General features: G+C 39.1%; 7 protein-coding genes and 2 long non-coding RNA genes across 12 annotated transcripts in view; 4 read left to right on the plus strand and 5 right to left on the minus strand.

The window, feature by feature from the left end:
• The window catches only part of adcy3a (adenylate cyclase 3a), a 41,598-nt gene extending 40,615 nt beyond the window's left edge, over positions 1-983 (plus strand). The window contains exon 20 of the mRNA XM_082150264.1: positions 1-983. This exon is cut by the window's left edge and continues 1,731 nt beyond it. The gene's annotated coding sequence lies outside the window, so the exon portion shown is untranslated.
• Positions 984-7,743: 6,760 nt separating this feature from the next.
• On the plus strand, positions 7,744-43,862 carry wdr26a (WD repeat domain 26a). Of its 2 annotated transcripts, none has more exons than XM_082150338.1 (14): positions 7,744-8,599; positions 21,110-21,209; positions 22,999-23,055; positions 23,135-23,271; positions 27,253-27,350; positions 29,740-29,896; positions 33,641-33,779; positions 33,863-34,003; positions 34,086-34,205; positions 35,023-35,168; positions 35,846-35,924; positions 39,378-39,507; positions 39,595-39,832; positions 41,451-43,862. In XM_082150338.1, the coding sequence occupies exons 1-13, from the start codon at positions 8,355-8,357 to the stop codon at positions 39,807-39,809; spliced, it is 1,764 nt and encodes a 587-aa protein (XP_082006464.1). In that variant the 5' UTR covers positions 7,744-8,354; the 3' UTR covers positions 39,810-39,832; positions 41,451-43,862. The 2 variants fall into 2 exon arrangements, with proteins under 2 accessions (XP_082006464.1, XP_082006463.1); XM_082150337.1 differs by having other exon boundaries at positions 7,747-8,599; positions 39,595-39,789.
• On the minus strand, positions 37,017-39,371 carry LOC309484281. The gene is made up of 2 exons (XR_014200816.1): positions 39,118-39,371; positions 37,017-38,445 (listed from the first exon to the last, which is right to left on the minus strand). It is a non-coding gene; the product is annotated as an uncharacterized lncRNA (long non-coding RNA).
• A 156-nt stretch (positions 43,863-44,018) lies between the features above and the next one.
• cnih4 (cornichon family member 4) lies at positions 44,019-53,458 on the minus strand. Its single transcript, XM_082150503.1, has 5 exons — positions 53,312-53,458; positions 52,882-52,950; positions 50,528-50,640; positions 50,301-50,441; positions 44,019-45,470 (listed from the first exon to the last, which is right to left on the minus strand). Exons 1-5 carry the CDS (start codon positions 53,378-53,380, stop codon positions 45,443-45,445), a joined length of 420 nt encoding a protein of 139 aa, XP_082006629.1. The 5' UTR covers positions 53,381-53,458; the 3' UTR covers positions 44,019-45,442.
• A 102-nt stretch (positions 53,459-53,560) lies between these two features.
• Positions 53,561-68,223, plus strand: fez2a (fasciculation and elongation protein zeta 2a). Of its 2 annotated transcripts, XM_082150452.1 has the most exons (9): positions 53,561-54,789; positions 56,813-56,921; positions 57,014-57,130; positions 57,561-57,693; positions 58,029-58,279; positions 59,627-59,707; positions 61,794-61,869; positions 61,978-62,043; positions 64,925-68,223. In XM_082150452.1, exons 1-9 carry the CDS (start codon positions 54,503-54,505, stop codon positions 64,939-64,941), a joined length of 1,137 nt encoding a protein of 378 aa, XP_082006578.1. In that variant the 5' UTR covers positions 53,561-54,502; the 3' UTR covers positions 64,942-68,223. The 2 variants fall into 2 exon arrangements, with proteins under 2 accessions (XP_082006578.1, XP_082006579.1); XM_082150453.1 differs by lacking the exon at positions 59,627-59,707.
• On the plus strand, positions 68,089-75,800 carry clec3ba (C-type lectin domain family 3, member Ba). Its single transcript, XM_082150494.1, has 3 exons — positions 68,089-68,218; positions 68,436-68,531; positions 73,998-75,800. The coding sequence occupies exons 1-3, from the start codon at positions 68,122-68,124 to the stop codon at positions 74,396-74,398; spliced, it is 594 nt and encodes a 197-aa protein (XP_082006620.1). The 5' UTR covers positions 68,089-68,121; the 3' UTR covers positions 74,399-75,800.
• A 9,704-nt stretch (positions 75,801-85,504) lies between these two features.
• On the minus strand, positions 85,505-102,471 carry cdcp1a (CUB domain containing protein 1a). Its single transcript, XM_082150296.1, has 9 exons — positions 101,952-102,471; positions 100,149-100,358; positions 99,005-99,331; positions 98,551-98,913; positions 89,435-89,632; positions 88,481-88,858; positions 87,382-87,735; positions 87,174-87,267; positions 85,505-86,042 (listed from the first exon to the last, which is right to left on the minus strand). Exons 1-9 carry the CDS (start codon positions 102,031-102,033, stop codon positions 85,664-85,666), a joined length of 2,385 nt encoding a protein of 794 aa, XP_082006422.1. The 5' UTR covers positions 102,034-102,471; the 3' UTR covers positions 85,505-85,663.
• A 7,362-nt stretch (positions 102,472-109,833) lies between these two features.
• On the minus strand, positions 109,834-112,153 carry tmem158 (transmembrane protein 158). Its single transcript, XM_082148850.1, has one exon. The coding sequence runs from the start codon at positions 111,330-111,332 to the stop codon at positions 110,670-110,672; it is 663 nt and encodes a 220-aa protein (XP_082004976.1). The 5' UTR covers positions 111,333-112,153; the 3' UTR covers positions 109,834-110,669.
• A 4,280-nt stretch (positions 112,154-116,433) lies between these two features.
• LOC309484253 overlaps positions 116,434-144,179 on the minus strand; it is a 288,989-nt gene continuing 261,243 nt past the window's right edge. The window contains exons 5-6 of one of the 2 annotated variants that reach the window (XR_014200783.1): positions 116,837-116,965; positions 116,434-116,506 (exon numbers count right to left, since the gene is read on the minus strand). This is a non-coding gene — a long non-coding RNA (uncharacterized lncRNA). Of the gene's footprint in view, positions 116,507-116,734; positions 116,966-144,179 lie in introns of those variants that run through there. The other variant, XR_014200784.1, reaches the window with a different exon arrangement.

Consider the following 144,179-nt stretch of genomic DNA (forward strand, 5'->3'; position numbering starts at 1 on the left):
CATAAGCGTGAAGTCCACGAGACCTTTGGGTGTCCTATTGGTCATGTTAGGTTTCAGAAGAGTGCTGATCTTTGCTGCTGATATTTGCCCCCTTAATGCGCATTTTTGCCAGAATTCTACCCAACAATCAAAGCGGCATTACCTCCGAAAAGTGTGGACTCGTAGGAAGACCGCGAGTACCCTTTTATATCCTTAAAAAGGGTATGACAACACTAACTACAAGTATATTTAAAATTGTAAAAACACTGTATTAAGTTCTACAAATAAAAACAAGCACTTTCACTGGTGGTCTCAGACTTTTGGACCCCACTTTTGGGTTGTGCTAGTAAAGTGTTCCTCACGTGCCAAATACAAACCACTATGTGCGTCAGATTGTGGTACTCTGAGGATGCAGGGGTGTAGGAGTATCACTGTGAACGGGTTTGTTGCACTACATTCATGGCAGTATTGCAGGGATGAATGTTTCTTAATTCAGAATATATTCCCCATGGTGTATGGTCTTTCCTCAAAGATTAGATGAATGTGCAATAGTTTTATTCTTTTACGCCATTCTGCTCTCCAGTACATTTTTAAAAAGACCCCTCCTCTCCCAGCAAGTCATATTTTTATATTAAGATGTAAAAGTTGTAGTTAAAGAGGATTGTACAAAGAGACGATGGAACGGTGTGTCTTAAAAACCGGCCAAACAGTTCATTTATTACCAGTGTCAGGGATGTTCTGTGTCGGTAAGCAGAAATCACATCTGATTTTGACTTTGATATGTTAAAATGGTTTATGAAGGCATGACATTGTGGCCGATCTCTGTGGTTTGATACCAGACTAAAATTTGATATTTTTGAATTATCCTTCGATATGGAATAAAATGGCACTTTGAATGATCTGTTAAATGATGCTGTGTGAGATTTATTATTTGAACCTTTTATGTGTTTAATTGAAATGTTACAAAGAACCTTCTTTGGAATAAAAAAGAAACATTAACTCTTCCTACAACTATGATTTTCAATTTTACAAATACTTTTCATATTCAACATAATGGTTCACCAAATACCAGAGCTACTCCAATAAAGTTCTGCTGTTTCAAGGAAATCTGATTTTCTGATGAATGTTTCACAACGTTTGTTTCAACGAATGTTTCATTCAGCTCGCCATCCCCACTGATCGTCGTATGCAGCCCTGCTTGGACGACCTACAGGGTCAGCTGTCACACTTCCTGTCTCGCCAACCAGAGTATACCAGCACTCCAGAACCAGTCCCCATGCAAGTGGATAACACTCCTCACAATCATTGAGTGGCAGAGGAGGCTGACCCAGGGTCTTTGCTTGTACTGCAGCGCTGGTGGACATATCATTACAGCATGTCCCATCCATCCACTGTGACCTATGGTGAGTGTCATCCATTCTTCCTCAGTCAACATGAAACCCCTCACAACTGAAGTTATCCTTACTGCCTCATGCCTCTCCCAGTACTTGCCCTCCTTGACTCCGGGTCAGCTGGAAACTTCATCTCCAATTCCCTCTGCCGCCAGCTCAATCTCCAGAAAAGGCCCACCGAAACCTATTATCAGGTTCACTCGATAATCGGTAAACCTCTCAATAAGAACGTACGTTTCTCTGTGGGACCTCTCCAACTGTAAGTGGGACAGCTGCATACTGAATCCATCTCTCTACTGGTTCTGGAGAATTTGACCACTGGTATCATCCTAGCGTGCCCGTGGTTAGTGCAACACGATCCCGTTCTCTCCTGGGTAACGGGAGAAATCCTGAAGTGGGGCGATAGCTGTTTTCCAGGATGCTTTCCACATCTTCCTCAACCGGTGATTTCCCTTCCGATCAACTCCACTTCCATCGAGAGCCCTGTAGAACAGCAGTCTCGACATTCCATCCTGCTACGCCCCCTTCAGTGACGTCTTCTGCCCCAAACGGGCTTCATCGTTTCCACATCAGAAATGGGACTGCGCCATCAACCTCCTTCCGGATGAGCCAGTGCCCCACGGTAAAATCTATCCTGTCGCTTCCTGAACAGAAGGCCATGGAGGAGTACGTGGAAGTGGCCCTCCAGCAAGGTTACATCCGCCCTTCCACCTCCCCTGCTGCTTCGAGTTTTCTTCGTGCCAAAGAAGGACGGAGGCTTGTGGCCCTGCATTGATTACTGAGGCCTTTACAATATACTGTAAGTCAAGTTCTGATACCCACTTCCTCTCATCCCAGCAGCCCTGGAACAACTTCGTGGAGCAGCGGTGTTCACTAAGTTGGACCTCCGCAGCGCGTATAACCTCGTCCGGATACGTGAGGGGGGCCTGCCAGCCATACGGGCTGGTAAATGCCCCCTCCGTATTCCAGGACTTTATGCACGAGGTGCTCCGTGAATTCCTCCATCGTACTGTGATCGTTTACATCAATGACATTCTGATGTTCCCGGAGCCTCTACGTTGCGGAGGTCCTCCAACGCCTCCAAGAACATCAGCTCTTCCTTAAAGCCGAGAAATGCTCATTCCATCAGTCTACCGTCCAATATCTCAGCTACAATATCAGTGAACACTGCATCCAGATGGACAAGAGGAAGCAGTTCGAAACTGGCCAACCCCTTCTACCATCAAGGAACTTCTGCGTTTCCTCGGATTCGCAAATTTCCATCGCCGGTTCATTCACAACTACAGCTCCATCAGCTCACCGTTAACCAATCTCCTCAAGAATAAGCAAGTCTCTGTCCTGGACACCTGCTGCCACCCAGGCTTTCCAGAGCCTCAAGGACTTTCACCAATGCGCCACTCCTAATCCACCCAGATCCCAACAGGCCCTGTTCATCGTTGAGGTCAACGCCTCCACCACCCGGGTAGGAGTGGTGCTATCTCAGCAGCAGGGGAATCTATCACGTCTCCATCCATGCACCTTTTCCAAAGTTATCCCCAGCGGAGATCAACTACGACATCGGTAACTGAGAGCTACTGGTGATCAAGCTCGCATTGGCGGAGTGGAGACACTGGTTGGAGGGTGCCAGGGAAGAATTCACTGTACTCACCAACCACAAACTCCAATACCTCCGAGAAGCCAAATGACTCAACCCCAGACAGGCAAGATGGGCTTTTTCACACATTTCCATTTCACCATCTCCTATTGTCCAGGTACAAGAAATCTTAAAGCAGATGCTCTATCCCGTCTCCATACTCCCGAAGAACCTGAGCCCATCTTGCCTCAAAGGATCACCGCGTGCCCATCCAGTGGTCCCTCGATCAACAACTCTCCTACAATGTCTCCGAGCCATCTCTGCTGGGGTGTCCTCCCAACTGCACCTATGTCCCCAAGTCTCAACGCACCAATCTCACTCACTCAGCACATGCATCCGTGGGCACTGGCCATCCAGGGGCCAACCGCACCCTCTCACAGCTACAAGATCGCTTCTGGTGGCCCAACATGGCCAGGGATGTGAGAAGATTCGTCCAAGGATGTCCTGATTGCGCCATCTCGAAGAGCCCACGCCACCTTCCATCTGGCAAGCTCCTTCCATTGCCCATTCCCCAACAACCCTGGTCACACCTGTCAGGGATCAGCCAGGCTCCATTACCATCCAATCACAATGATCACTATTACCTGAGTATTAAAGCAACACCAAAGAACTTTTCCTCTTCAGTTGCCCTACAGGTTGGAAGCAGAATTGTCCATTACCGCTGTCGTAAATAATTTGGCCTACCGCAGCCTACTGTCGCATGCATGCTCAGTTTATCCAGCACCGGCTTTGGAATGAACGACATCCACAGACAAGGTAGAGTATGTTGCATGATTTTATGAAAGTATGATGTATTGTGACATCAGAAAAAAAAAAAGAAGAAGACTATTGTAACGCTTGCCGTAAAGCAAGTTAAATTTGTAGTTTCTTATGTCTCATTCGAACTACAGAAACGCTACCCGATCTGGCAAACTTGCATAGTGCTGTTATAGCAGATATAGGGCTGCAAAGTGAATGCAGAAGTGCCTTTCTCCCTGTTACAATTTGACGAACCACTGAAACGATTTAGGAAACGTTATTTTAAGGTAAAAATCTTTGTTGCTTTAATCACCAGCACCTGCACGCCATCTGCTCATCACCACAAACACTTATAAGCACACCTCACTCTGGCACTTTGTCTGGTCTCGTATATGAGTAAGGACTCTGCTTATTGTCTTCTACCTTCCATGCATCATTGGCAAAGTATCTTCGTCTCCCAGAGTGTCTCCTAGTCTCCAGTGTCTTCCAGTTCTTTGTCTTCGTTCTGCAATCACTTACCTCTCTTCCCGCACAGGTGTGTGCTTCCACCATCCTCCTCTCTATCCAAAACATCAACCATCTAAACGGAAAAGACTGTCAGTATCTCCGTTCATCATTACTCAGACATTAACCTTTAAAGGTTCCTGCTACTGCTATTTACTTCATATTGTCAATAAACCTGTTTCTCACCTCTACCATTATTGTTTGGAGTCTCTGTTCCGTAACACTATTGAGGTGGGATAGGGGTAAGGTTAAGGACCGGTTTAGTGGTCTGGGCAGGTTTAAGGGTGAGTTAAGGTGTAAGGGAAGGGTCAACAGTGTAATTGCAGGTGTTATTACATTATAGAACTGTCCTGGAACACCAGCTAAGACCTTAAATGATATTTAATGGAGAACCTTTTAAAGTCCTGGGTTTTTTTTGGTGTCCTCTCCCTGGACACCTCACAAATTCACTGCAAAAAACCTGGCCAGCACAGCATCCAAAAGCACATAGACTAACATTTGAAAAATAAAATCTATTTAAAAGTTTGTAAATACCTTACACAATAGGCTATATTCATCATTTCTGAAAATGAAAATATATACAATTAAAAAAAATAAAAGTACAGTTGTTTATCATATATTCATATTTATGTTTTACTGGGTAACACTTTATTTTAGTGTTCTTGTTGCACGTCACATGCTGTAGTAACTAAATTGGGCATAATTACACACAACTAACCCTAAACCAAACCCTGGCGCCAAAGTACATAATCAAATTACTTTTTTCAAGTAGTAAAGTACCGCATTACTTTTAAATTTTCAATAAAATATCTGAGTTACTTTTTCCAAAAGTGACGCAAGTTACTTTTCCCATTTGACTGACAGCTCTCCTGTTGCCATATTGAGAGAAATCATGAGTAAGTGCAGACATGTTGTGTGCGGTGTGTGTGAACATGAGTATTGTAGATCTAGACTAAATGTGAGCAGGCATTTACTTATCTCACTTGCACAGAACACTCAGTATTCCTCAAAATAAATAAAAAGTTAAATGCAAACTCAGAGTATTATGCAAATCTGCAATACTTAAATGTTAAATTACACAAATATACTTTATGTATTTGATATCACTTTATTAACCAATGTCTTTGCTGCTGACCTTCGATGATCCAATTCAACCATATTAACTAATTAATCAAATTATATAAATAAAGACCAGCTTAGATGTAGAAAAGTGACACAAAAGTAATATAACACATTCTTTTTCATAACAATTAACCAAGTAAGTTACTTTTTCAGGGAGTAACGCAATATTGTAATATATTACTTTTAAAAGTAACTTTCCCCAACACTGGCTATGATGTGGTTGAGCGAACATCGGTTGTACACTTTTTTTTTGCGGTGCATTGTGGGATTGAATAAGTGTACTCGATAATGTCCACTGGTTTCGGACACCACTACACCCTCAAATATTACCCATTGTAATAAGGGTATAGGGGACGATTTCGGACACAGCCATTGTTATCACAGTATATTGATATACCTTTGCTATTTTTACTGTTTATTATTTTTTCATAGTGTTTTTCATGTGATTGGGGTGATTTGTATTGAAAACAGATAGGGTTTAGGTTAGCCCTATAGGTTACACCGCAAACATAATAATTATTGTTACATTTATTATTCATTATTCAGAGCTGTCAACTCTCACGCATTCACCGTGAGACTCACGCGATTGACACTTTTCACACGCTCTCACGCCACACATCCATTTTCTCACGCACAGAAAAATCGCGAAGCAAAGAGGACACGGAGACCGACAGACTAGACAGAGCAGGTGACTGATGATAGAAAAAAATTTAAATCATCAGCTGATGATCTCAGCTCTCAGATTCTGTCAATTTTATTACAAAATTCAAATAATAAATACCGTTTTGGCGCTTGTAATCAAAATGTGATGTGACAGATCCCTAACGGCACGTGAACCGATCATCTCTACTATAGCTAATAGTAAATAAACACGAACACTGTTGAAAGATACAGTAACTTACTTACCGAAATGTATATTCCTCATACATGATATCGATCAATCAGTTTTTTTCATCCGCGGAAAGGGGTCAATAAAACAGCTGGAGAACAATTATGTCACATAACATTTACCTCAGGAAAGCCATTAATGACCATAATATGGGCTATAGCACGTTAGTTGGCTAGAAAAACAGAGCTATAGAGAGTATTTTTCTAAATATGTGTAGGCCTACTATATTACGTATTTATTATATTTTTACTTGACGTATTTTATTTTACTTTTACTAAAGTTGTTATTATAATAATAAAAAAAAAACGCATTATATTTAATTTGAGTTATTTTTAACCTTAAATAATACTACCAGCTGATAGGGCTCTCTGTAGCTATGTTTACATCATTAGGTGAGATTTTTTTTTTCTTGAGAAAAATGTATGCCTATCTTGTGTAGCCTACCTAATATTTATCCAAATGAGTCAATATTAAATCAAATCACAAGAATTTAATTTAATTGAAATCGTGAAATTTGTGTCAAGCAATAATAACAAAACGTAGCTTACCAGAAATTGTACCATGTAAACATTGTAACATGTTGCCACTAAACCTAATAAAATTCAGTTTAGTTACTAAAATGTTTTGACAATCACAATACACTTATGACAATAAACTTTTTTTTCTTTTCTCTCCCAACTTTCTTATATTTTTCTGTCGTTTGCAAGTTATTGTTAACTCATTTTTTCCTCTTTATTCTGTTGACAAGGGGAGTATTGTTGTTCATTTGTATGTTTATTATAAACATGTCAACTCTGTATTTTCTGCATTCATTAAAAAACAAACATTATATTCACAAACTGTGTATTATAAACGTCCACTCTGTATTTTCGGCATTCATTAAAAACAAATATTATATACACAAACTGTATATTATAAGCATGTCAACTCTGTATTTTCTGCATTCATTAAAAAACAAACTTATTGCTGTGACGGACTGCACACAAGGATAAAGTGCAGCCAGTTCTTTTCTGGAGTGTGGCTTTATGATTTGAGTGATTTTTTGGTGTTGTTGTTTAACATTATATAAACAAAAAAGGAAACAGTCAAAATGTAAAACAAATAAACGAGAGAGAAAGAAAAAGAAAAAAAGATACAAGACAGGGTAACTGATCAGAAAAGATTAAATATCAAAGGAAAAGATTAAAAGACTGACATATTTCAATTGTTTTTAACGCCTTTTTGTTACAAGAGTCAAATATTGTCCTAAAGTAATGTTGTACTTCAACAAGCAAAACATGAAAAAAGTGCTTTCTGATATGATTCTTTTATTTATCTATTTAATTATTTATTTATTTATTTATTTTTATTGAACTTTCAAAAATCAATTTTTTGACACATTTCTTTTACACATTTTCACACCTTGTAAGTAAAACTTGAAACACAACAATCATTTAAATAAAAAAGAAACAACAACAAAATAGAAACTTAAAAAAGGGCATCTCAAACATTGTTTAATTTAGCAGAGAGACAGTTCTTTGGGCTTTTCGATTTTTTAAAAAACTTTATAGACTCTAACTACATTTTAAAGGCTGCTTTAAAAATGAGCAAAGTTGGGTTTTGAGTTACTCCATTTAGTTTGATTTTCAATCATTTTAGTTTGACGTTTAATTTTCCTAATAACAAAAAGAGCGAGTTCAAGGTTGTTGCGGCGCTTCCGGTGACGTCATCGCGCTCCGACGTCCATAATGGACTTGCAGCTGTTCAGTGACAAACAATAACAAGAGCAGCGAGCGAGTGAGCGAGCGGCTTCCGTGTCTGTAATCGCGCTGGTATAATAAAAAGCCCGTGAGGCATCTCGACTCTGACATTGTCGGCGAGGAAAACTCTGGCCTCCGCTGCCTCTTCCTCCGACTCGGACACCGGCGGAGCTTCGCCGCCCCCGCGGAAGAAAAGCCGAGTCTCGGCGGCGGAGGGAGCAGGAGAGAGCGGGGCTTCTGTCACCGGGATCACGGGCCTCTCTGCGGCGTCTCTCCCAACCCCCCACCAGCACTCGGCCATCCGCCTCAACAACAGCTCACAGTCGCGCAGATCCGCCTCTGCAAACGCGCTTAATAACATGCAGGCCAACGGGACGGGAGGCCAGGAGCCGGAGCCGCAGATGTCCTGCAGGAACGGGGAGTCCTCGTCGTCCGTCGCGGGAGCCGTGCACTCAAATGGGCTGATGCCCTCCGCGAATAACGGGCTGCCGTCCACCGAGAGCCCGGATCCGGACAGCGGCGTGAAGAAGAAGAAGAGGCTGTCTCAGAGCGACGAGGACGTGATCAGGCTGATCGGACAACATCTACACGGGTTAGGACTCAAGTGAGTGTTGCTGAGATGAAGCCATGATGCTGTCAGTGTCAGTGCTGCGGGTTTGCGCTTCGCGAGGGTCGCGCTTGGCTTTTTGTAACGTGTCAGTGGTGTTTTCGTGTTTGGGTCTGCTGAATTTGTGTATTTATTATGGTGTCAGTGGTGTTTTTGTAACGTATCACTGGTGTTATTGTTTTCATAACGGCGTCAGTGCTGTTTTTGTTCTGTCATGATGGTGTCAGTGGTGTTATTGTTTTCATAACGGTGTCAGTGGTGTTTTTAAGATTTCTTGATTGTGTCAGTGGCGATTTTGTAATACGTCTGTGGATTGTATTGGTTTTAGTAGTGTTTTTCGATGGTGTCAGTGGTGTAATAGTTTTTCATGACCGTGTGTGTCAGTGGTGTTTTGTGTTTACATGAGGGTGTTTTTGTTCTGTCATGACAGTGTCAGTGGATTTGACTGGTTTTAGTGTGTTTATGGCGGTTTCAGTGGTGTTTTGTTCTGTCATGACAGTGTAAGTGGTGTTTTTGTGATTTCATGATGGTGTCAGTGGAGATCTTGTAATGTGTTTTGGTTTAAGTAGTGTTTTTATGATGGTGTGTCAGTGGTGGTGTTATATGTTTTCATGAGTGTCAGTGGAGCGTTTGTGCTTACAAGAGGGTTTCAGTGGTGTTTTTAATGATGGTCAGTGGAGATTTTGTAATGTCAGTGGGTTTTTATGGGTGTCAGTGGTGTTTTGTGTTTTCACTATGGTGTCAGTGGTGTTTATGTAATGTGTCAGTGGACATTTTGTAGATTTTATTGGTTTTTATGATGGTGTGTCAGTGGTGTTATTTTTCATCACGGTGTCACCGATGTTTTTGTTTCATGATGGTGTCAGTGGATTTGACTGGTTTTAGTAGTGTTTTCATGACAGTGTCAGTGGTGTTTTTGTAACGTGTCAGTTGATTTAAAAATATATATAATTATTGGTGTCAGTGGAGATTTTGTAATGTGTCAAAGGATTTTTTGGTTTTAGTAGGGTTTTTATGATGGTGTATCAGTGGTGTTTTTGAGCTTTCATGATGGTGTCAGTGGTGTTTTTGAGCTTTCATGATGGTGTCAGTGTTGTTTTTGAGCTTTCATGACCATGTCAGTAGTGTTTTTGAGCTTTCATGATGGTGTCAGTGGTGTTTTTGAGCTTTCATGACCGTGTCAGTGGTGTTTTTGAGCTTTCATGATGGTGTCAGTGGTGTTTTTGAGCTTTCATGACCGTGTCAGTGGTGTTTTTGAGCTTTCATGACCGTGTCAGTTGTGTTTTTGAGCTTTCATGACCGTGTCAGTGGTGTTTTTGAGCTTTCATGACCGTGTCAGTGGTGTTTTTGAGCTTTCATGACCGTGTCAGTGGTGTTTTTGATCTTTCATGACCGTGTCAGTGGTGTTTTTGAGCTTTCATGACCGTGTCAGTGGTGTTTTTGAGCTTTCATGACCGTGTCAGTGGTGTTTTTGATCTTTCATGACCGTGTCAGTGGTGTTTTTGAGCTTTCATGACCGTGTCAGTGGTGTTTTTGAGCTTTCATGACCGTGTCAGTGGTGTTTTTGAGCTTTCATGATGGTGTCAGTGTTGTTTTTGAGCTTTCATGATGGTGTCAGTGGTGTTTTTGAGCTTTCATGATGGTGTCAGTGGTGTTTTTGAGCTTTCATGATGGTGTCAGTGGTGTTTATGTAATGTGTCAGTGGACATTTTGTAGATTTTATTGGTTTTTATGATGGTGTGTCAGTGGTGTTATTTTTCATCACGGTGTCACCGATGTTTTTGTTTCATGATGGTGTCAGTGGATTTGACTGGTTTTAGTAGTGTTTTCATGACAGTGTCAGTGGTGTTTTTGTAACGTGTCAGTTGATTTAAAAAAATATATAATTATTGGTGTCAGTGGAGATTTTGTAATGTGTCAAAGGATTTTTTGGTTTTAGTAGGGTTTTTATGATGGTGTATCAGTGGTGTTTTTGAGCTTTCATGATGGTGTCAGTGTTGTTTTTGAGCTTTCATGACCATGTCAGTAGTGTTTTTGAGCTTTCATGATGGTGTCAGTGGTGTTTTTGAGCTTTCATGATGGTGTCAGTGGTGTTTTTGAGCTTTCATGATGGTGTGAGTGGTGTTTTTGAGCTTTCATGACCGTGTCAGTGGTGTTTTTGAGCTTTCATGATGGTGTCAGTGGTGTTTTTGAGCTTTCATGATGGTGTCAGTGGTGTTTTTGAGCTTTCATGATGGTGTGAGTGGTGTTTTTGAGCTTTCATGACTGTGTCAGTGGTGTTTTTGAGCTTTCATGATGGTGTCAGTGGTGTTTTTGAGCTTTCATGATGGTGTCAGTAGTGTTTTTGAGCTTTCATGATGGTGTGAGTGGTGTTTTTGAGCTTTCATGATGGTATCAGTGGTGTTTTTGAGCTTTCATGATGGTGTCAGTTGTGTTTTTGAGCTTTCATGATGGTGTCAGTGGTGTTTTTGAGCTTTCATGATGGTGTCAGTGGTGTTTTTGAGCTTTCATGATGGTATCAGTGGTGTTTTTGAGCTTTCATGACCGTGTCAGTGGTGTTTTTGAGCTTTCATGACCGTGTCAGTGGTGTTTTTGATCTTTCATGACCGTGTCAGTGGTGTTTTTGAGCTTTCATGACCGTGTCAGTGGTGTTTTTGAGCTTTCATGACCGTGTCAGTGGTGTTTTTGAGCTTTCATGACCGTGTCAGTGGTGTTTTTGATCTTTCATGACCGTGTCAGTGGTGTTTTTGAGCTTTCATGACGGTGTCAGTGGTGTTTTTGAGCTTTCATGACCGTGTCAGTGGTGTTTTTGAGCTTTCATGACCGTGTCAGTGGTGTTTTTGAGCTTTCATGACCGTGTCAGTGGTGTTTTTGATCTTTCATGACCGTGTCAGTGGTGTTTTTGAGCTTTCATGACCGTGTCAGTTGTGTTTTTGAGCTTTCATGATGGTGTCAGTGGTGTTTTTGAGCTTTCATGGTGTCAGTGGTGTTTTTGAGCTTTCATGACCGTGTCAGTGGTGTTTTTGAGCTTTCATGGTGTCAGTGGTGTTTTTGAGCTTTCATGACCGTGTCAGTGGTGTTTTTGAGCTTTCATGATGGTGTCAGTGGTGTTTTTGAGCTTTCATGATGGTGTCAGTGGTGTTTTTGAGCTTTCATGATGGTGTCAGTGGTGTTTTTGAGCTTTCATGACCGTGTGGTGTTTTTGAGCTTTCATGATGGTGTCAGTGTTGTTTTTGAGCTTTCATGACCGTGTCAGTGGTGTTTTTGAGCTTTCATGATGGTGTCAGTGGTGTTTTTGAGCTTTCATGATGGTGTCAGTGGTGTTTTTGAGCTTTCATGATGGTGTCAGTGGTGTTTATGTAATGTGTCAGTGGACATTTTGTAGATTTTATTGGTTTTTATGATGGTGTGTCAGTGGTGTTATTTTTCATCACGGTGTCACCGATGTTTTTGTTTCATGATGGTGTCAGTGGATTTGACTGGTTTTAGTAGTGTTTTCATGACAGTGTCAGTGGTGTTTTTGTAACGTGTCAGTTGATTTAAAAATATATATAATTATTGGTGTCAGTGGAGATTTTGTAATGTGTCAAAGGATTTTTTGGTTTTAGTAGGGTTTTTATGATGGTGTATCAGTGGTGTTTTTGAGCTTTCATGATGGTGTCAGTGGTGTTTTTGAGCTTTCATGATGGTGTCAGTGTTGTTTTTGAGCTTTCATGACCATGTCAGTAGTGTTTTTGAGCTTTCATGATGGTGTCAGTGGTGTTTTTGAGCTTTCATGATGGTGTCAGTGGTGTTTTTGAGCTTTCATGATGGTGTGAGTGGTGTTTTTGAGCTTTCATGACCGTGTCAGTGGTGTTTTTGAGCTTTCATGATGGTGTCAGTGGTGTTTTTGAGCTTTCATGATGGTGTCAGTGGTGTTTTTGAGCTTTCATGATGGTGTGAGTGGTGTTTTTGAGCTTTCATGACCGTGTCAGTGGTGTTTTTGAGCTTTCATGATGGTGTCAGTGGTGTTTTTGAGCTTTCATGATTGTGTCAGTAGTGTTTTTGAGCTTTCATGATGGTGTGAGTGGTGTTTTTGAGCTTTCATGATGGTATCAGTGGTGTTTTTGAGCTTTCATGATGGTGTCAGTTGTGTTTTTGAGCTTTCATGATGGTGTCAGTGGTGTTTTTGAGCTTTCATGATGGTATCAGTGGTGTTTTTGAGCTTTCATGACCGTGTCAGTGGTGTTTTTGAGCTTTCATGACCGTGTCAGTGGTGTTTTTGATCTTTCATGACGGTGTCAGTGGTGTTTTTGAGCTTTCATGACCGTGTCAGTGGTGTTTTTGAGCTTTCATGACCGTGTCAGTGGTGTTTTTGATCTTTCATGACCGTGTCAGTGGTGTTTTTGAGCTTTCATGACCGTGTCAGTTGTGTTTTTGAGCTTTCATGATGGTGTCAGTGGTGTTTTTGAGCTTTCATGGTGTCAGTGGTGTTTTTGAGCTTTCATGACCGTGTCAGTGGTGTTTTTGAGCTTTCATGGTGTCAGTGGTGTTTTTGAGCTTTCATGACCGTGTCAGTGGTGTTTTTGAGCTTTCATGATGGTGTCAGTGGTGTTTTTGAGCTTTCATGATGGTGTCAGTGGTGTTTTTGAGCTTTCATGATGGTGTCAGTGGTGTTTTTGATATTTCATGACCGTGTCAGTGGTGTTTTTGAGCTTTCATGATGGTGTCAGTGGTGTTTTTGAGCTTTCATGATGGTGTCAGTGGTGTTTTTGAGCTTTCATGACCGTGTCAGTGGTGTTTTTGAGCTTTCATGACCGTGTCAGTGGTGTTTTTGAGCTTTCATGACCGTGTCAGTGGTGTTTTTGAGCTTTCATGATGGTGTCAGTGGTGTTTTTGAGCTTTCATGATGGTGTCAGTGGTGTTTTTGATATTTCATGACCGTGTCAGTGGTGTTTTTGAGCTTTCATGATGGTGTCAGTGGTGTTTTTGAGCTTTCATGATGGTGTCAGTGGTGTTTTTGAGCTTTCATGATGGTGTCAGTGGTGTTTTTGAGCTTTCATGATGGTGTGAGTGGTGTTTTTGAGCTTTCATGACCGTGTCAGTGGTGTTTTTGAGCTTTCATGATGGTGTCAGTGGTGTTTTTGATATTTCATGATGGTGTCAGTGGTGTTTTTGAGCTTTCATGATGGTGTCAGTGGTGTTTTTGAGCTTTCATGATGGTGTCAGTGGTGTTTTTGAGCTTTCATGACCGTGTCAGTGGTGTTTTTGAGCTTTCATGATGGTGTCAGTGGTGTTTTTGAGCTTTCATGACCGTGTCAGTGGTGTTTTTGAGCTTTCATGATGGTGTCAGTGGTGTTTTTGAGCTTTCATGATGGTGTCAGTGGTGTTTTTGACCTTTCATGATGGTGTCAGTGGTGTTTTTGAGCTTTCATGATGGTGTCAGTGGTGTTTTTGAGCTTTCATGATGGTATCAGTGGTGTTTTTGAGCTTTCATGACCGTGTCAGTGGTGTTTTTGAGCTTTCATGACCGTGTCAGTGGTGTTTTTGAGCTTTCATGACGGTGTCAGTGGTGTTTTTGAGCTTTCATGATGGTGTCAGTGGTGTTTTTGAGCTTTCATGACCGTGTCAGTGGTGTTTTTGAGCTTTCATGATGGTGTCAGTGGTGTTTTTGATATTTCATGACCGTGTCAGTGGTGTTTTTGAGCTTTCATGATGGTGTCAGTGGTGTTTTTGAGCTTTCATGATGGTGTCAGTGGTGTTTTTGAGCTTTCATGATGGTGTCAGTGGTGTTTTTGAGCTTTCATGACCGTGTCAGTGGTGTTTTTGAGCTTTCATGATGGTGTCAGTGGTGTTTTTGAGCTTTCATGACCGTGTCAGTGGTGTTTTTGAGCTTTCATGACCGTGTCAGTGGTGTTTTTGAGCTTTCATGATGGTGTCAGTGGTGTTTTTGAGCTTTCATGACCGTGTCAGTGGTGTTTTTGAGCTTTCATGATGGTGTCAGTGGAGCTTTTGAGCTTTCATGATGGTGTCAGTGTTGTTTTTGAGCTTTCATGACCGTGTCAGTGGTGTTTTTGAGCTTTCATGATGGTGTCAGTGTTGTTTTTGAGCTTTCATGACCATGTCAGTAGTGTTTTTGAGCTTTCATGATGGTGTGAGTTGTTTTTTGAGCTTTCATGACCGTGTCAGTGGTATTTTTGAGCTTTCATGATGGTGTCAGTGGAGCTTTTGAGCTTTCATGATGGTGTCAGTGGTGTTTTTGAGCTTTCATGACTGTGTCAGTGGTGTTTTTGTAATGTAGCAGTGGATTTTACTGGGTTTAGTAATTAGTACTGATAGTAGATCGCTTTACCCTCGATTTTGGGCATTTGTCAGCAATTTCCACAAAACTGTCGGCGAGTGAATATCGCAGCTAAAATTGTGCAGTGTGTACTTCGCGTAACTTGTCAGTGGTGTTTTTGTGTTTTCATGATGTGTAGATAGTGTTTTTGTTTTTTTTACTTGTCAGTGCTGTTATTGGTTTAATAACAGTGTCAATGGTGTTTTGTAACATGTTAGTGGATTTTTTCCCGAGTGTTTTTTTACCTTTTAATTGTGCCAGTAGAGTTTGTGTTTTCATGGTGGCATTTTTGTGTAATTTGTCAGTTTTATTATTGGTTTCATGATGATGTCAGTGGTGTTTTTATGCTTTCATGTTGTCAATTTAGATTTTTCACTGTTATTAGTGTTTTTGTAATATGTCTGTGTTTTGATGATGGTGTCAATGGTCTACATCAAAATTTACATTATAATTGAATATGCTGATAAATAGCCAGGGTTGGACCGAGTACAGAAATCCTTTAAGACATAATATAACAAAAAATAAAAACCCAGAATTTTAATAAAGAGTTTTAATAAAAATGCAAAGTTGAAATAACGCCTAGGCCTATATGTATATATTAGGGCTGAATGACATTGAAATATCGCAAATGTACATATTGTGATATGCATATCACAATGACTTGCGATAACTGCATGATTTTGATACTTCAAAAGTTTACAAAAGTCCACAAAAAGTAATGGTTACATACGTGTGACATGCTTAATGTTATTAAATGCAATAATCGAAGAACTCGCGCGCCTCTTGGACATCACGTGATCCCGAAATCAGTTCTCTTCCGCAGCTTATGGTTCAAATACATACAAAATTATGTCAAAGTGCCCTTGTTGGTGAGTATTCACATAAACGCAGTCAGTTATGTCTTAAATGGAGTTGAGAAAGAAAACGTGTGTGTGTGTGTGTGTGTGTGTGTGTGTGTGTGTGTGTGTGTGTGTGTGTGTGTAACAATATAGTGGATCGGTGCAGCTCTTTAAGTGACAGCAGCCTAATAAACCTGCTGCCATCTGTGTGCTTAATGTTAAACGATGAAAGACAAAGAGAAAATCACTCACTGCTCTTGACTGAATAACTTTAGTAGCTTTAATAAGAATCAGTATTTAATTCGTACAGTGATGATTAAGCAGTGCTTTATTTTTATATTTGATTATTAAATTTTTGTTGTCAAATAAACCTAATGTAGGCCTAACTGAAACCCTAAACCCTGGTTTACACTGATGTTAAAGTGACACTTAGCCTACTTTTTATGTAATGCTACAGTAAAACACTGCTGTTCACTTTCAGAAGCTGTAGGGATGGTTTCTTCTCACAAAAAGAATGTGAAATGTATGTTGGTTATGCCATTTTCATTTTTTTAAATGCATTGAAATATAATTTACATTTAGTTCACGGTTATTAACGGTTAGTTCACCCAAAAATGAAAATTAGCCCATGATTTAGGCTACTCATCCTCAAGCCTTCCTAGGTGTATATGACATTCTTCTTTCAGACGAATACAATTTGAGTTGTATTAAAATATGTCCTGGCTCTTCCAAGCTTTATAATGGCAGTGAATGGGTGTTTATGTTTTGAAGTTCATCAAAGGCAAGCGCATCTATTCATGTTAAAAGTAAATCCACACTGCTCTGGGGGTTTAATAAAGGCCTTCTGAAGCGAAGCGATGCGTTTGTGTAAGAAAAATATCCATATTAAAAACTTTATCGACTAAAATAACTAGCTTCCAGCAGACGGCCGTACGCATCGATTTACGCCAAAATAGTAACACTTGACGATGTGTGACGTAGATGTCGAAGTAGCATAAGCTTTGACGCCTCTCGCAGTTCAAACAAACAGGTCTGGGCAACAAACTCAAGCTCCTCCCACATTTCTTTACAAATTCAATGCGTCAAGTAAAGGGTTACTCTTCTGCTATAACTCTTCGATGCGTACGGCCGTCTGTCGGAAGCTAGTTATTTTAGTTGATAAAGTTTTAAATATGGATATTTTTCTAACACAAACTCATCGCTTCGCTTCAGAAGGCCTTTATTAACCCCCCAGAGCCGAGTGGAGCACTTTTATCATGGATGGATGCGCTTTATGGACTTAAAAATAGAATCGGCCATTCACTGCCATTATAAAGCTTGGAAGAGCCAGCAGGACTCGACAATAAGGACTGCCCGATGACCCGGGGCCAGTGTGAACGACGCTCGGGACAGTTGAGGGAACTGTCACTTGCCCGATCGGGCCAGTGCTGTAGGGGTGTGTGCGATATATATCGTCTATGATATCGTGATTGTTGATTTAATGATCTGACATTATCGAGTATGTCCGTCACTTTACAAAAACCAAACAAAAACACACACATTGAGTGCACGCTTACACTACGTGATTTAGTCTATTATATCTAAATAGTCTGTATGTATGGAGTCAATATAGGGCCATATATATCTGCAAAATAAAACAATGTTTTGCAAAAAAAAAAAATGTTTTGCAAATAAAAATAAGAGTATTGAGAATTTTTTTTGCTTTTTTGCAAGTAAAAAAAAAATTATTGCAAAAGAAAAGTTAACCACTGAGAGAAAAAATAAAGTTTAGCAAAGTAAAACTTCAGCAGCATTGACTTTGCAACACATATTTCCCTTTGCGCCACTCCTTTAAATCCGCGTTTCAGTCATCTGTGCCTCTGCGGCGCAAGCTTTCCTTTGCGCTTCATTTTTCTTTGCGCCTCGCTTTGTGTCCCTGATTTGACGTGGGGGGAGGGGTCAAGAGGTTGGGGTGTGTACAAGCAGAGCCTGTCTAAGGAGAGCCTGTCCACTCCCTATTAAGCCCTATTGTACCGAATTTTGGTTGTAGTACCACCAGAGTTCCACTGGGGGCGCTCGCCATGAGTGCAAAATGAATGGGAGTCAATGGGGCTAGACGGCTAAATTTGTCTCTTTCACCCGATTGCCGTTGAGAAATCTCAGATGTGATTGTAGATTTTGCAAGTTCAACATGGGTTTTAGGTCGAAAGTTGAATGAACGAGTACTTATGTCGTTTTGATTTCTTACAGGTTGAGTTGTTGTTGCCCATAACACGCTAGCATTCTGCTAATGACGTCAGCATTCTGACGTCATTGACATTTTGAAAGACTTTTTAAAAGCAAATAAGTGACTCTAAAAAATCTAACACCCAGCAATGTGTAATTTCTTTGCATCTCCTTTCGAATACAACATTCAAATTACTAGACAAAAAATTATATCCTGAGAAAAGTGGATTTTGAGGGGTATACCGCCATTGACCTCCATTCATTCTGCACTCGTCCTGTGAGCGCCCTCATATGGAATCAGAGTGGAACTGCAACCAGTTCAGAAGCCGGAAGTGTAGTGAGAGTGAAACTTCTCGCCATATTAGACATTCTCTGGTACAAGGGACGAAGGCGCGTCCCTCTCGTAACGTCATCAGCGCGAGCCCCAGACCGACTGGATCGATCGAAATGGCGGAGCAGAGACATGTGAGGCTGCGTTCCAGTCCACTTTTAGACACGCACTTGCGAACTTCCCTAAGCACTTCCCCTTGGGGGAATCCCTGCCGCCATTTTTAAGTGCGTTCCACTTCGTGAAGTGGACGAGGGAAGTTTATATGGACAGACCCTCGTTCCCTCGATTTTGACCGAGGGAGCGAGTCTGCTTCAATGTACACTTCAGGCACCTATATGTCCCACAATGCAGTACGATTGTGACGTCACCACATATCTCATCTAATCACCACCACAACAGACAACTCTATGATATATTAATAATATATATTTTTAATTTAAAACAACCCAAACACACCTATAAACATTTGGATGCTGCATTAAACAAATTCTTAAAGGGAAACAAAATGTAAATAATAAATCAACTCCACAGCTGATTCCAAGTGATCAAGGGCTTAGGACGTTCCATTTCAGCCCATTGCAGTTTCCGCCAGTAGTGAGCACTCGCAATGACGTACATCCGAGTGAACGAGACGGAGGGAAGTTAGCGAGTGAAGGGCATGACAATTTTGGACTGGAACGCAGCCCGGGTGATGGATCACAGGTATGTATTATTGACAATAATAGTCTGGGGCTCGCGCTGATGACGTTACGAGAGGGACGCGCCTTCGTCCCTTGTACACACCCCAACCTCTTGACCCCTCCCCCCACGTCAAATCAGGGACACAAAGCGAGGCGCAAAGAAAAATGAAGCGCAAAGGAAAGCTTGCGCCGCAGAGGCACGGATGACTGAAACGCGGATTTAAAGGAGCGGTGCAAAGGGAAATATGTGTTGCAAAGTCAATGCTGCTGAAGTTTTACTTTGCTAAACTTTATTTTTTCTCTCAGTGGTTAACTTTTCTTTTGCAATAATTTTTTTTTTACTTGCAAAAAAGCAAAAAAAATTCTCAATACTCTTATTTTTATTTGCAAAACATTTTTTTTTTGCAAAACATTTTTTTTTTTTGCAAAACATTGTTTTATTTTGCAGATATATATGGCCCTATATTGACTCCATATGTATGCCTTTTATATTTATGTCATTTAATATAGTTAACCAATTTTACACGAAGAGGGCCATTTTCTCCACATATCAGCATGATTACAAATGAGACATTGATTTTATACAACATACAGTTTAATAAACAAGTTAATATTAAGAGAATAACATTTTAGACATAAAAATCGCCTGTTTCGCTCTATTCCGCCAACGAAAATATTTCCAAACAATGTCCACAGCAATGTTTAGCGTCTCTGAGCAACACACGCCACGCGGTGTGTCTTTACTGATTGAATCGGCTTTTTGAACGAATCAGCTGAATCATGATTCACTCAATAAGACAGTAAAATGCTTCCTTCCCAGATGATTTAGCCGTTTGAATGAATCTGTTGAATCTCAATGACTCACTCATTAACAGTGACTTGCTGCCACCTACTGGCGGGCTTAATTTCACATTTGAAGTATCTTTTCATTTTTAAATAATTTAAAATAACAGTATTAAACGTTTTATATTTTCAACATTTCAAAACATTATGTATCTTTAACTGCTATACACTGATTAACTTGAATAAAGGTTGATCTATAGTTATATAGTTATTAGATTACATTATACATTATACAATATATACATTAGATTACAATTTCTGTACCTGAAAATCTCTTGTTTAAACCTACATGAAAAACCTGAAAAGCACCGTTTATTTCATTTATATGTTTGTTCTGTTGTATTTATTTGTGCTTTTGCTCGTAATTTGATTATTTGCTCCTATTTTATTACTTGCTGTTTAAATGAGTTAATCTGGTAGCTTTTGGTGTGTCATAACCTTATTTATTATGTTTACATGTATCAAAAATAACAAAAACAATTCTAGGCTTATTTTATAGGCCCATTTTCTTTTCTTTTACTTTATAATTTTTTTATTGTGGGGCCAGTGAAAATGTTGGCAGGGCAAGTAGAACAAATCCTTAGTGTTGAGCCCTGGCCAGGACATTTTTTAATATAACTCTGATTGTATTTGTCTGAAAGAAGAATGTCATATACACCTAGGATGGCTTGAGGGTGAGTTTTATGGGCTAATTTTCATTTTTGGGTGAACCATCCCTTTAAAGCATTATTGCATCGCATATCACATTTTTCTTCAATATTGTGCAGATCTAGTATACATATCTAGTCTATTAATTAGTTAGCTAGTTCATATTGACAAGGAAAAAGAAAAGTAAAATTGCTTGTTGCAGTAATGCATCTTGCCTAACATAGTCTTTGTTAGGAGTGTCAACCCTGTTTGCTGTTCTGGTGTAGAAAACCAGATGAATTGGTGCTCAACACAATTTATAGTGAACAGTGGGAGAGGTGTTCCTTTCTAGGAAATGAAACATTCAATGGTTTATATGTTAATTATTGCTTTCATGAATCAAACACTGACTTCTTGTTGCTAGGAGATTGGAACTCTCTCTCTGTGTGTGTGTGTGTGTGTGTGTGTGTGTGTGTGTGTGTGTGTGTGTGTGTGTGTGTGTGTGTGTGTGTGTGTGTGTGTGTGTGTGTGTGTGTGTGTGTGTGTGTGTGTGTGTGTGTGTGTGTTCGTGTTCTCGTTCTCTAATCCTAAGTCTATCATGTGAAAGGAATATGAATCCACTTCACATTCTTAATTAACATATTTCTTTTTGTCATGTTTCAGTCAAACTGTGGACCTGTTAATGCAGGAATCGGGCTGTAGACTTGAGCATCCCGCTGCCACCAAGTTTCGGAATCATGTGATGGAGGGAGAGTGGGAAAAGGTGAGTCTTCACATGGCCTGTCTAGAAATTGTAGTTATTGAAATTGTAGAAATCGTCTAGAATTACTTTAAGAATGAGTAGGAAAATGTAGAAATCATTAGATCATGTGAATCATTAGAAAAATACACTGTAATGGTACCACGGTACACTGATGGCATTAGCTTTATTGCCATGTTACTGAGTGATTGACCTGTGTACCGTAGTATTTACATAGAACTAAAGAAGCTTAAAAAGATTAAAGGGTTAGTTCACCCAAAAATGTCAATTCTGTCATTAATTACTCACCCTCATGACGTTCCAAACCCGTAAGACCGTCGTTCATCAAGTCTTTATGTGTCATGAATTATAAATGTATTTTATTGCAGTAATTATGCCTTGTAATTCACTTGTATAATGCATTATTTATGTCTCATAAATAATTGTAACCACAGTTATATTACATTATAAGTATAATGCTTGACAAACAACCAATGTCAGATGTTACAAGGAATCTGCAAATATTATAATGCATTTTAACTTTGTTTATAGTTATTTATGAAAAGATATGATTCATTATAACATACATTACAAATACCTTAATGCATTATACTGTACATAAAGGGTTTAAAGTCCCCCTGTAGTCAATCATTTTAATCCCTTAAAACTCATATTTGATCACCAAATTTTTGGTTTGGTTTTTCATAAAAAAAAAAAAATTTAGTGTGAAAAGAATTTCTTCATGCCTTAAAATAGCTTGAATGTAACTCTACACCCTTGCTTCATTTAGTATGCAGAACCATTAATATGCATATCTAGCCCCGCCTCCACTCACTCACACTAGCTCAGAGATCCACTCGGTCTCGGGATCCACTTTGCTGTCGTAGATGCTGCACAATGATAAGAGGAAATACTGGTTTAATTCAGCCATATATGTTTGAACCAGAAACTGAATCAGAAGAAGTGGAAGAGTAAATAATACTGGCTCAAGTCGCTGTATCAGGATGATAATGCGTTTCATGTATTGCTCTCTATGTCAGACACAATAACAGGAATTAATATGATTAGCCTTTTTCCTTGACTACGTTATCAAACAGCTAATAATGTGCTGCTAATGTTACACAAACAGTGTTCGACAGCTTCCTTCTAACAATCAGCATCCTTAGAAACGCTTTGAACAACTCAGAACATCAGTGGAGAAAAGCATACAGTTCATCATAACATCGTAATATACATCATAATTCACCTGCTATATTGCTAAATGTGCCGGATTTTTCATATCAACAGAAAAATATACTGGGATAACCTGGCTTCTCTCGAGACTCCCCTGCTAGTTCAGTGTTAATGATATGCTAAAGCCCCGCCCCCTCGTGACCTGATTGGTTACAAGGTAGTTTGTGATGTCAGAAACACCAGCGATTTCAAACCGTGTTTTTGAGACTGTCTTTGGTTCACTGCAGTTTTAAGGAGAAAATACTCAGCAATGGTGTCGACTTATGAATTTGCACATGGTTTGTCTTAAAGCATATTAAAAACACCTCATAGACATATATACAACATTAAAAGCTTGATTTTCACCACAGGGGGACTTTAAGGAAAGTGTTACAGAATAATTTAGTGGAATCAGAATCATTAAACAAACAGTGAATGATTTCCATCAATATCTCGTAAGATTACACCTTATGGGTGTTTCTAAACTTTGTCCTTTTGTGCATTTAATGGTCATATGGGTCACAACAAACCAAACAAGAAACAGATAAGGGTCGGTCAACTTGAGGAACTCAGTTAATCTGTCTGTTTTTTATTGTAACAGGCTGAGAGTGACCTCAATGAGCTGAAAGCACTGATGCATTCACCGAGCGCTGTGGTGGTAAGAGTCTAAAGTCCTCTCAACATCTCCACCATCAGTTTTATGAATGTTCTGAGTGATTTTGTCCTGTGTTGTTCAGCGGATGAAGTTCTTGCTCCTGCAACAGAAGTATTTGGAGTATCTGGAGGACGGGAAGGTTCTTGAAGCACTTCAGGTCCTCCGAGCCGAGCTCACGCCGTTGAAGTACAACACCGAACGAATCCACATCCTCAGCGGGTATCACACTTCACTCGTATTTTGGGGGCATTAGAACAAAGATGGTTTTTCCTCATTGCTTTTTTAGGTTCCCTATAATGAGAAGAAAAATTTACTTTGAAATAAATTCTGCCTGCATGCTGCCATCTTTGCTTTATTACGGAGGCCGCAGATAGAGAAAAAATGTTCAGAATATCAATTTAATGCTTTTTTTTACTTTTTCAACTTTCTTTAGTGTGTAATGTTGCTGTTTGAGCATGAAAAAGCTCTGAGTTCTTCTCTACATCAGTGTCAGTGTTTCTAAACTCCCTGAAAGGCCTTGTAGTCTTGAGTTTCTACTGGAACGAACACGTCACAATATTCCTCATTTAAATAATTAATATGCAGAATAAAGGGGCGGGGCCTGGTTGAGTTAGTTAGTAGTGTGTTGAAACTGGCGGTTATGGAAAGGGGCGGGACATTTCCCCAACACACTTGAAACGCTTGACCAATCACAACTCACTGATCCAGCCGACCAATCAGAGCACAGTATGCTTTTCAGAAGGAGGAGCTTCATAGAGACAGGAACTAAACAGGGGTGCGTTTCCCGTACAACAACGTAACTCACTGCTTCACTACCATAGTACAATGCATCGTTGAAGAAATCAACTAGCTCGTCACGACTGTTTCCCAAAACTGTATTGTCGCAAATTTGTCATTTATCTAAGTTGGTTTATGACGTCACACACGTGGTGGAGTAATAACTACTTTTGATGAATCCGTTTGAGATCAAATTAATGCCAGATTTTCAGCTATAAATTACGAACATGGCATCTGAGGACTAATTCTCATTTTTCTCAGTTATTTTGCTTTATTTACACACTCAATCATAGTCTCGTTCTTGCGTACTAGAGCATGTTCGCACATGAGGCCATCCTTAAAAATATTCTTGTTTGCCGTAACCCGACCGACCCTGTCAATTTAGTACCGACCCAATTATAATTTTTTTTTCCCTTTTAGTCCGACCGACTTGCCGGTTGTAAACTTGCGTTAAGACCGACCGATTTTTTTTAACTCTTCAAACAACTAATACAAATGCAATAAAATAATATTAGTTATTAAGTATTGTGAATATAAATTGCCTAGACCTACATACAAACATAAGCTACTTCTTTCTTTTAAATAAAAACCCGTGGCGCGTCATCTATGATTATGTTTACACCTTTGGTTTACGCATGTCACACTACGGCCTTCAGGCAGCGAAGTTCGCTTCGTTTCATTCACTGTCAATGGTTCGCGCTTGGTAATGATGGCTGCGGCTTTATCAAATTACTCTAAAGATTATTTCATTTTTATATGTTGTTGAATATGGTTTATTAAAAAATAAACATGTGAGAGCGTGTTATAGGCTATATGTAATGTTATAGTCAGATATGACGACGCTACTGCAACACGCATCACCGCAGATGAGAAGCTGAGCATCTATTCATCAAGCCAACGTGCAAACTTTCGCAAATCAAAGTGAAAGTAAGTCGCTGACGGTGACGCTTAACACACAATCATCTTTATTAAATGTAAAGAAACGAAATGATCTTACCAGGGCTGTTTCCGTTTTCTCTTATTGCGGGCTTTGATTCAGAAATTTTAGCTGATGATCAATAAAATAATGCATCTCATAACTGTTGCTTTCGGTGACGTGCACTCCATTAAATCTGCATATAGCGGGAATTGAAGATTGGATTTTATATCCGATAAAAAATAAAGATTTATAAATCAGACAGCAATCCGATCTGAGAAAACGCATGAAGGGGCCTGGTGTAAACAGCCCCTAGACATCGGTGAAAAACTAAATAGAGATGCATTGTTAATGTAACACATTAACATGTTTTTTTTTCATATAGGTATTACATTGCATGTTAATGCAATTAACTGTCATTTTGTGAATTCTAAAGTCAATTTAATTTATTTGTTTCCCTCTGAAAATCCACTTTAGTTGATATCTAGTGGCTTCTTTCTTGATTCTGACCCAGTCAGTGACGTCACGATATGCAAATTAGTTTAAATTCATACCTATGTAATCATCATGACAATTTTTTTTTTTCATTGAATCTTGAAAAAAAAAATATATATAGACCTACCTACCGACCCTTTTTTTCTTTTTTTTGCTGTTACTGCAAACCAAAATATTTTTAAGGATGGCCTGAACGGTGCTTTAAATCGCTAGACAAACGAAAAGACGTTAATGATATTTGTATACGTTCAAATTATATTATACTAAATGTCGGCTTGCGTGTTTTGCTCAAGATAATGATTTATTAAGTCCACATGTCATACAAACAAGAAACCATGGCTTTGTTCCAAACACACATAACTTTGCGATGATGTTTGAATGTTCATTGGAACTATGGTTTCATGAAACATGAACTTGTTGAACTGTGCTGGTAACGACAACTTGCAGCCATAGTTGGCTTACGATTCTTTTAGGAAACACCCCGCAGAGCATTCCTGACAGACTAGGAAGAGAGGGGTTGAGTAATGTAAAATATGTGAAAATAATGTGCTTTTTGAGCATTCAAGCATTAACCTGTTCTAGTAGAGCCCAAAAACTAAATCAAGACTTTGTAAAAGGGCACAATAGGTCCCGTTTAAGAGCCCTTCAAAGAACTGGACGGTGGTAAAATTGGCAAAATGTAAATGCCCAAACTTGGACTGTAAGGGTGGAGACAGAAAAGCCAAGATGCCTGCAGATCATCTCGTTCTCATACAGTCTGTTCCAACCTGTTTACAACTGTGCTCAACCAATAGCATTCATCGGGTTATCTTTAATAGTTTTTTAGGGGTGTGCCGCCATCTGGTCTTTCTCTTAATTATCAAGTGCAGGTGCAAGTTCATGGCAAGATCAGCTGAAGTGAGACATACAGTGTAAAACACAGAGGCCTGAAATCTTGGTTTCATCTGTATCGTTGTGCTGGCTATTCTAAGAACATATCTTTAGTGTCTAATAAAAATATACTATAAATATTTGTAGTTTATGTTGTGCATTTTACATGTAAAGTAGATGTTCACATAATTGATAAGTCAACATGTGATCAAAGTAAGTGGCTCTGCCTCTCTAAAATCAAGTCCCACCCTACTGATGGAAATATGTCATGTTATAGAAGTAAAGTCTGCTGCAAAAGGTGATGACCATGGCTAGCGTTCGCCTATAGTCGAACTAGGCAGCAAGAAAGAGAGAGATTTCATTTTTTATAAATTTTTTGGACATTCGTTTGGAGTTATTGCATTTATATCAACAAGTTATCGCCCCATTATTTATTCAAAACTTTCCTTCATTCTACCTAGTGCCACTGCATTATCAACAGAATAACTGAGAACTAGTGGTTGCGTGCTTTTTTTTTTTTTTTACGTTGCAGGATGAAAAAAAAAAACTATGGAAGCTTGTTTCCGCCACAGAATAAAACTTCTGCAAAGATAATGGCGACTTTTTATCTCACAATTGCGAGTTTACATCTCGCAATTCTGATTGATATATAAAATCAGAATTGCGTGTTATAAAGTGAGAATTGCGAGATTTAAACTCACAATTGCGAGAAAAAAAGTCAGAATTGCGAGTTTATTTCTTATTGATTATTTTATTATTCTGTGGCGGAAACAAGCGTCCATAAAAATCAAAACGTTTATTTCTCACAATTCTGACTTTCTAAAACGCAATTATGAGTTTATATCTCGCAATTCTGACTTTATAACACGCAATTGCGACTTTATATTACGTAATTCTGACTTTATAACACACGATTGTGACTTTATATCATGATGTAAACTCGCAATTGTGAGATGAAAAAGTTGCAATTACCTATAATTTTTTATTCTGTGGCGGAAACAAGCGTCCATAAAAATCTGAAAACATGCTTGTGTATGCTTTCATTTTAGTGCAATTTTATCACATGCATCTTAAAGATGGTTGAGTTGCTTGAACAGAAACAGTAACCTGACTGACAGCTGTATCGCTCTTGTGTGCTGTAGGTACCTGATGTGCAGTAACTCTGATGACCTGCGTGCTAAAGCTGAGTGGGAGGGCAAAGGGACGGCCTCACGATCCAAACTCCTCGACAAGCTTCAGAGTGAGTTACTCCAAACCCATATAAACAAACACCAGCTGGATCATTCCGGTTGGGCTACCTTTAAGTCCTGCCACTCAAAAGTGAATTTGCTTGTGTTGTTTTTTAAGGAAATATTGCTGTGAATGAGTAAATCCGCATTGAAACATGCGTTGATGACGCTTATATAGTTGTGGCCAAAAGTGATGTCCAGAAAATTGACATCTTCACTCAAATATTATTAAAAATGTGTTAATGATTTTGTAAGCATGTTGTGCTTGTAGTCTGTTATTTGTGGTAACGTAATGAAATTGTGCCGACATCATTTTTGGCCAGGCTGTCATGCAATGAAATGATGAACACATGCAAAAACAAGAAAGAACCAATGAAATGCTATTAACTGATTATGTTGTTGTAAATGTATGCTTTTTCCTGTGAGCTTTTTGTTTTTTTATGTAGTTTTTGCACAAAAAAAAAAAAAAAAACACGGCTCAAACAACTAATTTCACAACATTACACAGTTCATAAAGTCCACTGCTAAAACGTTTCTCACCAAAAATTGTCATTGATGGCATTCAGGAACTTTTGTTAGTTAAAGGAAAATTATAAAAGATAGGATAGACGTATTGGGCACAGGAAAACCTATAAACTGTTTACCAATTAAAATATTTCCATTACAATGTATTTCTTAAAACATTTAAATAAATAACAACATTCAGATAAAATAAAAATATATGTTAATAATAATCTTATTTTAATTATAATTATATTTTTTAAAAACACCATGACAAAACTAAGATGATTTCTATCTTTTAGGAAATGTGAGTTTAATATTTATGCATTATGCTTAAGCAAAAGCTACGAGAGGCTGTGCTATATATACTAGTTTTCAATATAGAACTGAGTTCCTGTGAATGTGCCAGACTTCTGATTCATTAACCGCTAAAGGGAAATAACTAAGAATAACTAAATGCAGTAAACAGTAAAACTATTTGCACTACAAAAATACATTAAAATAATATGGTAATAAATAGCAGTTTGCAATATCGAGCAGCGCGACAAGCTGTTTTGTACTGCTAAACATAACTGGAAGCGAATGACACTGGAAGCCACATGCATTCATTTACAAATGGCCGTGACGCTCTTGTGTTTCAAATAAGGAGGATAGAGCAGGTTGTTAATGGACACAACGCACAGCAGAATGACTATATTCACAATACAGCAGGGACACCAGTGCCGTACTGTTATTATATAATGGTTTTACTACATATTAAAATATTAAGTTTATACATTTTCATTAAAATGTTATTTTATTTATTAATTAATTAATTAAATGGCTACCTTCTGCTAGATGATATGGGGCCAGATTTACTAACAGCTCCAGCGCAAACCCTCATTAGGTGTTAAAAAACTTCTGTCAGGATTTACTAAAGACACGCAGTGAAAATTAGCACTGAAAAGGCTTGGACAGGGTTATTTTTGTGGCTGATATTATTACACATGCATTTGTAGGAGTTTCCCTTTCAGATGCAATATTTATGGGAGGAGAGAATTTAAATGAATCATTCAAAGTGATTTATTAAGGTTTGCACTCGTCACTTTACTGGTATTTGCACTATTATTTACCGCCCAAAAAGAGCACGTCTTAAACCAGACACTAGTTTGCGCTGATCTTGGTGGATTGTGTGAAATAATCCGGCTGAGTCTGTGTTCTTTCATTTGCTCGTCGTCAGTAAATCACGAGCAGAACTTTACACTCCCATCTGTGCTCTTATGGGATTGCGCTCTCACGCTAACTTGCCCTGTTTAGTAAATCTGGCCCCAAGTCTCTGAAAAAACAAAAGAATCACCCAGCTATCTGAGAATTATTAATTGTTATTAATATTAATATTAATTATAATTGGGTAACACTTTATTTTACAGTGTCCTTGTTATATGTAGTTACTGTAGTAATATACTATAAATTATGCATAATTACATGCAACTAGCCCTAAACCAAACCCTAATCCTGCAGTTAGTACATATTGTTAATTATTATTACTAATCTATAATTGCACTGTAACAAGGACACCTTAAATTAAAGTGTAACCTATTATTATTATTATTATTGGTGTAAACATTATTATTCACTTTTTCATTTATTGTGTTTACTTCTTCCTCTCTTCATTCCCTCTTTTGCTTTCTTTTTTTACAGTTTCATGTAATTGTTTTTGTTTTTTTCAGCTAGGGTTCGGGTCAGTTCTATTTCAGTTCAGCCAATTCAGGAGATGAATTGAATTGGGGGCGGTAACCTAAAGAGCGTGAAGGACCTGCGTAGTCTCAAGTCCACTTTATGTCCTGTGTTGGCTGAATTCAGATGAAACTGAGTCTAACCCTCCACGACCTCTATGCTCCATCTCTGTCTCTCTCTCAGCGTACTTGCCCCCGTCCGTGATGCTGCCGCCCCGGCGTCTGCAGACTCTGTTGCGTCAGGCGGTGGAGCTGCAGAGAGATCGCTGTCTCTACCACAACACCAAGCTGGACAGTGGACTGGACAGTGTGTCTCTGCTCATAGACCACGTGTGCAGCAGGTACATGAGCAAACGTACAGTTTCACAGATGCGTTGTCTAGGGCTGACCCCTGATAGTCGGCTAACGCTAGTCGATGAGTCGAGCAAAATTTGATTAGTCTTTTAGTCGCAGAAGAAATAAAACTTACAGTATATCCAATTACAGTAAATCCAGACGTTCACCTCAAATACAGCTCATCATTTAAAACATGCAAGTAGTAGTGGAAATCACTGAAATAACTGTTTAAAACAATGTTTTTCCTGCTGATGAATGATTGACAGCAAATCAGAATCCATCTGACTTGAAGATTTAAAGCGACACGACAAAACTGCAGTTCACACTTATAATAAACATAACATTATTGTGCATTGGTGTGGATGCCTATGTATTTATCATTATAGTTATCTTTATAGATATCGTTCTTGGTGTGAACGGGCCTTTAAACAGATTAAATAATTGGATGAGTCCTGCATATGTCACCAGAGAGAAGTCTGTCGTTTCACCAGAAGATCAAGTAATGATTGGTCAAAAAATAAATAAAATAAACATGCATTTAGATGAAAGATAGAGTGAATTTTAATTTCATGCCCTCAAATTTTTCCCAAATCATTAAACTTAAAAGTATGATTTGCACTTGAAAAAGACTTCAGAATAGTCACATTCAGATTTAATTATTCTTTTCTATGCAAATGTATTCACAAACAGAATATATATATATATATACGCACACACACACACACACACACACACACACACACACACACACACACACACACACACACACACACACACACAGCGATTATTGATTGCAACATCCTGGCATCTTGTGTTTTTGGTATCCACCTTCTTTTTTTTTTTTTTACAGTAGTATTATAGCAACCAAAGACTCGTTATGTTCTGCAATTTTAACAAAACCACTGTTGATGTGTCGTTTTTATGTTTGTGAGGCTGCTTCACTGAGAGCGCTCTTGAGGTGTTGCCAGGTCCACATATCATAAACGTTTTTTTATCAAAGTGGGCAAGTGCGGGTCATGATATTTTGGTATTGTATTCAGTACTGTGTTGCCAGATTGGAAATGTCCACGTATCATACCAGAAGCTCAAAATTATCGTATTTAGAAGAAAATTATCAGTCAAACGTACAGAATACAGCTGTTTATCCAGACAAACACTTTTTGACATGACCTGCAAATTACTTTACTGCTAAACTATAGACCTCATCTTGGAAACAACTGACCTAGCGCCACGGCAGGAATGTTAACTTGTGCTCGTGAGAAAGAGTCATTCTACACGGTGATTGGCCGAGAAGACGTAACGTGAGAGGAGATGGAAGACATGCGTAACAGCATGTTCACGTTCTCCTCACGATCATGACGGTAGAGTCCACAGCTAGATCAATGAGTACAGAAGCCCTATGATTACAACCACCATCATTTGAAGTGTCACACAATTCTGAAATTATCGTACATTATGGGATTTTTATCATAATTGATCGTACAGAGGTCAAAATGATCGCACAAATACGATAATTACCGTACGTCTGGCAACACTGATTCAGTATAAAGTAGGGGTGTAACGGTACACAGACGTCACAGTTTGGTACGTACCTCGGTTTTGGGGTCACGGTTCGATACAAGTTTGGTACAACAGGAATAAGGAACAAATCCCTGATGCTAGGTTTCTTTTCATTTATTTTGAACAGACAGTAGTGCAAATTAGTTTGTTCCAGCTTACGGCAGGTAATCCCCCTGAGGTAGCTGGTGCTGTACAGCCTCATTAAGAGGATTCAGTAAACAGAATGCACTCTTGCATAGGTCTTTTATTTTAAAAAAAATGTTTTGCAGGGCTGATAAAAACAAAAGGTATTTGGTCACTCGTGTCATAAAAGTACAAAATAAGTAGAATAATGAAGAATAAAACTTGAGAGTTGCGGCGATGCACAAAGTTCAATATTATGCTTTCTCAAAAAATCATGCAAGGATGAGCGAGAAGGAGAAAGAGAGACGTCTACATCTACATCAGACAGCGAGTGAAGCGGCACCTGAAGCTTCCCATTTATCACTGGACTGTAGTAGTGAGACTTCCACGAGTCACGACACAAAACGGCACAATGCCAAATGATTTAGTCTTTAAATACTCTGTCATTTATGGCATAAATTATGGTCATACAGATAAGAGTAAGACATCATTCGAAACTGTAAAGTAAAACAAATAATATTTGTGTACACTTGTAAAATAAAGAAAACAAACAGTATGCCACTTTCTCTGCCACAATCTCGGTTTCTTTTCCGTGAAGTTTGTGGAGCGTGTCACAAAAATGAATCGAAACTCAGCGTATAGGCTCTTGCATGCCATCTAAACTTTGGGTTGCATAGATCGTCTCTTCTTCTTCTGCTTGTTTTCCTGTTGTGGCGGTTAGCAAACAGCGTTGCATTGCTGCACACACTCCTTTCAGGATAGTGTGGTTCACCTGTGACTGACTGTATTCATTGTCTGACTGCATACACCGAACCGTGATGTTCGGGATGAATACATGTACCGTTACACCCCCAATATAAAGCATTTGGATTTATTTTGGTTTATTATGGGCTTGTTCTTGTTTGCTGTTTTTCTAGCAAGATCTGGCAACCTGAATGAGTCAAATCTCGTAGCTCTTCCCCTGTGGTTCTCTTGCACCGCGCACACACAGAAGAGAGACGCATCTCTGATGCACGTTTAAATGCATCATTAACAACTTGTTGTTTAGATTGGTTCTGTACACACTGCGTGAAATTTTTGTAAATGCGGTTGCCACTTTGTCAAGTTAATTTGGTTATAAAATGCAGCTGTCACTCTTGTAAATTGCTGAACTATGTGTACAGAACAGGATTAGGCACTAAAAAGTGAACTGACAACTGAATTTATCGGTAGTCTGCCATATTAAAGACAATATTTTAAGGGTGTGTTCACACTTCTCACAACTCGTGAAGAGCTTATAAAGTGTGTAAAGGAGCCAAAACAGCGTCAGGAAACCCAGATCTGCTGTGAGGAGACGCGGTTCTGACGCCTGTACTGAACTGTGATGGGCAACATCACGACTATGATGAGAAAAAACAGCTGAGCATTCTGTCCTTTTTAGGGTTGCGTTCATTTTTATTTTGAACCGCACCAGAGTTCATTTGGAAGTGGATTGAGACTCATCTTTTCAGCGTCTCAGTCCGCTTGTTTGATGCGCACCAGGGTTTAGATGGCAGCGTTCACACTTATTTAAATGAACCACATTAACAGAGCGATCGCACTAAACATGCCAACTGTGAACACACCCTAAAACTCATTAAACCTCAGATTAGGTAATCTCAATCCCCCAGAGGCTTGGGTCTCTGTAAATATACTTTACACTATATAGAAGTATATATAAATATACTTTATGCAACCTGGAGACCTTCTTATTCCAGATAAAATCCAGTATATCCAAAAATGGTGACGCTTTATTTTTATAGTCCACTTTAGACATTCGACTAACTATAAGTAACTTTGCAACTACATGTCAACTAACTCTCATTAGAGTATTAGTAGACTGTCTGCTTAAAATCTGCTGACATGTAGTTGCAAAGTTACTTATAGTTAGTAGATTGTCTGAAGTGGACTATCAAAATAAAGTGTAAGTGAAAAAAAATCTAGGGTTTGTCAGTATAGCCTAATGTAAGCTCTTTAATGTAAAAGTTAGACAGGCGTATCATCTCTCCAGAGAGCCATCTCTAAAACACATTGACTGTTATCTCCAGGAAACAGTTCCCCTGCTACACCCAGCAGATCTTGACCGAGCACTGCAATGAAGTCTGGTTCTGCAAGTTCTCCAACGACGGCACCAAACTGGCCTCGGGATCCAAAGACACAACAGTCATTATATGGCAGGTTGACCCAGTGAGTGACCTTCCCCCTCCCCTTCACCATTAAAATAACGCTCCTGATCCTGAAGAGTGTGATGGTTTGAGATGTTTTGACAGGACACACACCTGCTCAAGCAGCTGAAGACGCTGGAGGGTCATGCCTATGGGGTTTCCTATCTGGCCTGGAGCCCGGACGACACGTACCTGATAGCCTGCGGCCCGGACGACTGCTCTGAGCTCTGGCTCTGGAACGTACAGGTGAGGGTCTCGACCCACAGTCAGCTCTCAGATTCTCTCCAGCAGCTCGTCTCGCCTTTAAACCCTCACTGTGTTCACCCAGACAGGGGAACTGAGAACCAAAATGAGCCAGTCCCATGAGGACAGCCTGACCAGCGTGGCCTGGAATCCAGACGGCAAGCGTTTTGTTACCGGAGGTCAGAGAGGCCAGTTCTACCAGTGTGTAAGTGTTGCTGTACAGTTACTGTGCTCTCAGCTATAACTGTACTCAGTGAGTATTATAGGCGTGACAATAGGGTATTGATATATGGTAGTTACTATTTACTTTTATAATTCCAGTTCCAAGGGGGGAAAAAAGTCTTCTTAATATTTGACAAACAAATTCAGTGATTTTTCATATTAAAATCAGCTCACATTAAATTCAGTAAAACCAAAACATCCATGCATATTTGCCTTTTTTTTTTGAGCAATAAAGTAATGATATGTGTATGTATGTGCTTTATTGTCTTGAAAATATCAAAATGTATTTTATAAATAATAATTTAAAAAGTATATAAAATCTACACTACTGTTTAAAAGTTTGAGGTCGGTAAGATTTAAAAAAAATTATTTATCCTTATTTAATCGAAATTACAGTGTCACATAATTCTTCAGAAATCATTCTAATATGATGATTTCTAATTATTACCAATGTTGAAAACAGTCGTGCTGCTTCATGTTTTTGTGGAAACTGACTTTTTTGGAGGATCAGGATTTGTCTTTACGGTCACTTTTGATCAATATAATGTCTTCTTGCTGAATTAAAGTATTAATTTATTATTATTATTATTATCTTACTGACCCCAAACTTTTTAATGGTAAGTGTATATTTTGTTGTGATGCAATATGACCCAGACATGCTCTTGACATGTGGAGATTCACCCATTAAGAAACATTTTAAATAGTTGCTGTTGCCAGAAATCAGGATTATTGTTCCTAGTGACTATATCCCACACACGTTCATAAGTGATGTTGGTTAATGAGGAACATGTTCTTGACAGGATCTGGACGGGAACTTGCTGGACTCCTGGGAGGGTGTTCGTGTGCAGTGTCTGTGGTGTTTGAATGACGGGCGAACAGTGCTGGCCTCTGATACACACCAGCGCATCCGTGGATATAACTTTGAAGATCTGACTGACAGGAACATGTATGTTGACTGCACTTGTGACTAGGGCTGGGAACGAATTCAGATGCTCCAATTCGATTCGCAAGCTCTCGATTCCATTTTGCGATTTCGATTCTCGATTGGACTCAATAAATATAGATTTAATTTAAATCCTATATTTATAAAAAAGAACAGTGAACAGAAGTTTGCAAGTGGTTAATTAAAAATTAAGAACTCTTAAACTCCTTTTATTTTAGGTACACTTTGGTACATTAAAACTGACCCCAACTCTATATTTCAAATGCATACAATGAATAGACCGGATTTTGATGCAAGATGAAACATTTATGCTGAAAATTGGACAAGTCAGAACAGTCGCACGCCTTGATCAAACAGGATCAGGTTATTTTATGTTTTATGTTAAACAAACATAAAATCTCTCAGCATTAGCTGTAACATGGAGGCTGCAAGGCTATGAACAGTGGAGGAAAACTAATACTGGCTTTTGGGTGATAGATAAATAAATATGGAAAAAGTTGATTCGTGGCCTTTGAGAATCGATTTTGAATCGACCACATTTTAAAAAACGATTAATTGAAAAATCTCTTTTTTTTTGCCCAGCCCTACTTGTGACTTTAGATCCTGTTATGGTTTTTCTGACAGTGTTTGTATGAGTTATGTGGATGTGCTGGTGTGTGTTTGCTTGTCGTCTCTTATAGAGTTCAAGAAGACCACCCTGTAATGTCCTTCACCGTGTCAAAGAATGGAAGATTAGCTCTGTTAAATGTCGCGACTCAGGTGAGTAGCTTATATTTCATCTCAAGCTGTTTTTGTACTGATGCCAGACTTATTATTTTGCTATGAACAATCTGATCTGATCTTGGTGGGATTCCATAAAGTTCTAAAAAGGTTTAACAGTGCCCTCACGCCATGACGGAACTACCGAATTACCGATTTAGACTTCCGAAAAAGTGCCGACGTCCTTGTAGAGCTCGTAATTACGACTTGTAAACTCGCACTTGTACTCAGAAACACTCAGAATGACAGCATCTTCAGCGGCAAAATGTTATCTCGTGATATTTCTGTTTAATAACTCCTATAATTAACTGTTGTTCAAGTCTTAAGAATGCAAGATTAATCTGAAAATAAACTATAAATAGGGATGTGACTTTTTTTTTCCCCTGTATTTTCCGACCTAAAAATAATGACCTGTATGAATTGCATAATTCCAAGAAAAAAAATGTTGTGTGTTGGTAATAGAAAATGTTGAATTTGCTAATACATTTAATACGTGCACGGATTGCTTCTAACACTATTAGCATGTTAGCCAGGGTTCAAGTTACTCGCCTGTTACCTAGTAACTTTTTTATGTATTTTGACAATGCATGGTTGTGAGAATGTGAACTTATAGTTTAGTTGTGATGTAATTATATAAATATATAGTCTGACACGCTGCATGTTTCAGAGTAAAGCACAGCACTTTCAGTTTTAATTCACAGTAAATGCTACTCTGTGTGTTTGAGTCGCTTACAATTTGCATTTGGGAGCACAACATGCATCAACCATCTTTCCAAATTCATAATGAAAATCATTTATAAATCTATCAACAAAGATCAGGTCTCCCTGCAGTTTAATATCCCCCAAATAAAAGCTCAATGCTTTAATGTTTAAAAACAAAGAAATTAAGGCAACCATAAATGTTAGTATTGTAATTTTACTGTTTTTTTTTTTTTTTTTTTTACAGTCAAACTTTACTGTCAAAAAAAAAAAAAAAGATAATAATAAATACTATAATTGTTATTAATAATAATAAAAACAACAAATCTCATAACTTTTATTATAACATATATTGTATTATAACAATAAATTATTACTATGTTGATTATTAAATATTTTTTTTTGACTTTACAGTAGTTTTAACATATTAGTCACAAACTCATTAAGCACAGTCTGTAAAGGTCACACATTTGGTCATGTATGCAGATTTACAGTATACTAATTACACATTTTTACAAATCATATATTAATTATTTGTTCATGTTTTTGCAGTACTCAATCTAAAATTGAAATTATTTATTATTTGTAAATGTTTACTAATCATTTAGTACCTTTATGGGCATTGGACTTTTAGCTGTAACAACATTAGTGTTGGTAAAATTTAGCTTTCATACTTGCTTAAAGACATAACAACAACAACACATGATTGTAATTTGGGTGCAAAACTAGTTTTATTGCCTCAACACTTATAGGTCCTGGAATCATACATCAACAGGAGAAAACATATGGGTTTTTCAAGAAAATACTTTTTTACATTTATCTAAACAATGCAAAACAAACAGTATGAACCATGTTCCCTTATAGTAATCAATCTGACCCGTTAACAAACCCTTAAAGATACCCATACACCACACCTGTCCCGAACCACACCTCAACAGCAGGAACAGGGTTTCGGAATAGAGCCTGAACACAATTACATTAGTGCATTGTACCTAACAATCATTGTGATGTAATTACATAGTGAAAGACACCTAATATAAAGTGGGACCAGTCATAATTGTTAATTTTCTGTTGAACATCCAGTTCACTCACAGCTACCAAATGCCTTTTTGCATTTGTACATTTGTAAATGTCATTAAACTTTAGTTCATATATTACATAATGCACTTTTTTTTTTTACATTTATATATTTTCAAGAAGTGCATGATCAAATGAACTGACAGTTTTATAACATTTGTAAGCATTTTAATTTACATTAAATAATGATCTGTTAATCATTATATAACGTTTAGTAAGTTCATTAGTTAACATTAACAAGCACATTATCTCATATTTATAGTATATGTGAAGATATATGAACTTATGATCCGTTAATCATTATATAACGTTTGTTAATGATTTATGAATGAAAGTTATTATAAAGTGTTGCCTATATATGGTAATGAATTGAGCACAAACTTGTAATGTCCTACTAACTTATTAATAACTTGCATATCGGCTTTTGTTTATTAATTACTCAAACTGAATAATTTTGGTGTGATAGTGTTGCCATTTAAAATGCATAATTCTGAGTCTGAGAGTCTCAGAATGTCTCATATCTCAGAGTAGGATGTCTGGTTGTCATTTCATAATTATGGTAATTACGACACTGTGTAAACGCACCAAAAATAGAGAAGTCTAAGGAGGATTTAATTTACCAAATTATCTAAAAATAGCCTTCATAAACATGGTTATTTAGGAGATAAGTGAATAAAAGAATAGATGTCTGCACTTGAGTAGATGACTGAGCTTAAAGTCGGCATGAAGTGGAAGTTGCGATAGTCTTTTCATCACTATTATAGGTTACCTATAAAGTTCCGTATTAATTACAAGGTATTGCTACTGACTTATAAAGCCCTAAACGGCTTAGCTCCAGTCTATTTAACGGATCTTCTATCGCCCTATAATCCATCGCGCTCTTTAAGATCACTAAATTCAAGGCTTTTGGTCATACCTAGGATATCCAGAACCACCAAAGGAGGGAGAGCATTTTCACATTTGGCTCCAAAACTCTGGAATAGTCTTCCTGATACTGTTCGTTGCTCAGACTCGCTCTCCCAGTTTAAAACTAGATTAAAGTCGCATCTCTTCAGCCAGGCATTCATATAATCCTGCAGTTCGAACTACAATCCGGCCTCTAGCTCATAAATGCCAGAGGAGAACTGGCCCCCGACTGAGCCTGGGTTCTCCCAAGGTTTTTTTTCTCCATTAGGTCACCTGATGGAGTTTTAGGACACCATTAGGTCACTTGATGGAGTTTTTCGGTTCCTTGCCACTGTTGCCTTTGGCTTGCTCAGTTGGGGATATTTTGGGGATATTTAATCTAATTTTATCAATCAATAAATTCCTCTTGAAACAAACTTTGTTGTATTATTTTAATTTAATACTGTGAAGCTGCTTTGATACAATCTGTATTGTGAAAAGCGCTATACAAATAAACTTGACTTGACTTGACTATTGTGACGTATATCCGAGTGAAAAGGCTTCTGAAACTAGAGCAAATGTAGGGCGGGGCTTGATTTTGTCTGTGGGGAATTGACTGGATTGTAGGATGTTGGGTGTTGCTAACTAAATGGGACCTTATTGTAAATATTTACCTCATGTAGCACATACCTCATGTCTTGATGTGAGATTTTGACGGAGGAATCTTTGATTTATTACTCATGTAAATAAAAGTAATGTCTCACTCAGCAGTTCCTCTCTCGGCGTGTTTAGGGAGTTCATCTGTGGGACCTGCAGGACCGGGTATTAGTCAGGAAGTACCAAGGTGTGACTCAGGGCTTCTACACCATCCACTCCTGTTTTGGCGGCTACAACGAAGACTTTATTGCGAGTGGCAGTGAAGGTAAGAGTGCGCAGATCTCAGAATAACAGGCTGAATGAGTTCCCGCTGATGTCTGATGGGGTTTTGAGAACCGTCTGTTGTCTCTAGACCACAAAGTTTACATCTGGCACAAGCGCAGCGAGCTGCCCATCGCCGAGCTGACGGGTCACACGCGCACCGTGAACTGCGTGAGCTGGAACCCGGTTCTGCCGGGCCTGATGGCCAGCGCCTCGGACGACGGCACCATACGGGTCTGGGGTCCCGCCCCCTTTCTGGACTCCCAGGAGCCCGAGGGCCTAACTGGTATGAACCTCCTCGTCTGACTGGAATATGCTCCTAGTTTGATGTAAGTGGGTAGTTGACATAGAACAATGCAGAAATTTGACTTGCTAAACTAAATCTAAACATATTTAGCTATATATATATAAAAAAAAATGTATCGTATTGCATGCAGATTTTATGTGAAATGAGAGATTATATGGAATATTTGTACTACTTTAAACATTTAAGATAGGAAAGAAAAAAAAAAATCTGAAAAAAATTGTGATCAATTATATGATGTTAAATATGCATTTTCGCTTATACATTCAAATAAATGTTGCATGTTCATTCAGTGCTTTTAACATTTTAACATGTCAACTACCCAGTTGCTGTGTGACGCTTTAACAAAGACTTTTTTTTTAAATCCCTATGTGGAAAATGAATGGGAATTAGAGCTATTTTAAACAATCTGTTCAGACTTCCTGTTTCAGTGGGAAATGACTATATTTGTCAAGCCATTTCTTGAGATCTTTAAAAACTCATTTTATATATTTTCATAAATATTCAGAAACTAAAACCAGATGATTAAATCCAATGTGGAGTTTCTGTGCCAAAAAAACTGAGCTTGTTATGGCTGATACTGATATTTTGTTTTCTAACCCTCTTGAACTGGAGCAGCTACCTTAATAATTAAGATAATACAAATAGCTTTTAACACAATGTTGGCATCTAATCTGGACTTAAAATGCATATAAAGGATCAGAACAACTCTTAACTATTGCTTTTTTAATATGCTTTTGGAATTTAAATGTTTAGTTCAGGAATAAAGTGCTCCATTATGCTATTTTAAACGTTCCAAATGTGCAAAAATGCATCCAAAGTAAAAAAAAAATTATTTAAAAAACACTTTCATTTTCTTATTTTATACATTGCAGCATCACATCTTTTCTCATTGGTCAGATGATCCACTCTGTTTTGATTGGTCTACTCTGCTCTGATTCGTCAGATGGCCCAGTCTTTTGTGATTGGTCTACTCTGCTCTGATTGGTCAGATGGCCCAGTCTGTTGTGATTGGTCTACTCTGCTCTGATTGGTCAGATGGCCCAATCTGTTTTGATTGGTCGACTGCTTACAGCGCATGTGGGAAACGAAACGGCCATTAGCATATCTTAATTTCAGCTCGGGATCTGCGCTTGATACACATTGATACGAACAGTAAAGATGCCTTTGGTTTTTCCGTATTAATTCCAGCGCGAGTCCTCATCCTTTTGAAGTGCACGCAAAGTGGATTCACAGCGCTCCAAACTGTTCCAGTCTCCGCTACAACTACAGTGTTTGAGGGCAGGTCAAAGTAGACATTGTTCGTGAGCAGCCAATGAAGACCATAGGCTGGCATTATGCAAATTTGTTACATTGTTACGTAGGTTTGTAACCGGAAGTGAGACTGGAATCACTGACGACTCGTTTCCGCAGTTCAGAATCGATTCTTTCTTTTGGGAGACAATAACTCCATTTATATGCACTTTGATCTTTAAAACTTTGCAGATCTTTTACATTCACAAACAGCTATATTACACACTGCATGAAAGGTAATATCCAAAAAAAGCATAATGGGGCACTTTAAACTTAGCTGAATTGAATAGCACATGTTAGAAAGATGACTAGTTTGTCATTTTGGTCTCTCTGCTTCTCTTCTCCTGCAGAATGCTATAGCATGGACAGTTGATGTTGACTCTGGAGCAGATGTCCACTTTGGAAAACATACAGTGAGACACACTATAGACTTTGTGAATGAAGAATGAAAATATAAGTAAATCGTACGGCAGATGGATGTTTTTTCCTGGTGGTTTCACATCCCCACGCCGTTTCACTCGAACAACATGAAGCCGGCTGCTGCCCTTAAACATCTGACTTCAAATCCGAAACGGACACGCCGAGGACACGCCCCTCTTCGGCTTAAGCCCCTCCTCCTCCTTTCTACACTGCATCCTGAGTGGACGACTGCCTCCTGAACCCACATGCGCGCACACACACTCACACACACGGACAAACAACGTTATTTATTACGGCTTTAATTTATTATTGTGAATGAATCAAGGCCACAGGCTTGCTTTGTGTTCTGTACAATATTCACTCAGCCAGGGGACAAAAAAAAAGAAAAAAAAGAAAAGAAATGCTTTTCCGGCATGTGCGAACTTCTCCGTGGTCTCAAAGACGCACGTGTAAACGGAGAGCAAACAAATCATATCCTTACTTTTCAGCATGAACTTCTTTAAGCCAATTCGTATGCTTGAAAGTAAGTGTCTTCACCAGCAGAGATATAAGATATCGTTTTCCTTTCCCTCTGTGACCCACGACATTTTTAAATGACTGAATTTACTGGCATTTTTAACAGCTAGATATTCACTTCGATTAGAAAATTCCAACCATGACCCCGATCCGCAGTTATTTTTCATTGCTTATGGTACTTTCTTATGGTAATTATGAAAGGGGGAAGGTTTTCTAGAGGTCACGGATTATTAACCTTTATTCTTGAGACGAGCCGATGTAGATTTACAAAGATAGACGCATAACAGGACATGGTTATTTTTTGGTAACGGGGTTGAAAACGCACCTGCGACCCATATAGGCTTGCTATAGTCGTCCTGCTAACGACACACAAACGTGCTGACGTCACGTCCACATGTAAATATCAGCCTGCAGCGTGCAAACTTTTACTTTACGTAATATAAGTGGCTAGTAGGTGTCTGCAACACGGTCCAGGCTGTTAGTGTATGAGAAATGATTTTGTGACGGTAAGTACGACAGCATATTGAACGAATGAACAGACTCTCAAATATATTTCTTGAGTTTGTTTCCATCATGTTCGTTGCGTCATATTCTCCTCTTGGGTCCCGTTTCCTCTTTCTTATTATCACTTCTTGACTTTCTATGTTTTTTTAAATGCTTTTCTAGACATGTATAATATTGATTAATTATCATTCATCAGCTATGATTTTCTTAGTTTAATTGATTTTATTTTGGGTTGATTTATAATTTGTTTAGCTTTTTTTCCCCTTGTATTATCATATAAAGGATGTCTCGAATGCTTTTTTCTATTTGTGAATTTCTTATATACTTTCGTACCATATTATGCATTAGTACACGCAGGTGTACCCTGGAATAATTTAGGTATTAATCAGTCGAGCGAAAGAACTTTGCCCACTATGATTTATTCTGTTATTATGTGCTCTTCATATACATGTATATAAGGAAGGAATATATATATATATATATATATATATATATATATATATATATATATATATATATATATATATATATTTGTGATGTCAAAATGATTAATCGCATCTAACAAGTTTGTTTATATATGTGTGTGTATATTATATTTATATATACATTATTTGTGTGTGTATGTGTGCGTGTCTGTGTATACATATACACATGTATAAATGTGTGTATATAGAGTATACACACATATATATATATATATATAATACACATTATGTAAACAAACTTTTGTTAGATGTGATTAATCGACTTGACAGCACTAATATAAAAATAATATCTACAGATATCATAAACAAACTTTTATGTTAGATGCGACTAACTGCGATTAATCAATTTGACAGCACTTATTTATATATATATATAAAACACATGTGTACATTTCTTGCCATGTATCCTCCCGTACAAATGTTAAGCGTTTCTCACCTGCATCAGGTAAACTCCTTGTACAGGTTATTCGTACCCTGACCAGCCAGACCTGTTCCGCTAGCGAGGATTGAACAGGTGCATGCAGTAACACCCTCTCACAGTGGAGATATCACACAATCGTGGTGTTGTACGTTCTGGTTTATGCAACTGAACTTTCCTTTTCTTCTGGATATTTGTGTTTCTTTTTCAGTCTTAGTTTGACTTTATGTGCTTGAGCCGCGGGGCAACGGTAGCGCCCTGGGTGGAGTTCTGGTGGAGACTTATTGCAGTCAGGATCTGAGGATCTTATTTGCATTTCAGTGTGTTATTATTCTAAGTGATTGTACTATTATGTAATGTTCTGTAGGAGAGGTGTTATGTATACATACTTTAAATAAAGCATTCAGGGTTTTAAACTATCAAGTCGTCACTTCTATGCATTTAAACATTCAAAAAATTTGAAAATACCCAATATGATTGTGTTCTCCATTTTATAAAAAAAATAGTTTTAGAACAACTGGATCGCAATGTATAATGTGCATTTAATTGAATATGAATGCATTGTGAAAACTTGATATTCATAATCATCTTTTTATTTAAGAAACCCCACAACCGCAAATATGCATTAAAAACAAAACTGATGACACTGATTTCACATGATTACAAACCAAACCCTCATTAAATGATTGGCACATTGAACAGGACCATTCAACAACTGATTAAGTCGATTCCGATCATGTGATGCACTGTTTGGCTGGACACGTCACTAGACCTTCGAAGTGTAGTTCGACAGAGTCGAGGGAACTAAACACACGCTTACCCAGCGTTCACATTTCAAAATCAATCAAATAAAGATCTTGTCTAAAGAAAATGACATCCTTTTCAAGCACCATTAAGATGTTTTGTACCGAGACAATATTTCAATGACAATCCATGTTCATCTCCACCATTAAAAATGAATATGTCCAGAAATCAGCAGGCAGCATCAACACTACGATATGCATTACACGAGTTTTGAGAATTATTACTGTAATTAGAATCATTTAGAAAACAGCACTGCAATGATAATAATACTGGGGGAAATGTGCCTAATTTTCATTAAAATATCATTTAAAAATAAATCTTAATGGTTCTAAACATAGGCTTCAGTTTCAGCTCGACGGATCTGAAAAGCAGGAGGCACAAAAGCAGTGAAATCTACACAAACACAAGCCATTGAAATGTCAGAACGGGGAAGTTGATGTGAATCAGAGGCTTGTTCTGGTTATTAGTGTTCTGCTGAATCACTCTCTGTTAAACTCAAAACAATAAACAGACCCCTTTTCCAACAAAAGACATTTTAAAACCGCATGTGGAACAGAAGATCATATCCAGGTCAGAAATCACACAATAATCAAAAGACACAAAAAGAGATTATTTAGATGACAAGCACATTTTGTTCCCAGTCATTACCATATTGCAATTTCAACAATCCTAACTGTATTTGTGCATCACAGTAATATCTGTTGTACTGTTTTTAACATATTCTATTTTAAAACAACAGAACAAGCATGGAGTGTTGTAATAAGAAAATAAAAAAACCTCAACCGTAAACATTACAGTAATAATACTTGCCATTAATCGCCATGAAAATAATCCCAACGGTCCTAAAACAGGCTTAATCTTCACGTGAATATTTGTTCTTGGTTTGGATGTGACATGGGCATGTTTTGCTGATGTGTGTGTGTGTGTGTGTGTTCTGAATCTTACGCTTCAGTGAGTCAGTGCGATTGTCTGGATGCTTCAGCCCTGAGAAGCAGTCAGTGCAGGAAACACACACACACACACACGCACACACACACGACTGAAGGTCAGCTGACGTGCTGTTTCTGTGGGGAACGAGTGATGAGATCTCGGGGAGAGCTGGGCTTGATCTTCTGATTGGGATTCATGAAGTTCTTCGCAAAATGTAAAGGCCAGTTTATGATTTGGCAGTGTGTGTTCAGAAGACTGTTGCGGGTCAGTCGTTGATGAGCGCCAGGATCATGCTGAAAAACACACCAGAGATGATGAACCTCGTTCACACACACAAACTCGCGCTACAGCTCTTCTTAGCCGTTTGCTCGTTCACATTTAATCTGGCAACTAACACACTGCTAGATAGGTCATTTCTAGATTATATGTGACTTAATAGTATGTTTTGTTGAATTTAATATACAGGCATGTGATCAACTAAAGACAAAAAACTATTTCCAAATCAATAAATATTACAATATACACATATATACATACACACATGCATACACACCCTAACCCCTAAATTTCAACATGTGAAAATGATATTGAAATATTTCTTTCAATTTTTGCCATTGTTGTTTTTAAAAAGACCCTTTTGATTTATTTTAAAAAGTAAAAAAAAAAAAAAACATTTATTTTATTTCATTTTTAAATCATGAAACTTTATGTAAAAAAAAAAAAGTGTGTCCCGCATTTTCATGTCACTACCGAAACAGTGTGTGTTTTAGTCCATTGGCTGAGACTGATTTTAACCACACCCCTACATTTTTGATCAGGAAATATTCCTGTGTTCCTCTCTCGGCTCGTTTCCACTGAGCGGTACGCTACGGTACGCAATTATTTCCGATTCCACTGTCAAAAGTTGTGAATGGTACCAGAGCCCATCTACGGAGAGCCTGGCCACTCCCCATTAAGTCCTATTGTACCGAATTTTGGTTGTAGTTCCACCAGAGTTCCACTGGGGGCGATCGCCCATGAGTGCAAAATGAATGGGAGTCTATGGGGCTAGACGGCTAAATTTGTCTCTTTCACCCGATTGCCGTTGAGAAATCTCAGATTTGATTGTAGGTTTTGCAAGTTCAACATGGGTTTTAGGTCGAAAGTTGAATGAACGAGTACTTATGTCCTTTCGATTTCTTACAGGCTGAGTTGTTGTTGCCCATAACACGCTAGCATTCTGCTAATGAATGCTGATTGGTCAGTGAAGGACTGATTACGACCAGAGATACCGCTTGATGTGTGTGTGTGTGTCTTTTCAGCGTGGTCTTTTAAAACAACAAAACAAAAACTCTTCTAGCACGTGTAGTTACCTGTGTCAGCTGTGTTGTGTAGTTACCTGTGTCAGCTGTGTTGTGTAGTTACCTGTGTCAGCTGTGTTGTGTAGTTACCTGTGTCAGCTGTGTTGTGTAGTTACCTGTGTCAGCTGTGTTGTGTAGTTACCTGTGTTGTGTAGTTACCTGTGTTGTGTAGTTACCTGTGTTGTGTAGTTACCTGTGTTGTGTAGTTACCTGTGTTGTGTAGTTACCTGTGTTGTGTAGTTACCTGTGTTGTGTAGTTACCTGTGTTGTGTAGTTACCTGTGTTGTGTAGTTACCTGTGTTGTGTAGTTACCTGTGTTGTGTAGTTACCTGTGTTGTGTAGTTACCTGTGTTGTGTAGTTACCTGTGTTGTGTAGTTACCTGTGTTGTGTAGTTACCTGTGTCAGCTGTGTTGTGTAGTTACCTGTGTCAGCTGTGTTGTGTAGTTACCTGTGTCAGCTGTGTTGTGTAGTCAGCTGTGTTGTGTAGTCAGCTGTGTTGTGTAGTCAGCTGTGTTGTGTAGTCAGCTGTGTTGTGTAGTCAGCTGTGTTGTGTAGTCAGCTGTGTTGTGTAGTTACCTGTGTTGTGTAGTTACCTGTGTCAGCTGTGTTGTGTAGTTACCTGTGTCAGCTGTGTTGTGTGGTTACCTGTGTCAGCTGTGTTGTGTGGTTACCTGTGTCAGCTGTGTTGTGTAGTTACCTGTGTCAGCTGTGTTGTGTAGTTACCTGTGTCAGCTGTGTTGTGTAGTTACCTGTGTCAGCTGTGTTGTGTAGTTACCTGTGTTGTGTAGTTACCTGTGTCAGCTGTGTTGTGTAGTTACCTGTGTTGTGTAGTTACCTGTGTCAGCTGTGTTGTGTAGTTACCTGTGTCAGCTGTGTTGTCGATGCCTCGAGAGAAAAGAAAGTGCCGAGCGCGAAAGCACCAAAGTGACTGAAGGATTGCCGTAAAGCAGTATCTCTGGTCGTACGATGTGTATGACGTCATTGACATTTTAAAAGATTTTTTTAAGCAAATAAGTGACTCTAAAAAAATCTAACACCCAGCAATGTGTAATTTCTTTGCATCTCCTTTTGAATACAACATTCAAATTACTAGACAAAAATTATATCCTGAGAAAAGTGGATTTTGAGGGATATAGCTCCATAGACCTCCATTCATTCTGCACTCGTCCCGTGAGCGGAACCAGAGTGGAACCAGAGTGGAACTGCAACCAGTTCAGAAGCCGGAAGTGTACTGAGAGTGGAAGTTCTCCCCTTATTAGACATTCTCTGATGGTACCAAAATGCCGAACCATACCACTTTTTGGGTACCCTTCCGTTGGGGTACCAAGCACAATGGTGCGGTACTAAAGGGTGGAGCTAGACTCACTGCAGAATGTTGATTGGTTGACAAGAGTATCGTCACTTGCGCGTGCTACAAGGGGAATGACAACATAAGAAGCGCCATTTTTTAATATACAGTTGAAATAATACTACTGGTTATTGTGTCACGAAATGTAGTTTTTAGAGTTTTTCAGGCGAGAATGTAGTTGTTTAAAACTCAAATCTTTAAACTAGATTTATGAAAATTTGATCGAGGTTGTGAGATCAAGGCGATCACCGAGCACTCGGCGCTCATGTACCCTGCCTGGAACAGCCTTTCCTCGGCTGGTCCTTCTGACGTTTGCCGCTGACTCTGACGTCTCTGTAGTGGTTAAACATGAGATTTAATTTGTCTTGTGTATATCTAACGGGCGATCTTTGGGCTCGTGAATCTATAATTTGTTCCCTGGCCAATCATTTTGGCTGAGGGCTAAGTGAAATTTCATAACTTAATATTTAGGCTATTTAACTTTACCGTTGTAACGTTAGACTAGAGCGCTGACTTTGTATGTTTGACTGAATTGTTTGCTTTATTTCTTATTGTATAACTTCTTATACCTTTTACTTACACTTTTATAATGGCTATTATTGATAAAACTGAAATTTAACAAAAAGAGACAGGGTTGAGTTTTGTCATTTTTAATTTTATTACAGTGAAGATGATCAGAGTACAAATGCACATATTGCCTGGACCATATTAATATGTTTAATATTTTAAAAATTTAAAAGGCAGGCACTTAGAGGCTTTTGCATCTGAACTCTTCATACATATATATTAGGGCTGGGAATCGATTAAAAAAAATTAACTAATTAATTGCACAATTTCTGTAATTAATTGCAATTAATTGCGCTTCCCCCAAGCTTGTAATCATCAATATTTAAACTTAGAATCACCTAATTAAACAACACAGGAAAATAGCCCTATATTAAAATATTAAACATCAATATATCAATATATTATTCTTTTTCAATAATCAATCAACATAATCAATTTAACAGATTATTATTATTATTATTATTTTATTAATTATTAAAACAAAATATAGTCCTACAAAGCTATTATTACCAGAGCATGTGATCAGAGCAGGTCATTTTACCATTGTTGCCCAGCATGGCTATACCAGCTCAGCAAACAGAAGTCAACAGAGAAATTTCACGTTACTTGAGTGGACTTTACTTTTCCAGTGCTTAGTACATGATTGAAGCCTTTGGGCCGTTAACGACAGAGCCGCCGACACACACACACACACACACACACACACACACACACACATACACACGGAATGGAGAGCTCGCCGCTGCTGGGCCGTTAACGACAGAGCCGCCGACACACACACACACACACACACACACACACACACACACACACGGAACGGAGAGCTCGCCGCTGCTGGGCCATTAACGACAGAGCGAGCCGACACACACACACACACACATACACACGCACGCGCGCGCGCGGAGCACAGAGCGCGCCGACCGACCGACACACACACACACACGCGCGTGCGCGCGGAGCACAGAGCGCGACGCACATACCGAGCGGAAAAGACCCGCTCATGAAAGCTGCCCGAGAATGAAACCTGACCGCCGAACATGGAGGGGCGGGACGGCATATTTCGGCCTTTTTAATAGCAGACGCAACAGGAAATCATTAAAACGAGGCAAAAAAAAAAAAAAAGTGCTGCGTCAATTGCGTTATTTTTTTTTAACGCGTTAAACATTTCAAATTAATCGCGAAGATTAACGCGTTAATTCCCCCAGCCCTAATATATATATATATATATATACACACACACACCTACCCTTACCCACACAGTAGTGAACATTTGAAGTGGATCAAAAAAGTTAATGTAATATATGTAAGAATAATTGTTGTTAATGATAACTATACTATTAAACTTTTGTTTTATTTAAATTAAAAATTAAACAAATCAAAATAAATATATTCCTACTGCAGTAAAACTATTTTACTGTAAAATAAGAGTGTTTAATAATGATAGTAGCAATTATTAATAATTATTTTATAAAACAACAGTAAAGCGACAGTAAAGTTACTAATTTATGGTCATCTTAATTTCTTTGATTTCAAACATTAGACCATAGAGCAGGAAGCCCTTAAAGCTTCACTTTAGTTGAACAAATTTAAAAAACGATTCTCATTACACCTTTGGGAAGATGTTCGGCATGTTCAAGTGTTTTACACAGCATTTACTGTGACCCGAGGAAACACCGCATCATCAGCTGATTCTCGCCAACACCGATTTACACAATAAACTATAATGAATGAGGCATTTATATAATGCTTTTCATATGTACTACTGTATGCCCAAATCGCTTTACAATCATGTCACCTTTGATAGACACCGAGACAGACGCGACGCAGTAAGACTCCAGCAACATGAATGATAAGGTTGTTGTCTTACCTGTACAGGTAGATGAAGAAGCAGAGAAGGTGGAAGCCCAGTTTGATCATGGCTTCCTTCATATGGGACTTGAGCTGGCCTCTGTTGTGGATCTCTGTGGGATCATACACTCCCATGTTCCCCATGGGGACCTTCACGTATCTGTTCACAGGCATTAATGATGACATGGCTGGAGTGTTTCTCAGGTTTATATACTGTGTGTGTTCTGTGTGATTCAGATTAATCACCTGTAAACGTTCCATGATGCCACAGGTAAGTTGAGCAGGAACACGAACCAGTGCATGGACACCAGCATCAAGACTGTGGCCAGAGCCTGACCGATCATCTCCGGTATAACCCACTGAACACACACAGCACAGGCTTCAGATCGCTTCACTTACACACACACACCAGAAGATACACTGAACACACACATACACACACACAGCACAGGCTTCAGATCGCTTCACTTACACACACACACACACCAGAAGATACACTGAACAGACACACACACACACACACACACACACACACAGCACAGGCTTCAGATCGCATCACTTACACACACACACACAGCACAGGCTTCAGATCGCATCACTTACACACACACACACACAGCACAGGCTTCAGATCGCATCACTTACACACACACACCTGAAGACACACTGAACACACACACAGCACAGGCTTCAGAACGCATCACTTACACACACACACCAGAAGATACACTGAACACACACACAGCACAGGCTTCAGATCGCATCACTTACACACACACACCAGAAGATACACTGAACAGACACACACACACACACACACACACACACAGCACAGGCTTCAGATCGCATCACTTACACACACACACAGCACAGGCTTCAGATCGCATCACTTACACTCACACACCTGAAGACACACTGAACACACACACAGCACAGGCTTCAGATCGCATCACTTACACACACACACCAAAAGATCAGACATTTTCTACAAGCAGAGGCACTTTTGACTATTTGAAATGCGGAAAAAAGAAAACTTGAATCACATTTCTGTGCTTCATTTGTCCATTATAAACACAAAATGAACTCAAAATCTGATTTTTACATTGTAATGATAGTAATTCTCACCACTGTGTGAATTTATATCTCGCAATTCTGACTTAATATCTCGCAATTGTGAGAAAACAAGTCGCAATTAACTTTTTTTATTATTCTGTTGCAGAAAAAAGCCTCCATGAGAATCACATATATGAAAATAACATTAATTTTTATGTTTTCATTACCAGTATTTACAGAATACAAGTATACTAGTGTTACTAATGAAATGTAAAACCATGTGGTTTTTTGTGTGAAAGATTTTGCTGTTTGAGACATTCAGTGGGGGTTCAGAAGTCTGAGAGCACTAGTGAAACTTCCACAGCGCATTCATAACTTTAAAGCTGCAGTCCGTAGTTTTTCCTCTTTGTCGCCATCTCTGTTAGAAATCTGCAATTGCAGTTATTCGCGGAATTATCAACTTTACGTGGGTTGTGCCTCGGCACTGCACAGCGCGGATGAATCCAATGTTTTGAGGAGAATGTGCGGCTGTCAGTCACCGGTGTGGATCCTGGCAATCACAGATTCTACTTTTTGGAAGTATGACCAACATAAGAATTTTCACCGGAAAATTTCGTCTGAACAAGTAACATCCACTAGTTCTGACCAACTAAGGGAAAAAAAGCATTGCAGTAAATCGCGCTGATTAAATCTAACGATCGCTTATCATATCACGTCAAATCGTGCAAATAATATTTTGTTGTCAAATTGTTAATGTTAACAACATCAGCATTGCGTGACTACATTTAATGCCCTTCCAATATTTATCCTTGTTTTCGCTCTTTTTTTCTGTAGCCACTCCGAAGTCTTTTGCATTTTACAGCGGGTGAATCTCCAGTTGTCACTGGTGATTGTCGTTTGAACCTTTCTGGATCCGCCATCAAATTGATAAGTTTAATTATATCAAGTGCTGTGAGAAAAGGCTATAAATCTCCACCTCCAACATCCTCACACTCATAGCCTACGAGCCGAGACTCCTCCTTTATGTGGACAGATGTGACGTAATGACGCAAAGACATGCTCGAATTTCCCGCGGAAATCCACCAGTACCACTGGAGTTAAAAACATTATTACAAGCTTACCATTTTGAATCGAGCTTGAGGCAAGCAGAGAGTTTTGAACACTGACTGGTTATGTACTTGCTCAAACATTTATTTTGGATCATTTTTAACTCAAAAAAGTTACGGACTGCAGCTTTAATGTCAAACAGAAATTAATTAATTTAAACACAAACGATATAATCAGAAACTTGAGTGAAAAAAAAAAAAAAAATTCTATGAATTACACTATTTCCAGTCACCCGATACTATCCTTTCAAGGAAGAAAACACACACACACACACACACACACACACACACATTATATATAAATATACAGACAGACACACACACACGTAAATACACACGCATATATAGATAGACGGATAGATATCATTATTTGCCAATCATTACTAAATACAATCATGTTATTAATGAATTTTCACGTTTAAATTCAAAATCCAGACTTACTTTGTTTAACTTGGAGCAGCAAGATCGAGCATTGATGTAGTCACACTCTAGATCAGACAGAGTAATAATCTGAGCAGGGAGTCAGGGAAAGTACACAGGTCAGAAATAATGATTAATAACTAACTTATCTGTAATTAATTTCAAATAGATCTGCCACCCTGTTTATGAGCCATCCCTCCACTGACAGAAGGAGAAATCACTATAATCTCACATTATTGAGCTTCAACGAATCGTATTAAAACATAGTAATAGAGTGAAACACACATTATAAAGATAAATCATCATAAATGACAAACAAAAACTAAAGAATCCGCAATCACAGTGTGCAGCGAGCAGCTCCTGCTAACATGAAGCACAACACAACAAACCCCTGCTGAGACGCGGTCAATGAAAGACATCTTCATTCATGCAAAGCGTTAATAAAGGATACGAAATAAACCGAGAGGAATATTAAAGCACAGCAGTCGACGAGTGATAGAATGAACACGGCAGCCTCCATTTCTGCACTTCCGGTTTCCCTTCCGCTTCCGGTGTGATTCTTCTCTCGCGCTGAACCGACAGTGTTGAATCTCACGAGCGCCACCGTTCGGCGGAACCCAATCATTCAACAACAAAAGATTTTTGACGGCTTGAATGAAAAACACAACATGCCTCAATAAACACTTACTTAATAGAATAAAAAAATCTAAATAGCAGTAAAAACAAAAATGCTTTCAAAAATAATCAAATAAACAAATATAAAAATACATTTATAAAAGGAAAAAAGCCAGCATGAAATCAAAATTGACGGTTTTTATGAGAAGCTGTCTCACTCAGATATATGTCACCATAGGGAGAAAAGACGGTCGCAACTTCTGTTTCATGTCGACTTAAATTCCAATAATTTGCCTGAAATTGTTTTGGACGTTATATTGAAACTTTTAATAATAAAACTACCATACAAAAATGGCATGAAAAGTAAACATATTTCCAGTAGGCTATGTTGATCTCATAAGTTTTCGCCCAATCAGACAAATTCTCTATCCAAATAGAAAAAATAGAAATGTCCGAAAAAGACGATTATCGGTTCAGTGAGTTTGAGAAGCACTCGAATGATTCAATATGATTCGTGAGTTATTCGGGGTGATTATTAATCTTCATTGACCAAAAAACAAAAACAAAAAAACTGTTCATTCACAAATTGGACATGGTCTAATTGGCGTAGCTGGCATTTCCATTCCCATGCCGAGTTTAACAAAGTATTGGTAAACATTTTCGCTTCGTTACATTATAAATTACTTGCATTGATATTACATCAAATATTTAAGAATCGGTGTGGTTTACAAATCAAATGCATCAGAAATACTATAATCTAGTAGGCGAGTTTACCAGGCATACTATGGTGAAATCGTTGCTCATTAATATTAATTACGCAACGGGACGTTCATACAACGGGTTTAACTGATTGGCTGAAAAGCAGGACGCTGGCTGTAGGTTGGTGAATATTAATTAGATCACGCTGCTGGCCTCTGAAGGTTTCCACGCTGTTCTAATTATTATTCATGAGCTAAGCTTTCGCCGTAGTAGGGTTCGTTATTTTGTCCGTGCCTTTTTAGAGCCGAGCGTCTCTGCATTTGCAGTTATGGCGGAGCCTTCATCGCAGAGAGATGAAGATGAGTGGCAAGATTTCAACGCGTTCAAGGGCGGAACACAACGGAATAATACTCTTCTGGAGCGCGTTCACGTGAGCACTGATGAGATGTCGCTGTTGCTGGATGGCATTTCAGACAGCGAGAGCGCGCTTGAGAACGAGATCATCAAACACTTCGACGAGAAGTTACAATTATGCTTCCAAAATGTAGACCCTAAACCGGACGCTATCTATCCAGTGACGCCAATAAAGGAGGATACGACCCTGAAATGTGATGAGTAAGTCAATAAAAAGCATGCATTAGAGTCAAATCTGCCACTAATGTGTACATCATCACGGTTGCTATTTTCATCAATGGACCATTGAACGAATGATGTCAGACAGAAAAACATGGATCTAATGAATGCATGACATGGTGCTGTCTTAAAATGCATAACGCTTTAATTTGTGTGCTTGTGGCATTTACATTGCACTGTTTACAGAGGATAGAGTTTGATTATAACGTTAACGGAGTAGGAATGGTCAGCATGTAGAATTCCTGTGCATCAGCAGAGGTCACGTGACTGGATGTTGTTGTTTACGGTCTCTTGTAAACAGGCATGATTGATCAGAGACAATCAAACTAAATTGTAAACAGTTGTATAGTAATAGTCTAATTATATAGTTGCATGATCCCCTCCAAAAAATATTTGGACTCTTACAGACAGAAATAACAAAGTGTCATTTATTTCAAAGAGAATGTTCAAACACAAGTTTCAGTTTTGATTAAAGCATAACAGAATAAAAACTGAAATGATGCATCAAACGGCACTGTATTTTATTTTAAAACTACAGTGGATGGGGACATTTAGTCAGTAAAAAGATGTGTTTGCATTTGGCTCACAAACTATTTTTATGGTGCTTTTTTCATTTTTGTTTGTCATTTCTGACATGGTGACTGGAAAAAGCTGTGTGAAGATTCTTTTAAAAAGGTTTTGTAATTACTAGAGTTGGACTAGAGTTGGTTCAAATTCATCATTTATTTGCAGTTGCTGCTTAGTTTGTTATTATATTGTCTAATGCGATATTGCATGGACATGGAAGGAAAAATGTAATAACATTTTATTTAGAATCTGACCAAATAAATATTCAGGTATGGATGCATGAACACGTTTGGGGTCAGCAAAAGAAATGTATACTTTCATTCATCAAGGACACAATAAATTGATCAAAAGTAACAGTAAAGACATTTATAATGTTACAAAAGATTTCGATTTCAAATAAATGCTGTTTATTGAACTTTCTATTCATCAAAAAATCCTGCAAAAATGGTTTCCACAGAAATATGAAGACAACTAGACCTTAGTAATGTTAGACGCCATATTGAATTCAATGCAGATGGATCCTCCTGGTCATGAAAATGACATCACGCAGACAGTTTGCTGAAGTATACTTTGGGTTTAATGAATGCACTGTACTTTCCCCTCACAGCCTCACGTTCATTACTGTCAAACATTAAATGGCGCTACCCTGACTAAAGTCTATCAGCTCCTTGGCCCTGTGTACACCTGGTATTAAGATGCATTTTGGTTGATCAGATCACAAGTGGACGACGCTAAATACAGGTGTAAACGTGGTCTAAAACGTCCAGAGCCACTTCCAGAGGTTGAAAACACATTCGACTGGATTGCTTTCATAGTGTAAACGCTCATGTGATCGAATATGTTCGAACAGCCACAAAAGACGCCTGTTCTGCACCTACTGACCTAACGCGTAAACATTACGGGAAGCGTGCTAGCCAGACAGGATTTCAACTTTGTCTGCATTGTAGCATCTGAGGGCAGATCGGACAGAGATGATTCGTTCGAACGGAACAATTTAGGGCCATAAAATTAGTGGACGCCATCCAGTCTAAGCTAACTAAAGAACTCCACAGCTGTAAACACCGAACCTTTGTAAAGAGATAATCCCAACTAGAGAAACACCCAGCTAAGTACTTAATGGCCATGCAAGCTTCAAAGAGATGAGCCTAGGTAAAGGAAGAATGTTGCCAACGTTAGATAGTTTGTAAAAGACAGATTGGTTCGGAGATGGCACAGCTTGAGATACCTGCCCATAGACCCTCCCCTGGAAGAAATCAGGACAGAAGTGGTTGAAAGTGGACAAAAGAGGTGTAAAACACCAGGTGTAAACAGGAATGTCTCCCTCGTCTACTTGTGATCCGATCGAACAAAACGCATCTTAATACTAGTCCCTAAACAGGGCCTTTGTGAGAGGGAAGTTCTCTTTTGGTCATATACTCTCTTTTTTTTCTCCATGAAGGATCTGGAATGCTCTCACGGACAACTATAGCAACGTCATGCCAGTGGACTGGAGTCAGTCTAGAGTCCGATCGCTTCACCTCTCAACGCTGAGCCTTGAAGACAGACCGGTGAGTCTAAATCCAGAACCTGTGTTTGTGCTGTTAACTCCCAGTGATGGGATTCAGACCACGTTAACGCTCACTCCATGTCATTCCCTCAGCGGGTGGAGCGGGTGAACCTGGATCTGTCTGATGATGAGGACCTGAGGGAGCAGATGGACATGCACTCCATCATTGTGTCCTGTATCATTGAGGAGCCGCTGCTCACTGCTGAACAGGTGTGGACATGAAACTCACTCATCCCTGCTGTCCAGAAAACACACTAAATGAATTATTTTAATTCATTTAAAGTATAGTACAGCCTTCCACTATGGAAGCTTGTTTCTGCCACGGAATAAAAAAATAAAAAAAAGGTAATTGTGACATTTCTCCTTATAATTCAGACTTTTTCCTCACAATTGCAAGTTTACATTACACAATTTCTTGAAATTCCGAGATTATAGCTCGCAATTGTGACCGTTTTCTACGAAATTGTGAGATATAAACTATGGCGAGATAAAAAGTTACATGTGGCGGAAACAAGCTTTCATAGATAACAGAGCAAAATAACCAGAAAAAAAAATAAAAGAAAACAATGGCCAAGCATATACTGACCCCAAACTTTTGTTTGCAGTTTGCTGTATATCTGAAACGAATGGTTATTTTTAGGTCATTGAGGAGATCGAGGAGCTGATGCAGGACTCACCAGAGATGGTTTCGGAGCAGACAGCTTCACACTCAGACCTCTCATTCGTCTCTCAGAAGAGCCACAGATCTCACAGCAGCCAGATCTACGAGGACAGTGAGTATGTCCCTCTGGAAGACGTGTTTGGGGTTGTTAACATGCACCAATGCTGTATTTTCTAAATGTCATAATCATTTCTTAACAAACAAGTATGCATTACTTCAATGAGCTCATTGTATCTTCATTAAATTACTACATTGTTTAAATAATATTTTTTTTTTTAGCTAACTGTGATTTTTTTCCCCCCTGAAACACATAACTTAGACAGTTACCTCTGATAACAGATCACTCTAAATCAAAGCTGCTTTGAAATGATGTGTATTGTGAAAAGCGCTATACAAATGAATGTGAATTGAATTGAATTGTTGAAAGAGTGTGTGTTCTCTGTGCAGGAGTGAAGCTGATGTGTGTAGAGGAGCTGAACGATGAGCTGGAGGACGTGGAGACGGTCATACGTGGATATTCAGAGGAGCTGGTCCAGCACCTGGCCATGAGGGATGAGCTGGAGTTTGAGAAGGAGGTGAAGAACAGCTTCATCTCGGTTCTCATCGACGTACAGAACCGACAGAAGGTGCACCGAGAGATGCTGAAGAAGAAGAGGAGGGTGAAGACCGTGTCTGGATCAGAGAGGTTGCCGTCTTCTGTGAGTAGCAGGAGTCATTAGATTGGGCAGTTTAGTGGAAGCGTTTATGTTTTGTTTGTTTAGGCGTTTCACACACGTCAGAATCAAAATTGACCCTATTTATTTTCTTAAAGGGATAGTTCACTCAAATATGAAAATCTTCCCATGATTTACTTATCCTCAAGCCATCCTAGGTGTATATGACTTTCTTCTTTCAGCCAAACACAATCAGAGTTATATTAATAAATATCCTGGTTCTTCCAAGCTTTATAATAGGAGTGAATGGTACCTGAGATTTTGAAGCCCAAAAAAGTGCATCCATCCATCATAAAAATAATCCACACGACTCCAGGGGGTTAATAAAGGCCTTCTGAAGTGAAGCGATGCGTTTTTGTAAGAAAAATATCCATATTTATAACTTTATAAACTATAATCACTGGCTTCCGGTAACGGCCGGACGTGAGTCTGGTTCCGGCAGAAGACTGACCTCTGACCCGAAGCTTGGAAGAGCCAGGATATTTTTTAATATAACTAAATATATATTCAATCATGCATATTTCTGTTTGCTGACTGCGTTGCATTTTTAAGCCAGTCACATTCGTTCCGGTAAACAACGCTCACTTTTCACCATAACTAACAGCCAGTGGATAAAATCAATTTCTGTTTGCTGACTGCGTTGCATTTTTAAGCCAGTCACATTCGTTCCGGTAAACAACACTCAGTTTTCACCATAACTAACAGCCAGTGGATAAAATCAAGTCCCCCCCCCCCCTGTTTTTGTCTTGTTCAATAAGCCTTTTCACTCAGAAATGCATCACACTATGGTGGTAAAGTCGGTCATAACTTCAGATTCATACTGACTTCAAATGGTTAGTTCAAACCCATAAGACATAAGACACAAATTAAGATATTTCTTATATTTTTGTCCATTCAAGTCCACGCAAGCAAAATTATCAAGCTTCAAAAAGTTTATAAAGACATGTTAAAAGTAATCCATACTAATTGAGCGATTTAATTGAATCCAAGTCTTCTGAAGTGAAACGATCGTTTTATATGATGAACAGATTTAATTTAGGCTTTTAGTATACACTTTGATCAGCACACATACATAGAGCACATAAAAAATGGTGAGCAAGCTCAACTGCGCTTGAGATTTAGTTTACCACATTTGTTCCCATCACAACTCTGAAACACGATATCCGATCACAAGTAGCTACTGGTCTGGAAACGCATTTGAGTTGTCAATCCCAATCCCTTTCTTCTTCCTCAATTACTTCTTGCTGTAGTTGATGTGATTTTATATTCTCGTTCACTCTGTTCTTGCTGTCCCTGTCTCTTTCTCTTCTTTCCTCTGTTCTGTTCTTGTAGCGCTTCAGCATGGAGGGCATCTCTACTGCCATTCAAAATGGGTTTCGGCACACTTTTAGGAATGGGGGCGGTGAGAAACAGGTGGCTATTCCTCTTGGTTCCTCTTCTCTTCTGAGACTGTCGAATCTGCTCATAAAATTCAGCTCTAGTATGTTATCAGCTGAAGCCTAGTGAGTTAAATACCCAGATATCTTTTTTGGGGCATAGACGTGCTGTCAATTCTAAGGCCGATATGAATTAGTAGCAAAATTATGCTTGATTAGTTGCTGATTAGTAGCAAAGTTGTGCTGCATCGGGCCAAAATTGGTGAAAAATGCCATCCAGCGTGAAAATTTCAGAACTGGGAATAAATAAAATATTGGCGTTTTTATAATTTACACTGTTACTATGGACCCTTTTCACAGTCACTTACGTCATACACTCCTGGGAAAAAAATAAGCCAAGTCCAAAATGGCTAAACACTAAGCTTTTCATTGTCTTAACCACAAATGAATGGTCATGAAATTAGCAAATGCACTACTTAAAAAGCCATTGCTGTCTCAGAAAGTTTTTGGCAGAATATGGGAAGTTGTGTGTGGAGTGATGAATCACAGTGAAACACGAGTTGCAGGGTGTTGCTTCAGAGCAGTGTCTTCGGAAATCTGCTGAGAAATATAATAATAAATGCATCTCTACCACAGTGAAGAGGTTTCGTTGTGTGTGGAGCCTTTTTATCTGCTGGTATTGGTGAGCTACTTCACTGTATAAAGTAATTTAATCCTTCGGTGTACAGGAGAATATTGCAGAATGGCTTGCTTCCCAAAAAATGAAAAGTTATCTAAAGAGGAATGATCAGATGTCATTTTTCAACAAGACAATGGCCAAAGACAACTAAGAAGTGGCTTGAGATCAAGTCCATCAGGCTCATGTTTTGGCTGGTCAGAGTCCAGATTTGTACCTTATAGTTAATATTTGGTCTCACATTAAACTCAAACGAACTGGGAGAATTTTTTCAAATACTCATGAACTGTTTGAAGCCAGTAACATTGAGTGGAACAACACAGACTCTTCTTCCTGTAAAAATCTGTCTGCAAGTTGGGAAAGGCTATTCCGTGCTAAGTTACTTTATCTACAGTATATTGTGAAATTCTTGCTAATTTCCTGACCAGTGATTTGTGAATAAAATGGTTAAGACCATTAAAAGACCATTATATATTTTGCCACTTTAGCAGTGTAGTTAGGTAAACTTCTATAGTGGTGAACGGAAACTACAACAAATATCATTTTTGTATTCTCATTTGATCTGATAGCAAAAGAAAAAGTCCACGCTAGAGTTTCTGGGACTTTCCAAAAGTAAAAAAAAATCATAATATCGAGAGCTTGATTACTGTAGTCAGAAGAGAGAAAAATATCAAATTTGCAGTCACTTCATCAGGCGTTGCATAAGATGATATCACAAAATATAGTGTTATAGTGTAATATATATAAACGTACAAGCTAGATTTACAATATTAACTGTAGAAAAGTGTTCTGTGAACAAGGTAAAAATAAAACGATTATTAAAAAAAGATTAAATATGCCATTAATCGTCATCAGAGAACCATCAACATGTACGTGTTGTTAAAAAAGTTTTTCCCTTGCGTTTTTCGTGTACAGACGACAAAGTTGTCAAAATTATCTCCGTTCACACGGATCTGCAAAAACAACTAAAAGCGCTGTATTCTGCTGACAGGCCAGTAGATGGCGATGTCACTTTGTAAAAAACACTACGCAACTATAGACTGATAACGTAATACGCATGCGTCACCGTTTTCACAAATTTGTGCTTTTGTAGTTTACACTGAGACGATAACGGTATCGTTCTCAAAAACTTCACTCCGAATACCGTTTTCACGCCCCCAAAACATCGTTGTCGTGTAAATCAACGGCCAAAACACTAAAAGTTTACCATGTTGTATTAAGTGTAAAAGTATATTTACAAGTAATGTGTTTATAGAGATCCTTATTGATTTTGTGCCACATAAATACTGTCTTAAATACTGACATACAATCTGATTATACATTTTAAAAAGTTAAAAGTAGTTTTCCCAACACTGTGCAGAGAGAGTGAACACACACTGTTTCGAGACACATCCCATCATGCAGTGGCATGTTTAACCCCTTTCATCTGTGCTCATCTTTTATTCAGTATGTAACAACGGTAATCCCGTACGAGAGGAAAGACGGGCCGCCATCAGTCCAAGACCTGCAGATTTTTACCAAAAGTGAGACCAAGTGCTCTGATTTCACACGAATGCCCTGCTTTTTCTGCTACAAGTTATCAATTGTACATAAATCTTGACCTATCATTGTTAACGTTGGCTTTTCTGCAGTTTTAGAAGCCATGAGAGATGACAGTGATAAAGTCCCAAGCCTCCTCACAGACTACATCCTCAAAGGTAACAACACTCAACTAACAGACATGCCTAATTTAAGAAGAGTAATGACGTATTTTTGCAAGTTCACATCACACTCAATGAAAAAGCAATAGGATTTTTCCATTGACTTTTGGATTATTGCAGAAAATATAAGCTCTGTGACAAAAAAAAGTTCATGATCCTTACTCGTTTTTGTTCATCATGATAATCATCACAAATGAACACTACTTTTCAAGAAGAACTCAAGGAGTTTCATTAGCCCAACACAAGTTTTGCAACAAGCGTAAACGATTGCGTATGATTTTGCCATATAATGTCCAGCACACTGTATTCAGAGACTTTATTGACATCAAAATGATAAATGTGAATCGGAAAATTCCATAGTGCATTATTTTTTCTGCACTAATGTGTTCTAGCCTAATTATACATCTAATTTCAGCTTCACAATTATTGGAATCTTCCATGAAAATGAGCAAAAATTTATGTAATAACAGCAAAACTGAAGATCCTCTATGGACGTGACTCTCATTCTGACAGTGTCTACTCAGCCAGTTTTGTATGACATGGCACTTCAATATTATAAAATAATTTATATAAAAAGATCCCAAGCTAACAGGGATTATTCTCTCAACGTTCTACACAGAACACAACTTGTTTAGATTTTTGGCTTTAATTTTCATGCAGTTTTAGAGTAAAATATATTTTGTAATATATATATTTTATATAAAATATAAATAATTATATTTTTACATTGAATATTTTCATAAACTTAAACTTATATACCCTTTTTTCTGTTTCACTTTCATATTTTATTTCACTTCTACAATAATCTGGCAAATGTCTTCTTTAAAACAAGACTATATTAAGACTAATGTCTATATTCCAAAGCATTCTTGAATTACAACCATTTCAGTTTGGGTATTGATTTTCATGTCTATGCGAAAAAGGGGGTGGGGTGGGGGGGTGTAATGTTCACTTAACAGTTAAGGGTAATGTTCACAAAAACATTATTTATATAGCTTTGGATGTTTAAATCAGTGTCATTATTTTGTCACATCCGGTCCTGCTTTCTTTCTTTCTTTCCCCTGTGAAGTTTTTAATGCACCTTTAGATTCAGATTCAAAGATTTCACAGATTGCAATTGTGCATCCTATTGCTCTCAACTCAGTTATGAATGATGCACATCCCTGGCAATTAAAAGTGATTGTGTTCCACTGCAAAGCATTAACAATGGAACTAATGGAGCTGATCATCATAGAAAGTCTTCTTAATGTAGAATTATTTAGCTCTGCTCACATGGATACTGTTTTATTAAGATCTCGGTTCCATCTTCTGCTCGTCCTCCTTCATGATCTCTCTGTTCTTGCAGGATTTGTTCTAGTGCTGGTCTGTGAGGTTTGTCAGAGGTTTAGTTAATAGATAATGAGCATTTAGATCATAGTGCGCCTGTGTTTGTCTCCCGCCGTTACCGTAGCAACAGATCGCATTTCACTCTAGCCTCCCTGTAAACTTACCCGGCAACGGTCAGCGCTGCTCAGTTACATGCAGTCGATCCCCTGTGTGCGCTTCACTTTATTCTCTCCTTTAGTGGCCTGATACATGTCTAAGGATAGCGTCATCCAAAATTCTGTCATTATTTACTCACTCACCATTATTGACTGGTTTCAGATCTGTATGACTTCATCATTAAAACATATACAACCAATCAGAAGATTGGAATAATTCATATTTATTAATGATTTTGAAAGAAGTCTCACCAAGGCTGCATCAAAAATACAGTAAAACAGGAATATTGTGAAATATTTTTACAATTTTATTTAACTGTTTTCTATGTTAATATATTGTAATTTATTCCAGTCATCAAAGCTGAATTTTCAGCATCATTACTCCAGTCTTCAGTGTCACATGATCCTTCAGAAGTCATTCTAATATGATGATTTGATGCTCAAGAAACATTTCTGATTATTATCAGTGTTAAAAACAGTTGTGCTGCTTCATATGTTTGTGAAAACCGTGATACACTACCATTCATGCAGTAAGAAAACAACATTTAAATAAATGATTTTTTATTCTGCAAGGATGCATTAAATTGATCAAAATAACAGTAAAGACATTTATAATGTTACAAAAGATTAAAATTTCTAATAAATGCTGTTCTTTTGAACCTTCTGTTTGTCAAAGAACCTTAAAAAAAGTGTTTCCAGGGTGAAAACTGCACAATTGTTTTCAACATTGATAAGAACCATTATTTATAATTGAGCACTAATAATAATTTATAAAAGTTGAGTATCAAATCAGCATATTAGAATGATGACTGAAGGATCATGTGACACTGAAGACTGCATTTAAATTGGAGGAATCGGGAATCAGTGGAAAAAAATATTTTGTTTCTTGCCCTTTCGGTTCAAAGGTTATTAGCGTAAACATGAGTGCAACTTTGGACAGTTGGTGGCGCTAGAGGGATTGAGTTAGAGACTTTTTTTTTTTGTTTTTGTTTTTTTGCTGTGGTAAAAGTTCAGACTGTCCAATATCTGTGTGCCAAATTTCATAACTTTCCTCCAAGCGGTTCTATAGGGAGCCATAGACTCAAAAGCGGAAGAATAATAATAAGAAGAAAGCCAACGGTTACAATAGGAGCCTAAATATATTCAAATTCAACAGTAAAATATATTGTAAGGATTCATACTTGTTCTTCAATTATAGTGTTTTTGATTCTTTTTGGATCCTGAGAGATGGTCACTATAAACTATTGCTGTATGGAAAAAAGCAGCATGAAGATTCTTCATAAATTCTCCTTTGGTTTCTCCCTTTACTGTTACTTATCAAACAAGCAAGCAATGATCTGTTCATGACGATTTCTATTATTATACATCAGAACTTGAACATGATTTCTCGTTCACAGTGCTCTGTCCCACCTAGTGAGAGGAAAGTCTCTTCAGTCTCCTCATGCGTATTGAAGAAGCATCTTCGGGGAGTTTATTCACTGTGTTCCTCAGATTTGACCTTCTCACTGTCAGTTGATCGATGCACGATGTGTTTGACTTCAGTTCTTCTGTACTGATGTGTCGGACTGTATTTCGCATGTTTTACCTCACAGTTTGCAGTATTCTGTGTGTGTGTGTGTTTGCAGGTTTGCTGTGTGTGTATTTAGTGATTGGAGGACAAATGCAGATCTGGATTTTAGGGCTTGTCTCAATGTAAATGTCAGTATCCACCTTATTTTGCAACGCGCAAGTCAGCTAGTTCCTGTGAATGTGCCAGTTTTCTGATTCATTAGCCGCTATAGGGACATAACTAACAATCACAAAGTCCAGTAAATGGTCAAATTTGCGCTTCAAACCATCTTTGCGCTATTTACGATAGGACGTTCAAATAAAATGACAGCAAATACCAGTTTGCGACATCAAGCTGCATAACGGACTGTTTTTGTTCGGAAGCCTCGCACATTCACGTTACTAATCTTACGTTAAAAATAAGGTGGATTGTCCTAATGTACTAATGCTGCGTGATTACAGTCAGAGAGAGAGGTGTGGGTGTTACAAATATCACCAAACATCAGTTTATCAAAGTATTGAATGATCCAAATCAGCGGTTGTCAAATGATGGGTCAACTTTAAAATCACTACATGGTAATAATCATAAAAATCATAATGTATTCATAATCATAGTGTATTCATAATATATTCATTATCTAGCACAGTTTTATCATTGGATGATTATCAAAGGAGTAAAATATTACAATATAAGCAATTCAGTCAAATGTGATTTATGCAATATGTCAAACCTTCAACCCGTAGAAGAATAAAAATCAACCTGCGGCAACAATTTAAAAGTATCCCAATCCCACGGGAAAACCGCAGACTTGGCAACCCTGGGATAGACTGTTGTGGCCAGTTTTGCAAATGTCATATTAATAATTTGGCATATTGTGTGGGCTGTGCATTTCATGATAATATTGATTTTAAACATTGTATTTACTTGGGCACGGTAAACAATTGTGGCACTATGTTTGGCCACTTGATGTCCGGAAACAAACCCAGCCGAGAGCCACTGATCTACAACACTACTTTCAGCACCATGAGGTGATGTAGTCCATTCATGTGTGCACTTACCGTTCTTTTACATGCTAACATGCCTTATGTCACTAAACATCAGTTCACTGTAAACAGAGCTTTACTGCTGAGAATCTGTGTGTTTGAATCTATGCAGGCGCTGACCAGCCATCCGGTGCGTGACAGTATTTGACACACATTACGCCTTATTAAACAAATCTACATGCTGAGATTGCGTTCTGTGCCGGTGTGTGAATGTGAGATCTGCTCGTGTGCCTGTTGAACTGGTTGCATAACGGACTTACTTATTAGCTGGACTGCAATCAATGGTCAATGATTCAGATCAGAGGTTTAGTTTGTTCTTTGTGTTAAATTAATATGACCGGATACTAATATTGTGTCTGAAAGTTTTGTATAATATGTATAAACTATATGGCGATTTATGTTTCTTACTTTTATTTATACTTTTCAAAGCAAAAAATAAAATATATATTTAAAAAATAAATAATCTTGATCTATTTCTCATTATTTTCTGCTTCAATGACAAATGAATATTTGCTATATCCTGAAGGATAATACCATAATATTCATTAGCCTGGCAAATTATTCCGAGTGATCTGCAACTGCAACAAGTTTCTCTTGAAACTGGAGACCGGGGCTAGTTGTCACACTTTTATGCTAGTGAATATTTCTCATGGTAGGTTTATTGAGCCAGTATATAGTCAGTCTATAGGCACTTAAGTCTTAACTAGAGAGAATATTGAACAATTTTCCGGCATTATTGCCAGGAAGAAATATTTATTTATGGCGTCACAGAGGGAATCTGCCATTAAACAACCTAAACAAACTTTTTTATCAACCTTGATAAATAATAATGCATGAAGCTAGAATACAATTCAAAGGCTCTGTTGTTTCTTTTGATATATTGCATGTTCAGATATTCCTACAACAAAATAATCTGGGGGCCATTAAAGTCAGCTCAAAAACGTTGGGGGTGGATGGCAAATAAAAAATAAAAAATAAAAAAACGCTGGCAAGGAAAGAGTTAATCCATGTCTTTGCTGCTGACATTCGATTATCCAATTCAACCATACAAATAAGCAAAAATGACTTTAAATTAACCACATTTGAGTTACATTTTTTCTTTTTATTGCTAAAGTAGAGGCTTGTTTTAGCGGCGCCCTCTACCGGCAGGCATATACAGGCATGAATCTGCATTTCCTTCAGTCTGAGGCTTATTCATTTCACTTTTGGTGTGAAAGGGCCTTTACATTTGCCAAAAAATAGAACTTTTAGTATTATTATTAAAAAACAAACAAGAAAGCCCAGCCCAGAAAAAGTAACGTAAAGTACCGTAACGCACTGTACTTTTGGTGAAAAGTAACTAAGTAATGCAATTAGTTACTTCTTTAGGGTAGAACGTAATGTTAATGCATTACTTTTAAAAGTCACTCTCCCCAACACTGGTTCTAACTGCTGCATGTGCTTCTAGTTAACACCCATCATGTTTTTCATATTATTCCACGCTTGCCAAGTGTCTGTGAGTGTGGAGAACGGACAGATGACTCTCCACCCAGTGAGGTTATAGCGCTGATGTAATACAAGATCACAAACAAATGTAAAAAATTTTTATAAAAAATGCTTGTATAGACACTAATTCATGATCCTAATAAAAATTATTAGGTTGAAAATTACAGGACAGAGTAAACAATAATAAATACAAAGATTTCATATTACTATTGATGATTAACAGCTGCAACAAGAAGCCACAGAAACATTGATTAGTAAATAATGCAGTGCAATACAAGATAATACTACTTCTACTATAATTATAATAATATCTAACAATAATATTGGGAAATAATTCGCAGTGCAGTATTGCAATAATGCAGCCATGCAGTGCCAGAAAAAAAAGGCTTGTTGATCTGTTACACATGCTGTTAAATGAAAATCATCTGTTCCTCATGCTGTTGCGCAGCTCGTGACGGGCAGCTTGACTTCAGTAGAGCAGATCAGTGGCTTCTACACACAGTTTAACGTGAGCAATATGGATTTCAAAGCCGTCAAGCTTCTTTTTTGTGTCGTTTGTCTGGTGCGGTCCAGCCCGGAGGAGAGCTCTACAAAGAGAAAGAATGAGAAAAAAGGTAAACAGAAAATGCTTTAAGATGAAACAATTCTGCACAGCATAAACCATTTCTATTTGTTCTTTTTGTGTTTTTATGCAATAGTTTGTTTTGGGTAGTGACAAAATTAGTTAAAAGTTGTTAATGTTTTGAAAACATATTGCATATCATGAATTTGTTTGCTTGTTTATTTTGTGTAAATTCTGTCCTTGTGCTGGTAAAAAAAAAAAAAAAAAAGGATCGAACAGTGCTGCTATTGAGGAGCTGAAGAAACTGATCGATCAGATTGTGCAGGATCTGAATCTGTTGAAGGAACATCAAGCCTTACAAACAGGTACTGAATAAAATACATCTAATTAAAATAAAGAGATTGAAATATTCCATTTGTATAGCGCCTCTTACAATACATCCTGTTTCAAAGCAGCTTTAGAGAAAATACTTATTTCAAAATTCTGTTATCAGCCAGCGGTAAGTACTGGTCAAAAGTTACGCTTACTCATTTTTTTATATTATTCTTGTATATTTTATAAATAATAATAAAGCGATCAAAACTATGAAAGTCCATGTTTTTTTTTATCTCGGGCCTCGAACTCAAAATAATTGGGCACTAATGAAATATCTCATATAATTAAATATTTGTGGTATGTTGTAAAAATTTTGATTTTAAAATGTCTTTTACTTTTCAGTCAGTCACGTTTGATGTCACGTCGACATACTGACTAATTGGGATCTCGCCTATGAGCCCAATCACCTTCGAGTGTAAGCTAAATGAGCCTAAGCACAACAAAAAAATAACAGTAAAAGAAAAGAAAATGGGCCTATAAAATAAGCCTAGTATTGTTCTCATTATTTTTTATACATTTAACCATATTAAATAAGGTTATGAAACCAAAGCTACTAGATTAACTAATTTAAACAGTAAGTAATAAAATGGGAACAAATAATCAAAATACGAGCAATAGAACAAATAAATACAACAGAACAAACATATAAATGAAATTGTGATTTTCAGGTTTTTCATGTAGGTTTAAACGAGATTTTCAGGTAGAGAAATTGTAATATAATGTATATAACTTGATCAACCTTTATTAAAATGAATCAGTATAGAGCAGTTAAAGATGCATAAATAATGTTTTGAAATGTTGAAAATATAAAACGTTAAATATTGTTATTTGAAATGATAAAAAAAAAATGAAAAAGATACTTTAAATGTAAAATTAAACCTGCCAGGAGGTGGCACCAAGTCACTGTTAATGAGATTCAACCGATTCATTCAAACGGCTAAATCATTCGGGAAGGAAGCATTTTACTGTCTTAATGAGTGAGTCATTGAATCATTGATTCAGCCGATTCATTCAAAAAGCTGATTCATTCAGTAAAGATAAACCGTCATGTAGACTAGTGTGTTGCTCAGAGACGCTAAACAGTGCTGAGGACTTTGTTTGGAAATATTTTCATTGGCGGAATAGAGTGAAACAGGCGATTTGATGTCTAAAATGTAAGTCACTTAATATTAAATTGTTTATTAAACTGTATGTTGTATAAATTCAATGTCACATTTGTAATCATGCTGATATTTGGAGAAAGATGGCGCTCTTTGTGTAATACTGGTTAACTATATTAAATTATATAAATATTTAAGACATACCTTATCTTGAATCTGGTGGCATTATAAATGCATTTTAATAGACTAAGCGTACACTCTAAATGTGCACGCGCGCTAGTCTAATCTACAACTACATCACTTAGTGTGTGCGTGCACTTAAAGGGATACTTCAGGATTTAGCATTAAGCTTTGTATTAGTAGAAAACCTGTAGTATTTTCGAATTACCGTGCTTTCCACCCTCATATCCCCCTGAGAGGAGAGATTTATGTATTTTTTGTCTGGAAAAAATCCTCCGATGACGCAAAAATCGTCATTTTGCGTCATCGGAGGATTTTCTGGCCAGAGGCTGAAGACTACAGCCAGTAGTAGGGGCTGTCCCGCATGTTTTCAACCCGCCCATAGAGGGTGGGATCTCACTCACAGAATGTACACAGTCAGCCGTCTTTCTTTGGAAGCTAAGCTAGCAGGCTCTTGTTCTGTGGAGAAAGCTGAGTAGTAGGGGTTACCATCCTCCTTTTCACGGACTTGTCCAGCGGGCGAGATCGTTCAAAATGTCCGGGATTCAGCTTTTGCTTTCTGCAGTCGCCATTCATTGTTTACATGCACACCTCTTGTTTCAATCTAACTGAATTCATTCCGATCGGTGAATCTGAATGTAGTGTTTACATGAACGCTAAACAAGTGATCGGCTGATGTGCGTTTTAACATTGCTAAGAAAATTCCCGCACCTCCGTGAGAGATGCGAGACCGGCGCGTCTCAGTAATGACGCCACCGGCCTCGCGCCGTTCTCCCGCGGCCGTCAGCCTCGTCCTGCTCACCACAGTAAACATAATGAATGGCGACTGTAGAACGCAAAAGCCGAATCCCAGACATTTTGGGCGATCCCGAAATCCCAGGCAGACTCGTCACGGAGACTCACTGGTAGCCTAACCTTGTTGTTTTCAACTGCGCTCTCTTACCGGTTGGCGTGGCCTCCTAGGGCAGCGAAGCAAGTGCATTCTGGGAGTTGTTGTCTTTCATCCACATAAGCCAAAAATACATTTTCTGGCTTTTCTCAGTCTAGAAAGCTCCAAATTAAAAAATTCTTCACATTTCTTCTACATAAATGACCTATTTTAAAGGTGCATTGCGCAAGTCTCTGAGTTTTTGCAGAACTATGCCCCCTCTGGCGGCAAGCGAAACTGCAGCCAGAAGTGTGCACGCTCACGGACAAAAGTTTTCTTTTTTTTATCGTACGTGTATGGGTTAGAAAACGGGTATTTTTAACATGAAAAGTTGCTTAATGCACCTTTAAATACACATTCATCTTTCCAGAGGTGAAGTATCCCTTTAATGTGTGTGTTTTTGTTTGTTTTTTGTAAAGTGAGGGACATGCTCGATAATGTCAGATCGTTAAATAAAAAATTACGATATCATAGATGATATATATATCGCACACACCCCTACAGCACTGGCCCGATCGGGCAAGTGACAGTTCCCTCAGCTGTCCCAAGCGTCGTTCAGACTGTCCCCGGGCCATCGGGCAGTCCTTATTGGCCTTACTGTCCAAGCCTTCAGCCTGTGGTCAGACCCTGTGTTTCTACGGACAGGAGTTCCCTTAGAACAAGTGTCCAGGCATGGTGTGGTCTCCACAGATGCCTCTACCACCGTCTGGGGGACCACGTACAATGGGCATGCAACTGCGGGTATTTGGACGGGCCCCCAACTGCATTGACACATCAACTGCCTCGAGTTGGTAGCAGAACGTCTTGCGCTGGGCCGCCTCAAATCACCGCTACGAGACAAGTACGTACTGATCAGTACAGACAACACTGTGACCGTTGCGTACATCAACCGTCAAGGTGGTCTGCGCTCCAGTCGCATGTCGCAACTTGCCCGTCATCTCTTCCTATGGAGTCAGAAGCATCTGAGGTTGCTTCGTCCCATTTACATTCCAGGCCTGCTGAATTGTGCAGCGGAAGAGCTCTCACAACAGCCTGTGCTTCCGGAGGAGTGGCAACTCCATCCCCAGGCGGTCCAGCTGATATGGAGACGCTTCGGCCTGTTTGCCACCCCGGATATGCCACATTGCCAGTTGTTTTACTCCCTGACCGAGGGGATCCTCGGCATGGATGCACTGGCACACAACTGCCCCCAGGGCCTAAGCAAGTATGGGTTTCCCCCAGTGAGCCTTCTCACACAGACACTGTGCAAAGTCAGGGAGGACGAGGAGCAGGTCTTGCTAGTTGTCTCATATTGACCCAACTGGACATGGTTCCCAGAACTCATGCTCCTCACGACAGCCCCTCCCAGGCGCATTCCTCTGAGGAAGGTCTGCTTTCACAGAGACGGGGCACCCGCGTCCAGACCTCTGGAACCTCCACGGCGGGTCTCTGGACCACAAGCTGTGGTAGACACCATCACTTCGTCTAGAGTCCCCTCTACGAGGCATCTCTATGTGTTGGAGTGGAACCTGTTCACTGAATGGTGCTCTTCTCACCGGGAGACCCTCGGAGATGCCCGATCAGAGTTGTGCTTTCCATCCTGCAAGATGGGCTGGAGCAAAGGCTGTCACCCTCCAGCCTAAAAGTGTATGTTGCCGCAATTTCCGCACATCACAATGCAATAGACAGTAAGTCCGTGGAAAAGCACAACCTGATCATTAGGTTTCTGAGGGGTGCGAGAAGGTTAAATCCTGACGCCTTCACCTCACATCAAGAGGGTCGGGGACCTGCAAGCATTTTCGGTCTACGAATCGTGCCTGGATATGTGCCCAAGGTTCCCACCACTCCCTTTCGGGACCAGGTCCCATCCTCTTTTGTGCTCGCCTTAAGTAGCCAGTAACACCAGAAACCCCGCTCAGTGTTGGCTTGCTGCGCCATTCCCCTTCTATGGACCAGATGCGTGCGCTGTTCTGCTCTAGTAGAGTTCCCCAGTTGGTGAACCCTGTTGAGTTCCTCCACCACCCTCGGCAGTCAGATGTGGCAGAGCATCTGACGCCAGGCCCAACACTCGTAAGTGCGCCCAGTGGTTGACCCCTGTGCTAGGCTAGGTGCCAATATGTGGTAATCCCTACGGTGATCCCATATGTGTATTCTTCCACGGTACGTTTTTCCTGATGGTGAGCCTGTGTCTTTTGGTGTCTTCTGTGGTGTTTTGTTAGGGATCCCATTTCGTCGGTACGTCAACGTGACGTCAAACGTGACCGACTGAAAGGGAACATCTCATATACTTCAAATCTTAAAAGTATATATATATATTTATTTTAAATACAAGTAATAAACATAATAATAAACTTTATTTTATAAAAACTTCCCAAAGCGCTGTACACAAAATAAGCGATACAAAGCTGAAATAAAAAGTAACATCAACAATCAAATGCTAATTAAAAAAAATATATGTCTTAAGTCTACCTTTTAAAAATGTCATAGTTTTGAGCTTCCCTAAGATCAAGAGGCAGAGAATTCCAAAGGACAGGAGCATATGAAGAGAAAGCCCTGTCACCCATAGATCGTAAGCATGTATGAGGAACAACCAACAAGTTGGATTGTGAAGATTGCAGTCTACGATTTGGGGTATAGGAATTTAACAATTCAGATAAATAATGTGGAGCCAAGCCATGCAATGCTTTATATGTCAGCATCACAATTTTAAAATAAACTCGGAATCTGACTGGGAGTCAGTGTAAGGACTCCAAAATTGGAGTAATATGATTGCATACCCTGGACCCAGTCAATATCCTGGTGGCCGAATTCTGTACATGTTGCAGTTTGTTTAATGTGGATTTAGAGACTCCAGCGAAAAAGGGCATTACAGCAATCTATCCTAGAGATAACAAAGGAATTTATCAGCTTTTCAGCTACTGGGAAATTTAGCATAGGACGCAATCTTGCTATGTTTCTGAGGTGAAAAAAGGACGATTTAACCGTACTCTGAACAAAAGAATCAAATGAAAGACTAGTATCAAAAATAACCCCAAGATTCCTCACAAGTATACAAGTGCACATTTAATAAAATTATGCACTTCACAAGGGTAATGTCTGCAGGATTTTGTTGTTGATGTACTTACCTGGAAAACATTCTCTCCTATATATACAAGTATGAGGTGTGTGGAATTCAGTGTTGTCTGTTGTGTGTTAGTCGACCGTGTAATGACCTGGACGAACACATCTGACTTTTATTTGATCCTAAAGCTCTTTCCTTCTCTCTTCAGTTTGCCTGAAAGGCATCAAGATCCCAGGCAAATGTTTTCTTGCAGACACGATGAAGAAGACCTTTCACTCGGCAAACGATGACTGCATTGCAAAAGGTGGGACACTAAGCAGCCCTCTCTCCGGTGATGAGAACGACCAGCTGTACGGGTACGTCCGGCAGACCATCGGGCCAGAAGGGCACGTCTGGTTGGGTTTAAATGACATATTAAAGGAGGGCGAGTGGACTGACCAGACAGGCTCACCAACACGCTTTAAGAACTGGGAATCAGAGATCACCCATCAGCCTGACGGGGGCCGCAGCCAGAACTGTGCTGTCCTGTCCAGTACGGCCAACGGGAAGTGGTTCGACGAGGACTGCCGTGGTGAAAAGGCGTCTGTCTGCCAGTTCAACATCGTCTAAGCTCTTAGTAGAGCTACATGCTATAAATTGATGCATGGTGAACATATATAATATACAACCAAAAGTATGTGGACACTGCAATGTCCTTTGACTCTTAAAATTAAAGGTTCCAAAAAGGTTTTTTTTTTTTTTGCTGTGATGCCTCTTAAGGTCCCACTGTGGTGAAAAACAAGCTTTTAATGTTGTTTATATGTCTATCTGGTGTTTTAAATATGTTTTAAGACAAACCGCATGTGTAAATTCATAAGTCAACACCATTGCTGAGTATTTTCTCCTTAAAACTGCAGTGAACCAAATACTCAAAAACAGTATTGAAATTTGAAATCGTTGGTGTTTCTGGCATCACAAACCATTCAGATCAATGTGTGATCGTCAACGAGTGGATCTCTGAGCTTGTGCGAGTGAGTGGAGGCGGGGCTAATTTGCATGTATACTAAATGAGGCAAGGGTGTAGAGTAACATTCAAGCTATTTTAAGGCAAGAATTACAAAATAAATGCTCCAAAAGGGGCTTTCCACAGCTATTTCATAGAAGAACCATTTTGGGTTCCCCAAAGAACCTTTCAGTGAACCGTTCTTAAAAGAAACTTATGGAAATAATTGTTGTCTTAAGCCGGGGACACACTTAATGACTAAAGCAGATTATGAATGTAATTTGATACTTATGACTGATCATGCAGAGACGGTTGCGTTCAGTCGGTGTTTAAAATCTGCTGGAGTCATTGAAATGTCTGTAAGTGTGTTCAGTTCAGTCTTAGAATTTTTCAGCTAGTCTTTAAGTGTGTCCCCGACATTAATGTTAAGAACCTTATGCACTATAAAGAACCTTTTGTGGAATGGAAACGATGTTAAAGTTTCTTCATGGAACCATCGGTGCCAATAAAGAACCTTTATTTTTAAGTGTAAACAGTAGAATGTGTAGAACCCTATTGGATCTTTATTATAACCATCATCATAGTTATGTTTACAAGTATGTTCACAAATGAGTTCATATTGACAAAAATACATACTGAATTGTAATCAAAAAAAATATTATTATCATAATTATGTAAACTAACAGGAACTGTGCATTTATGTAAGTGAAGAAAAAAAAAACATATGGTAAGTTTTAACTGTTTTACATTTTGGCAAATTGGTTTGAATTTGTGCGGTTTTGTAAGATCTGCTTACGCCCCACTGAGGGTTAGCATTGGGATAGACACTCATGCTTTATTAAAAAAATTAAATTTTGTCAACTTGTAAAATAGTCGTGTTCTCATGAGATTGGCTTGGAAAGTACACATTTGTCCTTTTTCAATTCTTGTTTTGAAAATGTGTAATTCCTGCAAATGTTTTTCTGTCTCTGTAATGGCTTCTTAACTTGTATTGACAATAACAGAAACACAATAAAATGTCATAGCCTATTACAAGGCTTGTGCAAGATCATGAGAAAAGTACTACACAACATACTTCTGGAAATGGAGCTTCATTGATTCTACCTTTACCTAACCCATGTGTAACAGGTATTCAGTGTGAAAATGATTCAGTGGAAATAAACCTCAAGTGCTTCAAGGAATTCACTGAAAATTATCCTCAGTCTTACACGTTCATCTGTAACATCAAAATGTTTATCTGAGTCAAGTAATTCCCATGTTCTCCTGAACTTGAACGTTCAGAGCATTACTAATTTATCAAATCAAGTCACCTTTATTTATATAGCGCTTTATATAAAACAAGCTGTTTCAAAGCAGCTTTACAGTGATATGAAAATGATTCAATGACGCAAACAGAATTCATTTCGGCTGTACAGCAGCTCTAAAAGAGTGTCATTGTTCAGCTGAAGTCAGTTCAGTGTTGATTCAGTTCTTTGCAGTCAAATCAGTAATATTGTTGAATATTTAGTACCATTTAAACATCAAGGATGGCGAAAGGCAACTCTTCAGATAGAATATAGAAATGAAAGACCAGTGAATCTAAGTTTCCAAGTTTTATTAATTTTGCGTTTCATTAATGGCGAACAGATGACTAGCAGTTCCTGTGTGGTTTGATGCTCTTCAATTCGACTTATGCTTCCAAAATGACACAAGCCATGGCTGATTCTAGGCCGTTGTTGAATATCTGAATTTGATCATAATTTAGCACAAACAGTGCTAACTCCTTAAAATAAATGTTAAAATTGAAATATTTTGGAGTCAGGTCTGGTTGAATCTGCCCCATTCTAACTGAATGTCTTTGTCGCTCAGGAATGTGATCACTGCAGAGTGACCTTAACGCTTCACTTTGTTGACAACATATTTGTCACTGATTATCATTATGAATTTGGGAAGATGGTTGGCACATGTTGCGCTCCTAAATGGAAATTATTAGCGACTCAAACACAGAGTAGTGTGTACTGTGAATCGACACTTAAAATGAGCACAGTGCTGTGCTTTACTCTGAAATATGCAGCGCACAAGACTATATAATTATATAATTACAATCCAACTGTTGTGATTTGATGATCGCATATCACATTCTCACAACCATGCATTGTCAAAATTCATTTAAAAAAAAGGTTCCTGGGCAACTGGCGCATAACAGCGTTTCAAAGCCAATTTTAACTCGCATTTTGCGCTTTGAACCCTAGCTAGGCAAAGTGTGTCCCGCAGATGGAGCCACGATTAGGAAAAGTAACATTTTGCAGTTTATTTAGTAATTATTTATGGCTATTTCGCGATTTTCAATCATCATAAAGCAACCAGTTCTAGTTTAAGCACTGTAATAAATAAAAACAAAAACTTAATAAAAACGTACTCGGTTACTAACGTAACCTCGGTTCTCTCTAGAAGAGGGAACGAGTACTGCGTAAGATATCTTACGCTAGGGGAAAATCCTTTTCCGCGAGATATTGAAGCCAAAAATTATCCTTAATTTTGTAATAATGCAAAACGCGTTGCAGCAGCAATGCAGACATAGGCGAGACAGCTCGCGCGCCTATTGGCTGCTCTGCGGCAACTGCAGCAGCCTGTCGAGCGAGGCCTGGCGTGACGTCAGACCCAATCAGGGCACTTCGCGCCCGCTGCGTCACGTCCCGCCGAAATGGGCGTGGTCTAGGCCTATAAATATCGCTTGCAGGCAGCTATTATCTGGTTTTTCATCATCGAAGCAACCAGAGCGTGTGCATGCACGGCAAGATACGCAGTACTCGTTCCCTCTTCTAGAGAGAACCGAGGTTACGTTAGTAACCGAGTACGTTCTCTTACGAGAGGTCTCTCGTACTGCGTAAGATATCTTACGCTAGGGGACCCAATGTAAAACGCCGTGCATGCTGAGATCTGACACCAAAGACCCAAGGGCGAAAGCCCGGGGTACATATAGTGCACAATCACTCAGTGAACTCACAGGGAGTCCGGGAAGAAGGAGGGGTGCAGCCTCACTTTTCCACATAAAGTAGCGTCGATGGGACGCGAATTTCATCATACAGACAGGGCGGGGTACGGCCTGAACTGATGGGGAAAAATGTGGGTCTTACACAGTTTGCCCAGCTTTATACTGTCGAACATTGAGCTGTGCTCAGCAAACGCAGCATTCTGAGCTGAACGCATCAGGTCAGATAATACTGGTAGTTTAGACCGACAGCAGCCTGGCCTGCAGGGCGGGAACCTCTAGGTTATAAAACCTTATAAATGTAGACGGGGAGGCCCAGCCTGCCGCCATACAAATATCTTGCAAGGCAATCCCACTTGACCAGGCCCACGAAGAGGCCATGCCTCTTGTGGAGTGCGCTCTGACACCCAAAGGGCACTGCATGCCCTTGGAGGCGTATGCCAGCGCTATAGCATCAACTATCCATCTGGATAGGCTCTGTTTCGACGCAGCTAGTCCCTTAGAACGTCCGCTAAACGAAACAAAGAGCTGTTCCGTCTGTCTGAAAACAGACGAGCGAGACACATAAGCTCGTAATGCCCTGACTGGGCAAAGGAGGCTCGCGTCTCTTTCCTCATCAGGGACCGGTAGGGCTGACAGAGAGATAATCTGTGCCCTAAACGGTGTGTTGAGGGATTTTGGAACATATCCGTGCTTAGGTTTGAGTATAACTTTTGAGTCATTGGGCCCAAACTCCATGCACGCTGCGCTCACAGAGAGCGCGTGCAGATCCCCTATGCGCTTCACTGAAGCGAGAGCCAGCAAAAACACCGTTTTGAAAGACAGGTGTTTCAAATCGATTGACTGTAAAGGCTCAAATGGCGCACCTTTCATGGCTTCCAGAACCGTAGAAAGGTCCCATACGGGGACTGAGGGAGGTCTGGGAGGATTCAGTCTCTTAGCCCCTCTAAGGAAGCGGATGACTAAATCGTTCCTTCCTATTGACTGACCAAGCGTTGTTTCTGAGAACGCTGCTATAGCCGCCACATAAACTTTGAGCGTGGAGGGGGCCCTGCCCCCATCCAACAGCTCTTGTAGGAAGGAAAGCACCTCCGTCACATCACAGTTTGTGGGTGACACACCACGGGCTGTGCACCAGCCCGAAAACACTGACCATTTCGAAGAATAGAGTCGTCTTGTAGACGGAGCTCTAGCCTGCGTGATCGTGTTTAATACTCCTTTAGGGAGTCCAACATGTACCCGTTGATGGCCCAGACATGAAGGGACCATAGTTCCGGGTGAGGATGCCAGATCGAGCCGCGGGCCTGTGAGAGGAGATCTCTCCTCACTGGTACTGGCCACGGGGCAGTACTTGCTAACTGCATCACGGCTGGGAACCAAGGTTGGTTTTTCCAGAACGGTGCTACCAGCAGTACTGAGTATCCTTCTTCCCTGATCTGTTCTATCACCTGAGGCAGGAGAGAGACGGGGGGAAAAGCATAGAGCGGGCGGCGGGGCCACACATGGGCCAGCGCGCTCCTGCTCTTGGAGAAAAATTCTTGACAGTGAGCGTTTTCTTGAGACGCAAACAGGTCCACTTCCGCTCTGCCGAATTTCTTCCACAGCAGTTGGACTGTCTGTGGGTGTAGAGACCATTCGCCTGCCGGAACATTGTTCCTGGACAGTCTGTCCGGTCCTAAATTCAAGATCCCTGGCACGTGCGCTGCTCTGAGCGAGCGCAGGTTGCACTGAGCCCATACCAGGAGGCGTTCTGCCAGCCTGTACAGTTTCTCGGATCTGATGCCGCCCTGGCGATTTATGTAGGACACCACAGACATGTTGTCCAAACGGACCAAGACGTGGTGACCTTTTATTTGGGGACAAAAACGCGTCAGCGCGTTGTCTACTGCCAGCATTTCGAGGCAGTTTATGTGCAGGAGCTTCTCCCGTTCTGACCACTGGCCGAAGAACGGTCTGCCCTCGAGCAGCGCTCCCCATCCCGAGGTGGACGCGTCCGTGGACACCACTTTCACCCTCGAGGAAGTCCCCAGGCTTACACCTGATTGGTACCAGTCGTTCGCTTTCCAGGGTTTCAGAGCTGTAACGCATTTCTGATTGACCCTGAGGCGAAGCAAACCGGGTGCCCACGCTTCGCGTGGGACTCGCGCTTTCAGCCAAAACTGCAGCGGGCGCATGCGGAGCAGACCCAGCTGGAGCACTGACGATGCTGAGGCCATGAGACCTAGCATCTTCTGAAATTTCTTGAGCGGGACAGACGCGCCGCAGCGAAAAGAGTTCGCTGTGCGTCGAATGTCTACCGCGCGCTGTTGTGATAGTCGCGCTATCATGGATAGTGAGTTCAGTTCTGTGCCCAGGAAAGATATTTTCTGACTGGGTGACAGGGAGCTCTTTGCCCAATTGACACTCAGACCCAAATCCTTGAGGTGATCGAGTAAAATGGTCGTGTGTTCTATGAGCACTGCGCGAGATTGCGCTAGAATCAGCCAATCGTCCAAATAGTTCAGCACTCGCATGCCTCTCATTCTGAGGGGTGCGAGCGCCGCATCCATGCACTTCGTAAATGTACGGGGTGCTAGGGACAAACCGAAAGGCAGGACTGTGTACTGATATGCCTGGCCCTCGAAGGCGAATCTCAAATATCGCCTGTGACGTGACGCTATCTGTATTTGAAAATACGCGTCTTTCAGATCTATTGACACAAACCAATCTCCTTGGCGAATCTGCACAAGGATTTGCCTGGTCGTGAGCATCCTGAACTGTCGCTTCACAAGCACTTTGTTCAGTTGCCTTAGATCTAGTATGGGTCTGAGACCCCCGTCTTTTTTCGGTACCAGGAAGTATCTGCTGTATAGCCCTCCCTCGCTCTGATCTTGAGAGAGAGGTTCTATGGCCCCTTTGCTCAATGGTTTCGTCACTTCGGCTCGAAGTAGATGTGCTACTTCTGTTTTTACCGTGGTCTCGACGCGCGCCACATAGCGGCGAGGCGGTCGGCGAAACTGCAGCGAATAGCCTCTTTCTATAATGTTCAGCACCCACTTCGAAAACCCCGGGTAGCTTTGCCCATGCGTCTGCATGGATAGCTAGGGGTCGAATACGAAGCGCGCTCCGCTCGCTCAGCGATGGAGAAGCTTCGGTGTGCTGTAACACAAGCGTGTCGCTCGTGACATTTGAGGCATGGGGCGCGCTGATGACAGCGGGCAGATTGCCCGCGCTCGACTCCTCTGCGGTGGTTAACCGCGAGGGGGAGGGCTGGGCGGTTCCCGTGGGAACTGTCATGTCTATGTGTGGATGTGGGCGCGGGACAGCGGGCACATTTATCACACCGAAAGCATCGTTCGCTTGCGTGAAGCGAGTGCACGTTGGTTTCGTTTTTACAGAAACCGTGAGACATGCATAACGTGGTGTTAGTGGGCACATTCACCATGTTTGAAGCGCAATCGGTCTGAGCCGATTCATGTGCGCGAGCCCTGTGTGACGGGCTGTGCTTGTGTGTAGAGATGGGCACTGGGCAGTGGGCATTCTTCTTACACATAAAGCACCATCGGCCGTGGCCGGGACACCAGAAAAATTCACACTTATGGGATTTATCTGGGTAGCCGTAAAAACGGCGTTTGTGTGCAGGCAAGCGGGTGACAGAACCGACTTGTTTACTGCAGGATACACTGGAACAGTCACATTTACTGGAACTGAACGAGCGAGAAGTTGCCATAGAAACAGAGAGCGTCAACATGCTGGCGTTTATTGCAGGCCTGCGTGCATTACAACAGGCTTGTTCACTGCAATATTGACATTTCCAGCCTGAATTCCAGAGGGGAATGGGAAATGTATAGGAAAAAGGAGGTTGGTCCGTCCGCAGCGGGACCAGAAAAACTCCCTTTTTTCCTTACGCCAGTGACGCACGGAACACCATAGAAACGGTGTTTGGGTGCAGGCGAGCGGGTTGTACAACGCGCTCGTTGGCTGCAAAATACACATCTGCAGTCGCCTTTTCAGGGAACTGACAGAGCGAGCATTGACGGCATAATTTTATCTGCCGGTAGACCCGGGGATCGAACGCGGGTCTCTCGCGTGCAAAAACCTGAGAGTCTGCCACTGGGCCACAGGTGGAGACACATTGTAACTCAGTTAGCGCGAGTATTATAAGAGAGCGTCAACGTGCTGGCGTTTGTTTGCAGGCATGCGTGTATTACAACAGGCTTGCTCACTGCAATACTGACATTTCCAGTCGCCCGAACTTCAGAGGGGAATGAGAAATGTACGAGAAAGAGGAGGTCGGTCCGTCCGCGGGGGGACCAGAAAACGCTCTTTTCTCCTTTCGCCAGTGACGCACTGAAACCATAGAAACGGTGTTTGGGTGCAGGCGAGCGGGTTGTGCAACGCGCTCGTTGGCTGCAAAATGCACGTCTGCAGTCGCTTTTCAGGGAACTGACAGAGCGAAGCATTGGCGGCATAATTTTAACTGCCGCTAGACCGGGATTCGAACTCCGGTCTCTCGTGAGAAAAACCAATGATTCCGCCACTGAGCCACAGGGGGGAACGCAAAGGTTTTCGGATGCACGAGCATATAAGAGCGTCACATGCTTTCTTCGGCGTATGCTTGCAGGCGCGCTTGTATTAAAACAGGCTCGCCTGCTGCAATATTGATATTTCCAGTCGCATGATCAGGGAACTGGGAATATGTATGAGAAATTGAAGGTCAGTCCATCCTCGGAGGGACTAAAAAACACATCTTTCTCCTTTCGCCGGTGAGTGACGCATGAATGGGGCGCAGAAGGCAGGGTAGCTTTCTTATAACGTAAAGAAAAACTAACCCCGACCGTCCGCTTCCAGCCTCCCTTGTGAGCGGCGCAGTTTGCGCGGCTTGAACAGAGGGAGAGAGAAAGCTAGCCCCGTGACCGCCCGCTCCTGACATCCTCTGTGAGCGGCGCGGTGTGCGCGGCTCGAACAGAGGGAGAACAGGTATCGTCCCCCAAGCAGGCAAGGCAAGGCTTTGCGGGTTGGGGGTGGGGGGGGGGGGGGGGGGGGCGGAGGAGCAGTCTCGGAGAAGGATGCCAGGTGAGTCCTCAGAGTCACCATAGGCAGTACCTAACTCGCAGTGAGGGCAGTCGCCGTCAGCGAGTGCGAGAGCTGTGTGATCAGGAAAAGGGGCGTCTTGAAAAATTTGTGTGCAATGGGAGTGTGTGTCGCGGCGGCGAGCACACACACATACATAAACACAGTAGCAGAGAAAGGATATAATGCCGGAAAGCGCAGCAGGAAGGCAAGGAAGGCGGCGCGGCCAGCGACTTCAGTGACTCGTCCCGCTGAAGGTGCTCTCTTTCAGACGGCGCGGCTTCTAATCCAGCTCCAGCGATGCGTGTGCTTCGCTTGAAGGATGAAAAATCAGATAATAGCTGCCTGCAAGCGATATTTATAGGCCTAGACCACGCCCATTTCGGCGGGACGTGACGCAGCGGGCGCGAAGTGCCCTGATTGGGTCTGACGTCACGCCAGGCCTCGCTCGATAGGCTGCTGCAGTTGCCGCAGAGCAGCCAATAGGCGCGCGAGCTGTCTCGCCTATGTCTGCATTGCTGCTGCAACGCGTTTTGCATTATTACAAAATTAAGGATAATTTTTGGCTTCAATATCTCGCGGAAAAGGATTTTCCCCTAGCGTAAGATATCTTACGCAGTACGAGAGACCTCTCGTAAGAGAACTATATAGACATTTAAAAAATAATAAAAATTTCCAAAACACAAAAAAATTTACTTGAAATTTAACTAAAAATAAAATGAAAACAGATTCTAGGTGAAGATGTGTTTCATATTGTTTTATTAATTAGTTCGACCTATTAATTTGGCTTTTAGCTACCAACAAGCATCTAGTACCTTTGTTTAACCTATATTACCATATTTTAATACTTTCTGAAGATTTTCTCCTAAAATCAGGCAATAAAAGACTAAATATTGCATTTGTGTTTTCTTGTTATGCCTTTTTTCCTCAGTGTAGAGCATTATAACCTATAATGTTTGTGAATGCAGTGGCCAATCGGAGGCGTTTAGATTCATTTAATAATTTTTATACTTTACGCGGCCTATTTACTGTACATTATACAAATGTTGAGTATGCCACCTTTGAGAAGCATTAAAAAGTTCTGTTCCACCTTTGCAGTGTAAAGATTCTTCTGTTGATATTGAGAAAATTTGATTGGTAATATAGCTATAGCATTAAGAATGACTAGTATTTTACATAAAACACAATAAATATAATATCGCCCTTAATGGCCTGGCAATAGCGTCCCTGCTGCAGGGTTCACACTTTAGTTTAGTTTTAAATCTAGATTGAAGAATCATCCGTTTAATAACCGGACACAACTGATAGCAGAAGCCCCCTGTGTTAAAGGGATAGTTCATCCAAAAATGTTAATTCTGTCATCATTACCAGACAGGTGACAGGTTTTTTTTTCTTACTATGGAAGTCAATGGCTACCGTCAACTGTCTGGTTACCAATATTCTTCAAAATATCTTAATTTGTGTTCAACAGAAGAAACTCATTCAGGTTTATGACATTTTGAGGGTGAGTAAATAATGACAGAATTTTAAGTAGCTTTAAAGGGATAGTTCACTTTGAAATAAATTTTTGGTATGTTTTAGCTTACCTCAAGGGCATCCAAGATGTAGGTGTCTTTTTTTCCGCAGTAGTTTCAATTTTGATATTTTTAGGTCAAACCGTTCTTGTCTGTCAGTCATATAATGCAGGTCGATGGTCACTGTCTCAAAGAGCATGCACAGAGTCCAAATTAAAACAGTTCCCCGTCGTCCAAATTAAACAATTCCCCATCGTAAGTACACATTGATGGCCTAAGACATGAAACGAGCGGTTTGTGTGAGAAAACGAACAGTATTTATATCGTTTTTACCTCTTATACACAGCCATGTCGAAGTGAACTGATCTGATGTGTGCGCAGACTGGTGCATAGACATATACACACTAGATGTCGCCTTGTCTACGGCAGTTCATTGGAACGAATGTCTTTAAGGCGACATCTAGTGTATATATCTATGCACCAGTCTGCGTACACGTCAGATCAGATCACTTCGAAATGGCTGTGTATAAGAGGTAATTTGGACGACGGGGAATTGTTTTAATTTGGACTCTGTGCATGCTCTTTGAGACAGTGACCATCGACCTGCATTATATGACTGACAGACAAGAACGGTTTGACCTAAAAATATCAAAATTGAAACTACTGCGGAAAAAAAGACACCTACATCTTGGATGCCCTTGAGGTAAGCTAAAACATACCAAAAATGTATTTCAAAGTGAACTATCCCTTTAAGTAGCTCAGCAGATTCACAAAAGCCATAAAACAAGAGTAGTTTTGATGGGTTTGCAGTTGAGCCTCTAGCATCATGTCAAATTTCTAAATATGACCATTTGTAACTATTTTATGCTTTGGCGAATTGGTGGCTAATTCATATGGATTTGTATGATCTCATTTGTATGTTTTACTACAATCCGCTTATGCCTTATGATCAGTATGGTGAACCTTTCAGTTTACTTTAAAAAAATATATACATATATGTTTTCATACAAGTCCAATTTTACAAATTCATATGAAATCACTATTGTTATTTTCCCATGAGATTGAGTCAACGCTCACATATTCACCAGTGAGGTCACTCGGTTAAAGGCAGCAGAGAACGCTTTGCAATAATAACATTTCTAATCACAATCAGCTTTTTTTTTTTCTCTAGAAAAAGTATCTCTAACTTCACATAGTGCAAATGAATGTAGACGTTTTAATATAAAAAAACATACAATCTTTGAAACAAGCAGGCAGTTCAAACATGAAATCACTAAATATATAAATGTCGTAGACACCTAAAAAAATATTAATTGTCCAGTAGAAAATAAAATTCCATCAAGGCCTCTTTTCCTTCACCCGCACAGTCTAGTTTCATAGGCCCCTTCCTCAGAGGTTTTGATGGGAGACTTTTGAGAGACAGATGTTGTTGACTGTCCCTGAATATAACCATAGATCTCATTGTCAACCATCGTGTTGCCTTTAGTGACCACGCTTTTACCTTTTCTGACTGGTCTGTCAGGTAAAGGTGGGCCGCTCTCATCTGTACATTGTTCATTTTCAGCATCATGTTTAAGCAGATGAGAATATACTAGAGTATCGTCTATGTACGCATAAGTGTGAGGATCTTCCTCCTCCTCCTGTGTTTTAGGGATACCATGGAGGCCTGGAAGGAAAGCATGCTGATTGGGATTGTAGACGGACACCGGGGGAGCCTTATTCCTCTTCTTTGTCCTGTGCAATATTAAGATGCTTTGTTAAGAATCAAATATTACAGTGCAATACTGAACCAAACCAGTGCAGAAAGATTCTCTGGAGACCTAATATCAATAATTATATATATAAAAAAAAAAAAAAAAAAACACTTGCCAACCGTTTGAAGAGAGATTGGCTTAATATATCACTTTTACTTAAATGGCTATAACTCTTGAATGGAATGAGATCATTTCACCAAACTTGGTGCACATGTGTATGGGCTCATTTACATGTAATATGAACAAAATTGCAGCGTTTGGCCACTTGGTGGTGCTATAACCGAAATAAAATTGAAAATGGCTATAACTATGCAACAGTTGGCCAGACTGTCTTAAAAATTGGCATTCAGTGTTTTTGTCCAAGGTACCATCCTTGTCTATGAGGACACTGACTTTAAAAATATGGCTACCATCAGCCAATCAACATTCAGAAGCTATTAGACAAGGTTAACAGAGGTCGATCAAAATAAAACTCAGTGGACCCGTTTTGACTCATGGCATCCAAAGACAGTGAAAAATTTGAAAGAAATTACCATCAGATATGCGCGATCACATTTTACATGTGTGAAACTTGTATACTGATTGAATATTATGAGATATTTCACACATACACAATTTAAATCATTTGTTGAATCTAAATCTGAACAGCTTTACCTCAAGAAAAAAATACTTTTGTATTTTATATACAAAATACACAAATTACAAAGGTTTTTTGCTCAACCTCAATAAAACCAGTTTAGCACATTTCTTAGGACTCCCCAGATTAATAATTATAAAAAATATATATTTTGAACTGTAGTATTCGGATGGCTATAGTAGTCATTATTATACAGTCAAGCTGATTATTCCTACAAAACCTCAAACCTATGAAATTAAGAAGGGACATGCTACACATGATTCTTAACAAGCATGTCAACTTTTATGGAGGTCAGGATGGTGCTATAAATTACCTGAAAATTGTTTTGTTTTTTCATCTCTTATTTAGGTGGTCACAGGCTTGTTTAATAACACTTCATATATTTTTTAATATGCGCCTAAAGGCCTTAAAGTGCTTGAACCACTGTAAATGCTGCTTTCAGCTATATTTAAAATATGTTTTTGGAAAACTCACCTGAGAACAATCCAAATCACCACGGCTGTTATGATCATCAACGTGATGCCCACGATACTCAGGATGATGCCCAGAAGCATGTCTGAAAACTTATCTGAAAACATGACAATACATTTCACTTCATCTTTTCAAGTTTTTCCCCTATTGATATATTATATGGACATTCTAATGGGAATCTAGTGGACAGAAGAAAGTAAGGCTCTCTCACTTGTGTTGTTCTGCAGTGTGATCTCCATCATTGCCCTGAAAGGTACTGTTGGGGACTTGCAGTTTGACATGTTAAGGTAAAAACTTCCCAGGACTAGGATATCATTAATATTCTCATCCTGTTTAGTACTGTACACCGCCGTTTGAGAGGGAATGGTCCACACTGCAATGTTTGTGTGCCCCCCCTTACACTTGGGCTGGCTGACGTTCCTGAACTTCAGTTTGCTCTCAAGCTGTGGCTCAATGTTTACGATCCAGGACACAGTGCTGGAGGATTTCATCCCGGACGGCCAGACTGGGGTCGCCAACACGGTAGGGTTATCCTTTTTTGGTGCAACAGTGAATATATAGTGCTCTGTATGAGAACGACAGAACAGCAAAACTCAATAACTGTTTTGATTTTTGATATCAAGTTACTCACAATGAATTTATTTGAGCATGTACACTACAGTTGAAAGGTTTGGGGTTGGTTCGATTTTTTTAATGTCTTCAAAAGAAATCTCTTTATGCTAATTAAGGCTGCATTTATTAGATCAAAAATACATTAAAACAGGAATATTGTGAAATATTATTATAATTTAAAAGAACTGTTTTCTACTGTAATATATTTTTAATTTTAATTTATTCCTGTGATCAAAGCTGAATTTTCAGCACCATTCTTCAGTGTCACATGATCCTTCAGAAATAATTTGAATATGCTGATTTGTGTCTCAAGAAACATTTCTGATTATTATCAATGTTGAAAATAGTTGTGATGCTTAATATTTTTATGCAAACCATGATAAAAAATTGTTTTCAGTATTCTTTGATGAATAGAAAGTTTAAAAGAAAAGCATTTATTTGAAATATAAATATTTTGTCAGATAATAACAATATATTATAACTGGCACTTTTGTAAAGTTTTTTTTTTTTTTTTGGTAAAAACGGTAAAAACCTTTGAACGGTAGTGTGTCAATTTAAAACTCAAAATCTTGATTCACAGACAGTTTCTACACCATTTTTGTTCTACTAAATCATGCACATGCTATACATTTTCCTCAAGAGACAAAGCAGCTTCCATTTGCAGTAATGTATAATGAATGTATAATGAAATCCTTTACCTGATATGTCTTGTGTAAATGAATAATTTAAAAAGGGTTTAGCTGCCAAATTCTGGCCACTGAAACTTGTAACGGAGGCAGTTACTGAAATACTGGATTCACGGATCTGGATTTTCTCAATGTTTCCCTTTGGACAAAACTGCCCAACAGGGATGCCAGTGTTAACATGGGACACATTTAGGAGGAGGATGCTATTGTATTTGTCCTCAGGCAGACAGTGATGCAGACCGCCTGTAGGGGACTGTAGCTCCACTGCACTGTTCGGTGGGCCGTGAAGGTGCCATGTGATCGTCTTCAGAACTCCTGGGATACACTGCAGCTCGTAATCGAAGGTTATAGGGAATGGAGTGGATGCACAGTTTCTCCATTCTTTACATTCTGTTGATAAAGAAACAAAGTAAATGATGAATGGAGGAATGTTTAATTGTTGTGAGCCAAGAACTATAAGAGCATTAAGGCCCATTCACACCAAGAATAATAACTTTAAAGAATTTTTGTTTATGTTTATCATTATTATTCTTAGGCCTTTGGGTCTTGTAACATATTTAGATTTCCCTCTGGTTCTTTTGAAATTGCACAGTAGAGTTAACCCATTGGTTTGTGTCCTACCCATTATTTTGGTTGCCATCTTGGATTTCTATCAAAAACACCACCACCAAATTTGGCTTAGATAATCGCCGCAATAAGCCACAAAAAGTTTGTAGGTGTTTTCTCTATCATGTTCTGAAGGTACCCGAGAAGTTTAGGGAATACCTAATAACAATATTTTGCCCCTAAGTCATGTACCTGACCTGCTTAAATAATACAAGTTATTGTAAATATAGATTTAACTGGTGAACTTTCTGTTCTAGTAGTGATTGGGAGCATTTTACACAGTGGGATAAAGCTCAAAACATTTAGGATATAGTCTTATTTAAGGCACAGAAGGGTGGATCATTACACACAGTTGAGTACCTATGGTCTGGTTGACTGTCCACTCTAGTTCTTCCTTGTTACAGTCAAAGATGTCAAGGTCATAACGGCTCCCTGAAGCTATGGTGACCATGTCCATTATGACCGAATCCAGTTTCAACACACAGGCGGACTTGGGATTCTTTTTCATCACACGTATTTGTAGCGTTTGATTCTCAGGCAGATGTCCTATACACTGCCCTGCAACAAACAAGAACAACAATAGACGTCAAATAAACATTATATGAAATTGTGTTGTGATCAAAAGATGAAATAATTTTATTATGAGAATAGAGACCGTGATGTGTCGAGGAACAGTGAACTCATCCAAATACCTATATCTAGAAGATTGAGTGCAGGGCAAGGCTATTTAAATGCTTATACAGTATAACACAATTGTACTGAAAAGAAAACTTTTTTTTACAAAACATTCTCTCAAAATTCGGCAAAAGAAGAAATAGAAATGGTCTATAACCACTGACAAAGCTTAGGAAAATTACAATCTAACAAACTAGGTATGTAAACACTCCTGTTAACCGGCCAAAATCGAACATCTCAATAATATCACAATATCCAAAAATATCGGTCAGTTTATTGGTCGATCACTAGAAATTATTTTATAATCTCACTGTATTAGCCTGTAAACTATGCTTCCATGCAAGTTGTGTTCCGGTCATTTTGACCCGAAGAGTTTCTTTTTCCCAAAAATGCTAGCTAATGTTATCGCATTTGACTAAAACTTACTGATTTTGCTCTCACAGGGTATAACAATACATTTTTTTACAAAAAACCCCCAAAATTCTGGCAGCCATATCACCCTGTAGCCCAAGACTGGTTGCCCACTGAAGCTAAGCAGGGTTGAGCCTGATTAGTACCTGGATGGGAGACCTCCTGGGAAAACCAGGTTGCAGCTGTTAGAGGTGTTAGTGAGGCCAGTAGGGGGTGCTCACCCTGTGGTCTGTGTGGGTCCTAATGCATGGGGAGCTTCTTTGCACGAAGAACAACATAGTGACGAAACGCGTTTGTCCGTTTAGGGCCACTGTAGAAACATGTCGCCGCATTTCAATGTAAAGGGGACCCGTGGTCTATGTAGATAGAATGGCTAATTCTAAGGTAATAAAAACATAACGGTTCATTAAGTAAGGTCTTTATACACCACTGAAAACATAATTATGTATATGATATTGCATTTCTGTCAACAGATCCTCCTTAATATTACACAATGCACCTTTAAGTACAAAATTAGTTGTTCCAATTTAGTATACCTAAAGTACAATTGCAGAGTGTTTATATTAAGTAAATAAATATGTAAATGTGGTTGTAGTACTTAGCTTAAAATAAATGTATTTCAAATACATTTTGATATATTTATTTTTCAATAGGGTACACTTTCAGAAGATGTTTAATAGCGTCCCCTACCATAGTACGTAACAGTGAAAACAGAAAGCCGGAAATTTCCACCAATGGTGGGGAAGCGTTTTCTCACAAATAACAGAAATTTCCGTCAATGGCGGGCAAAGATTTAAAAGATTTGGCGTTGACACGTCACAGAGCAATATGGGTTGGAGATGTGTAATACGAAATTGCAGTCTGTGAGGTAAACTAAACGCTATTGGCTATTTGAAAAGGGGGAGGAGCCATTCAATATGTCCCGTAATAGCTTCCCCCGTGAGAGTGCACAGCAGGCTGCACTACTTCCCTGCTGTTGCACCGCAGCCATTCCTGGGTGCCTTAGCACTATTTAAAAGAAAGAGTATTTTCCCTAAAAGAGCTCCACAGGTGTGACACTGCGTCCTTTTCAGGATGTCATTCCGCCTGTGCGTTTCTGGGTGCGGTCGTTCCCTAACGCCAGCTGACGGGCACAATAGCTGCCTCTCATGTTCATCATGATCCAGTCGAGGGTAAGTCGCTGGAAAAACACGACCTGGTCGTCAGGTTCCTGAGGGGGAAGACTAAATACTCCTCGCCCTCACTCGTTACCCTCTTGGGACTTGTCTCTGGTACTTGTTTCTGTTGCAGTCAGCAGAGTTAAAAATTGTCTTGGAAGACAGTACTCCTGGTTGCATTGGCCTCTATTAAGAGGGTAGGGGACCTGCATGCATTTTGGGTCGACGAATCGTGCCTAGAATTCGGCCCGGCCAACTCTCACGTTATCCTGACACCCCAGCCCGGATATGTGCCCAAGGTTCCTACCACTCCCTTCCGGGACCAGGTGATGCACCTTCAAGTGCTGCCCCTGGAGGAGGTAGACCCAGCCCTAGCTTTTCTCTGTCCCGTTTGCACTCTGCACCTATACGTGGACAGAACGCAAAGCCTTAGGACCTCAGACCAGCTCTTCATCTGTTACAAAGGCCAGCAGAAGGGAAAGTCTGTCTCCAAGCAGAGGATGGCCCACTGGATAGTGGATGCCATCGCATTGGCGTACCAGACCCAAGGCGTGCCTTGCCTGCTTGGGTTGAGAGCCCACTCTACTAGGAGTGTTGCCTCTTCCTGGGTGCTGGCACGTGGCGCCTCGCTGACGGATATCTGTAGAGCTGCGGGCTGGGCAACACCGAACACGTTCGCTAGATTCTATAGCCTACGCGTAGAGCCGGTTTCTTCAATCCCATATGTGCATTCTTCCAAGGTACTGCTCCCTGCGGTGAGCCTGTGTCTTTCCTTTGGCAGAGTCTGCTCTGCCGTTACTGACCGGTGTTGTCTCCCCCTACTCAAGCTGGAGCCACCCCGGTGATACTCCATATATTCTACTGCCCTGTGGGCCAGTCCATATGTGTAACTCCCACATGATACCTCCCTATGGGCAGGATGTGGGCTCCGTAGCGCTTTTCTCCTCAAGTGTCATCCAAAAGTCTGGCTGTATGGGTCATGCGGAACAGCAGTATGAACTCTCTTTGTGAGTTCCCCCGCCCCAGTCAGTTGGGGGTCTGAGGGTCTCACGCAGGGCACTGGATGTGGCAGCAACCGTGGCATTTCCAAAGGGATCCCAATTACGTCGGTGACATCGACGTAACGTCGAATGTGACCAACTGAAAGGGAATGTCTCGGTTAGTATGTAACCCTCGGTCCCTGAAGGAGGGAACAGAGACGTTACGACCTGTCGCCATGGTTCCTGTACCATCGCTGCACGGCTGTCACCATCTCGGCTCCTCAGCGTAAAACAAAGGTGCATGCATCCGGTTCCATATTTATAACCGCGCTGCGGGGTGGGGCGTGAGATGCAAATCGCACACGCCAATGTGTATTGACTTGTTCTGTATACACTCGAAGATGATAGGGCTACCTGAAGTGATCCCAATTACATCGGTGACTTGACGTAACATCTCCGTTCCCTCCTTCAGGGAAAGAGGGTTACATCCCTATCTGAGATGGTCCCCATAACATATAGTCCTGGAATACCAGGACTACACAAACACTTACACACATTTGACACACACAACTTTCCAACTAATAAAACAAACCTCCATACTGCATGTAGAACACAACTGAAAATAAGTTAATTTGACGTCTATTGTTACTGTCTGCTCAGTGTTGAAACAATGTCTGAAATCAGTGTTGATTCAGCACTGAATCAGTGACTGCTTCTTAATAGTTTCCCCACCCTAATCAAACAAGTGGAAAAGCAAGGTTGACTAAAAGCAGCTTCAACAGCACCTCATGTCATGTGAGCCCAGAGGCTCTTTAAAGAAATGAAAGCGCTCTTCTCATATCCCACCTCCATGAGTCATGACCTTCCATAATGACACAACAGATGGCTCAATCTTAGCCTTGTGTAATCAAGGTGAATCAATAGTGATAAAAGAAATCAATCAATAACAATAAAAACGTATCTTGAAACCGATCACAATGCATAGGCTTGAGTTAAATATAATGTATTTATTAGAGGTGGGCATAGATTAATTTTTTTAATCTAGATTAATCTAGATTAATTTTGAAATTAATCTAGATTAATCTAGATTAAAATGGCTCATTTGAATTCTGCCGAAGGCATTCAGAATATGTGTGCTACCCAAATAATGACTATAAAAGTAAGTCTTTGAGAACGGGTTTCTCAAGCCAGGTGGCGCATTAGACCAGGGGCTCATCTCCTGTTTCCAAAATGCATCACAAACTGCTTGAGAAAGCTGTTCTACTCATAGACTGTAAAAGGTTACTACTGTACTGTTACCGTCCGTAGGCAACATTAGGTAGGCCTATGTTATTATCAACTACTATAGGCTATCAATTAGGGATGGGCGATATGGCCTAAAATCTATATTGTGATATACATTGCACATTGCAGCCTCTTGCGATAACGATATACAGTATATTATAATAAAACCATTTCAGAACAGATTACACAGACCCATGCTAAACAACTGCTAAATGTTTTTTTTTTTAAAGGGTGTATGTAGTTTTGAGAACATATATTGTGCAAAACTGTAAGTATACAACATAATTTTGCAGATAAATAAAATTTAAGTACACTAGCTGCAGAGACTTAAGTAGGTCTAATGTTTATTATGGCTTGGAGCTTATGAAACCCCAAATTTAAAATTAGAATATTGTCTAACTGATGTCTTTTCAGTTAAAAAGAAACACAACAACGATTCTTAAAATCGAGATTATGTGCTACACCACTAAGATATATTGGAATGGGAATAATACGCGCGCGCTGGTATTCAGTGATATCATGTTTCGTTTTGAATTTGAGGTGGTCGAACGGATTAGTCGTGTGTTAACTTACCGAACTGTTACCCCACACACTCTGTATATAGTTTGCTGCTGCTCGTCTGACGGCTTAAACCCGAACCAAGTCCAAATAATGGATGTGGCACCGATCTTTTTCACCAGCTTTCACTTTCAGCCGTGTTTACTTAAGATGACGACGAATATGCGTTGCAGCCGGGTTTACCTCGCGGCCGCGGGTAGATTGCGTCATCATAGCTTGTGTAGTATAGAGCCATCTCCCAACCCAACTTGGAGAATAGATTAACGGCGATATTTTTTTTATCGCGCGATAAGAGTCTCGCGTTAACGCAGCACGTTAACGCCGATAACGGCCCACCACTAGTATTTATATTTATATTTCTTTTCATTTTGGGGTAAAATAATAGCCTACCTGTTTACATTAGATTCACCCTACTACACAGTAAATGATTTCTGTTATTTTCACAGTAATATTACTGTATTCTCAACAATTCCCTACAGTAGAATCTGAGTACAGTATGTTACTGTAGATATAGTAGTTTTCACAGCATTATTACTGTATTCTTAACAGTTTCCTACTGTATAAGCTGTTCATATTCAATGCATTCTGGGAAAGTATTAGTATTACCGTACTAAAATGACCATAAAAAACCACAAACCTGCTCACGCAATGGCTCTGTGACAGACTCATCATGAAGATGAAAGCACACTTTCACTGTTTTAGACTTAGCTTTAAATGTTTTATTCTGATGTTATTTGCAAGATATAAAGCTATGTTTTATTTAATACGTTTCCGCAAGAATATCTGAGCAAGCGTTCATTTTCTGGTATTTTCCTCCCGCAGCGTTTGTGAAGATGAATGTCCTAGGAGTACGTTAAATTAGTAGGAATAGTTTAAAACACATGCAATCTGTTATTTGCAAGGTATAAATACGTTTGCGTTAATACATATCAGTAAGAACATTGGTGCGTGTGCTCATTTCTCATTAAAGCTGTGCTAACTAGCCTTTTCCTCCTGCAGTGGCGCTAACAGACCGGCTGGACCATCGTGAAACAGACGGGAAGAGTCGTCACAATAAAGAAGAACTTTTTCTTTATAGCATGTGGTTTTAAACGGTTTAATGATATATATTCACTGGTTATTGTTGTATACTACTAATTAAGTACTTTAACTCTTCAAACTTTTATTTTTATATTTACAACATTTATTTTCTACTGGCACAGCGATTTTACTGGTATGGCTATAATTGTATTTTGTTCATTAATGAAATATGGTAAATATTTGTAATATTTTACCCCCTGGTAAATCTGTATATTCTATTAAATTTCAGCAATGAAATGTAAAAGAATAAATCTGAATAAAGCTGTTGAGGTGAAGCAATAACTGGTGTTATTGAATATATATAACAGTTAATAAAGTTAATCAAATAATAATAATAACAGTATAATGCTATACTTTATTTTATATAGACCTATGCATAGTAATTTTAATACTGGGATAAAATACAGAAGCTTAATGGCTATTTGTTGCAACTTGTCATTAACTTACTGTTGATTTTTTTACGGTATTTTTTTTTTTACAGTGTGTCGTGATGTGGTTACTCTATTATTCACCAAAACTACAGTTATACTACAGAATATGCATTAAGAGTGTAAAACTTTTTGGATTGGATGATCGGGTAAATTGTACCTATTTTATCTTCAGGGAAACATGTAAATATAATATGTAGCTTCTAAAGGGCAGAATGAAAACTATGAAAATGCATATCTTTAACTAAATAAATCCCTATTCGAAAGGGACTATTTTTCTGCGTTACAGAAGTCCTTGCGTATGACGTATGTCTTTTAATTTATTATTTGTTGATATAATTTAAATTCATTATAAAAACCCGGGTGAAGTCAGCAAAAGTGGGACATCACCTAAAAAAAATTGCATCAGCTGCTCCGCCTCGCAGCGCGGGTATATAATGAGCAGAAGGTTCATCGCATCTTCAGCTTATCGCTTCGGAGCTGAGCGATTCATGTCTGCTCTCTCTACAAGCAAGTGTACTTTGTACGAGTCCGCTTTCTGGAAGAAGCTCTCTGCTGGATCGGTCGGTGTTGGTGTGACGGCACTGCAGCGGGGCTGATTTCCTCTTTGTTTATTGCCGGGGTCCCCGTGCCTCTGCCTCAATCTAATCCTCCCCAGAGGGTTACTTCAGGGAGTAGTGTGGGTGATTTGAGGATCAAGGTGAGTGTACTTCCTTCGGGGAACCAACCCCCTAGGAACCCTCACCTCTCGTTCCCAGTGGAACATGCTGGACCGTCTCAAGGCAGAGTACCAGCGGTCCACCTGACCGCCCTCCGTAGCATCCCAAGTCTCATCATTGCTGAGGACGCCCCCCCCCTTCGTCTGCCCCCACTCCCGCGCAGCAACAGCCTCCATACAGGTCTGGGCTGGGTGCCATATGTGTGACCCTGAGGGGATCCCATATGTGTATTTTTCAACTGTGGCTCCTAAACGGAAGCCCGTGTCTCTCCCTTGGGAGAACCCATCTCTTATGAGGTTGGAGTCACCCCAGTATCTTCCATATGTAGCACAACCCAATGCAGTTAGTCCATATGCACACCTCCAAGTAACTCCTTCTGGGAAGGATGTGGCTTCCGCAGAGTCCCTTTTCCAGTAGAAAGGGCACGATTTCCCAGTGTTATCCAATAGTCTCACTGAGTGGGTTATGGGGAACAGCAGTGATGGACATTCTCTGTGTAAGCCCTATCCCATCAGGTAAGAGGGAGTAGAAGGCACTTTTTTTCCTGGAGGGAACGGAGATGCCACATCCCGTCGCCACATCTGCTGTACCCCGCTGGGCGGCCAGGTCACCGGCTCGGCTCCCCAGCAAAAACCTAATGATGCGATGTACCTTATGCTCATTATATACCTGCACTGCGAGGAAGGGCAGCTGATGCAATTATTGCATGCATTGGCTCGTTTTAGTTACACCCGAAGTAGATTGGCCTCTCTAGCGAGATTCCTATTCATCGGTCAGTCCTCATTAAGGGAACGAGGGTTACATACATAACCAAGATGTTACGTATGGCCTTACTTAAAATTGTTAAGGTTTATATTCTAATACAAACAGTATTTTGATGTACAATATACATTTGTATTACATCTGTTCATGTGATAATACAATTTTATGCAATGATGTGCAAGTTTCTTCGTTCTATTTTTTAAAAAAAATCAAGTTTTGTTAGTGTCCCAATTTACCTTAACGTGTTACATTCAGCTAAAGTAAGCTAATATTAAATAAAAGATAATACATTGCTTAATGTGAGAAATTGTTTTGTTTTACAGAAAATGTCATGTTGTGGCAAAAACAATAATTAACAAACAGCATCAAGGCATAAGAAACATTCAAAGTCAATTTGTATTAAAGAGAAGAGGTTTTATTCTCTTTAAGAGGCTTGGTCTCACAAATCACCGCAGCTACCCAGTGATAGGAGCAAAAACCTGATCACACAGAAACAGGACAGCCTTTTATACCTCTTTTCTCCTAAGGTCTCGTCCGTAATTTTCCATTACCCCAGTAAACCAGATCGGGCTGGTTAAGACAAAATAAAGTTCTTCTAACCCCCTCTATTCAAGGTTCCTTCTCCTGTAATTTTCCGTATGACTAGATCAAGCTGGTTAAGGCAAAAGGTCTTTCTAACCCCTCCACCCGTAAGGTCAAAGGTCTTTGTTTATGGCTAAATAACCCCTCTGTCTTTCCTGAATACAAATTACCCGCCCTACAGAGTTGAAAGGCTATTATCTGACCATCAGTATGTGTGTGTGTGTGTGTGTGTGTGTGTGTGTGTGTGTGTGTGTGTGTGTGTGTGTGTGTGTGTGTGTGTGTGTGTGTGTGTGTGTGTGTGTGTGTGTGTGTGTGTGTGTGTGTGTGTGTGTGTGTGTGTTGCATAAAACCGGTCACTGATCACTTAAAATTCAACAATATTATTGATCTGACTGTAATGATGCTGCTGTAACTGAACTGAACTGAGCTGGACGATGACATCATTTTTTTGTAGAACTGCTTTATAGATGAAATTAACTAATTTAATAATTGATGATCTAAATCAACACTGAACTGACTTCAACTGAACAACAGCCGAAATGCATCATTTTCACTGTAAAGCTACTTTGAAACTATCTGTATTGTATAAAGCGATATATAAATAAAGGTTACTTGACTTGATCATCCAGGTAACGACACAGTATCAAGAATCAAGAGTATGTAAACTTCTGAACTGGTTTAAATTCAGTTATTATTTTGTTATGTGGACTATATATAAACATCTGTTATGTTAAACAGCTTACTCAGGACAGTACTACATAAAAAATCATGCAATTTTAATGATCCCTTTTATTTTGTTAACATAATTTATTAAAATCTTGTATTAAATTTTGTACATACCCTTTGTTCTCGTGATGGCAGAGATTTGAAAGTGCACCATTAGGCCTTGCGATGGAAGACGTGGCCAGGACATGTTGCAGTTCTTTATGTAGAGATAAAAATCACCAGTCTCCACCATTGGCTGGCTTCCATTCAGCGGTTTTACCACACTGGCCTTGCCAAGCCAAAAGTACTTCATTGTAGGGGTGTTTCCAGGTTGGAGGCATGTTGGAACAGTGTGGCTCAGAATGCGCACATCTGTGTAGTACGTCTGGGGCACTTTGAAATACCAAATTGTCTGTATATTTTCAGGAAAAGTATTTGGGGTAAAGAAATCCTGGGTTGAACTCTTCTCTGGGAGAACAACATGGATTTTAACCAGTGCTGTAAAATAAAGAAAGTTCAACAGTTCACATATGACAACTTTGTTTAGACAATTTGTGCTTAAATATATAAGCTTTACCATTGCACTTACCATCAATGGGAGATCCGGGTAATACGCTGATAGCTGTCATATCCAGAGGTTGACCGCCAGACACTTCCAAAGACAGTTTGCCAACTTTAGGCACATCGACTTGTCTAATAGTTCCATTCCGACAAAACCTCCCAACAGTGACATTCTCCACTGTGAGCATGTAAACGTGCTTGTCTGGGCAGCCGTCAGTCGGCTGAATCTGCCGTAAACCAGTCCTACTGAAATTCAAATGTATTGTCGCACTAGCTGGAGGATTCAGATTCCAGGTGAAGGTCCGATTGAACTTTTGAAAGGCATGGTGTTTTTTGGGTTCAATGTCTGATATCACTGTTGAACAAATGTGTTATGTCAGATAAAGACCCTGTAGGTTTATTAAGTTGACCATGAAAAACATTTTGACAACATTGTCATCTGTATGCAAAAAAAAAGAAAAACTTTCGGTTTGTAGTACATCATTGTCGTGTAACATACCCTGAGAACACAGCGCTCTCCATCTTTATTAGTTTAAGCATTAGCTGCTTTTACGCGATGAGTCCAAAATCGAATACTTCCATACTATATAGTATGCGAAAAACAGTGAGCCAAAATAGTAGCATGTCGGAATACATAGTACTGGGGAAAAAAGTAGGCGAAAAGTACCCGGATGACCTACTACTACCAGCGAGAATCTGAAGTGCGCATATGATGGACACTTTACCCATGAGGCCCGGGATTGGATTTATAAATGGCAGGGAAGCGACGCAACAGATGCTGGTGGGTCACGTGACAGTAACAACCGAATTTCATTCATACTACCCATTTTCATACTATATAGAACATAATTTTTTAACGGTCACGAAGTACATTCAAATTCAAATGTAGTACCAATATGCGATTTCGGATGCAGTGACGGTCTCGGTTTATTATAGATAGTATTATAATTATATATTATAAAAGTATTATAGCGTTTGCTTTTATATTATTAGTAATAGAATGGCAAACATTATAATTCTTTTTCATTTATGGTCAGCATTCCGCAAATATGCATTTACATCATTTAAACAAATCTTTGAATACATGTTTTGTCTTAATGATCAGTGAAATATGATTGTCTAAATGAAAAATGTAAGGAGTAAAAGTATTATTTGTATCTGACAGCTCTCACCATTAGGCTTATCCCTGAAGATCTGCACGGTGAACACGTTCTCTGGCTGTGAACAGCTGAAATTCAAACGCGTGTCACTTTTGAGGACCACAGAAGACTGGCACACCTGGCTTATACAAACCTGGCACTGTGGCTTTATGCCAGCAGTAGCACTAGTATTAATATGGATGCTTGTGCCCTTTTCAACAGCAATTTTGAGCTCTGAACCACCTAAAATGAAAAGACAACATTTTCTTAAACAAACATAAAGATTGTAGGTATAGTACCAGTTTGGAAACATTAAGTGTTTTTTAATGTTTCTAAAAGAAGTCTCTTCTGCACTCCAAGGTTGTATTTATTTGATCAAAAATGTAATTTATTCCTGTGATCAAATCTGAATTTTCAGCATCATTACAGTGTTCAGTGTCTGATCCAAAAAACATTTCTAAATATTAGAAATGTTGAAAATAATTGTGCTGCTTCACTTTTTTTTTTTTTTTTTTTTTTTGTGTTTTTTGTGGAAACCATGATACACTACCATTCAAAGGTTTGGGACAAGTAATATATAAAAATAATAATAATAATATACTTTGATTCAGCAAGAACGCATTCAATTCATCAAAACGGACAGTAAAAACACTGTTTCAAAAGATTTCTATTTCAAATAAATGCTGTTCTTTTAACCTTTCTATTCATCAAAGAATCCAGACAAAAATGTATCAAGGTTTCCACAAAAATATTAAGCATGCAAAAATGGTTTTCAACATTGATAAACATAAGAACCATTATTAATAATTGAGCACAAAATCAGCGTTTTACTATAATTTTTGAAGGATCATGTGACACTGAAGGACTGTAATGATGTAGAAAATTCAGGTTTGATCACAGGAATATTTTTACAATATATCCACATAGAAATAATTTCACAATATTACTGTTTTTTTTTATTATTATTTTTTTATCAAATAAATACATCCTCGGTGAGTAAAAGAGACTTCTTTCAAAAACATTTCAAAATCTTAATGTTTCCAAACTTTTGACCAGTAGTGTATAACAAGAAAAAAACATATAGGCTATATTATAAATGCTGCAGCAACACTTTAACCTTTAGCTTTTTGTCCCACATATATATGGAGTGTGACACAATTCTTTATAAAGCACAAAAAATATGCAGTTTCTCGTTGATATTAAGTTATAAACAATGTTGCTTACACTTCTTTTTTTACACTTTTTTCTTAAAATATTTTATTGGCATTATGGTTCCATGAATGAAGAAGCTTTAACATTTACGGAATCTTTATATTGTACAAAAGGTTCTATATAGTGGAAAGGGTTATTTAGATGATTAGAATGTTCTTCACACAAAGAAAAAAAAATGTAACTTTAAGAACTGTTCACTGAGGTTCTTTGGGGAACCAAAAATTGTCCTTCTATGTCATTTCTGGAAGAAGTTTTTTTTTTGTATAGGCTATGGCCTATATAATGTTTTAGATGTGCACCCCAAAACAACACAGTTTAAATGTATTGGAAGCTGTAATGTTTTGTATGAAAAATGATTTAAACATCAAGTGAAATTTGTCATTAGCAATATAAATCCATACCATCAAACAAATCCAACAACCTGCAGTCAGTCTTGCTTTCTTATATAGGAGATTACGATATGGGTAAATCAAACATTGTTAACCCGTGTATTTATTTTATTCATTTCTTAAGGGAAAAGGCATATTAAAAAATAAGATGAACCCCGATACAGGCATCTAAATGGATAGTAGCCTAGTGTAGCCTACCTGTGAATGTTAGACTGAGTTTAGATGAATATGTTACCTGTGACGCCTGTGAGCTCCGAGAATGACGACTGGAAAAAATCCAAAAGAAGCGAAAAGCACGTGAACCGCCAAAATCGCATGACTTCTTATTATTCAATAAACTCCTAGGAGTGGTCTGGAAATGTAAGAGTTTTCACATTAAAGTTTTCACTGCTCCTCGGAGACAATAAAGCGTCTTCCTGGTTTGCGACAGACTTCCAGGACAGGTTAGTCATCCAGGGGTGCGTTTCCCAAAAGCATCGTTGGCCAACTATGTATGTTCGCAAGTTCCGTCGTTATCAGCATAGTTCAACGAGTCGGTGTTTCCCGAAACCATCGTTCCAACAAACATTCGCAAACAGCATCGCAAACTTGTGTGGTTGGAACGACAGATCTCGAGCTGTACGTGGTTAGAAGAAGAGTTTCTAGTTTGCATGATGACATGTGGACTTAATAAATCCTTATCTTGAGCCAAATAAGCAAGCTGACATTCAGTAGGCTACAACCTGTGTCTTTAATTTAGAATGCATAAAAATGTCATTTAGGCCTACGTCTTTTAGTTTGTCAAAAGAATTTAAAGCACCGTTTTTGAAGAGTGCGCATGTGCGAACGTGCTCTACTACGTAAAAACGAGACTATTATCTGGAAATAAAGCAAAATAACTGAGAAATAGTCCTCAGATGCCATGAAGGTACTGTCGCTCACAGCCAGCTGGAGAACAAGGCAAATAATGACAAGAGAGTTATCTTGTGAATAATACTCATAATTTTAATTTTAAATGAATATATATAAAATTCCAATGCAGCAAAAAAGTAGAAAAAAAACCCAAAAACAAATGACATTCTCTTGACAAGATTTACCTCTTTAGTAATTTTCTTTATCAATTAGTGGACAGAAATGGATAGTGTATGTATATACATATATCATTTTAAAACAAACAGCAACAAAACAGTTGTCCTAGATAAAAGGTGCTTTGTGACATTATCAGTTTATCCATTTTCACAATATGCATTACAATAACTCTAATTCTGATTATGTAAGGATCCGTGGAGATAAGAGACTATTGAGTGTCACAGCACAGCTTGAGTTGAATTATGGTTACGGTTCTGATTGTCTGGCTATGTAAAGTAATGTAATGTAAGTGAATTATGTTTTTATCAATCGCTCCCTCCAATGGCTTTATTTCATTTTAATCATGTGTGGAATTACAAATTTAAGAATCAGTTTAGGATCTGCTGATCCTATTTCCTGATATAACATCGCATGAAAAAATAAGGTGAAGTACATTGTATTTAGCATTTAAGGCAATGGTCTGAAACTCAGCTCCTGCAGAGATTAGCTCCTCCAACCCTAAACTAACACACCTGATCCAGCTAATCAAGGTTTTCAGGATTTCTAGAAACTATGGCCCTCCAGGAGCTGAGTTTGAGACCACAGATGATGACATCAGATGAATGATTCTGTTAAGCAAATATTTCAATAAGAGGTTTCTGCCAATTTCGGGTTCACTTTATTGTAAGTCGAATGAGTCTGATTACTGAGACTCTCACCTTTTGTCTTTAATGGCTTTTGGAGCCCCTGTCCCATTCTTCGAATAGTTATGCTGATTAGACTGGTGACACTCTAGAGTCTGCATGGGTTACTTTAACTGTATACTTCATTTGCATGCTTTTTTAAAAAGTTTTTTTTCTTTTAGTATGAATGTGTTAGCCTTACTGTTATCTAATGTGCTCCAAAACAATGACAAAATTCACATTAGAAGATATAATCATTCAAAACTTACAGTCTCTCACTTCTGCCAATATGGATCAGTAATTTGGATGACATCACTCTGCACTTCAGCTTCTCTTGGATTTTCTGTCCAATCAAATGCTCTCTAGAATCTGAAGCTCCGCCCCCTATCTTATAAATAGACTTGTTCAAACATTTGATACTTTCTACATGTTGAATGGCTCATATGTGCACTATATGTAGGGGATAGTGAACGATTCAAAGTCTGGTTTCACATTAGTGTCACGTGTCCGGTCCGAGACACGACACAGAGCGGATCACATGATCGAGTCGCTGCAGACCAGAAAACATATCAGACCCATTTGAATTCTGCACAGAATGCTGTATTTTAAAGCGAAATGGAGGAGATTAGGAGGAGAAACGGTTAGAGATTAGGAGGAAACTGTGGCTTTGTCGAGCTCAACGGCTCTGGCTGAGCTATGATTAAACTAAATGCTATTGGCATTTGTAGATTTGATCATGCTTATCCCCATTATTGTTGAATCACGGAAGCTACACCAGATATTTTGCCAAGAGATCTCTTATTTATTATTTAATATACATGTATCAGACATAGAGAAACGGGCATAGAAGAATAAGGCTACATGAGGCTACATTCCAGATTTCCCTGTTCCCCATTTTCTCTATCCCCTCACCCCATCATGCCAGCTGTAATGGTTTCTCTGGGTTTCTCCTCCCTCACCCCCTCATGCCTTTATGTTTGTCTGGGGTGGTACAGTAAGATTGAGCTTATATACACCACTGAGCGACTTTCAACTTCCTTGTAAGGTAGAAAAACATGTTGCTTATGTTAAAAAATGGAACGTTTTGGCTTACACATGGCATGATGGCACAATCCACTTTCAATCCACAATCCACATTTACTTCCCATATCTCTCATCAGCACGCATGTACAACATACTCTGACTTCAGAAAATACATTATGAAATGATTGTGAAAATGATTCTAAAAAATAACATTAAACAGTACATTTTTAGTCTTAATTCAGTTTAATTCTTCAGTCCCTTCACTGGAACTACGACAGTCAGTTCCACACCATCATTCCCAGGTGGCCAACCTATTGAAGTGACAGTGAGGAGAAATAGCAGACCAAGAAATAGACATAAAGGACAGAAGAATAGAAACAGAAAGGAAAACAAAAACAAAACAAAGAAACCAACCCATGTTATTTCCCCGCATACTATGTGTCATTTATGTGTAAGCATTTAAAATGAACCACAATCATCTAAGAAAAGAAAAATGAATACCTCTTCCACCAGTGCCTCGACTCGTTAAGTGCTTAACTCCTCGAGTTCCTGGTCAAAACAACAAACTAAAATAATAGTGGATGTTAAAGGATCCTATCCCTTGGGGTTGTAAATCAGTAAGCGGATGTTCATGGTTTGTGAGGTTGTGTTTTGTAAGTATTGTAGAATTTCCTATTTCACTCTGCATGTCCCATTCTTGGTTTTATCAATATGTTATCAAAGGAGCATTCTAAAGTTATCTTTAGAAAGATATCTAAAGATATCCCCCGTTATCCAGACTTCTCTTGAATTATCAAAAGCAATCTTCATCTTTAAACAACACCATGTCATGAAATTGTCCAATGCCATGTCTAATGATCTGCAAAAGTGAAAATTATGCTAGACATATTAATTCCATATCACACAACCATCACAGATTCAGGATCTAAAACTTTTATACAATTTTGTCCATAAGGCAACCAACATCATGTTTCAAAAATAAATGAATAAGCTTTGTTATGGTCTCCACAGAATTAATGACAATCACCCTCATGGTCTCAGCTAGTTCTTGAAAACTCATTCCCATCAGCTCTTTTGTAAATAATCTTCTTTACTCAGGGTGTTCCCCTGACATATCAAATTACGGACACTTGTCACAAGGAATGTGGTTTCTGGCGTTCAGGCATTAGTTCAGGCGTACTTTCATGCCCACATTAACACCAGAAATTTCTGTTCAAAAGCTTAGATTGTTCTGCTTCTCTCCAAATACCGAAGATATTGTTTTGCTATACAATTACTTTCGGTCATTTTACCACTCTCTGTGTTTACTAGAGAAGCAACAGGCTTTCTATTTCTCTCTCTCTCTCTCTCTCTCTCTCTGTGTGTGTGTGTGTGTGTGTGTGTGTGTGTGTGTGTGTGTGTGTGTGTGTGTGTGTGTGTGTGTGTGTGTGTGTGTGTGTGTGTGTGTGTGTGTGTGTGTGTGTGTGTGTGTGTGTGTGTGTGTGTGTAGAGGCTGCTTCACTCTCGCTTCTCACTCGAGGAACTCGAGGGAAAGAAAAAGAAAAGTTAAAAACAAAGTTAACCCTTATAATTTCAGTTGTCTTTTCTTTTTTAATTTAGTTTAACTCAGATCAATTTTTTTTCTTTTTTTTCTTAATAGTTTAACTCAGATCAGTTTCTTTTTTTTATATAGTTTATCTCAGATTAATAAAAAATAAAATAAAAATAAAATTTAACAGTACATTTTTAGTCTTTGCTATTTTAAAAAAGGGGAGAAGCTGTTCAATATGTCCCGCCCTGTCTTCCTGTGTCAATGGAAATTCCATCACCACATTGAATAATGCTACGCGTTTCAAACCACTTCAGTGGGCCTTTAAGGTCGTCACCCAAATGCATTTTCTCCATTTCTAGGCACTGCCCCCTAAAATGCATATGAATTACAATGACTGCCTTATTTGGACTTGATGACTGCAGTGATCAACAGCACATTCTCAATACAGAATCCTGCTGGAGATACACCCAAGTCTCCTGGTCTTCCCTTATTGGTCTTCCTTGGTCTTATTCCAACTTGTTTTGTTGGTAAATCACATGGAATACTTGTGTTCTTCTGTTATCTGCATTGGAAAGAGTCACGAGAAAAGCTAACCCGACTTGGCCATTTAAGAGTCATGTTTAATATCTTCATTTGTTTAATCCCAGCAAGCAATTTTGCGTTTAAAAGGCAAAATTTGGGCTGTCAGGGAAAATTTAATAGACATCTAAACCAGAGCCCAAGAATAGACTAGTCATCAATTACTTAGATAACAAAGAAATGAAATGATGGGCTCTGGTTTAGACGTCTGTTAAATTTGTAGACGTCAGGGCTGTGCTTGGACGGGTATTAGACGGCTTTTAAATGCAAAATTGCTTGCTGGGATCATTTTTAATATTTAATTATTTTTATTACTGTATTTCCAAAGACATAGACTCACCTACAGTACACTCTTCTCACTTCACATTAAATGTGTCACATACAAAAATGTACAAAAAAAGTGAACATTATCATTGTCAGATATTAAGTCATTAGTAAACAGTCTTTTAGTCATAAGTTTAACCTGACGTTTAACCATAAGTTTAAGCTTCCTCTGTCATCTTCTCAGGCTGATAGAAGATTTTAAGTTAATACAGTTTTGTTAACTGATTTTGGGTTTCAGACAAAACTCTGCTGGCTGGTTTTGGATGTTTTTTGAAAAAACAAAATAAAATAAAAACGTAGAAAAACAAAAAAAGGTTCAATGGCCAGTAGAACCTCAGGGTTACTCTTTATGGCAAAACATTTTCTATATAAGGAGAAATGTCTTGGTGTGCCACAAATTTCAAACTTCTTCATTATTTTTTCTGCTCTAAAAGTGTCTGGGCTAAGCTAAGCTAAGCTGTTGGTCAGATTTGCACAAAATTTGGGATGCATAAAAAAATAAATAAAAAAAGATCAAAATAATTTAAATGCATCAAAGATAGGCCTATAAACCAATACAATTCTAAGGACACCTGACAAGTCATGGACAATTCTACCAATAGGGGGCGCTACAACTGAAAAAACCATATCCACTCCAACCATATGTTCAATTAGGGCTGCATTTGACTCCTCTTTTAAGGCCCATTCGCACCAAGAACGATAACTATAAAGATAACTATATTAGTGTCCACACTAACGTGTAAAGTCTAGTGTTTCTCTGTACCGTTATAGTTGTGGACTCTGCTATTCTTCTGTATTTAAAATGATTTTTTAGAACTATATTTTTATCGTCATAGTTATCATCATTGGTGTGAACGGGCCTTTAAAAATAGCCTACACTCACAAACTTCTCTAAGCACTTCCCCTCGGGCGAATCCCCTCCGCCATTTTGAAGTGCGTTCAACTTTGTCAAGTGGACGAGGGAAGTTTATTTGGACAGACCCTCGTCCGCTCCATTTTGACCGAGGGAGCGAGTCTACTCATACTCAGATCCATAGACCACAATACAACATGATTGTTACTTCACAACAGCAACTTGCAGTGCTTGCGCCTAATGTACCCACACACCTACATGATTCAAAGATGGAGAGAAAAGTAGTTTACAGCTGTAAGTTAAGTTAGGACAATTAAGCAGTTTAGAAGAGCTATACTGAAATATAACAGCAGACTTCAAGTGATCAAGGGTGTAAGGGTGTTCCTTTTAAACCCATTGCAAGGGTTTCAAGTGGGCACTCGTGCAACATAAGCAATGCTGTACAAGTGAATGAGACACAGGGAAGTTAGTGAGAGAAGGGCATAAAAGTGGACTTAAGGCCTGTTCACACCAAGGATGATAACAATTAAGATCGTTCTAAATGTAGGCCTACAAGAATAGCAAAGTCCACACCACAACTATAACAATAACGACACAGAGGAACGATATTTTTGGAATTGCTTTCAGAAAAAATTTTTCCCCAGCTAATGAATGATAAAAAATTGACAGCCAATCTTAATCCATCCTGCTTTACCGAGCTCGAACATTTAAAGTGGAAGACAACAAAACAGCAGCGTGCAAGAACGTAAACGTGCATTGATGTGGATATAGTTATAGTTATTGTTATCTTTATAGTTATTTCTATCTTTATAGATATCTTTCTTGGTGTGAACATGCCTTTAAACGCAGCCCTTGTTGAAAATCAGTTCTTTGGGGCAAATGCTAACATCAATATCACTCAAACATGGCCACCAGCAGACATTCACTATCTTCTCGTGTTGACTGGATGCTGTGGGGTAAGTTTCACTACACAATACCTAACGCAAGACAGTTGAATTATAAACTTTGAATTATTATTATTTTTAAATATAAGCTACACTCGGATTAGTTCAAACAAAAATGAAGGACACGTGTAGTGCGTTCATTATAGGGTGTGTGAGAAAGTAATCTGGACTGCCTGTGTGAATAGATCGAGAAACTTCATATTTATTATCAATATTAAGTGATAACCTCAGATACGGGATATTTTCACTCACTGTCACAAGTATAAGCAGGGATATTGTTGTTCATTACCACAGCAACCATTTGCTTGTCTACACTTAACTAGTTGAACGCTTGTGACATATAACCATTTAAGGCTATACAGGAACTGTAATATATTATATATATTCCCCTTCATAACATTTCATATCAGTATCGTCCCTCATGACCTTACCATGGCAATACTGTGTAGCAAATTTGGTGAGAATATAGTTATAGTAAATGTACCTTTTTATTAATAACTGCATTAGCTTCAAAGTTCTAAATTCCTATGAATTTGTTATTATAAACAATTTAGTTTAAATTTCTATAAATAAAAATGTGTCTGTCATTCTAGTTTTCTGAAAAGAATTTTGGTTCATTTACTTGTGGAGATTCAGGTCGATATATTTGTTGGTGGCCCATAATGACTAATTACATCCTGTGAAGCAAACTTCATGTGTTTCATTCATTTCTGATGTTCATAACAGATCATTTTCTATAACGCAGAGGGCATATATTAATTCCAATGTGACTGACAGATGAGGAGCTATAATACTAATGTTGACCAGAGAATAATAAATCCTTAGGTCTAATCTTTATCCATCAGTTTGAATGGCTTTTTTTAAGTCAGTTGTCTTTTTGGGAACTACCATCATTTCTGAGCACTCTTACAATATGACTTTGCAGTAAAAACACATAATATTTGTAAAGACGTGTGTCAATCTCCCATATAGCCTATAGTATTGGTGCTTGGAGACTGTTTGCCGCTTTCAGCTATATTTGTACTTTTGTTGTAGATTTTGTATCCTTGCTGTGAATAATGAAAGAAAAATAAAAAAATAAAAACTGAGTGAATCTTCCTCTATTGAGACCTGCTACAAAAGCTCCTCAAAGGAATATTTTATGAATTTATTGATACTACAAATAACAATTATGACAGATCTACAAAGTATAAACCTTATACAAATTTGTTCACTTCATAGTTTACAAACGGATTGCCTGTCACCTCATTGCTCAAGCTAAAGTTGAGTTTTCAACATTAATGTCACTTACGTTTTATTATTATTTACATAAACAAATACAAACACAAGAAATCTGTCCTCAAACTTTTGAAAGTGCAACACTCTTCAAAATAAAGGTTCCTAAAGCTTTTTTCCCCTTCTTTTCGCAATGACAAAAGAAAAACTGGTTCCTCAAAAGAAAGCGAACAGTTCTTAAAAAACCAACAAACAGTTTTTCTCAGTGTGAAGAACATTATAATAATCTATAGAATCTTTTTCTACTATCCAAGGTTCCATGGATGTTAAAGGTTCTTCATGGGACCATCCATGCCAATAAAGAACCTCTATTTTTAAGTGTATCTGTGTTTTAATGTCGCAAAATGCATTTACACACATTGTAAAGAGCTTTGTGTTTTTTTTCCTGAGACACACTCCATATTTTAATTCCAACGCTATAAACACTTGTTATCAGTCAGGAATCTTAAGATAAAAACATTACAAACATTTGAAATGACATCTGAATATCACATATAATGCATTTCTATTACAATCAATTTATAAAAGCAAATAGTAGTAAAATATCTCAGTCCATCCAGGTCAGGAGATGTTAGCCATTTCAAACACGAGAGTTTAAGCAAATGTATGTTTTGCCACTAAGCATAAGATGTTTGGCAAGTCAACTAATTTAGGAACTCCTTTATAGTAGATTAAGGCGCTAATTTCTATTCTATTACCTCGGCCTTCTCTGCTCCATTCCATTGGGCAGGAATCCCGCGATAATGGGAACTGGCCATATGAGGGCAGCGACGCTCCATATAATGATGACTAAAGTCATGAAACAAGCCACCAGAGTGGATTCGATGGGTTTGCGGTTGAGCCTCCAGCTTCGATCCCCCTTCAGCTCGTCCAAAGCGAAATCCACGCAGCAGAAATGCACGGAGTCGCCCGTCTGCGGACCCTCGGACCTGCCCCGTCTGAATCTCCGGTACCGGGACAGCCCGCATCCGACGCAGAGCCGGAACTCCTGCTGGCCGCCCGTGACGCCCAGGTGCTCGATGTACACCGGCGAGATCGCGCGGTTGAAGGCGGCGGAGAAGAACGCCTTGCCGTGGTTGTTGGTGGTGTACATGAGCACATCGCACTGGAAGCCGAAGTTGCTGTCCCAGCGCGCCACGAGTTTGGTAGGGAGTCTCTCCACGCTCACGTTGCACGTCGAGGAGGCTTCGGGCTCCTCCACGGATCTCTTCGAGTAGCCCACATCCACTTCCAGACTGGCCATGAACCTCCCGGAGGAGTTGACGGGCGGCAGAAGCAGGTCCTCGTCGCTCCAGCTGTGTGCGCAGCGGCCGGGAGCGCTCAGAGCCAGCAGGAGAGTGATGGAGATGCTCAGCATGGCAGACCGCGCGGTTCCTCCAGGCGCATGGTGGTCTCGCACTCGCTCTTTATTCCGTGGTAGTTGCCGAGCAGTCCGTCATGTATGTGCTCCATCAGTTACGCGTGTGTCCTGTGCGCGCTCGGAGAGCGCAGTGACCGAGCCGCACGGTTGCGCGTCAGTGACAGTGAGTTCTGCTCCTTCACCTCACTGCTTGCTTCAGCTCGTCTACAGGGGTAGGAGGCTTCACATCACAGCAGAGCCAACTTGTACACTTCAGATGACAGTAGGCGATCACGTGGGCTCAGACAGATCATTTCACACACTGAAGATTGACACTCTTTAACCCTCTGGTACTGTTTGTGTGAGTTCAAAATGACTGTACTTTATTTTAGTTCGAAAAAGTGTTTTAAAAAAAATAATTTATTTAATATTTTGTAGTCCTAGGGGATTTTATGGTACTAAGTTATATTTATGTAGTGGTTAAAATTCATTTATTTTTTTAGCATGGACCATTTCCAACTTAAACTGTCATAAATCTTGAATGCTTTGGAGCAGACTGAAGTTTGGTCTCTTTTTAAAGACAACACGTTTGGCAGATTATTTCTGAAGTGAAAAAAGATTTTTATTTAGTTAGTTTTACTCTAAAGCTGTGAGACAATCAAAACAATGAATCTAAACAAGTTGTGTTCCAAATTTGAGGTTGATATCTCAAAAAATTTGCTTTCAGTAAGATTTTGTTTGTGCGCAGTACCAAACATTTCCACTAGATGAAATTCGTCTCCTATTCATTTCCAATGCGCTCATTTTTGATCGCGAACCGTAAAAGTGACTCTTTTCAGGATCATTTAACCTTTTCGAATCGTGTGTGTGTGTGTGTGTGTGTGTGTGTGTGTGTGTGTGTGTGTGTGTGTGTGTGTGTGTGTGTGTGTGTGTGTGTGTGTGTGTGTGTGTGTGTTCACAGCAAGTGCCAAAACCTTTACCAAGTTTTGTACCATTCCAATAAATTAAGAAAATTCTAATATATGACCAAACAAAACCAAAGGGGGATTTCTTTACAGAGATGCCATGGATTTTGGTTCACCAAACAATCTTTCTTAAAAGAACCATTTTTTTTTTCTTAGAGTGAAGAACATTTTATAAAGAACCTTTTATGGAATTGAAAGTTACTATAGATGTTAAAAGTTCTCAATGGAACCATCAATGATACATCTCAGTAACTATAAGGTCTTGAGTCTAAAATTGTGCATGTTGGTTTCCAACACCAACTGATTCGTTTTTCAACCAACTTATCTATTATCTAATTTTTTTTGTAATATCAGTTGAGTGATCAGTTTTTACTGAACACAATAAAAGCACACTTAAATACATTCATACAACTATAAAATTGGCTGAACTGTGTTGCAAATTGCCACTTGTTTTAACTTTATATTTTTTTATATTTCTCTGCAAAAACAATGGTATCCTTTAAATTTTTATTACGTATTTGGTTTAATGTCACAACTGTGAATTGTCTGACATTTTTCCATATAGTGTGACACAAAGAGGGGTCACCAAAGGTCAGCATGTGTTATGACCTGTAACTGAACTGGCAGAAATGTTCAATAGCTTTTTGTCGTGTTAAATAGACTTTAATATATGTGCTGATCAAATATATTAATTGGAGTAAAAAAGTATTGTGACTGGCTCCAATTTCCCTTATATTTCGGTCAGTGACAAAAAGTCCTCAAGATAGCAAAACACTTAAAAAAAAATTTTTTTTATGTTTGATAATATTTTCATGTTTTGATTAAATGACTTTAAAAATGTAATTTGGTGTAATCATATTATTTGTTTGCATGTCTACAGGGTCCTCTATCATTTCCTGTTTTATGGTTTTCATGATAACAAAATAGTCTGTTAGTTATATCATAATTTCAAACAGAAGTTCGTTAATAGTTATTCTTTTTTTTTTTATCAATACAAATATTAAAATATTAGACTAAGTTTGTTCAAGGGTTTCAGCCTTATTGTTTTTGTCTTTTACAATACAAAAATATCTAAATGAATTTTAATTAGACTGCTGAAAAACATGTTGAGATTGAGTACTATGTAAACATTAAGTTTAACCAACATAAACCTTTGAATGAATGTTTCTATTTTATGAATTAACACTTGTCTCACATGCGACACCTGCTTAAGACAGACTCACCTGCATCCTGAGGGAACATCTCACCAAATATTCATATATTTATAGTCACGTGATGCATAAAAATGAGTCATGTGAAGTTCAGCACTGATTCATTCACTTTACAATGAACTTCTTTACAATATGCTTATCATCAGATACTGAAGTAAAGAATATTTGAATGATATTGTTGCATTAATAAGAATTTTACAACGTCTTGTCTCTGCAAGATGACAAATGTGACCCTAGATCACAAAACCAGTTTGTGGCAATAGCCAACAATGGGTCAAAATGATAAATTTTTCTTTTATGCCAAAAATGATTAGGATATTAAGTAAAGATCATGTTCCATGAAGATATTTTGTCAATTTCCCCCCGTAAATATATAAAACATTTATTTTTGTGAGTGATTGCAGAACATGGAGAGCTTTAAGGGCGATTTTTTTCAATGTTTCGATTTTTTTGCAACCGTCAGATTCCAGATTTTCTAATAGTTGTATATCGGCCAAATATCGTCCCATCCTAGCACACCATAGACCAATGGAAAACTCATGTATTCAGCTTTCATATGATGTATAAATCTCAATTTATTAAAAAAAAAATCCCATGTGACTGGTTTTGTGGTCCAGGGTCGCAAATAAATGCGAAATGCTTTTATATGAAACATGTATGAGTAGTTTTCTTTCGGGATGTTTAAATGGCTCAATTAGTGCTTGAGCGTTTGATGCGAGAGCCAGCTGATGTGAATGAGAGCCAGCTGAAAGATGAACTCCTGTCTGCCCTCCATGCTCCATGATTTTAAAGCAGAACGGATTATTCATCCTCTCACCTTGCCGATCCCTTTCCTTCACACCGTCCAAATTCCCAAATACTGGCCACTGAAATAAAAAATATGCTCCACACACAATGTGACAGTGAACAGAGGAAAATGTAAATGACTTTCTTGTTCATTAATTATGCTATAAAAATGTAAATTGCTCCGGTGCCAAAAATGCTAATGGGACCAAGATAAAAGCCTCCTTTGTCAAAGCAGAATGTATGAAAGATTCAGAATATTTCTTTTTAAAATCAGGAAAGAGAGAGAATCTGAGTTTCATATTGGCTTTTTGAAGAACCCCACTTTCTGAAGAAAAAAATAAAGAAAACACACATTTACACTGTAATTAGGTATTGGCATTGTCTTGTTTCTTTCCCCTGCCGGTTCAAGTTCCTGTTTAGATTAGGCTCTAGATGTTTCATTGATTCCAGGTCTTGCATTTCCTTCACGCCACTTAAGACAGATTGTTCCACTGTCCCGTCAAAACACAGACACCAGAAAACCTCTGTCACCGTGTAGAGTCTGCCGTGACACAGATCTCAAAGCACTGAAATAAGGAAATTGACATAAATGGTTATTAGTGTTAAGGCCCCAATAAACTTTAAGAGAAATCAAAGAACAAACTGGTGTGACGTCATTTATATGGAGCCCCTAAAGAGACATGGTGATGGAAAAATAGAAGGCGAAATGAAAAATTATTTTTGATTTCCTTCAAGAAACTTTGCACTGGCTCAAACAAACAAAAAAATTGGGGAAAGTTACTCAGGGGAAGGCAAAACTTTTGTGAATGCATTTTCTCCCCCTCCTATCTCATATTTTTTCCATCATGGTGATCTCATTTAGAAAAAAATCAGGCCAAAACTAAGTTAATTTGGAATTAGTTTCAAACGGCTTACCAAAGTGAACTTTTCCGAAAAGTTAAAGATATCGTTAAAATAGTCCAAGTGACTACAGTGGCTCAACCTTAAGTTTATCAAGTGACGAGAATACTTTTTGTGCGCTTCTGGGTTGTACATCAGAACGTAGGCTCACTATTCAGAATGTAGAGCCTACGCGCTGACGTACAACCCAGAAGCGCTGCGCTATTACACTATGTGAACTCACTCAGAGAAACACAGAAGAACAGGAATAGTTGAATAAAGTCGATATTTTTGTGGGGGTTTTTTTGCGCACAAAAAGTATTCTCGTCGCTTGATAAACTTAAGGTTCAGCCACTGTAGGACTATTTTAACGATATCTTTACTAATTTTTCTGGGATGGCAGATATCGATTACCTACTAGCCTATAAAGGAGTGAGACAGCTCTCAGATTTCATCAAAAATATCTTAATTTGTGTTCTGAAGTCTTACTGGGTTGGAACAACATGAGGGTGAGTAATTACTGACAGAGTTTTCATTTTTGGGTGATCTAACCCTTTAAAACTACCAGTGGTCCGTGGTGATGATGTAATACTACTGAAATGTCATATGGTGTAACACTTTTACCAGCTACCTGAAAAAAAGACAGACTTTACAGAAAAAAATTATACAGGTAATAACATGATCTGAGCCCTATACCCCCACTCATCCTCTGTTACGTCGCCTTGGTTTATTAAGGCTTTCCGAATATAATGTCTTTCATAATGTACGATATTCCAGGTCATTCATAGGTTAAATTACCGATTGTGTGAGCTTGTTCCAATCAGTTGTCCCCAGCACACATATGACACAAGGGAAAAACATTTAATTACTGGCAAAATATGACGACTAAAATGTACGAGCCTGAGTGTAGTTTGCAGGGGACCGCAGATTTGGAACGAGCTCGAGGAAAATTTGTTGCATTCTGTCTCCATTTTAAAGAAAAATCTCAAGGAAAAATTGCTCATAACATATCATTGTTGAACATTCCGTAATGTATTATACTTGGGATCGTCTGTTTGTTTGTAGTGTTTGTTTTCTGTTGTATTTATATATTTGTTTATTTTGTGTCTATGGTAGGGGGAGACCGGGGATGGTTGTAACACGGTTCAGTTGTAACAATTCCAATCTGTCCAATCAGGAACTAGTTACAAATCACCTGATTCACTTCGCACATGCTCAGTTTAGTTGATAAAGTAGAGCCCTGTGGCAGACACAGCACATGTTAGAGTGGAAAAAACTATTTTGAGGTAAGAAAGTTACTTTTTTTTACTTTTTTTGTTTTTGTTATGGGAATTTCTGCTTTGTAGTTAAACTCATCAAACGTTTATTATGGTTATTGTGTGTCTGTGTAGATATTTTCCATGCAAGTTGTTAGTGCTAATGTTTTGCCTGTTAGCTGTAAGGTGAGCTAGTTCATGGCTACATGACTCTGGGTTAGTTGTAACAACAAGACTCTGGGTTAGTTGTAACAACAAGACTCTGGGTTAGTTGTAACAACAAGACTCTGGGTTAGTTGTAACAACAAGACTCTGGGTTAGTTGTAACAACACGCACGCGCACACACACTCACGCACGCACGCACACACACACACACACACACACACACACACACACACACACACACACACACACACACACACACACACACACACACACAATGTTCAAGTGTTCAATTTTATTATGGCCAATACTAACACTGGCAGTAACAAACATGCTTACAAACAAACCATGTTTGTGTTCAAGTTCAATTTATAATGGTCAATTACTATGACTGAGAGTGACAAACACACGACTAAGAGTGACACACACACATCAGTTCTATTGAAAAGTCAGTGTTGAATAAAAACCTTTCAAAATAATTTTTTGGTGAAAATCCTTATTTCATTATGTTACATATCACTCCGGTGGATATCATAATGTTACATCTCAACCCAGGGTATGTTACAACTAACCCTGACTATTGGGTGAATTGTAACATTTCACTCCTCGTGTTTGAAACTAAACCATGCATTTTCTGTTTGTGTTGCAAAGATAATAGCGATGTCATTTAATAGCAGACACGTAACTAGTTTGGATCACATTTTGAACACACTGACTTCAAAGTACTACAAGATATAGACAGAAAGGTCAAAATTGTTACAACCATCCCCGGTCTCCCCCTATTGAGTTTTTTGGTTTGTATTAGTGGTGGGCCGTTATCGGCGTTAACGTGCTGCGTTAACGCGAGACTCTTATCGCGCGATAAAAAAAATATCGCCGTTAATCTATTCTCCAAGTTGGGTTGGGAGATGGCTCTATACTACACAAGCTATGATGACGCAATCTACCCGCGGCCGCGAGGTAAACCCGGCTGCAACGCATATTCGTCGTCATCTTAAGTAAACACGGCTGAAAGTGAAAGCTGGTGAAAAAGATCGGTGCCACATCCATTATTTGGACTTGGTTCGGGTTTAAGCCGTCAGACGAGCAGCAGCAAACTATATACAGAGTGTGTGGGGTAACAGTTCGGTAAGTTAACACACGACTAATCCGTTCGACCACCTCAAATTCAAAACGAAACATGATATCACTGAATACCAGCGCGCGCGTATTATTCCCATTCCAATATATCTTAGTGGTGTAGCACATAATCTCGATTTTAAGAATCGTTGTTGTGTTTCTTTTTAACTGAAAAGACATCAGTTAGACAATATTCTAATTTTAAATTTGGGGTTTCATAAGCTCCAAGCCATAATAAACATTAGACCTACTTAAGTCTCTGCAGCTAGTGTACTTAAATTTTATTTATCTGCAAAATTATGTTGTATACTTACAGTTTTGCACAATATATGTTCTCAAAACTACATACACCCTTTAAAAAAAAAAACATTTAGCAGTTGTTTAGCATGGGTCTGTGTAATCTGTTCTGAAATGGTTTTATTATAATATACTGTATATCGTTATCGCAAGAGGCTGCAATGTGCAATGTATATCACAATATAGATTTTAGGCCATATCGCCCATCCCTAATTGATAGCCTATAGTAGTTGATAATAACATAGGCCTACCTAATGTTGCCTACGGACGGTAACAGTACAGTAGTAACCTTTTACAGTCTATGAGTAGAACAGCTTTCTCAAGCAGTTTGTGATGCATTTTGGAAACAGGAGATGAGCCCCTGGTCTAATGCGCCACCTGGCTTGAGAAACCCGTTCTCAAAGACTTACTTTTATAGTCATTATTTGGGTAGCACACATATTCTGAATGCCTTCGGCAGAATTCAAATGAGCCATTTTAATCTAGATTAATCTAGATTAATTTCAAAATTAATCTAGATTAATCTAGATTAAAAAAATTAATCTATGCCCACCTCTAGTTTGTATATTATATGTTGTATGTTATGTTATCGGGCCCCCTCCTAAAAGCTTTTAGTAGCTTCTTTGGGGTTCCCCATTTCACGCGACCTATACATATGACCGTTGTTTCTTCTGAAATTGTGTTTAAATGATACAATGATGACGTGTGAAATAAAACGAAACTAGTGGCTAATATGTAGGTTCGACTCTGAGGCTCTGCCTTCTTTAATGTGAAAATCTTCTCCGGTTCATTTCTTCCGTTCAGTCCGTCGAGATCAGATGCAAGTAAAAACATTAACACGCTGGACTGGAGAGTTGCTTTATAGTAGAAATTGAAGTTTTTTTATTGTATTTTTTCAGCTTTGCTCCAACCATCGACTCACGGAACCAATGAGGTCTTCTTCAAAGACGTCACACACTTTTAAAGGAGATACAAGTATCGCATATTTTAAACAGAGGTTTAATAATAAGTGGTAGATGAGAGTCAGACAAGTGCTGACTTCTTTGAAAGAAGAAAGCTGATGGTTCTTTTCATAGAAAAATATTTTTTTTTCCCATAGTTTCATTTCCCTGTTTTATTTCCAGTTTCATTCTGTCACTTACCATTTTACCCATGTATGTATATATGATTGTGTGTTTAGATTAGTTGTGTTTGTGATTTAGTTAATACAACTTCTGATTGGTTCTGATTCTCTGCTTGCAACAAAGTCAGTTTAACGATTTCTGATCTTGTGACGCTCTAAGCGCTGGACATGCTAAGAAAGAATTGTTTTTCTGTGGCCATGAAAAATACCCCTTTCTTAGAATCAATGAGTAATCAAAAGTGTTCGCTGGACGAACTGATTAATTGATTGTAATATTAATTTAGCTACATCAAGTTAATCCAATTAACTGATCCAAATATTCATAATTAATCATAAAAAGTGATTTATTTATTAATAATATTTCCCCTTTGAGCTAATTTGCTACAAATATTTTTGATTTGTTACACTTGTGACAAGTTCTGTTCCTGATTTTTGTGTGTGTGTGTGTGTGTGTGTGTGTGTGTGTGTGTGTGTGTTTACTTTCAGAATGTTTTCAACAGGTTTTGATTTTGACTCAGAATGTGTAAGTGAATAATGAGATGTTCATAAACCACAATCTTTTTTTTTTTTTTTTTTTTTTTTGAACTATTTTGTGTTTTGTTTAAACAAAAAGCTGACATCAAACTACATAGTTCTGAAAGCACCACAGAGTCAAATTTACTTCAGCAACATTCTTGGTTTTATTGTGCCGATTATATAGAAACAACGTTTCTTCTGGCTGACATCACGAATCCTTCCATTCTGGTATGCATCTCCTTTACCTGTAATTCAAGTTTACACAAATCTGTCAATTTGATGAATCAAGTCCCGCTCCACATCTTTTCTTGTTGAAAATTGTTGCCGCACTGGAATTTCATGTTTACCTTAAAGGGGTGGTATAATGCCTTTTTTACAAAGTGTCCCAGAGTGTGTATGTGAAGTTTTAGCTCAAAATACCCCACAGATATTTTTATATAGCATATTAAAGTTGTCACTTTTTGAGGGTGAGCAAAAACGCACCGTTTTGTGTCTGTCCCTGAGCAAATGCAAATGAGCTGCTGCTCCCGGCACAGGGGGCGGAGCTTCAACAGCTTGCACTCTGCACATGCACTAAAAATTTCTAAAACTTTTAGCCTTTTATGTTCAAACCGGATTCAGACAATGATGGAGAGACTCAAGAAGAGGTGACAGCATGTAGACAACACTTCTGAATGGTTTGTTGATGAATTTATGTAGCTAATGTGTAGTGAGTGTAGTGTATCTTCTAGTCATTGATTGGCATATTCTGTCTTGATAATCTATAAATCGTGTTCCGGGGTAACTATGTAAATTCTATGTATGTATTCTATGTTCTATGTAAATTCTAGGGATGGTGATGTCACTAACCCGGGAGAAATGTTGTGTAGTCCCTACCAGCCGTTTGTTGTAGTCCTTAAAAAGTGATTTCTTTAAAAGCAAATATCTCCCTTTGCTTTGAACTTTGAGCATTGTAACTTTGCAGATGTTGTTTATGTTCAAACAGCAACATTACACACTAACTAAAGTTAAAAAAGTGAAATCATAATCAACCACCCCGTTAATAAGGGCTATGAGAAATGATCTTAACACTGAATAAATTACATTCCTGACCTTTAATGGATGGTGTTGACTGAATAAAATGGCTAGACTCTGAGGTTGAGACAGGCAATATGCAGCGCAGGACCAATTCCCTTGAGAATCCCAAATGATGCGGCCGCTAATTAGTAATATTAATTAATGAGACGCAGGAAGGGGAAAGAGCAGAGAGATGAGACTGATGCACACAGGGGAGTGACGGAGCTGTCAGCATGATAATCCACAGGAACAGTGATGGAAAACATCAAAAACACTGATCACACATCAAGCTCCTGATGGGCGGCTGCACTGCACAGGGCATGTTTTCGCAGTTCTTCTTACATATTTTGTGTTGGATGATGCTTTTAAAAATCTCAGGGCTTGGATTAGATATAATATGTAACCTTAACTGCTGACTTTTCCACTGCAATAAATGTTCTTTGTTTCTAAAATCTGCGATTGTTAAGCAAAGACAATGACCATTCATAATGAAGTATTCCAGATAGCTGCGTGATACAGCTATTATAAAGGTAATGGCTCAGCAGGATACGAATACTCTCTCTGTTCTGTCCGTTTTTAGTCCTTCTCAGTCAGATCAATGAGCAAAATGACCAGAAATAGTTCTTAACAATCTGAAACTCCTTTGAGATCTTTAAAATGACTCCACAACCATGTTAACAGTGGTGGACAGTAGGAAGTATTTTACTTCTTTTAGTACATTTTTTAAGTATTTTTCCTTTATTAGAGTATTTTTATTTTGGGAAACTTCTAATTCACTACATTCCAAAGCACAATATTGTACTTTTTACTCCACTACATTTAATAATACAAATTAATATTCATGTATCTTCCCCACTCCTGTAACAGTTTCAAATGATATAAAACTAGTATGTTTGTATTTTGTTCCTCTTTTGTTCACCCAACAAAATGAAAATGCTGTCATTTACTCACCTTCGTTAAGACCTTCGTTCATCTTCGAAACACAAATGAAAATATTTTTGATGAAATCTGAGAGATTTCTGTCCCTCCATTGACAGCTACGCAACTACCACTTTAATGCTTCGAACAGTTCATAAAGAGATCCTAAAACTAATCCATATGAACTGAGAGGTTTATTCCCATGTCACGCAGCACGTTTGAGCTTCAGCAAGAGGTTTGTTCTCGTGTGTCAAGCAGGTTCGGTTTGTGTTCGCTGTTTATATGTGAATAAAAGACTAAATTGAATCTGTTCATCATATAAGGCGATCGAGTCTCCAGAAAATTTGGACTAACCATTCAACCACTAAACCAATTCATATGGATTAGTTTTATGATCTCTAATGACAGAATTTGAACTAACCTTGAACGCATTTTTAACGCACAAATCAGTAATTTTTAATGCTTTTAATCCTCAACTACATTAAATATCAATAACTTTTGTACTTCTACTCTAATAAAATGAGTACTAATAATTTTACTGGAGCAATACTTGATTTGTGTACTTCGTCCAACACGTTAAACCAGAATAGAAAGATAAAGCAAACTAGGAAAACAAAACTACAGATGAAGAAACTTAAATTCAAAATGCAAAGGAAGGAATATATTCTTCTGAGAAGAAGAGCTGTGAAAACAAATGAATAATTTACAAATTATGGAGCCGAAATTAGAGTCAAAATTCAGTATTGTGAAAATGCAATTAGATGCTTTTAAAAGAAAACACTTGGGGTTTTTAAGACTGCAGTGCAATTTAGCAAGCAGCATTCTGATAAAAGTAGTAATAATAATGCAACTACTATTTTTTTATATATATATATATATATATATTAACTTAAATTATTAAATTATTGACTTATTTACTGCTGCCAGCACACAAGTCACCAAAGTTTTGGTTGCTAGGGCATAGCTTTGAGGTTGCTAAGGTGTTCAGAGTGTTTTTTAGCACATTATTATGCAGCTAGAATGTTGCTGGATGGTTTCTGGGTGTTTTTGACCTTCAATAAAATACACTGGGGTCCCACCAAGTGCGGCATGTTTTTTGAACTTGTACAAGAGTGTAGCCCCTTATCTGTCTGTAGCATTAGCACATGCAAAATTTAGTCAGACTGGAGGAAGTGTGTTTAAAGTGTGAGTGGATGCATGCCTGTATAATGTAATTTACACTACAGTCCTTGAAATACTGGTTACAACTAGTGGGGTATCGGCCCGCGCTCATGTACTCGTACTCAAAAAAAATGCTCAGATACCAACAACCAATACGATAGACCTACCATGCAGCGATTGAACAGTGTTTGTGTCCAGACAAAGAAAATAATAAGAGAGAGAGAGAGAGAGAGAGAGAGAGAGAGAGAGAGGCTGTTGAATGCTCTTGATTGCTAATGTTCACTCAGCACACATGCATCATTTAGATTAAAACTAATTAAGTAAGTAAAACATTAACTGTTATGTGATTTATGTATAACGAATGGTTTCCTACATTATTATAGGACATTTGCAGGTCAAGAAGTTTCATGAACGCAAACATCCAAAGCGCGCCCTGAAAGCTGCATGCCTCAGACAGTACGTGAATTGAATTGAATTCTCTTTCACGTCTTGCGCTTGAACGGACAAATTCACACAAAATTATGTGAAAACGTCCATCTTGGCGAGTATCCTGGTAAACATATTCGATAATATCTTAATGAACGTAAACAAAGAAAACGCATGTACAGTAGGGCTATGTTGGATCCGCATTCGGTCTTAAAGGGACAGCAGCCTAATAAACCTGCTGCTGTGTTTTTATTACTGTTAAATAACTTTTAATTCGATTTTTTTAAATCAAAATACAAAAGACAAAGTAATCACTCACAGCTATTGACTGAATTTCTTTCGTAACTTTATAAAGATTTATCTATATTTTAATTATACAGTGATGTATATGCACGTCACAGTCATGTTCAGTTTGCTTATAGTTTTCATTCAGTCACGTGTTTCCTTTGTCTAGTTTCCCGCCACTTATGAGTTGCCATGGTTACTGATATGATTAATCCTAGTTCAGCTGTGTCTCCTTATTAACCTTGTTTGTACCACTACTTAAAGGGATACTTCACCGATTAGCATTAAGCTTTGTATCAACCCGGTAGTATTTCCGAATGACCGTGCTTCCCTCCCTCATGTCCCCCTGAGACGAGAGATTTCTGTATTGTGTGTCTGGAAAAAAAACTCAGATGACGCAAAAATATAATTTCTTCCGATACTGCCCTCTGTAACCGGTAGGCGTGGCTTGGGAGTGTTCTCGTAGGGCAGGGAAGCAAGTGCATTCTGGGAGTTGTTGTCTTTCATCCACATGAGCCAAAAATACATTTTCTGGCTTTTCTCAGTCTAGAAGGCACCAACTTCTAAAATAATCTCACATTTTTACTACATAAAGGACCCAATTTAAATACACATTCATCTTTCCAGTGGTGAAATATCCCTTTAAGTTCCTTTGGTCCCTCAGTTCATTGTCGGTTGTTGTCTGTGCACTAGCACACTGTTTCGTATGTTGGCTTGTTATTCGAGTTCATAATAAATCGTATGTTCTTTTATAATCATCTTCGTCTTTTGTGGATCTAAGCATTACAATGCACGATTATTTAACATTTGATTACTTTATTCAAATTATGTAGCTGACAACTATACTGTTAGACCTGTAGACCTACCTGAAAAACTCTAAAAACAGTTAATTTCATTTGTAGCCTTTTTTGTTGTTGTTGTTTATTGTGTTTATTTGTGCTATTTGTAATTTGATTATTTGTTCTTATTTTATTACAGACTGCTTACTTGTCTTTTATTATGTTTTAAATTTACAGTAATTAGGCTGGAGTTTTTACTGTAGTATCAAAATTGTAATAGAGAATTGTGATATTCCTGCTGGAGCAGCTCTAAATATGAGCTGTGCAATGAAATGATAGATCAAATATGATCGAGCAATAGAATGAGCAGCTAAAGTAACAGAAACGCATGCAATACATTTTAATATGCTTAAACATGAAAATAACGGAAGGAAATATTTACTAAGCAAATTAAGCGAACTACTATGATTCATATTCTTTTGGTTTTTCTACCCAATATATAAAAAAAATACAAATGTAGTGCAAATACAGGTATCGATATCGGCAAGTACCAAAATATAAAGTAATGGTATTGGACAAAGTTACAAATTGACCCTAGCCCGTGGAGCAGGGATGATGTGTTTTTGTTGGCTAAAACCCAGAAATGAGTTGCATTTTCCTGAAGTCAGTGGGTTTAAAAAAAAAACCTGTGGTTGTTAAATGCCTGAAATAAGGTCTGTGCTGAACACAAGCTCAAGATATTTTCATGTTCTATTTTACAACATGATATACATCAGTAAGGCTATGTTCACACTTAGCGTCTTTTTTCAAACTGCCAGCGTCTGTTCTACATTATAACCCTATGGAGTAAACCGTTTTTTCAAAAAAGTCCTGAGCGCTTTTTTAGACGCCACCGCCGGCGTCTTTTTCTGCAGCTCAGAGCGTCTTTTTAAGTTGAAAAAAGTTCAACTTTTCTGAAAAGAACGCCCTACGTCAAGCGCCTTTTTGACAGCTGACCAATGACAAGCGAGTAGCGAGACCTGTCGTTTCCATAACAACAAGAACAACTGTCTGTCGTGCACCCACAAACGTCTTTGTGAACCGACATTCTCCTCCCCGGTAACTTCAAAAGCCAACGCAAGAGCCAACTTTCTCTTTCTCGACATTTTTTGCATCACACAGCACTAGGCTACTGTTGCAGCTCCTGTTATAGCAGCCCGGTCTCACCCCAAAACGTCATATACTGACGCGTCTTGACCATGCGTCAACATACGACGAAAAGGGTACCCCTTTAACGTCAATATGAGACGCAGACAGAAGCGCACCAGCAGCGCCTCCTAGCGGTACCCTAACGCATACCTAAACCTACCCATAACCCGAATCGTCACATATGGACGTTATGGGGGTACCCTTTTCGTCGTATGTTGACGCATGGTCAAGACGCGTCAGTATATGCGCCAGCCACAAAAGACGCACTCGGCTGCTATTTGTAACCGAACGCTGCCAGCGTTTTTTTTTGCTAAAAAAACGCCGTTGTCAACTTTTTCTTGTCAAAAAAGACGCTAAGTGTGAACATAGCCTAATACACTCTTGTAATTTATCAAAAGCATTTACATGTCTTGAAAAAGGCCGTTGCTGACAAGTATCTAAATGGGACTACAGAGTTTACTTATTGGTGGTGACGTTGAAGTCATTTGAATGTGGTGTAGTTCATTTACAGCCTACAATTGTTTTAGGCTTCACAATTAAGTTTTTTTTTAACAAAATGTTTGAGAATCATAAACTGCAGCGCTCTATTCTGTTTACGCAAATGCTAACTTATGCTGCTAAACTTATCGAGTTTCCTATTTGGAAATTGGACATGAACACCCTCTAAAATCATATTTACTCTAGTGGGAAACTCAGAGATTATTTTGATACCCGAGTTGGGTGTGCCATTAACTTTAAACATGGTGGAGGGAAACGACTGATGCTCTGACTGCTATTCTCAATTAGTTTTTTCCCCACAACAACAGATACATCATATTGTCTTGTTGTTATTATAGTATAGTGGATATATATATATATATATATATATATATATATATATATATATATATATATATATATATATATATATATGAATAGCCATTTGAAACATATTGTGTATTTATACACAGCAAAAAATAACCAAAATTCCAGAATTGTCAGCAAGATGACAGTCTATAGTCCAGTGAATATTTATGGTTGCCAACTAATGGGACTCTACATTTAATCCAAAATTAAATATCTTTGCTACAACCCGAACCTAGACGACACACTAACATGTAGCTATTTTATGTTTTGACGAATTGGACGAATTATTCTTACGCCCCCCTGACGGTTATGTTTAGGAGTGGACCTTTATGCTTTTCTTTTTTCAAAAATAGTACAAATCACACACTGTACAACATAAATGTTCTCATGAGATCGAGATGATAATAAAATAGTGATCTGTCACTACAAACGCACGGCTAAACAGGACAAATAGAAGAGGAAAGTGAAGGAAATGAGGGAGGAAGATTTCATCTCAGATTTGGACTTCGTTCTCAGAGCCCGAGGCACCGAGGGAGCATCATTCATCAGACTGAGAATCACACAGATGCCCAGGACCCTCGAGGACACAGCAATGAGGAAATAGGATCAGGGAAATGGGCATTTCACATAATTATAACCAGTTCACGACCTGACTAAGAGATCTTCATAACACTGAGGCAGAATGGTCGGATCTAATCACATCTATCTGTGCATGTAGCTTCTATATTAAGTTATTGTATAATATACAGTATATGACGGTATTGTAATCACTGATGTTTGCTAACACAAACTTCACTACATTATTATTATTTGTATGGACTACTTCGTTCTAACCCTGTGTAATAGTAATAGTGATGGTTACCATTTAATATTCAACAATATTATTGATCTGCCTGCAATGACATCATTATATGAGAACTGAACTGAGCTGGACGATGACATCACTGTTTTCTCCAGAGTGGATATATATAAATTAAATAAATTAATATCTTTTTTACAACAAAAATGAACCATCACTGAACTTACTTAAGATGGACTGTAACGCTATTTTCTTCTAGAAACAAACGTATTTTCTTGTTATCTCTGTAAAGCTGCTTTGAAACAATCTGTATTGTAAAAAGCGCTATATAAATAAAGGTGACTTGACTTGACTACCTTAGCAAACATCACTAACAAAATCTATAAATTATCTATACGCATAGCTTTCAAGGGTTTTTGTACTGTTTTCCTTCTTTATAAGTTTCTTTCTTTCTTTCTAGGGTTGGAAAGCAGAAGAAATGATGCTGGGTAAACGTCCATTTTGTCGTACAGATTACAAGAGAGTTCATGCTGATACTTCAATATAAGATTACTCAGATCTTCAGGATCGAGTCAGTTAGAAATACCAAGGGTTTACTCAAAGCAAGGCGAGTCCGCTTTTAGCTATTATGCTGAAGCTGGAACCAGCTTTCAGAAGAGACCAGGGGCCGTATTCACAAAACATTATGGGCCCTTTTTTAATGATCTAAGTGCATGGTCTAAAGCGCGCGGTGCAAGTGCTCTTAGTGCGTCCGAATCCACTTTTGCTAGTTTAACGATAGGAAAAATGGTCGGCGGCGCATGGTCTTAAAGGGTTGTCCCTATTCTCTCAATGAGTAATGGGTGTGTTTTGGGCGCAACGTGAAATAAACCAATCAGAGTCTCATCTCCCATTCCCTTTAAAAGCTACTGTGGTTTTCAGACCAGCCCATGGACGCGCAAATGCATTTGCTATTTAAACAACGTGGCGCAGGACATGAAAATGATAACTGTGTCGGGCTGAAACTAGCAAAAAACACTGCACCGGGTGTATGATAGGGCCCTTAATCTTACCACTATAGTGAATGATCCTAATTAGCAGTAATAGTGCTTTTAGGACAATAAAAGAATTCACAATGCTGCTGAGACCAACTTTTACCCAGTGCAGACAATAAGACATTATTTTCAACTTGACTGCAATGTTTTCACTGCATAATGCCTGTACCTAAATTAACTTTTATGTTATGTCATTGCAGATTAAAATCTACAAATAATTTTTTTTATTGCATTTATAAGGGGAGAAGGCTCAGCACCGGCTCTATCGCCTATTGCCTCAATGGTATATACAGTGTCTTTGGCCGGATTGCTGAGGCAGATTGCCAGCAACAACCATTTTAGGATTGTTTTTGACTTGACAAACACCTTTTCTACCACTATTCACAGATTTAGGAGCTGGTTTTAGCGCTAAACTGCTTTGTGAAATTCTCTTAAGGCAAACATGTAGGAGTCCTAAAATTAGGACTGACACTGACATTATTTTTAAGAGTTTATCCTAAATCAGCAAGTTAGCTACTTTGAGCCTTAAGATGTTTTGTGAATATGGCCCCAGATGTGCTCCAACAGTCACATTCAAAACACATCTGTTTAACCGTGCATTTACTGAATGAGCACTGCCACTGTATGTCCGACTGATTGTATCTACTTTATCTTATCCATGCATCATATCCATATATCATATATATTATATTTCTTTTAATTCTATTTATAACTGTTTTAATTATCCTCGTTTTTAATCTTAATGGTTTTAAAGGGTTAGTTCACCCAAAAATGAAAATTCTGTCAGTAATTACTCACCCTCATGTTGTTCCAACCGCGTAAGACCTTCGTTCATCTTCGGAACACAAATTAAAATATTTTTTGATTAAATCTGAGAGCTGTCTCACTCCTCCATAGGCTTCTAAGACACTATAACTTGCTGGCCCAGAAAATGTATTAAACACATTGTTAATATAGTCCAAGTGACTACAGTGGCTCAATATTAAGTTTATAAAGCGACGAGAATACTTTTTGTGCGAAAAACAAACAAAAATAACGACTTTATTCCACTATTCATTTCCTTCTCTCTGGGCCTCGAGTTTTTTTCACGTAGTGTAATAGCGTACAGCTTCTGTGTTATATGTCACACGTAGGCTCACTATTGGCCGACGCTGGTCATGTGTGTGATGCGTGTGATGCACAAACATGGGCGGGACATTTCCCAAACACGCCCAAAACGCTTGACCAATCACAACACTGATCCAGGCGACCAATCAGAGCACAGTGTGCTTTTCAGAAGGAGGGGCTTCATAGAGGCAGGAACTAAACAGAGCGTTACTGACAGACTGGGAAGAGAGGAGATTATGTGGAAAAAGAGAGGAAAAATAATATGCTTTTTTAACATTCAAGCATGAAAACCTGTTCTAGTTGAGCTCAAAAACAAAACCAAGACTTGGTAAAAGGGCACAATAGGTCAACCTTAAATATAAACAAAACAAATCTAATCATCAGGTGCAGTTTCAGCGCAGTTGGATTCTTTCGAGAGCACAGAGCCGTTGGGGGTGAAGATATGACTGAACTTCTGCGACCTTACAGTAAAGGAGTCAATGCTCTGTTTCATCTGGTGTGAAACGGAGCCTGTGTGTGATTCACTCCCGATTTCACAAATCTAAATGCTTCAGCAGTAAACAATCTGCTATTGAGAGATAAAAGGGTTGCTAAGGTAACAGTGAAAAACATCCAACACTGAATTTTCATGCCTGGCAGCTGTGACAGAAAACTGTGTCACTCATTTTAATGCTTAAGTGTCCGTTTCAAAGATTAAAAACATTCAATATGTTACAATAAAAATGCACAAATAAAAAATAGCCACAAGCAGCAATAATTGCAGCAATAAAAGCAGCAATGGCTCATGTGGACGATTAGGTGATTCAACTGAAATGTATATTTTGAAATATAATGGGTTTTTTACAGCAGTCCATCTTGAATCGTTTGACAAAATAGGTTACAGCAACAAACTAGAGTAAAAAAAAGACAACCGACCACCAAATAATTTCCTCTTACTGTTAGACTGAAAGAGAAGTCCCAAAAACCATCTGTAAAAATGTTTACTGGCATAAGCAATGAGATAAGATGTGTGTGTGTGTTTATTTTTAAACTTTCTATTTGTGTTGTTATGTTCAATGTTTGTAGAGCTGAAACTATGAAACTAACACTTTAATAAATATCAGTTCAAAAGGCTATAGAGCTTTAGTGTTTTTGAACATTAATAACATATAAAAATGCTTTCTGGGGCTCGTTCTTCGTACGTTGCTTAAAACATCTGAGATCAAATGAGACATCCAAGATGTTATCATCGGCCTAATCATGATCTGGCTTATTAGGTTCTTCGAACACACCTGCTGGATATGATTAGTATAGCTGGATTGAGTTCTCTGAGATAATTGCGCGTTCATGCGCTGGTTTAAAAGGGGACATGCATCGATAGTAGAAACATTGATCAGCAACGCTGCTATTGGCTGCTCACCATGGCCAAAGAGCGCGCTCAGTTTTTCTCCACAGCAGAGCAAGAGTTATTGCTTGAAGGTTATGCAGAATATGAAACCTTAATTAAAACGCCAGGGAACACCTCAAAGTGTGCAAAAGCCAGGAGAGAGGGCTGGCAAAAAGTAGCAGACAAATTAAATGCGTAAGTGCTCACAATGTTATGGTTCTTCTATCACTTATTACAGTATATATTCTTGTATTTTAATAATTTCATAATTGCTTAATGTCAGAGCCACCTCAGGACCCACTAGAACATGGGAACAAGTAAAAGTGAAGTACAAGAATATTCTTCAAAATGGTAATCTTTTCTACTTCTACTGTTCTTTGTCTCTTTTAGAAAAGAAAAACACTGTTAAATGATGTGTTTGTCTGTTTATAACAGCAACCAAGAAAAAGGCTGAGCTGAAAAAAACAGGTGGTGGTCCTGCTCCCCCACATTGTACCCCAGCAGAAGAGCTGGTGTTGTACCCCTGAAAAGGGGGAGAAGATTAATCGACACAAAACTCGCGCAGTTTCTCCACTGGAAGCTTTATGTAGAGTATAATCAAAATGAATCATTTGTATAAACAAAATTAAACATTTCTATTACAAATTAACTTCATTGACATCTTTCATATCAGTATTCAGCAGTTTTTACCATATACGTATATAATTATAATGTATACATGAGTACACTCTTTTATAAAAGGCTATTTGAGACTCATGACACTATAAAGTGTATACAGAAATACAATAAAGCATTTTAAAGCATTTAACGGTTACCTGAGACTCAACTCTTTTAACTCTTACTCTTTTTAGTCATCTATGCATATTAACTCTATGGCAAATCAGTTATAAGCATGTAAATGTACAATTTCAGCTAGATGTTTTAGCCTAACATTCTCAAATCACTTTTACTCTACACATCTTTGAAACAAGTCGACAAATCAGCACTATATAAACAGAAATACACATGAAATACACAAATTGCACATACACGAGCTTCGCGCCATTATATAGGCCTAACGCTATTCCCAGCGTGCACAAAATGGAGTCCTGGGCTCGCGCATTTCTAAACTACACATTTTAAACATTTCGGACACACAATCAATATAATAATCGCGTCTCTATACTCTCAAACATATTATTAATCTTATTAAAGTATTTTAAACTAATAATCACACTTAATACCTGAAAAGGGGGAGAAGATTAATCGACACAAAACTCGCGCAGTTTCTCCACTGGAAGCTTTATGTAGAGTGGAAAAAACCCGCGAGCTCTCCCCCTAGTGTTGACGCAGACCAGAACAATCGATCGTCCAACTTATCGTGCCCATAAACTGATCACAGATTAACTAAGTATAACTATAAAGTAACATATTTATATTTTATAGACTTTTCTACGTATTGTAAATAGTGAATATATTTATATATTATTATATATAATTATATATCACAGTGTACACAGACTTATGCATTTAAATGTACATGTTCATTTTCAATCTGTCACACACTCCCCTACAAAATTAAATGTCGTCTCGACATTCTCTTTAAAGAGTCTCTCAGTTCCTTTTGTAAGTTGCATAAAATAAAATACATTTTCTTGTGCAAGAATTTTCTATTCAATCTTTTCACAGTCCATGGCTCGTTCCGAACTTAATAGTTCACTTTATGGAAAATCAAGAGTTTCTCAGAAAGAACAGTCCATGAGTGTATCAATGAGCAAAAAGTTTAAAGAGGCATGAAACAACAGTCCATATTCCTTCTTGATTTTAGGAATTCAACAGCCTCTCAAACTCATAGTCCATAAGGCAAACAGTCCATAGTTTTTTCAAAATGTCAAAGTTCAAAACTGTTCAAGGCAATAATCCTCAGACAAAACAGTCCATCTTTTTTTTTTTTTTTTTTTTCTTTTTTTTTTTTTAGACTGTAACAGTCTACCATGCAAAGAGTCTTCAAGATTTCAAGTACACAGTCTCGTATAAACTTTAACTGTTCATGGTCCCTATTTAGTGAATTGTATACACCAAAGGCAACTGGTAGCAGTATTGCTGAACAGGTGGCAACCATGGCGACAGGCACTGTGGAGGCATGTAAAGTAAGTTCTGTTGTGGTGTTTGCAAGATTCCATTTAGTTGCTTGACATCATAAGACGGTGTACCAAGCTCATCATAGGTTAGTACTCTTGGTGGGTATCTTTCTCTTTTAGGCAGCTGGTAAGTTTGCTCACTTTGACTCTCTTGGTCACTTTCAGCAGGCGACATGGGAGCAGGAACTTGTTCATCAGCAGGTAAGTTAAAATCTTGTTCTGCACTGTAAGTCCCTGCAGGTGACTCTTGTTCCTCTTGGTCATTTTCCACAGAAGACATGTACTCAGGAGCCTGTTCCAGGACCTCATTTGGATGCTCATCGGACTCTGAGGTAAGTAGCGGTTCAAGGTTTTCAGGTTCATCAGCAAAGTCTGATTGGAATACTTGTGGAGACACATAATGCAAGTCCATTTCATCTTCACTCCCCTCATCAGACTCTGTATCATTACTTTGAGGCTTTGTCAACTCACGTTTCTGTCTGGGTTTTGGATGTGGAGCAGTTTCGAGAGGTAAGTGGTCACAAGGCATTAATAAATTGCGATGGAGAACTCTGGATCGTCCCTTTCCCCTTTCTGGCTTAACTTCATAAATTGGGAGCTCACCACCCATCTGTCGCACAACTGTATGGATGCTATCTTCCCAGAAATTGCGAAGTTTTCCCGGGCCTCCTCGTGGTGTTAAGTTCTTTACCAGGACACGATCACCTGGCTGCAGTGTGGTGCTCCTCACTTTGTTGTCAAAGTTCTTTTTGCTCCTGTCTGCAGATTTTTTAGCACACTCTCTGGCAATTTTATATGCCTCTTCCATTCCATGTTTCCATTTTTCGACATACTCTCTCTGGTTACAGGAAGGCATTTCTGAATTTAACCCAAACAGCATGTCAACAGGCAATCTCGGAGACCTCCCATATAACAGGTAGAAAGGAGAGAACCCTGTGACTTCTGAGCGGGTACAATTGTAAGCATACAGCAGCTTATTCAAGGAATCTTTCCAGTTAGACTTTTGACTTTCTGTGAGTGTTCTGAGCATCTGTAATAGTGTCCTATTAAAACGTTCGGCTTGGCCATTGCCTTGAGGGTGATATGGGGTTGTCCTTGAGCCTGTGATGCCGCAGTACTTTTGGAGCTGTTCAAACAGTTGATCCTCAAACTCCCCACCTTGATCATGGTGGATGCGAGAGGGGAAGCCAAATTTTAAGGCGAAATCATTAAAGATGCGATCTGCAGCAGTTTTACCTGATTTGGAGGTAGTGGCGTATGCTTGGGCGAATCGGGTGAAATGGTCTACTACCACAAGAATATACTCAAAACCTCCTTTACAGCGGTCTAAGTGTAGAAAATCAATTGAGATCAATTCAAAGGGCTGGGTCGTAACAATGTTTGTTAATGGGGCTCTTGTCTCATAACAGGGCTTCTTCTGCTTTAGGCATGTGCATGTTTTTGTGACATAATGCTCAATGTCTGCCTGCATGTATGGCCAAAAGAAACGTTCACGAATGAGTGAGAGAGTGCGCTCTGTACCTTGATGGCCCATTTCATCGTGAAGCTCTCGCAAGACTGTTTCTTTAAATTTCTCAGGCAGGACCAACTGTGTGCGGATGGGAGTGGTTCGGCAGAGGACACCATCCTTATTAATGGTAAGTTTTCTCCATTCACGAAAAAGGCATTTTGTTTTTTGGCTGTATGTCTTGAGCTGTTTCACTTGTGGTTTTAATTCAGACAACTTGCATTGGTATACAGGACTAATTTCTTGGTCATTGATTTGAGCTTCTCTTATCTCATTTACAGACAATGGGGTGATGGTTGGAACTGCTGAACAGACTTCGATGGAGGAACAGTTTGTCGAGACTGACCATAGAATGCTGGGTCCTTCTTGAACTTCTACCGCCTGAATTGTTGCACCTATCACGTCTGATGACAGCTCCTCCGAACACTCATTCATCACCGTTCCGATGTCAAGGGGCATTCTGGATAGTGTATCAGCGTCAATATTTTCTCGGCCAGGGCGGTATCTGATTGTGAAGTGGAAATCTGCTAATTCAGCCACCCACCTGCAGCCTGTAGCATTCAGTTTGGCGGTTGACAGGACATATGTAAGGGGATTGTTGTCACTATAAACGGTAAAAGTTGGAGCATAATACAAATAATCACGGAATTTTTCAGTGACTGACCACTTCAGAGCAAGAAATTCAAGTTTGCCTGAGTGTAGGTGGTAATTTTTCTCAGCAGCAGATAAAGTACGAGATCCGTAGGCAATCACACGAAGTTTTCCATTTTGATTCTGGTACAATACTGCACCCAAGCCTTGGGCTGACGCATCCGTATGCAGGACAAAAGGCTGTGAAAAATCAGGGAATGCTAATACAGGGGGCTGGAGCAGACAGTCAATTAGTTGCTCAAGAGTGTTCTGATGCTGATCAGTCCAGGTAATAGGCTTACTCGATGGAACACCAGTTTTCATACATTTTGTCTTTGACTTCCTCTGATTGTCTCTCATGTGGGCCTTACCTTCTGGAGTGCTTTTTAACAGGTCGTACAAAGGGCTAGCAATGCGAGAGAAATCTTTAATGTACTGCCTGTAGTAGCTAAGTAGACCAAGAATTCTCCTCAACTCACCGACATTTTTTGGTTGTTTGTCTTTCAGGGATCTGACAGCTTCTGTGTCTGCAGGATCAACTTTACTTCCCTCTGCAGAGACTATTCTTCCCAGGTACCGGACTTCAGGTTTGAAAAGCTCACACTTCTTTGGCTTGAGTTTGATGCCATGTTCCTTCAGCCGTTGCAGCACTTTCTTTACATCCTGGACGTGGTTCTCAAAGGTCTTACTAAACACCAAGGTGTCATCAAGGTATGGGATGCATATCTCGTCTCGCAGGCCTTCTAAACACTCTTCCATACACCGCTGGAAGGCCGCTGGAGCATTCATCAGCCCAAAAGGAATTCGTACCCATTCATATAGACCCCAGGGTGTCACAAAAGCCGTTAGGTGCTTACTTTCTCTTGACATGAACCCCTGGTGGTAGGCCTTCCCTTGATCTAATGATGAAAACCAAGCATTACCCCCAAGGCTGTCCATAATGTCCTGCACTCTCGGAATCGGTTGTCTATCTGGGTGAGTCTTTCGGTTTAAGTCTCTATAATCAATGCATAAACGAAGGCTGCCATCTTTCTTCCTTACGCAGACGATTGGAGATGAATATGATGAGTTGGATTTTCCAATCCATCCTTGTGCTATGAGGTCATGCAAATATTCTTTCATTTCACGATACAGGGGTTTTGGCACAGACAAGTAACTGCGACTGACTGGCTCCTCATCTTTAAGTGAGATACTCAATTGCAAATCTCTGATACACCCAATGTCGTTGTCTGACTTAGAAAATGAATGGCACTCTTCTCTTAGCATTTGCTGTACTACCTGTCTCTGGTATTTACTCAGGTGGCTGACATCGACGGGCGGGTCCCATGCATCAGTACTGGTGTGGTCAAGACAGTTATCCGCAACCTGGATGTGACATACTTCAACAGAGGTAGGGTTTGCTGACACCTCAAACATACTAGCAGGTAAGACATTCTTGACAAGCTGTACTGTACCGATCAGAGTCTGGCCCATAAGAGTAACATCATGGTCAGTGTCATTGTACACCTCAATTGTGATATTTGTTGGAGCCCCCTTTTCTAGCTTCACTAGACTTTCTGTGAATTCAAGCCCCTCTGGCCACTGGTGATTCACATCAGGTTCAAAAATGAGTGTGCTGTCCTCTTTAACTGGCTGTATATACACTCTGCAGAAGACCTGCACAGTACTACGTTTGGGGACGTTAACATGTTCTTTTGTGGTCTTGACTGTGTATTCACGTGAGCTCTCTGCCCTCAGAAGTTGAATGAATGCCTGGACTTTGCTCCTCTTTAGGCTGGGAAATGCAGTTTTCACAGTTCTCTCAAGTATTTTGTTATTGACGGTGTTTGGTTGTGCTTGTTCAATGGAGTTCACAATTTGTTCTATCACATTGAAACCTATGAGAGGGTGAGAGAGGTTTTGACCCCTTGCTATGAGCATAGGAATGACAAGTTCAGCTTCGTGAGATGCCTGTGATGATAATTTAAATGTCACTTCAACATACCCAATATATGGTATATTAATGCCGTTGGCAGCTACAAGGTTCAACGTATTTGGAGCCTCAAGAATGTCAGACACATCCCTCAATGGTACTTCTGGTAAGTACTCCTGTTTCCACACTTCATCAATGACACATACCTGAGAGCCAGTGTCCCACAGTGCTTGAAATCGTTGGCCGTGCAGGTAACATTCAACAAGACATTGCCTCCCAACTAATGACGTCACCAGGGAATGCTGGTTAACCTGAGTGCTGCAAGTGTTGTGAATACTCATTGTCATAGAGAAGTTTGACATTGATTTTGTTGCGTTGATGCAAGTTTGCTTATGTTCAGCCCAATGGTGAGTTTGGCAGGTCTTAGAACAATACAGTATTTTTTTACATTGTGAACACTGCTTCATCTGCCTATCTGTCTTTCCACAGGCTGCACATCTCCGGGACTGATCAGTAGATCTGGTTACTCCCTGTCCCGCGGAAGTAACCGGTCTCCGTTTAAAGGAGTCTCTCTTGAAGGCCTAATGCCACGAATTCTGCATCCGGCTTGGAAGTGCTCACCACTGCCACATCGAAAACAATGCATGCAACGTTCCTCTGTTCTTTGCTGCTGACAATTGAAGCATTTTCTTGCTTGTGAACGAGGAGTCGGTGCATAATATTGTCGAGGCATATACTGGGGTTGAAACTGAGTGTTCACTCTTGTTTGGTTGGCACCCGGTGATGTCCAATAGGGCTGCGCTTGACACTGAACAACTTCTCTGTCAGAATTTCTCTGTGAAGGAATGGGAAATTGTGGTGAGGCAAAGGCTGGTTGCTGCAACGATTCCCTGATGTGAGCTATTTCAGCACTGAGTGTTTTTAGTGAAGCTACATCAGTTCTCAGCTCTTTAAGTTCGGTCAACACGTCAAAAGATGATTTCTGCACATTTTGAGTCACATTGGATTTCTTATCAGTCACTTCATCACTGGACTTAACTGCATGGACAACCGTAGTTGTGTGCTGCACATTGGTTTTCTTTTTCTTTTGTCTTTCTGCCTCATTAGCACAAGCACTGTTTAATTTCTCCAACAGAGCCTCATCAGTGATTTTGGGGTCCAGAAGTAGGGGCTGCATGTCTACTTTTATGCTGTCACTTTGGAGACCGGTGAGTACAGTATGTAAGAACATGCTTTGAACTAATGCTGGATCATATTTGAGGCCTGATTCAGCTTCTTGAGATGCAAACAGGATTTTCTGGCGCAGGTCAAGAACACGCATAAGGAAATTCTGTGGTGTTTCCTTGTTCCCTTGGCATTCAGAGGTGAGTAGCTTATAAAGTTCAGTTGCACTTTTTTCTTGGAAGTGAGAGCGCAGGATTCGTCTTAAGGTAGGTAGAGTCAGGTTTGATTTTCCTTCTAGATAGCTTCTTAACTGTAAGCCTGGGGAAATGGCACGAATGACTGCATCAACAATCTCACATTCTGGGTAGCCTCTGCTCAACCCGTTCTCAATTTGGTGTGCTAAACTTGAAAAAGTTAATTTTTCTTTTTGACCTGGGTCACCAATTTGTCCAGAAATTTTGAAATCTTTGCGCCAATGTGGGCTGGGGTGTTGGGTATTCACTAATTGTGGTGGGTATGCAGCAATTTGAAGCTGAGGCTGGAAAACATTAGGTTTTGTGTTCACTTCTTCCAGCTGTTGAATTTCACTCAATTTTAGTTTCATTGCGCTTTTTAGCTCATCTAACTCCCTTTGCAATCGATCTTTTTCTGTGACTTCACTTGTTTCTGCTATCTCCTTTTCAGTGACTGTATTTACTTCTTTAATTTGATCTCTCAGGCTTAACAGTACCGACATGCCGCCATCTTCTAGTTCTGTCATGTCTTCTTCGAGATGTTGAAGGATATGAGAGATCAAAGATATGCGAGATTTAGATGAAATATTCTCTTGATCTGCTATTTTCAGGAACTCACAAACACTAAGAAGCTTGTCTTTGGGTAGTGGGTTTAGCATGGCGATCACTTCAACTTGCATTTCCTCTAGCACTGTTGTTTCCATTTTGGCAATAGAGTGGGCCTTTTCACTGAGTTGGGGCTTACTTGAGACTGACTGAACTTTGTGTTTCACCTGATGATCTCTGTGGCCTCAGGTTTCTGGTTCTTTGCCTCTGTCTTGCCTTTACTGCAGGAACTCAATCCACTCTTCACTGTTAAGCTGGGTTGTTTTAGGGGATGTACTGCATCAGGAAGTGTCGGCCAGGTATGTGACGACTGCCCTCCGAAGAGTAGAATCCCAGCGGTGCCTCCAAAATGTTGTACCCCTGAAAAGGGGGAGAAGATTAATCGACACAAAACTCGCGCAGTTTCTCCACTGGAAGCTTTGTGTAGAGTGGAAAAAACCCGCGAGCTCTCCCCCTAGTGTTGACGCAGACCAGAACAATCGATCGTCCAACTTATCGTGCCCATAAACTGATCACAGATTAACTAAGTATAACTATAAAGTAACATATTTATATTTTATAGACTTTTCTACGTATTGTAAATAGTGAATATATTTATATATTATTATATATAATTATATATCACAGTGTACACAGACTTATGCATTTAAATGTACATGTTCATTTTCAATCTGTCACACTGGCCCTGGGGTTAAATGTGAACCGACCCACTGTGGAGGGCATCCCTGGGGGCAGCTCTTCCTCAGACCCACAGCCAGGGACCAGTACCTTCATTACTGGTAAATGAGCTTTAAATTATCTTGCTACACTGTAAAATATTTTTTTGCTGCATTAAATTAAGTAGGCCTATATAATCCAAATGGCTGGTACAGTAATTTCAACTGTTAAATATTGAGTAGTGATCAATTGCTTTGACTTGTGAAGGTGAAAACTGCTTAACTTAATGTAAGAATATTTTGCCATGAGTTATTGATCACATTTGTTCATATAGTGTAGTTCATTGTAATGCCATTGTGTTTCCTCTTTTGTGCAGTTTTACATAATACACCAACACTTTTACCTGTTCCCAAGAAAGTGGTGGCTGAAATATGTGCAGTAAGTGGACTTTTTCTAACTTTACATAAAAGGGAAGAAAGTGCAACACTTTGTAATGCCCATTTATTTCCTTTGCACAGGACCGTGAAGAAACCGTCTCGGATGACTGTCCTTTGGAGGAAGTACTTGTAAGTGCATAAATAACTTTACTTAATTTATAGGACCTACAGAAAGGCCTACTGCACAAAGTGATACAGAGGTGGGCAGTGTAGTAGCCTACTTTTACTTTTTATTTTTGTTGCATGAGGCTTGTGTTGACAGTTCTCTTCTTTTTTTATCCAAACATGGCACAGGGGGATATTCGTACCCTATATAAACGGAATCTACAACAGAAAATTGAGTATTTTGACCTGAAAAAACAAGAAATAGAATTTGACACCTTAAAGAAGAAAAAACTGGCACTAGAGACTGAGTTGCTTCAAAAGGAACTTCAGAGTAAGTGCTAATACACTATTTCACACAGAGTACTATTGCTGACCTTGGATAACAATATATCTTATTGCAGGCAAAAGATGACCACTGGCTTTTCTTGACAAAGAATAACTGAAATAAAAATCAAGGAACTAAGCATGTTGTCTTCTATTAATTTAATGAAGGTTTTTGTTTGTAAAAAAAAATGGTGTTCCACAATTCTGTCCCGTGCAGCTCTGCCACTAGGTTGGTCCAAGTGCACTGGCTGGAGGTCATCATCAGGCTGCACCTCCACCACAGGGGTCCTCTCCTTTCTGATGGTGGCAATATTGTGGAGTATGGCACATGCAACAACAATGTCACAGGCCCTGTCAGGTGTAACCCTCAGACCCTTCAGACACTGAAATCTTTCCTTTAGTTGCCCAAAGGTCATTTCAATGCGTGCCTTTGTCCTGGCTAGAGCTGCATTGAAACGGGTTTGGGTCAGGGAATGGCGTCATGAAATACTGCCTGCAGGCATAGCCGCTGTCACCAAGCAGGATCCTGTCGTAAGCACCTGGAAAAATGCAGTTTTGTTGGGCTCAGAATAAATGTATGTAATACAGTGAGCTTGATATAAAATTTTTCCTAACCACGTTCAAATAATGTGCATAAATGTGACTCTCTTAAAATCATGGAGTCATGCACAGAACCAGGGGCCCGTTCTTCGTACGTCGCTAACTCAGTTAGCTGGATTTGATTGTTGATGATTTGGCATGATCTTGGATTGTTTGTTTCTTCGACGCTCATCCTGGACTTGCTGTCATAGCAACAGGTGCGCAAGCTTAAACCTGCTCGGGAGCAGGCTTATTTCATGTTAACAGGATTAGACTGCGGCTTCATAAGCGGAGCTGATACGGGAAGTCCAGCGCAGCGCGATAGTGCACTTTCTGAGTTTTTTTTTTTTTTTTTTACGTGACTCGTGAGATTGTCGTTTACATTATTAATTTGTTGGAAACGCACATTTATTTTCGACTTGTCGGAGTCGGGCTTTAACTAGGCACAAACTGTTTGCATTGCCCTAAGATTATTTGCGAGTGGCTTTTTCCTTTACACTATTGGAGATGCGGAGAACTTGATGGAAAGTGCTGTCTGTCGTGTCATTCGGAGTTTACCTGGCGCTAGGTTTAAAAAACAGTTTTAGGTTTTTTTGTGGCATTTCCAAGCCACTTAAAGCTACACTCTGTTTTTTTTTTTTTTTTTTTTTTTTTTTTGATTCTTAGCAAAAAACACTTAGTTCTTTCAAAAATATATGTGTTCATTAATGTATATTTACTTCTTTCAAGTAATAAAGTATTCTCGTAAGTTTATAATCTGCCATTGAAAGTACATACAGGTGAGGGGTTCGAATGCCGGTCGCCATGTTGCCCCTCCATCTTGAAACTACATTAGCCAAAGAGGGACATACCTGTAAATTCAAGCTTTGCCTTTCGCGCTTTACACTCAGTGACACAGAGACGAATGCGAGGGGGAGATTACTCTCGACTGCCGGCAGATTTGAAAGATTGCTGATGGAGGATCTCGCCTATTTTCGAGGACATGTAACAGAGTCGCCAAGGAAGCGAAAGAGAGAATTAAAACGTCAACGCGACAGGCAAATCAGCAAGACCAAAGTCAATACTGGAGTAACTTTTCCCAGATGGAAAGAGCTCATGAGGAGCAAAGATTTTAAAACGGACGCCGAAGTTGACTGCTTTCTTCTCGACAGGTAATTCAGCCTATTTGTGTAAATTCAAAGTTTTATAGTTGCTTGTCTAACCATAGCATGGTTGTGCATAACGCCAGAACGACCTCTAGTATAACTTGTGTTACTATTCCTCACGTCAATGGTGAAAAAGTATTGTTTACCTTGTAACATAAATCTGTGCTGCGACGGATCACAGGTGATAGTTTTAAAGGCGCAATTGGACGAAGTCGAACTGGAAGCCATGTTAATCTTGGAATAATACGGTCACCGTAGGAGTTAAAATTGAAAGGAACAGAAACTAATATTCACTGGGTAGTCATATACAATTTCACAGCTAGATGGGGAAAAATATCACACAGTGTAGCTTTAAGGCCCAATGCAGCCAGATCATGACTAGCACGATGATATCATCTTGGATGTGTAATTTGATCTCGGATGTTTTAAACAACATGCGAAGAACGGGCCCCTGGCCATTTTGCTTCCACATTTGTGATCTAGGACATGGAGTCACACACCATCTAAGATATTTTTAATCAGTCAACTGCATACTTTTTGATTACATTACTTTTTGTATTATTTGATATATTACTAATCTGGGGCCCGTACTTCGTACGTTGCTTAAAACATTCGAGATCAAATTACACATCCAAGATGATATCATCATGCTAATCATGATCTGGCTAATTAGGTTCTTCGAACACACCTGCCAGATATTAGTATAGCTGGATTGAGTTATCTGAGATAATTGCGCGTTCATGCGCTGGTTTAAAAGGGGATATGCATCGATAGTTGAAACATTGATCAGCAACGCTGCTATCCGATTGTTAAGTCTGACGTCGCGCGTGACGTTTAGCCTTTTCCGGGTCCAAGCGCTCCTCTCGTCCAGAAATAACAATGGTGGAACCTGTAAATTTATTTACGATCACGTCCTTCTTAGTGAGGCACCTTTGGCGGTCAAAAAGGGTTTAAATTCCTTTAACACCAACAGAGTGGTTAGTGTAGCTCATCACTCAGGTGGCATAATTAAGGGTAGAGTCCAGGCATCAATGAAAAAGAAGATTTACGAGGTTGAAGTGAGTTAGCTCGGGACACGGGACACAGCACTGCGGCATTGTAAAAACACTCAATAATAACCAAAACACTAGCGAAAGCGGTAGGTAGGTAGAGAGGACCTGGACTTTGGACCCGGAAAGAGTATTATCGGAGAGTGGTTACGTCACGACTTAACAACCGAATTGGCTGTTCAGCGTGGCCAAAGAGCGCGCTCAGTTTTTCTCCTCAGCAGAGCAAGAACTAATAGTCGAAGTTTATTCGGAATTTTAATGTTTAATCAAAATGCCAGGGAACACCTCAAAGTGTGCAAAAGCCAGGAGAGAGGGCTGGCAAAAAGTAGCAGACAAATCCGTTAGAAGTGGCCATGTTAGATGTTTTTATCACTTATTAGCCTATATTTTTGTATTTTAATAATTGCATAATTACTTTGTTCATTGTAATGTCAGAGTCACCACACTAGAACATGGGAACAAATAAAAGTGAAGTACAAAAATATTCTACATAATGGTAATTTTTTGTTATATTATAGTCTCTTTTATAAAAGGCACTGTTAAATAATTGGTTGTCTGTTTATAAAAGCAATCAAGAAAAAGGCGAGAAAAAGAAGAAGAAAAGATCTTAGTAGCCTACACTGTAAAATAATTTGTGCTGCATTAAATTAAGGCTGTATAGTCATTTCAACTGTTAAATCTTGAGTAATGATGAATTGCTTTGACTTGTGAAAGTGAAAACTGATAAACTTATGTTAATGTAAAAATATTTTGCCATGAGTTATTGATCACATTTTTCCCGAGTGTAGTTCATTGTGTAATGACATTGTGTTTTCCTCTTTTGTGCACTTTTGCACAAAACACCAACACTTGTATCTGTTCCTAAGAAAGTGGTGGCTGAAATATGTGCAGTAAGTGGACATTTTCTAACTTTCCAAAGGAAAGAAAGTATAAGACTTTGTAATGTCCATTTGTTTCCATTGCACTGGATAGTGAATAAACCCTCTCAGATAACTGTCATATGGAGGAACTAGCCTACCTGTAAGTGCATAAATAACTTTACTTAATTTATACTTGTATGCTTTATGGCTGCAATATAAGTTGCAGGATTCCACATCTACAGAAAGGCCTACAGAAG

This window comes from Leuciscus leuciscus (assembly GCF_965113295.1).
Source record: "Leuciscus leuciscus genome assembly, chromosome: 20".
Lineage (NCBI taxonomy): Eukaryota > Metazoa > Chordata > Actinopteri > Cypriniformes > Leuciscidae > Leuciscus > Leuciscus leuciscus.

Bases quoted from the DNA above. Each gene is read 5' to 3' on its own strand.
- clec3ba (XM_082150494.1), top strand. From the start codon at position 68,122: ATGGATTTCAAAGCCGTCAAGCTTCTTTTTTGTGTCGTTTGTCTGGTG. The intron at 68,219-68,435 runs GTAAACAGAAAA...AAAAAAAAAAAG, and splicing joins GAGAAAGAATGAGAAAAAAG to GATCGAACAGTGCTGCTATT. The intron at 68,532-73,997 runs GTACTGAATAAA...TTCTCTCTTCAG, and splicing joins ACATCAAGCCTTACAAACAG to TTTGCCTGAAAGGCATCAAG.
- fez2a (XM_082150452.1), top strand. From the start codon at position 54,503: ATGGCGGAGCCTTCATCGCAGAGAGATGAAGATGAGTGGCAAGATTTC. The intron at 59,708-61,793 runs GTGGCTATTCCT...TCTTTTATTCAG, and splicing joins ATGGGGGCGGTGAGAAACAG to TATGTAACAACGGTAATCCC. The intron at 61,870-61,977 runs GTGAGACCAAGT...GCTTTTCTGCAG, and splicing joins CCTGCAGATTTTTACCAAAA to TTTTAGAAGCCATGAGAGAT.
- tmem158 (XM_082148850.1), bottom strand. From the start codon at position 111,332: ATGCTGAGCATCTCCATCACTCTCCTGCTGGCTCTGAGCGCTCCCGGC.
- cnih4 (XM_082150503.1), bottom strand. From the start codon at position 53,380: ATGGAGGCTGCCGTGTTCATTCTATCACTCGTCGACTGCTGTGCTTTA. The intron at 50,641-52,881 runs GTAAGTCTGGAT...GTGTGTGTTCAG, and splicing joins GCTGCTCCAAGTTAAACAAA to TGGGTTATACCGGAGATGAT. The intron at 45,471-50,300 runs GTAAGACAACAA...TGTGTTTTTCAG, and splicing joins TTCTTCATCTACCTGTACAG to CATGATCCTGGCGCTCATCA.
- cdcp1a (XM_082150296.1), bottom strand. From the start codon at position 102,033: ATGCGATTTTGGCGGTTCACGTGCTTTTCGCTTCTTTTGGATTTTTTC. The intron at 89,633-98,550 runs GTATGTACAAAA...TGTTTGTTGCAG, and splicing joins TGCCATCACGAGAACAAAGG to GGCAGTGTATAGGACATCTG. The intron at 86,043-87,173 runs GTGAGTTTTCCA...AATATTGCACAG, and splicing joins GTGATTTGGATTGTTCTCAG to GACAAAGAAGAGGAATAAGG.
- wdr26a (XM_082150337.1), top strand. From the start codon at position 8,355: ATGCAGGCCAACGGGACGGGAGGCCAGGAGCCGGAGCCGCAGATGTCC. The intron at 23,056-23,134 runs GTAAGAGTCTAA...TGTGTTGTTCAG, and splicing joins ATTCACCGAGCGCTGTGGTG to CGGATGAAGTTCTTGCTCCT. The intron at 33,780-33,862 runs GTGAGTGACCTT...ATGTTTTGACAG, and splicing joins TTATATGGCAGGTTGACCCA to GACACACACCTGCTCAAGCA.